Here is a 113,011-nt window from a genome sequence, read left to right as displayed (position 1 = left end):
AATCTTGTTGTCATACTTGGATGAGGTCCATTAAAGATTCACATTATGTGAGTTGGTTGTCTTCAACAATTGTATGGTGTAGTATGATGCATGTATGTATATATTGTATGTTTGAAGGTTTTCACATGCCAAACACGTATTGAGGTATATGTAAATTGAAAATTGAGAGATTTGAGCACTCAATACATCTTATCAATATTTTATTTTTCTAATTCTGATCAATGTGTCCAAAATCAAATTGATCCACTAGAAAACTACAAAATTGAACAAATCAAATTGACATCGTAAAAAATTGTATTTGGTTCAAATGTGTTTGTGTCACTTTTTAACAGAATCGCGCGGTTTGGTTTGGTTTGCGGTTTATATTTTACTAACCGAACCAAATCAAACCACATTATGTTACAAAATCTTACTCACTAATATATATTTCTTTAATTTTTTAAGAAATCAATAGTATTACGTGTATATTTTATTATATTTTTTGTATGATTTATTTTAAGGTTAATAGTAATTCACCCTTGTAATGTTAGCGAATATTGTTTTTCCATCTCCCTATCTTTTGGCAACGGTTTTTTCAAAAAAACTGTTGCCAAAACCTGCCTTTGACAACCGTGGAGGATAAACCGAAACACGCTCATATTATAGGGGATAAATTACTATTAACCCTTTATTTTAATTAATATATCATCAAAAAATAAAATATTATTCATTTATAAATATTATTTTGACAAAATATATTTTATCGTATTCTATGTATAATATTTATTTACGAATATAATTTCAAGTATATTATTCTTTAAACCTAAGATAAAATTTAAGACACATTTTTATGTATCAAATTATAAACTTATTTTGACAATTATAAACTTTTTGTTAGTAATGTATAAACGATTAAACACATAATTATATTTTCCTCTATAAGTGTATGTATTGCTCAATATTTTTTTTTTTGTTGTAAAAAATTGAATTAATCGAACCAATCCAAACCGCATTAGTTTAGTTTGGTTTGATTTGGTTTTATTTTTGAACGCCAACTGAACCAAACCAAACCCCATATTTTTTCACATGCGGTACGGATGATTATTAACATAAAAACTGCCCAAACTGCAGCGCGAACACTCATAATTCCTGATATTTGAAAAATAATTTTCTCTTTTCTCTCTTCAATATTAGAATAGTCTCGACAAATATAGATCACTCAAAATATATATATCATTTTCTAGATACTAACCTATATATTATATGAAGTTCTATTAAATTTATATTTTATTGTGGTTGCTTGTTCTTCCAAAACTTTGTTAAATATGTTGGATTAGTTTATCATAAAGTTAATGTTATTCTAAAAGATGGGCCTTCTCATATACTCATATCATAAGCAAATATTTATCTATAATGTAAACACGTGACTTTTGTAACGATAAAAAACCCCATTGTACTTGATGCATCCATTGTTATTTTGAAAATACTCATTGTGATTTTTAAGGACGGTTTCAATCAAAGAAACCTATGTCTCTCCATTTGTAACCTTTGTCAAAATGTACCATGTGTGTATTGAACTTTAAAAAATAGTGTCTATCAATGTTCTTTAACTAGGCATATTAAAACTTTCAAAGTGTCTTTCCTGCTCAGAACATTGATGCGTCTGTCTCAAAACAACAAGTTTATTCTACCAGAAAGCAGTAGTACTCTTCATCCTGATCGCCACCATCATAACTTGTTTGTTCTCATGGATGCCATAATGTCGAAGAACCCATCGATATCGATTTGCCAATCCAAAACTCCTCCACTCCCATCGTTTCATAGAATAATGGAATATCAGTTTTTACTCGATAATCATGGTTATGTCGATTCTCATGATCAACTACCTCTTTTTTGTAGGGTTTTTCTTATTCATAACTCAAATTTTCAGCAATGCCAGCACGATGGTTGTTTCCACCCTGCAGAACCCTAACCTGTTCTCTTCATGTGTCTCTTTACTAATTCTCATTGTTGTTTGTGTTGTTCATCTGATTTGCAAATTTCGCCATCTATTCAGTCAAAGCAGTTATAGTCGCGGTAATTCCTTCAAGATATGCTCTGGTCACCGGTTGATCTCTCATGGCTGATCAAGTTACAAAAAGAAAAAGGAGAAAATCTGCTCTAATTCCACCTGACGCAGTCGTAAACACTAAGAATTAGTAAGCGCTAAACCTAAAATGAGAACATAAGATTGCAAGTGCAAAACCTATCAGGTAAACTCTGGAATCCACTCGATAAAGAAAATACTGAACTTTATTATATCAAAAGATGATATTTGACTCATGCCAAAAGCGTTTAAATGTAGAAGCAAAGAAATATAATTAGACTTTTAATCCAAAACGTAAATAAAATTGAAAGAAAAAAAAAACTCTAAGAAACTTTTAATCCAAAACAAAAATAAAATAAAAAGTTATAAAAAATATTAAAATTCTATTTTTGGAATAAAACAAATTCAGATGGCTTAAAGCCTTCCTACATCAAATTATTTTCAACTACTAATATATTTCCACATATTTTTTTCATATAAGAAACCATTGCCAAACAAAATGGTGTTTTAACATGATTGGCACATATCTATATGTTTCGTATATGCAAACGACTTCTAATGTGATTGGCATCTTCTACAATCTTTTGAATAAATTCATATTCGTACCCAGTTGTATAAGCTTTTCCAGACAAATTGCACACTTCACTTAAAGCTGACTTCCATTTTTGCACTCTCTCAGAATCAATTCCAAATATATTTTCATGTCGAGCCATGTCTTTTCCAAAACATTTTCTCATATGTCTGATATCAGATGGATCCACTTTGTAAAATATTGGCCAAACCAATTGATTCTTCAATTTCTTGCACTCGAGAATCTTGACAAGTTCATCAAGACACCATGTGGAATTTGCATAGTTTTCAGATAAGACAATAATCGAAAGTCTGGATGCTTCAATGGCATTTAGAAGAGATGGTGAAATTTGGTCTCCAGTTTGCAATCCTCCATCATCCATAAAGGTCTTGAATCCCCCTTGACATAAAGCTTGAGAAAGAGAACCTGTAAAAGAGTAGCGCGTATCTTCTCCTCTAAAACTAAGAAAAATTTGCCATTTGGCCATTGAATGTTTAAGACTCTCTAGCGATGCTTTCCATTCATCAATTGATTTACTTCTTAAAGAAGATGCCACATCTTTAATCAATTTAGGCATCCCTTCACACTCAAAAGCAACTTCATGTGCGACATTCAATAAGTCGAACGAGGAGGAGCACTCCTCGTCATGAATGCCCGAATGTTTTTCAAACAAAGTCCAAGCTTCTTCTTTAGATAAGGAATCAAGTTGAATATTTCTTTGAGAGTACATCTTATCACAATCTTCCCGATCACGTGTAGTCAAAAGGATCTTGCATAGATTACTATTACAAGGAATACCTACATCCTCTGGATCAAATTTCACTTGAACATCATCAAAAATAACTAGAATTGGACGATTCATACTTTCTATTGTGGAGAATATTCTTCTTGCTCTTCCGGCTTCACTGTTTTTATCAAAGCTTATATCCAACGAATCAGCAATTTCCTCTTGCATCGTTTTGATATTTGCATTTTGGGACACTGTGGCAAATAAAACTTCATCAAAAATCTTTAAAAACTTACCTTTCTCGCCCACTGCTTTCACCAATGTTGTTTTACCGGATCCCTGCCTTCCGTATAATCCAATCATCGAACAATTATCGTCTTGCAAGGCCGCTAAAAGTTGATCTGAAGCCTTTTCTCTAGACTTAAAACAAACAATATTTCCTGAAGAGAAGTGCTCTAAACTTGGAATCGGAATTGAAAACGGTTCAAACTCGCTTTTCATATTGAGTGTTGTTATTTTTTTCAGCAATTTTATAAGCGGATTCCATTGCTGTGTTCTTCTTGCTTGTAATGTGACATTCTCCACCTCTTGTATGACTATGTCTGTTTCTTTTAGCCACACAAAAACATCATCACTGACCTTATCAGTTTTACGATCAGTTGCTTCAACTTTTAGTCGCACAAGATGTCGATTTGAAACCAACCTATACATTTCTTTTCCAACATCCTTAAAGACTTCGCGAATCTTATTCAATACATATTGTTTTTCATTAACTTCCTCGGACACCATCTGTTCCGCCTTAGTACGAACAAGAACGCTACATCGAAGAAGTGCACACCTAATATTTGCTGCTGCAAAATGTTACCAACATGAAACATCTAAGTCAGCAAATAGTTGTCAACATTGTATATTAAGTTAAACAAAATTAAATGAAAGGAAGAAAGTGGAACTCACCCATGTTGCAGTAGATCAGAAAGGATGTCTCTTAGCTTCAAACCAGAAAGAAAACAGCAAAGGGTTTCAGAGGTTATTGTGAAGTGAGATATATGAGAACAAGTTCTTGTTTTGAAATTAAAACAAGTTACTATTAGAATAATAATGAGATTATTTCTAAGAAGCTTCGTGTTTTGTTCACAATAAGCTTAGTCAAATAAAATTCATTGACTATAATTAAGAACCTTTCAAATAAGGCCAAAATCTATAGTTGCAACTAACGATTGGTTACAAATTGAGATATTTGTTCTAGGCAACCCTATCTTTTAAAGTTAAAGAGTGGAGATTATATAATATCAAATATGAAATCATTTATCTCCTTTTTCCTTTATAAATAAATATTGAAATAAAAAACGCCATGTATGAAGAAAAAAAACGAATGGAACTAAAAAATTATCACAAGAATGGGGAAATAAAGATACCAAAAAAACTGAAATTTACAATGACTTGTTTTCATACATCTCACTTCACAATAACTTGTTTGCAGCAGCCTCTACATCCTTTTGTTTTTGTCTACTGCAACATGTGTGAATTCCAATTTTTATCACTCTTTTAACTTTAGAATAAATTATCAATTTAGTCTCTAAACTATCATATTCTCTTCAATATCTATCCTTTTTTTTAATTTCATAATAATATTTGTCATTTATGAATAGGTTCGCAATAATTTTTACAAAGCATTCTAACAAAGCCCAAAAATTTGTTTGTAATAAATTATAAGCAAATTTTACTTTTTAAATTCATTACACAATTAATATATTTAATTTTTATATATTGATTTATATTTGATTTATATATATTGATTTATATATATTGATCAGATACATTAATTATTTAATTAATTTTAAAAGTAAAATTTGCAGGATTGTAACACGTATACCTCTTTTTGTAACGGACCGTTTAGAAATGCAGATTTCACATCTAAATGCATCAGAGACCAATTTCTATTTGCATAAGTAGCAATCACCAATCTGATTGTTTCATGTCTTGCTACAGGATCAAACACTTCAAAGTAGTCAAAATTATATTTATGTAGAAATTCTCTAGCAACTAACCTTACTTTGTGTTTGCCTATTCATCCATCTGACTTCAATTTCACCTTGAAAATCCATCTACGTTGATGACTTTCTTCTCCTTTGGAAGCTCAGTCAACTCTCAATTTCTGTTTCTTTCTATAGCCTCAAGTTCTTCTTTCATGGTCTTCAGCCAGACTTTCTTCTTGAGTGCTTCTTCTGTATTCACAGGTCGAAATCTGAAGTAAACGTAGTGGTCGAACTGACTTCTAATGAAACTTGTGCGTGCCATGAACTTGTCGAATCTCCTATTCCACTGTCGAGGAGATTGTTTCAGCCCATACAAAGATCTCTTTAACTTGCACACATAATCTTCCTTCCCCTTTTCGACATACCCTTCAGGTTGCCTCATCAGGATCGTTTCATCTAGATCACCATACAAGAACGCAGTCTTCACATCCATCTGTTCCAGTTCAAGATCGAACTGTGCCACCATGGCAAGCAACATTCGAATGGACCTATGCTTCACAACAGGAGAAAACACATCATTGAAGTCGACACCTTCTTTATGAGTGAAACCCCTTGCAACTAACCTTGCCTTGTATCTTTTCGACGTCACTCCTTCAATTCCTTCCTTAACTTTGAAAATCCATTTACAGCTGACTAACCTTGCCCCAGCAGGTTTCTTGATCAGTTCCCAAGTATGATTATAATGAAGAGATTTCATCTCATCATCCATGGCTTTCAGCCATTCAGTCTTATTTTGACTCCTCATAACTTCCTTGTAGTCTCTAGTTCTTCGTCTAAAACCTCACTTGCAGAGATTAAGGCATAAGCTATAAGATCTGCATACCCAAGTCTCTGAGGTGCCTTGATGACTCTTCTCGACCTATCTCTCGACAATAGGTAGTCATCGTCAGTTTCCTCAACTTCCTCAGCATCTTCTGCTTCTTCTTTGACTTCACTAGGGATATGCAATTCAACATCAACATGCTCTACCTCAACAGGAATCTCTACCTGTTCCAACTCTTCGTCAGATGTTTCTGTACTTCGATCAACATCATTAGTTTTCTTAAAAGCCATTTCAGCTTCATTGAAAACTACATCTCGACTGGTGATACACCTCCTGTGACCTGGCTTTAGGCACCATAGCCTATAAGTTTTGACTCCTTCTGGGTATCCCATGAACATGCATTTCAGAGCTCTAGGTTCGACCTTGTCTTGCCTAATGCGAGCATAGGCTACGCAGCCAAATACTCTCAGTTTGTCGAGATCTGGTGGATGTCCCGACCAAACTTCTTCAGGTGTTTTCATATCTAACGCTGTCGAAGGACATCTGTTTATCAGATATGTTACTGTCGAAACAGCCTCAGCCCAGAACACCTTCGTTAACCCCGCACTAGTCAACATGCATCTGAATCTCTCCAAAATAGTTCGATTAAACCTTTCAGCCAAACCATTTTGCTGTGGAGTACCTGCAGTAGTTCTATGCCTTGCAATACCAGAGGCAGCACAAAAACTGTCGAATGCCTCATTGCAAAATTCAAGGCCATTGTCGGTTCTCAACCTCTTGACCTTTCTGCCAGTTTGATTTTCAACCAGAGTCTTCCAACTTTTGAAATTCTCAAAAGTTTCATCCTTAGTCTTCTGGATGAATACCCATAATTTTCTGGAATAATCATCTACTATGGATAGAAAATACCTTGCTCCTGAATGTGATGGACACCTTGCAGGCCCCCAAAGATCAGCATGGATGTAATCAAGGGATCCATGTGTTCTTTGTTTGCCTTTGTTGAACTTCACTCTGCAAGATTTTCCAAGTACACAGGGTTCACAAAACTTCAGCTTTTCGACTTTGTCTCCACCAAGCAGATTTTGTTTCCCTAATTCGACCAGACCCCTTTCACTGACATGGCCCAATCTCATGTGCCAGATTTCTGTTTTCGACAAAGGTTACGTGGATGCATGATCGGTAAAATAGCAAGTGTACTATTTTGCCTCTGTAGTAATAATAGGGAAATTCCCCGAATGTCGATCTCAAGGACTGCGTAGTAATATCAATTTCAAATTATAGATCAATTAAACAAAAACTAATATTGGGGTTTTGTTTGCAAATTGTCACTAAACAATAATTAAAATAAGCAGAAAAGTAAATTGGCTTTTTGACAAATATGAGTATTATGCTAGGGGTATAGTGTGTGATTGTTCCTGTAATAACCTTGGATTTAGATCTCTTCAACAAGTTCATAACCTTTAATTACCGCCCTTTAGATTATTTTCCCCTAAGTCCTTAGTGGGAAAACCTTTGAACATTCATCCTAACTCCTAAGTCCTTAGAGATTATGATGAAATCAAGCCTTTATGTTATCAAGAGTTAACCGGTAACTATAGGGTATCCCTAGTCCTAGGTGATATCTACTATAGTCTAATCGTACAAAAACCTTAACAACCGTTGTCTAGCTGGTTGTTAACCGTAAAACAATCTTGTTGGTCCGACAAAGAAAGCATAAAAACCTTGTACAATTAAATTAAATAAGAAAACAAATCTATTGATGAACTCAGGAATTCAAAATCATTACAGAATCAAATCAGGGACACCCCCTAGCATTAGGATTTAGTTACTCATATTGTTCAAAGAAAACAAAATATAAAATAGAGACATTACAAGAATTGAGATGAAAGTTGATCTTCAATCGCTTCCGTTCATGAAAACCTTCTTCTCTCCCAAACCCTTGTTTTCTCCAATCTTCAATCGTGTCTTCTCCTTGCCAAAAAGTCCTATAATTCATCTTCACAACTCTCCTAAATAGTGCAGACTCACTTAGGTTGGTTGGAAGTACCCAAAATGCCCCCATAGCTTAACCCATGGAAAAAATATGGAAAAATCATAAAATCAGCGTCACATGCTGACACGGGCCGTGTCAGACAACACGGGCACTCGTGTCAGACAACACGGGCACTCGTGTCAGACTTCTGTCATCTTAAAACTTGATTTTTTTCTCCCAGGCCTCGTGACACGGGTGCCCGTGTTATGTAACACGGCCCGTGTCAGACCATAACTTCAGAATTTGGCTTTGAGTTCTTCATCAAAGTTGTAGCCCTTTTCGTTAGCGAAATTTTGCCACCGGAACCGCGTCAATCGGAGTTACGAAGCTCTAGTTATGATCAAAATACTACACGCCTGTCACAATGAGAAACATGCTGAAAATTTCTAGATCTCACACTTGCTAACACGGGCCGTATCAACCCCCTGACTTTCATCTCTGTTGCATTTTCTTGGCCACGCTTCATCCTAACACGGTCAGTTTCAGGTGACACAGGTGGTTGTGTCAGGCCTCATGTAGCATGATTTTTCACTTCCTTCGAAACTCCCATTTTTGTACTTTTTCGTATTGATTTGTCTCGATTCATTCCTTTGAGCCTGCAAACAGTAAAATACACAACCAAATCATAAAATGTAGACGAATGAAGTAAAACACTTGACAATATAAAGCAAAGACGATTAAAATCAACGGTAAATAAACGTGTAAAAACCACTGATCAATGCAACATTTGTCGAACCACTTACAACTTCAGCCTCAAGGGTATACAAGCCTTGTTTCTTCACGCCTCTCAAGACTTCCTTCGAACCCTTCATGACTCTTAGGATACTTTTCTCTCCTTGGAAAACATATCCTTTCTTGTCGAATTCACCAAGAGAAAGCAGATTTCTCTTCAAATCAGGAACATACCTGACTTCAGTCAACAACCTTATTGACTCATCATGGAGCTTGAATCTCACAGATCCAACACCTGCAATCTTGCAAGCCTTGTTGTTTCCCAGCAATACTGATCCACCATCTTGATCACATAATTCCTCGAACAAGTCTTTGTTTGGAGTCATGTGCCAAGTGCAACCTGAATCCATAATCCACTCCTTCTTAGAGTCACTGCTTGAAACCACAAGAACATCAGATGATTCGAAATCATCTTGAACAATGGCAGCGTTGCCATTATCCTTACCTCCATGATATTTCAGGCGTTCAGGGCACACCTTTCTTGTGTGACCCTCCTTCTTACAATGGTAGCATCGAATGCCAGATGCTTCGCCACTGTAAGACTTCGACTGGCTTTTTCCTTTCTTCTTGTCAAACTTACCATCCTTTCGTAAGAGTTTTCCTTTAACGGCCAAACCTTCGCCAACAGTCGAAGGTTTATGCTCCTTTCGTTCATTCAAGTCCTTAGAGTACAAGGTTGATTGAACTTCTTCAAACGTCAGGGACTCCCTTCCATACAAGAGAGTTTCTTTGAAGTGAGCATGTGATCGAGGCAAAGAACACAATAGTAACAACGCTTGATCTTCATCATCGATCTTCACATCAATATTTTCAAGATCAAGAATCAGCTTGTTGAACATATCCAACTGCTCAGCCAATACTTTGTCTTCAATCATCTTGAATGAATACAAAGCTTGCTTCAGGTAGAGTCGATTTACCAGCGATTTGGTCATATACAAACTTTCAAGTTTCACCCATAACCCTGATGTCGTCGTCTCCTTTGATACCTGCCGGAGAACCTTATCACCAAGGCTCAACAAAATTGTGATGTGTGCTTTCTAGATCATATTCGTCTTCTCCGCTGCCGTCAATTCTGCATTCATGGCTGCCTCTCCCTTCAATGCTTCCAAACAACCCTGTTGAACCAGTAGGGGTTTCATCTTCAAGCGCCACAGACCGAAATCATTCACTCCGGTGAACTTTTCAATCTCATACTCTGTTGAAGGCATCTTCTCCATGCTCACCGCACCAATTTGTTGTGAATTCAATGCCACGAACAAAGTATAAAATAAGGGAAGAGAAGAAGAACACAAGAATTGGTTATAACTGCTATTCTTTTACTTTCTCTTAAAACAAGATTACAAGTTTACAAGAATAACAAATAACCTCTCTCACCCTAAATTAGGATTTGCAGCTTAGCAATGATGAGAGACTAGTATGCTATTTATAATAAAACCTAACATACTAACTAATGGGCTTTTTCCACAAGGCCCATTACACAAGCCAACTTAATAAACAAGCTAACTTAATAAATTAGGGTTTAAACACTAAAACCTAATTTAACATGCTAACAACCCTAGCATCTTCGACACAAGCATGTGAACAACCTTCGACTTCATGCTTAATCCTGTCGAACCAAGAAGCTACCCTTCGGCCATACTAGAGTTCGATCCAATATCTCACAATATACAATGTTGACAACTATTTGCTGATTTAGATGTTTCTTTTAATAACATTTTGCAGCAGGAACTATTACCTATAGTCTTCTACAATGTGGCACTTTGGTTTGTGTTAAGGTGGCACAGATTGCGTACGAGGAAGTTAATGGAAAGAAATATGTATCGACTAGGATTCGTGAAATCTTTAAGGATGTTGAAAATGAAAAGAATAGGTTGGTTTCAAATCGAGATCTTGTGCGAGTAAAAGTTGAAGCTACTGATCATAAAACTGATATGGTCAGTGATGATGTTTTTCAGTGGCTAAAGGAAACAGACATACTCATACAAGAGGTGGAGAATCTCACATTACAAGAAAGAAGACGAAAATGGAATGAGTTTAGAAAATTGCTGAAAAAACTAACAACACTCAATATGAAATGTGATTTTCAACCGTTTTCGATTCCAATTCCAAGTTTAGAGCACTTCTCTTCAGGAAATATTGTTTGTTTTAAGTCTAGAGAAAAGGCTTCTGATCAATTTTTAATGGCGTTGCAAGACGATGGTTGTTCGATGATTGGAATATACGGTAGGCAGGGATCCGGTAAAACAACATTGGTGAAAGCAATGGGCGAGAAAGTTAAGTTTTTAAAGATTTTTGATGAAGTTTTATTTGCTACTGTGTCCCAAAATGCAAATATCAGAACGATGCAAGAGGAAATTGCTGATTCGTTGGATATAAGTTTTGATAAAAACAGTGAAGCCGGAAGAGCAAGAAGAATATTCTCCATAATAGAAAGAATGAATCGTCCAATTTTAGTTATTTTTGATGATGTTCAAGTGAAATTTGATCCAGAGGATGTAGGTATTCCTTGTAAGAGTAATCGATGCAAGATCCTTTTTACTACACGGGGCCGGGAAGATTGTGATTTGATGTACTCTCAAAGGAATATTCAACCTGATTCCTTATCTAAAGAGGAAGCTTGGACTTTGTTTGAAAAACACTCGGGCATTCGTGACGAGGAGTGCTCCTCCTCATTCGACTTATTGAATGACGTCGCACGTGAAGTTGCTTTTAAATGTGAAGGGGTGCCTAAATTGATTAAAGATGTGGCATCTTCCTTGAGAAGTAAACCAATTGATGAATGGAAAGCATCGCTAGATAGTCTCAAACATTCAATGGCCAAATGGCAAATTTTTCTTAGTTTTAGAGGAGAAGATACGCGCTATGCTTTTACAGGTTCTCTTTATCAAGCTTTACGTCAAGGGGGATTCAAGACCTTTATGGATGATGGAGGATTGCAAACTGGAGACCAAATTTCACCATCTCTTCTAAATGCCATTGAAGCATCCAGACTTTCGATTATTGTCTTATCTGAAAACTATGCAAATTCCACATGGTGTCTAGATGAACTTGTTAAGATTCTCGAGTGTAAGAAATTGAAGAATCAATTGGTTTGGCCAATATTTTACAAAGTGGAGCCATCTGATATCAGACATATGAGAAAATGTTTTGGAAAAGACATGGCTCGACATGAAAAGATATTTGGAATTAATTCCGAGAGAGTCCAAAAATGGAAGTCAACTTTGATTGAAGTGTGTAATATATCTGGAAAAGCTTATACAACCGGATACGAATATGAATTTATTCAAAAGATCGTAGAAGATGCCAATCACATTAGAAGTAGTTTGCAAATACGAAACATATAAATATATAAATATGGTTTCTTATACTAAAAAAGATGTGGAAATATAGTAGCTGAAAAAAAGCTATTTTTCTAGTAGTGTTAGTTTAGGTAGGAACTAAGATAAAGGTAACAAATTCATGGTAACTACTCTTAATGTAGAGTAGATGAATACATGTTAACATAGTTGATGTTGAAGAATTGATCCAAGTTCATATGATATGCATTTAACTTTTTTTGTTAATATATTGTCTTCTAATTTTGCTTAAATGTCAAGATTAGAAGAACAAAGGCAGTTCTAAGGTTATTTTGTAAGAACATTAGTTATTTTCTCTATGAACAATGTTTGTCATTCTTTGTTAAAAACATTTGCTTTATTGTTATTTTATTTTTGGATAGTACTATGCATCAATGATACATTGTTCTATAAATAGTAATGTTGATGAAGATGAAGTGATTTTTGGTACGAATATTCGTTTTGTAATCAAGGGGCGGACTCAAAAATTCATTGACTCTAACAACCTTTCACCTTAAGGCCAAAATTGACCTGATAATTTATGGTCAATCATTTTGCAAGTGTGTCCTTCCGCACAATACGTTTTTATTATCCTATACTATTTTGGTTATCTTAATAATATTTTATAGGAAGCTTCCTGTTCCTTCCTTTTTTCCAATTATTGATGTAATGCAGCCTTTCTAAACCAAAACAAAATTTAAGTCTATTCAAGTCTTTTTATACGAAGTACAAACTTAGCTTGAAATTCAAAATGAAGAAATTCAAGGGAAATACTCATCTCCTAAGATTTATTTATTTTTAATAGCGAAGCAGATTAATATATTAATTTGCAAGAAAAAAAGGGAAAGGGTATATGACAACAGAAAAAAATTAAATGAATATCATATGAACTTGGATCAATTCTTCAACACCAACTATGTTAACATGAATTCATATACCGTACATTAAGAGTAGTTAACATGAATTTGTTACCTTTATTTTAATTCCTACCTAAACTAACACTATTACAAAAACAGTTTTTTTTTCCACATCTTTTTGAGTATAAGAAACCATTGCCATGTAAAACTGCTTTTAACATGATTATCATATTCTTCATGTCCATATTTATATGTTTCGTATTTGCAAACGACTTCTAATGTCATTGGCCTTTTCTACAATCGTTTGAATAAATTCATATTCGTACCCGGTTGTATAAGCTATTCCAGACAAATTGCTCACTTCAAATAAAGCTGACTTCCATTTTTGCACTCTCTCAGAATCAATTCCAAATATATTTTCATGTCGAGCCATGTCTTTTCCAAAACATTTTCTTATATGTCTGATATCAGATGGATCCACTTTGTAAAATATTGGCCAAACCAATTGATTCTTCAATTTCTTGCACTCGAGAATCTTGACAAGTTCATCAAGACACCATGTGGAATTTGCATAGTTTTCAGATAAGACAATAATCGAAAGCCTCGATGCTTCAATGGCATTTAGAAGAGATGGTGAAGTTTGGTCTCCAGTTTGCAATCCTCCATCATCCATAAAGGTCTTGAATCCCCCTTGACGTAAAGCTTGATAAAGAGAACCTGTAAAAGCATAGCGCGTATCTTCTCCTCTAAAACTAAGAAAAATTTGTCATTTGGCCATTGAATGTTTGAGACTATCTAGCGATGCTTTCCATTCATCAATTGGTTTACTTCTCAAGGAAGATGCCACATCTTTAATCAATTTAGGCACCCCTTCACATTCAAAAGCAACTTCACGTGCGACGTCATTCAATAAGTCGAATGAGGTGGAGCACTCCTCGTCAAGAATGCCCGAATGTTTTTCAAACAAAGTCCAAGCTTCCTCTTTAGATAAGGAATCAAGTTGAATATTCCTTTGAGAGTACATCAAATCACAATCTTCCCGACCCCGTGTAGTAAAAAGGATCTTGCATCGATTACTCTTACAAGGAATACCTACATCCTCTGGATCAAATTTCACTTGAACATCATCAAAAATAACTAAAATTGGACGATTCATTCTTTCTATTATGGAGAATATTCTTCTTGCTCTTCCGGCTTCACTGTTTTTATCAAAACTTATATCCAACGAATCAGCAATTTCCTCTTGCATCGTTCTGATATTTGCATTTTGGGACACAGTAGCAAATAAAACTTCATCAAAAATCTTTAAAAACTTAACTTTCTCGCCCATTGCTTTCACCAATGTTGTTTTACCGGATCCCTGCCTACCGTATATTCCAATCATCGAACAACCATCGTCTTGCAACGCCATTAAAAGTTGATCAGAAGCCTTTTCTCTAGACTTAAAACAAACAATATTTCCTGAAGAGAAGTGCTCTAAACTTGGAATTGGAATCGAAAACGGTTGAAAATCACATTTCATATTGAGTGTTGTTAGTTTTTTCAGCAATTTTCTAAACTCATTCCATTTTCGTCTTCTTTCTTGTAATGTGAGATTCTCCACCTCTTGTATGAGTATGTCTGTTTCCTTTAGCCACTGAAAAACATCATCACTGACCATATCAGTTTTATGATCAGTAGCTTCAACTTTTACTCGCACAAGATCTCGATTTGAAACCAACCTATTCTTTTCTGTTTCTACATCCTTAAAGACTTCACCAATCCAATTCGATACATATTTGTTTTCATTAACTTCCCGGTACACCATCTGTACTGCCTTAGAACCAAAAAAAACGCAACATCGAAGAAGTGCACCGTTAACATTTCCTGCTGAGAAATGTTAACAACAGAAACATCTAAATCAGCAAATAGTTTTCAACATGGTATATTAAGTTAAACAAAATTTAAAATACAATTATCATCATGAATTTAAATGAAAGGAAGAAAGTGGAACTCACCCATTTTGCAGTAGCTTCAAACCAGAAAGGCAACAGCAAAGGGTTTCAGAGGTTATTGTGAAGTGAGATATATGAGAGCAAGTATTATATGAAGTTTATGGTCAACATTTTTCCAACACGTTTTGGGTTACCCCATGGGAATTGTATTTTCTAGGAAATATCAAGTTAGTTGATTTATTAACAGACTGGCAAATATTCAAATAAAACCAAAATATTCATTATTGAAAAAGGAGTCATAAATGTGATTTTACTCTATATTACTCCCTATTATCTTATTATATCACTAGCTCTTATAAGAAAATTTTTACTGTCCAGTCCTTTTTATAGACTTATTAACTAATTAATATATTTTGTCTATAACATAATAATAATGACTAATATATTAATTATTTAATAAATTTAGAAATGTGAAATGTCTCTTATAAAAAGAAGGACCGAAGAACCTAGGAGCACTTGGGTGAGATGGCAAGGATCTCTTCCCTCTTAACCAGAGGGTCTGGGTTCGATACCCGCCCTGGGTACGCAGCAGTGTTAAATTTCTTAAGGGTGACGAGTATTAGGAATGAACTTTTTTTGACCGATCGGATCGTGGAAAAAAAATCTGAGCTAAAAAATATAGGTTTCGCACTACCGGCTTTGCACTTCGCAGAGGTTGTAGTTTGTTTTATATTTTTCTTTGTAGTTAGGTTGTTGTTAACACTAGTTTGAGTAACATATTGAGACAATCTTGTATCTCTTGAGTCACAATCATTTCGAGCATCCAGTTTCTAAGGATCATCTTTGATTAATGTGTAACTATTTATTCTTCTCTCCTCTTCACTCCATTTTAACCATAGGTTTCTTGCGTCGAAGGCTTGATAGTAGATGCTTATAGATAGAACCCAAATTTTGATTTTTGATGCAATTACTATAGAGAAATCCCTCCAAAAGTCAACGTTATTTTCACTCCCTAATTTGCACCTAATGCAGCTTCCAAACCAGTTGGCATCGGCACCTGAATTTCCCAAAATAATCCCTAAATCATTCCAAATAACACTTTTGATATCTTGAAAAAGAAAAGGGAAGCTCAGACCGTTTTTATCATTCCATGAGAGCTCTTTGAAAGGAACACCATCAGTAATTGGTACCGGTTCGATCCCGATCCAACCTTGATCAAAACTTCCAAAAAATAATAATTTTAAAAAAATTTAATCAAGTGAGCATCTGTATGATCTTGTGCTAAAACACAAGTTGCACAACTTGTTCCTTTTAAAACTTTTTTTTAATAAATAAACCGGATTAAAAATGGATTAACTAGATATACACTTTTTTAATTCTCAAGTGTTCGGACACAACTCATATGACTTTCTCGTTATAATGTTTGTCTTCCTTTCTAAAAAAACTACAACTTGATCTTTTTGAGTTCATTCTTATATTGGATTGAAAAGGGATGAATTAATTGTACATCTGTTTTATTCTCAAGTGTTCAGACAGGGGCGGAGCTATAGCTCAGCGAGCCCGGGCATGCGCCCGGGCTCAACCCCTCCTTTCGTTGTATACTCTCCACCTAATAGTTGATTTTTGAGACAAAACTAAGGGCAAAATTAGTAATTTTCAGATAAAATTAAGGGCAAATTAGTAAAAACATGGTGTAAAATTTTTGGACAAAATTAAGGCAAAATTTTAAGACAAAATTAAGGGTAAAATTAGTAGAAATAGAGTGTAAAATTAGTAAAAATAAGGTATAAATTTTTTGCCTGGGCTTCCTAAAATTTCTGGCTCCGCCACTGTGTTCAGACACAAGTCATATAACTTGTTCTTATGCTTGTCTTCATTTACAAGATTTCAACTTGATTTGTTTTAAATATTTTTCTTTTATAAGCAAAATTGGATTGAAAAAGGATTAATTTGATGTACGTCACTTTTATACTCAAATATTTGGACACTAGTCATATTGCTTACTTGTTCTAACCCTTGTCTTTCTTTGTAAAAATCAACAACTTGATCGTTTTGAGTTCTTTCTTTTATTGGATTGAAAAAGAATTAATTAAATGTATAATTCTTTTATCTTCAAGTGTCCGGGTACAAATGGTACAACTTTCTTGTTCTTATGATTGTCTTCCTTCAAAAAAATCATAATTCTATTCATTTTAAATCTTTTCTTTTATAAACAAAGTTGGATTAAAAAATGATTAATTGGATATGCATCTTTTTTATCGTCAAGTGTTCGGACACAAGTTGTCCCACTTGTTCTTTATAACATTTGTCTTCCTCTCTAAAAAACAACATTTTTTCGCTTTTACGCGATCAAATTATTTTTCTTTAAAATCAACTAACACACAAACATTTTCTACATAGCTTTGAATTCTTCATCGCACCGGGAGATATGTAGGAGTAAGAATCAAATCTTGTCAAGCATAATAATAACAATCTTTTTCCGTTTTCTCTCTTGTAAATATGTCACACTTTGTGTTTAATGGCTTGGAGAAAATGGATACAATAAGATTAACAATATTCTTTAACAAAACTAATTAGAGGTAACCATTTTCTTAAACGAATATTGTATGACATTAATATTTTCTCTACGCATAATCAATATTAACAAAGTTAACATGAATTTATCAACTCTATCTTACTTTCTATCCAAACTAATACAACAAATTATATATGGGTAGTTATTGTTGCTATCTTATACATACAAAGAATTTTATCACTACTGCTGTTATATTTCTACAACTTTTCGTATATAAAAAAATATGGAAATTCAATATGACACACTCTCCACTCATAAGAGAGAAATATTGACAATTAAGATCTTCCAAATACTCTAGCCATGCAAATCGAAGTTTAACATATTCACATCTTCTTTCTTGTCCGTATCTATATTGTTTGTATTTGTAAAAGACTTTTAATTTCATTGGCATCTTCAACAATCTTTTGAATAAATGCATATTCGTACCTGCAAAAGTATGTACAAGATCTTCCATATTAGCAAGCATAAAGTTCAATTTGACTATAAAATTTTTAGAAGAACAAGTTATCACATAATACACAAATTGTAATGAAATTAAACTGATATTCTATAGAAAAGTGCATATTTCTTTTTTTAACAAATCATATACCTTAAAGCTTAGAACTAGTAGAGCAAATATTGGTTATTATGGAATAATGAATATAGAAGTATTTATAAGTATATTACATACCCGGTTGTATAAGTCTTTCCAGACAAATTACTCACATCAAACAAAGCTGACTTCCATTTTTGTACTCTTTCAGAATTAACTCCAAATATATTTTCATGTTGAGCCATGTCTTTGCCATAACATTTTCTCATGTATCTGATATCGGATGGTTCTACTTTGTAAAAGATAGGCCAAACCAACTGATTCTTCAATTTCCTGCATTCTAGAATCTTGACAAGTTCATCAAGACACCATGTGGAACTTGCATAACTTTCAGATAAAACAATAATCGAAAGCCTAGATGATTCAATGGCATTTAGAAGAGAGGGTGAAATTTGATCTCCCGTGTTAAGCCCTCCATCGTCCATGAAGGTCTTGAATCCTCCTTGACATAAAGTATGATAAAGAGAACCTGTAAAAGAATAACGTGTATCTTCACCTCTAAAGCTGAGGAAAATCTGCCATTTGGCCATTGAATGTTTGAGACTATCTAAAGAAACTTCCCATTCTTCAATTGGTTTATTACGTAAAGATGACCCCGCGTCTTTAATTAATTTAGGTACCCCTTCACATTCAAAAGCAACTTCACGTGCAATATTCAATAAGTCGAATGAGGATGAGCACTCCTCATCGTGAATGCTTGAATGTTTTCCGAACAAAGTCCAAGCTTCCTCTTTAGATAAGGGACCAAGCTGAATATTCTTTTGGCACTGCATCAAGTCACAATCTTGTTGGCAACGTGCGGTAAGAAGGACCTTGCATCGATTACTCTTACAAGGAATGCCTACATCCTCTGGATCAAATTTCACCTGAACATCATCGAAAATCACTAGAACAGGACGATACATGCTTTCTATTGTGGATAATATTCTTCTTGCTCTTCCGGCTTCACTATTTTTATCAAACTTCATATCCAACGAATCAGCGATTTCTTTTTGCATTGTTCCGATATTTGGATTTTGGGATACAGTGGCAAATAAAACCTTATGAAAAATCTTCAAATACTTAACTTTCTCACCCATTGCTTTCACCATTGTTGTTTTACCATAACCTTCCCTACCATATAATCCAATGATAGAACATTTATCATCTTGTAGTGCCTCTAAAAGTTGATCCGATGTTTTCTCTCTAGACTCAAAACACATAATATTTCCAGAAGAAAAGTGCTCTAAACTTGGAATTGGAGTTGAAAATGAATCAAACTCGCATTTTGCATTGAATATCGTTAGTTTTTTCAACAATTTCCTAAATTCCTTCCATTGTTGCATTCTATCTTGTAAAGTGAGATTGTCCACTTCTTGTATGAGTATCTCAGCTTCTTCTAGCCACTCAAACACAACATCATTGATCTTTTCAAGTTTTCGATCAATTGCTTCAACTTTTACACGTACACAATCTCGATTTGAAATCAATGTATTCTTTTCTATTTCGACATCCTTAAAAACTTTGCCAATTCTTCCTTCAACATCATCAAAAACCATCCTTGCTGTCTCTCGAATGCCAAGAGTAGGAATGCTATATAGAATAATAGTATAATGCATATTTACCGCTGCAAAATTTATTAATTAAAACATCTAAATCAGTATTGTTTTCAACTTTGTATATTTATATATTAAATAAAATTTAAATCAATATAATGTTAAAAAATTAAAAAAATAAATAATCGACTTTATTTAACTATAAACTAAAGTGGTCATATCAAACCATCGTTCTGATATCAAATTTAATAATATCAATTTTTTTCAGTTGCGTTAAAATTTACAGAAAAAAAATAATAATCAATTAAATTCATAAACTATCATTTTCTCGCTAACTTAGTTTGCAGAATAGAAATATAATAATAAGTACATACTAATCCGTCAGTTTAAAGACAACAACTATCGATTAAAAATAGTTTAAGGACTAATTTAAAGAGAATATGATAGTTTAGAGAACAAATCAGGCTTACTCTAAAATTAAATGAATGATAGAAATTGAAACTCACACATGTTTATAATAGGCAGAACAATGTACGAATGAGCTTTGAATGAATGAATGATTGTCTCTTAACTTTTAATCTTCTAACGAGAAAGTAAACAAAAGTAACGAGAATATGATTGTCTCTTAACTCTAGAGGCTGCTGCAAACAAGTTATTATGAATTGAGATGTATGAGAATGAATAAGTCAGTGTTTTGGAATTGGAATTAAAACAAGGTATTATATACAAAGTAACAATATTAAAATAATAGTAATAATAATAGTAGTAATGTTGAGGAAAACTATACGAAGATTCGTTTTTGTAAACAAGGTGCGGATTCAAATAAGTTCATTGACTATAAGAACGTTCCACCTTAAGACCAAAATCTTTACTTGTTGTTCACTGAAGAAAATTGACCTGATAATTTATTATAATTAATGGTCAATCATTTTGCAAGTGTGTCCTTTCCAATTATTGAAGTGAAGCAGTCATTCTAAACCAAAAGAAAATTCAATTTTTTTATACAAACTTTGCTCGAAACTCAAACGAGAAAATCTAAGATAATTCTAAATTTTTTTACTTCAATATATTTTTAATCATTTAACATTTTTGTCTTTCAATGTAAAACTTTTTTTTATTTGGTAACTTTATTTCACAATGCTAGATACTTTTTAGTTTCTTTCGTTTTTGGAGATATGATATTTTCATTTAAGAAGTGACACCTCATGTAAACATAATTGCCATATCACAAAATTACAATGAATAACTTATTTTATATTATTAATTAATATAATTTTAAATGGAATAATATCTTATTTAGTTGTTTTCAACTTTGTGTTCTTTATTCTCCATCGTCTTTGTCATATGGTTGCTTCATGAATTCTAGGTATGCAATTTTATCAACTCAATCGTTTTCATTGTTTTCATTTCTTACATTTCATCATTATCTAAGTTCAGAATATTTCAGAACTCGATTTCTAGCATGGGAAACATATCTCATTCTCTTAAGCGTGTGAATGGAAATGTGGTCTTTGGGCTTCATAAATGAGGATATGGAATGATTGGAACTCAAGTCGTCGTATTTTATGGGTGTCGGGTGCATAAAGTAGGTTTGTTGTGTTTTATATTTTTGCAACACTTTGATTTAATGATAGCCCAAATTCTTCAATAGTGGTTCCTCTAGTAATTGAACACTAGTAAGGTGTTGGCAGTAATGCTCTCAATCAACTTGTATCACTCCATTATAAAATGTCTCTAACTAAATACATATTAGAACCATATGGTGTGGACATTGCCTTAACAATTGCTCGAATCTTTCCCAAGCATAAAACAAAGACTCATCATGTCCTTGTTTAAATGAAGTGGTTTCATTTCTCATTTTGGCATTCTTGACCGGAGGGAAATACTTAGCTAACTTTTTTCCAACAAATGCATTCCATGTGGCAATGGAATTTGGTTATAAGGAATTGAGCCAACTTTTTGCTCTATCTCTTAGAGAATGTGAAAATAGCATAAATCTAAAAGTATAATCAGTAATCCCATGTATTTTAAAATTACTAGAAACCTCCAAAAATTGCCTCAAATGTAGATGTCGATCTTCAATAGCAGCTCCTGAGTATTGTTCAATAACTTGCTACATTTGGAACATCATAGGCATGAACTCAAACTTTGCTATTATGATCTCTGGTCATATGATTCCCATGTTCATAGCATTAGGATCAAACACGGTATAATCCCTAATGTTTCTTGCTCTATCATTGGCAATACCAATAATGTCGTTTTCTGCCATGACACCTTCTTGTTCTAGTTGTGGTTCTTCAAAAGTGATCTTCAAAGACTTCTTCAAACAAATGAGCAAGAATAGGGCTTCATGGTAAGTGGCGGGTAGCTTGAAATCTCCTTAGCAATCTTAGTGTTTTCTTAGGTTCAGGGTCTCCTCTGTATATTGAAGTCAGCAACCTGCCCATCTAATAATCACACACTTGTCGTGTCACTAAAAGAAAAAAAAAAGTTAAAAGCTCAAATGTACTTTTACACAAAATTTAGAGAATCAAATTTTTATTGACACGTCCCTTGCAAAAACGCTAAAAACTTGTTATGCTATTTATATGTGCAAGTATACACATTCAAATAGTAGCAAGTGATGTAAAAGTAAGAGTATCTGTAAGACCCGTACTTTTAAAATAAATAACAATTTTAAGATTATAGTATATTCACACATCTATAGAAGATTATGATTGAAAATAAAATTAAATAATACACATATCAATGAGTTCGAGTTATGCTTAAAATATTTTAGAATTTTTATTTCATTAGTGGTTCACGATAAAAAATTTCAAAAAAAATCTTGATTTCAGCATCTTTAGAGATCGGCGAATTAGCTGCCTTAGTTTTTGAAACAACCCTTTTTTGTTACGAAATTTTAATTGTAGAATAATAAAATTATTTTTTATATACAAAAAGTTTTAGAAATATAACAGTAGTAGTGATAAAATTCTTTGTATGTATAAGATAACAACAATAACTACCCATATATAATTTGTTGTATTAGAGTTGATAAATTCATGTTAACTTTGTTAATGTTGATCATGTGTAGAGAATATATTAATATCATACGTTATTCGTTTAAGAAAATGGTTACCTCTAATTAGTTTCGCTAAAGAATATTGTTAATCTTATTGTATCGATTTTCTCCGAGCCATTAAACACAAAGTATGTCCTATTTACAAGAGAGAAAATGGGAAAAGATTGTTATTATTATGCTTGACAATATTTGATTCTTGATCTACATATCTCCCAGTGCGATTAAAAGCTACGTAGAAAATGTTTTGTATGTTGGTTGATTTTAAAGAAAAATAATTTGATCACGTAAAAGCAAAAAAATGTTGTTTGTTGGTTTGTTGTGATTATTTTTAGGAGGAAGACAAGCGTTGGAACAAAAAAAGGATATGATGTGTGTCCGAACACTTTAAGAAAAAACAATCATAAGGACAAACAAGTTGTGAGGAAAATTACTTTAAACATATTAAGTTGTAATCTTCTAAAGGAAGACAATCATAAGGACAAACAAGTTGTAAGGCTTGTGTCCAAATACTTGAGAAAAAAATGGATGTACATTAATTAATTCTTCTCCAATCTAATAAAAGGATGAACTAAAAACAATCGAGTTGTGTTTTTTAGAAAGGAAGAGAAGCGTTAGAAAGAACAAGTGGGGTAACTTGTGTCCGAACACTTGACGATAAAAAGGATGCATATCCAATTAATAATTTTTAATCCAACTTTGTTTATAAAAGAAAAGATTTAAAATGAATGGAATTATGACTTTTTGAAGGAAGACAATCATAAGAACAAGAAAGTGATACGACTTGAACCCAAACACTTGAAGATAAAAGGATTATACATTCAATTAATTCTTTTTCAATCCAATAAAAGGAAGAACTCAAAACGATCAAGTTGTTGATTTTTACAAAGAAACACAACGGTTATAACAAGTAATCAATATGACTTGTGTCCAAATATTTGAGTATAAAAGGGATGTACATCAAATTAATCCTTTTTCAATCCAATTTTGCTTATAAAATAAAATATTTAAAACAAATCGAGTTGAAATCTTGTAAATGAAGACAAGCATAAGAACAAGCAAGTTGTACGACTTGTGTCTGAACACTTGAGAATAAAACAGATGTACAATTGATTAATTCCTTTTCAATCCAATATAAGAGTGAACTCAAAAAGATCAAGTTGTAACTTTTTTATAAAGGAAGACAAACGTTATAACGAGCAAGTCATATGAGTTGTGTCCGAACACTTGAGAATTTAAAAGTCATATTTTGCCCGACTGATGAGACTTCAAGTCCCTCAAGCGAGGAATTGACCCTACTCTGGCAGGACTTCCATCAAACCCTCAAACAAGACTTAAAACCAATTCTTTTAGGCAAGACTTCGGTCGCGCCTCTTAGGTCAGATTTGCATGTCTTGGTCTCATTTGGGAAACTTTAAGTCCTTCAGGCGGAGGGTTTAAATAGGTTATACATATATCCCCAGAGGATGGCAAGGATATTTATTATTAAATATTTCCTTAATATAAGGCAAGGACCTCCTTGTGGAACTCCAACGTATTCATGTATCGCCTCGAGAGATGGCAAGGACCTTCCTATGAAAATTCACAATATTCATATTGCCATGAGAGGCAGAAAGGATCTTCCTATGAAAGTTCATCATAAGATATTGCCTCGAGGGGCCGCAAGGACCTTCGTGGAGAAGTCCAACATAAGATATTGCCTCGAGGGACAGTAAGGACCTTCTTGGGGAAGTATAGCATAAGATATTTCCTTGAGGGGCGGCAAAGATCTTCATGGGGAAGTCCAACACAAGATATTTACTCGAGGGGGGGGGGGGGGGAAGGACCTTTGTGGAAAAGTCCAGCATAAGACATTTCCTCGAGGGGTGGCAAGGACATTTGTAGGAAAGCATAACATAAGATATTGCCTCAAGGGAAGGAAAGGATTTTCCGATGGAAGTCTAGTATTTCTCCAAGGTTTTACCAATTCCCTTTAGCATATGTTCCTACACAAACCAAAACAATAAAACGAGAGGAGCGCCTTGCTCTCAACCCTATCCACGTAGGGAAGAGTGCCACCCTATTATTTATAGCAGACTAAAATAACTCTTAAATATATTACAAGCGGCAGAGACAATAACTCGCCTTATCCAACAGTAAAGATAATTATTCTAAGCATAAAGTTTAATATGTTCATCCTTTTGTTTTGCCATCGTATCTCGCTTGATAGATCTATGTCTTCAAGATTATTTTCTTATATTTTAATACACATTATGTAGTTTTACACATCTCGTCTCTTTGTGGTTGAGTAGCTGTTCTTGTGTGTGGCAGTTCGGTTGTTCACGACCAATATGCATCACCGAATCTGTTTAATACATGTGCCACTTGATCAATCTTGTGTGTATAAATTACATGTCGATTCCATTTACGGATCATCCATAATTGGATGATATAGCAACGCTGATGGTAGTGGTAGGTGACATCTTTGGCGTCACTACTTATGTTGTAATGACCAGTTTTGTCGGCCATCCTCAAGGAGAATATGCAAAGATTTAGGCATGGCAACAAAACCCATACCTGTGGGTACCCACCCGAACCAACCTAGAAGTTGACGGGAAAAATCTGCTTTGACTGAATTTAGTTTCGGGTTTGGATTTTCCTCGATTACAAAATATGGGGTTGGGTCGGTAATATGGACACTAGTATCCACCCAAACACGTCCCGTATATTTTATTATGTACATTATTATTTATTTTTGATAATTTAGAATATTTAATATGTTGTCAATGTTTTGATATTTTGATTTGAATTTATTATTTAAAATATTTGAAATGTATGTATAAAACTTTTTGAAATTGTTTTTATTTTTTATTCATAGTGTAATTTGATTTTGAAAAAAAAAGTATTTATATTAAAAAATTTGATTTCACTAAATGGATGGTGGCGGGACGGGATACTCGAACCCGACCCGAACCCGTTTGAGTTTTAATTTTTCATCTCTGTTTGAGTTTGGGACGGGGGACATGGATTGTTTGAGGATTTGAGTTTGGGTTTGGGGGAGGTAATAACAGTCCCCTCCCCGCCCCGTTGTCATGCCTAGTGCCATTACACTGTCCAAAAAGTACGTGTGTGTGCATGTTTCCTCTACAAAGACAAGGAAACTTAGAGGCCCTAGTAGGTATATTGATTTTGGAAAAAAAGTATTTCTATTAAAAAAATTGATTTCACTAAATGGATGGTGAAGGATACTCAAACCTAATCCGAACCTGTTTGGGTTTTAGTTTTTCATCCCTGTTTGGGTTTGGGACGGGGAACATGGATTGTTTGAGGATTTGAGTTTGGGTTTGGGGGAGGTAATAACATTCTCCGACCCGCCCCGTTTCCATGCCTAGTGCCACTACACTGTCCAAAAAGTACATGTGTGTGCATGTTTCCCCTACAAAGACAGAGAAACTTAGAGGCCCTAGTAGGTATATTGATTTTGGGAAAAAAATAATTATGTATATTAAAAAAATTAATTTCACTAAATGGATGGTGGCGGTACGGGATACTCGAATCCAACCCGAACCCGTTTGGGTTGGATTTGGGTTTTAATTCTTCATCCTTGTTAGTTTGGGACGGGGAACGTGAATTTTTTGGGGATATGGGTTTGGATTTGGGTTTTGGGGAGATAATAACAGTCCCGCCCCTTATCATGCCTAGCGCCACTACACTGTCCAAAAAGTAAATGTGCGTGCATGTTTCCCCTACAAAACAGGAAAACTTAGAGGCCCTAGTAGGTATATTATACGTCTGGGGGTGAGGGCTAGCTCACGGCGGCAAGTAGCCTTGTACGGTGATTTTTGAGGCTATTTAAGGGACCAACTCATGTGAGGTGTGAGGCCCTGTTGGCGGCCAGTGCTTCTAGGTTGTAGGCGGAGAGTTAGGTTGACGGTGTTGAGGCTACTATGAGCAAAGTGCTCTCTGAGTAGAGAGTGGGTAGTAGTGAATATGTATCACTTTGGGATCTGTCCTATTTACCTTATTGGCTTAATTGTAACTTTAGTCCCCCTATTTTATTTTTTTCTTGATTTTGATCCGTCTATTTTAAAAATTACTATTTTAGTCCCATTTTTAGGTTTTCTGTGTAATTTTCGTCTCCCTATTTTGTTTTTTTTCTAGTCCCTATTTTTGTCTCTTTTTCAATAGAAAAATCAATAGGGGGATCAAAATCTTGGTTTTATAAATGGGGGGACTAAAGTTGAAAAAAAAAACAAAATAGGGGGATCAAAGTTGCAATTAAGCCTATCTTATTTATGAGAGAGGTATTTATAGAGGGCCTATTGGGCTTAAGCTAGAGATCCAATTAGTGGTTTATCCTAGATTCATGATCAAGGAATGTAGTCATGGGAGGACTTGGTCTCTATGGATTGTAGAAATAGTGCTTATTTCGCTTTGGCGGACCCTTTATCAGTTAGTTATTGTGGATCCACCTCATCACCCACATTTACTTAGCAACTGGACAATAGGAACCTGCTTCAGGCGACCTCACGACCCCTTATTAGCGGCTTCTTAGCCCCCTTATAGACCTTTGTTTTTACCTAAGTTACCCCCTTACTGGGACCCAATAAAAATATAACATTACAAGAATTTCAAAATAAAACATTAAAAATTTAAAAACATTAGGACTAAAATCATTCTTTTTTTAGATTAATAATTTATTGAATCATATTGTTATAATAATATCCTTACATTCATCTTAGTAGAGGTGTATTAGATTTTATCATCTTGAGTTTCGTGTCAAGTTAGTATCTATAAAAAAACTTTAATATTTTATTTTAATTTTAAATATTAACTCAAAATTTGTTTTAGTCTCTTAATTTAAAATGTATTTATATTAGTTTTTTAACTCTTTAAAATATATAATATTAACTATTTTTCGTTTAATTAACGAATTAATTTAGAGATTAAAGATAGTGTACTGTTAAGATGAATTAGTTTTACACCATCATCTAATAAAATTATAACAATCTGCTATATCATATTAAGTTTTTAAAATTAAAAATATTACTTGATTGAATACATGCCCCTGATTGATTGACAATGTAAAAATATTTTACATTGTCAAGCAATACATACTCTTTTTTCTCATTAATTTATGAGTTTTTTATTCTTAATTAAAAAACTAATATAATATAATTTAAAGAATTAAAAAATAATGAATCCCGAACACCCATAATAAAAAGAATGAAAAAAAAGATATTGCACATATAAAAAAGAAAAAAAAAAAAGACTGGCAATTTCTTTTGGTTTAGAAAGACTGCTTCATAACAATAATTGGATAAAAGAACAAGAAGCTTCCTATAGAATAAGAGCATCTCCATTAGTACCACTGGTACCTTAAGATAATCAAAATATTATTAAGATAACAAGAATAACACAAGATAACAAAAATCTATTGTAAAGAAGAACACACTTGCAAAATTATTGACCATAATTCGTGGTAGTAAATTAAATTATAAGGTCAATATTTTTCATTGAACAACAGTATAGATTTTGGACTTATGGTGGAAGGGTTGTTAGAGTCAATGAATTTATTTGAATCCGCCCCCTTGATTACAAAAATCTTCCTAAGAAAAACCACTTCCTCTTCATCAACATTACTATTATTATTTTATTATTATTGTTACACATATATAATACGGAGTAATATCATGTTTTATTAGTATGATAAGAAAATAAAAAATAAGAAAATAATTTTTTAATTTATTTCTAAAAAATATAATTTAAAATTAAAAAGTAAATATAAAACATAAATAAAGATTAATTTGATATAAAATTAAAAAATATTAATAAATAATCTTTAAAAGATACTTCCTCTATCTTAGTAGATATTCTTTTTTAGATTTTTATATCTTTTAAGATAATGATTAATCATGTTGATTTCAATAGTAAAATAAGTCACATTTACCAAAATAACTTTATTAATAATAGATAGTGGAATAGTTACATGAATTAAAATACAATAAATAAGGGTAAGTTAGTAGAAAGAAATAATAAATATCATATTGGTACTCTAAAGAGATAAATAATTTGAGACAAATAAAGATAGTAAAGAAGACACCTATTGTGAGACGGATCGAGTATGTATTATTTTGTCACAAGGATATGTTTGTAACTTTATATAATATAAAAAAATTAAAACATACTACGGTCCTATTTATAAGAGAAAATTTATTTTTTAAATTCATTGAATAGTAAATGTATTTAGACTGTATCATAAATCAGATACATTGATCATTCAATGAATCTAAAAAATCAACTTTCTCTTATAAATAGGACCAAAAGGAGTAATAAGTTAGAATATTTAAAAATAAAATAATTATTAGAATTTTAAAAATATGAATATCAATTTTTTTTTAAGCTGAAAATATCAATAGAATAAAAAGGAAAAACAAGATACACAAGGGGGACCAAGCCAAGACCCCTTAGGAGAACATTCTTAGCGTAGGGGTACTAACCTTGTCTAACAGGTATTCCTTAACTAAAGAGGAATGCACAAAATTGAACCAAAAAAAACTACCAAACGAAAGACCTAAGTTCGCAAGGAGATCAGCACAAAAATTGGCTTCACGGTACACATGAGAGATCATAAACTCGATTTTGCGAGTATATTCAATACAACAGAGCCAACGAGATCTAATCTTCCAAGGAACGATAAACGGATCCGAAAAAGCTTTAACAACCATAATACAGTCTGTCTCAATCCAAACTTTTCTGTACTCTAGTAATTTGGCGTTTTCAATAGCTAAAATAACCGCCCAAATCCCGGCCAGTGCAGCATCACCTTCACCCAAGAACTTACAAAAACTTCCCAAATGATTAGCTTGATTGTTTCTGAAAATGCCCCCGCACGCCATTAGCAAAGGCGAACCCCGAGCAAGACCGTCAACGTTAACCTTAACCCAATCATGAGAAGGAGGAAACCAAATAACTTCAAGAAACTTGATAGGCTTACTAGGCCTAATATTCACATCAAAACTTTTAAGGATAGTGAAGCTATCCATATTGTTATTGGAGCAGCTAGCAGTCTCATTTCCAACCAACATAGCTCTAGAAATAATGTTACTAACACAAACCTTCCAGTGCATCAACTTGTCTTCAAAAATTATCAAGTTTCTCGCTCGCCAAACAGTGTAGAACACGCTGCAAATACAAGACATAGCCACCTCCTTTGCTTGCAGGGACCAAGAAGACACAACCAGCTTCGCGCAATCTTGCAAACAATTGAAGCTGCCAGTATATTGCAGCCTTGGAAGCAGCCAATTCCAAATATTCAAGACAAAGGGGCAGTGAAAAAAGACATGCTCAGTATTATCTGTGTTTTTTCGGCACAAAACACAAATAGAAGGAAGTTGAAAACTTCTAATCATTATTTGATCATCCGTGGGCATTTTGTTGTGCGAGATTCTCCAAATAAGCATGGAATGAGAGGGAGGCACAGCTTTACACCAAGGATCAAAAGGCAAAGGTCTTACATTTCTCTGATCTTGAAACGAATCGAAAGCCAACTTTAAACTAAGCTCTCCATTGGCAGAATTTTTCCAAATGAATTGATCTTCCATGGCATAGTCAGGAAGAACCACAGAATCCACTAATGACAACAAACTTGGATAAGCAGCCAAGACATTATCTGGGATGTTCCATTTTCTGTCAACAATCCAGTCATTCACCATCACAGCCAAATTCTTGTGGAAGATTTCGGGAATTTTAAACTTTGTCACCAAAAGTTCGTCTATAAAATATTTTTTCTTGTTATCAAATTAAATATTTTTTCTTGCAAAAATAATTTTATCATTTACATATTATATATACATATTTTTATTTTGCTAATTAATCCCTGTACTAGTTAATTAATCCTTTTTGTTTATAATTTTTTTTTATTATTATTTTCGGATATCTAAACGACATCGTAGCTCCACATCCCTTTTCATTACCTAAGGCTATGTTTGGGAGTTTGGAGGGGAAGGGAGGGGAGGGCTTTGAAAAATAGGAAGAATTAGGAGAAAAGGATAAAAGGATTTTGGGTAGGAGGGTTTTGGAGGGTTTGAGTTTATTCATAACACCAAAAACCCCATAAAATGGGGGAACTCAAAAATTGTATTGAAGGAGGGTTTTGGAGGGTTTTGAAGGGCTTACATAAATTTTCCAAATATCTTTTAAGTTGTTATAGTATTTTGAAAATTAAAAATTTAGTAATGATAATGACTCTTTTATCATTCTAAACAAAATCATTTTTTCAAAATTATCAAATATTTTCGTATATTTTTTTTAAAATTTTGTTTTTGGAAGCCTTCCCCTCCCCTCCCCTCCAAACTCCCAAACATAGTCTTAGGGTTTTGAGTTCCCTCCCAAACTAATGATGGCTTTTTCTGTCACTCACACCCAAATCAACTTCAACATTTTTCACACACACAACCTCTTTCTACGTAAATCCCTCAAAACGTTTGCATCAATGTCGCAGGGTAAATCCAAAAGACCCATTTGCCCTTCATGTTCCAAACCCTCCCGAACCTGTCTCTGCTCTCGAATCCTCACTCATCCTATCCCTAATTCCGTCCATGTAACCATTCTCCAGCACTCTCTAGAATGCAACCACCCACTCAATTCTACCAGAATCGCCAAATTGGGATTCAGCAATCTCACTGTTGCAACTGTTTCTGATGTTAACTTTCAATCTCACTTCCTTATTCAACTTTTAGATTCAAATTCAAATTCTGTTGGAAATGTGTCTAAGGGTTTGTTTTCTCATGAAATTGAAGAGGCCCATGATTTGTTTGGTGATAAAAATTCCAACTTGATCGATGGTGTAGTGGTGAATGATGAAGTTAAGAAAATCCCAATTCATCCAAATTGTGATGATAAAGAGCCTGCTATTACTGTTACCATTGGCAAATATGGTAAAATTACATCTCTGTCTCATATTTGGATGCAGCAATGTAAATCTAATGAGTTAAGCTTTGATAAGATTTTGTCTTGTCGTGAAGCATGTGAAGAACTCTCAAAAGGGTTTGTGGTGAAGAAGTTGCAAAAGAAGCAGTTGAATAGGGAAGAAAGTGTGGAAGAATATGAGGAATTTGAGCTTGAGGTTTGTTCTGGATCAGTGCTACTTTTTCCTTCTGATAATGCTGTTAGTGTTGGTGACTTGGATGCTGTTGGTTTTGAGGTGAAGAACTTGATTGTTCTAGATGGAACATGGGCTAAGGCTAAGAGGATTTATAGTGAAAACCCTTGGCTGAATGTTTTGCCGCACTTGAAGTTGGAAGTGAATGAGATGAGTTTATACGGTGATGTGAGGAATCAGCCTAAAGCTGGCTATTTGTCTACAATTGAGAGCATTGTGTTTGCTTTGAAGGCAATTGGGGAGGATTACAAGGGTTTGGATAATCTCTTGGATACCTTTGAGTCTATGGTTGGAGATCAAAGGCGGTGTAAAGATGAGAGATTGAGCAAACTTTCCCCTAGTTGAGGAGGCCCTTGATTTCTTGTCTTGATTGAAGTTGAACATTTTTTAAGAAGTTGCTTAAATCCAAATAGAAACAATTTGCAATACATTTGATTATTAACAGCAACCAACCAAGAGACATTGGAAGCATCAAGCTGGAACGATGAAGATTACAGAAACATCGGTTGAGAGAAACATAATGGGAACAATCCAACCACATGATGATGTAAAAAGAGTGGACTGTTAACATGTAGAAACAAAATCTTTTAAAGAAGAGGAAGGGAAGAGATTTTAAAAAAAGGAATTCGCAAGACTCATTTCTGTATTAGAACTCGGTTTTCTTCGCATATCTATAAAATTGTTATGATACCATAAATGTAATTGAATTCTCAAATCATGATTTCATTTGTTGACTGCAGTCAAGACAGAAGCCTTCTTTTTACATCCTTTTCTCTTAGTGCTTAATAATCAACTTTTGGTTTTACAGTTCTATCCAAAGAGTGCTGGTTTATTAAATTCTATTGTTATGTTGCCCTCTTCAACAATTAGACTTCCATTCATCTTAATAGAATTATTATGGATTTCTCATTTTAATTTTTGAGGCAAGATTGCTTTTAAACACTTACACATGATATGGTTCAACTCTTTCTTTATACAAGACCAAAGTACGGGAAAGACGATTGGAACATGATATGGATCACAAAGTTTTTTTAAATTACGTGTTTGGTTCACACAATGATTACAAGAATAGTGGAAATGAGGCTAAGGCCAACTTCAACCTCCTTGCTTTAAGAAGAATCTCACTTGTAAAACTGTCAAGTTTGATTGACATTTTTCCCACATATTGTCATCCAAGGTTGCCAAATTTGAAAGAGATAGAATACAGAGAATCTCCTCACTTGTCAACCAACCTTAGTGATCCTCAAGTACTAGAGAGGATGAGCAAGTTGGAAACAAATTTAGAATCGGAGAAACATAAAAGAAGGTTATTAGAGGTAGATCTACAGGTTAAGATGGAAAGGCGAAGACCAATAGAACGAAATTGGAAGTTGAGCAAGGAAGACGGCGAATCATGGAAGAAACACTGGTTTCTTTCTTTCATAAAATGCTTGGAAAGTTCCCTCAACAATTTGCTTACCAACTTTAAAAGAACTTGAAATACATAAGAGCAACTTAATATCTATCTTACATGCTTTTTTTTAAAGAAGCAAAACATTTATATTAAGAAGAGATTACATGAGTGTTATGATACTAATTGAAGAAAAACTAAGTCATCACAAAGGACAAATCAGGTTGAAGAATTAGAAGACCATTCCTCCTCTCTAATTGGCCTTGCCCATATTTATACACCTCGTATTTGCAAACGACTTTTAATATGATTTGCATCTTCCACAATCTTTTGGATAAATTCATACTCGTACCTGCAAAAGTATGTACAGGACTCTTCAATTCATGTAGGCATATTATTTGTTAAAATTTATTTAGTCAAGATAAAAGTTTAATCTCATTATCAAATTTTCATGAGAACAAATTGTCAAGTCGATTATAAAAATTACATACCCGGTTTTATAAGTCTTTCCAGACAAGTTAGAGACTTCAAACAAAGCTGACTTCCATTTCTGTACTCTCTCGGAGTCTGTTCCAAATACACTTTCATGTTGAGCCATGTCTTTGCCGTAACATTTTCTCAAATACCTTATGTCTGATGGCTCGACGTTGTAAAAGATTGGCCAGACTAGTTGATTTTTCTTTTTCATACATTCAAGAATCTTGACAAGTTCATCAAGACACCATGAGGAACTTGCATAGTTCTCAGATAAAACAACAATTGAAAGCCTTGATGCTTCGATTGCATTTAGAAGACAGGGTGAAATTAGATCACCAGTGTATAATCCTCCGTCATCCATGAAGGTCTTGAATCCCGCTTGGCATAAAGCTTGATAAAGAAAACCTGTAAAAGAAAAGCGAGTATCTCCCCCTCTAAAACTGAGGAACATCTGCCATCGAGCCATTGAATGTCTCATAATTTCTAGAGATGCTTTCCATTCCTCAATTAGTTTACTTTTTAAGGAAGATCCCACATCTTTTATTATACCAGGTAACCCTTCACATTCAAAAGCAACTTCTCGCGCCACATTCAATAAGTCGATTGAGGAGGAATAATTATCTTCACAAACACCTGAATGTTTTTGAAACAAAGTCCAAGCTTCCTCGGTAGATAAAGGACCTAGATGAATCTTCCTTTGACACTCCATCATGTCACAATCTTGTTGGCGACGTGTGGTCAAAAGGACCTTACATCGTTTACTATTACAAGGAATGCCTACATCCTCCGGATCAAATTTTTCCCGAACATCATCAAAAATCACAAGAATTGGGTGCTCCATAATTTCTATAAAGGAGAATATTTGTCTCGCTCTTCCAGTTTCACTATTCCTATCAAACTTCATATTCAATGAATCAGCAATTTCGTCTTGCATTGTTCTGATATTCGGGTTTTGGGTCGCAGTAGCAAATAAAACCTTTGAGAAAATGTTTAAAAATTTAGCTTTCTCACTCACTGCTTTCACCAATGCAGTTTTACCAGAACCGCGCCTACCGTAAAATCCAACTATAGAACAATTATCATCTTGCAGTGCTCGGAAAAGTTCATCTGAAGCCTCATCTGTAGAGTTAAAACACATAATATTTCCCTTAGAAAAGTGCTCTAAAGTTGGAATTCGAGTTGAAACTTGGTCAAACTCACATTCCATATTCAGTGCAGTTATTTTTCTCAGCAACTCATTGAAATATATAATTGCCTGTTCATTCTTCATTTCCCTATATTGACGCCATGATCTTGGTCTTGATTTTATTTTGGGATTCTCCACCTCTTGTATCAGTATGTTACTTTGTTTTAGCCATTCAATCACAACATCATTCACCTTATCAGTTTTAAGATCAGTAGTTTCAACTTTTTGCTGCACAAGATCTCGATTTCCAATCAGCTTATTCTTATCTCTTACTACTTTGTCAAAGACACTTCCAACCCGAAATACATCTATTGTTCCATTAACCTCGTCGAACACCCAATCCGGTATCATCGCAATAAAAATTTCAGCCATGCCTTAATAAACTCAGAATAGTTTCAACTTTGTATACTTTAATAAAATGAAACATATAAAGTTATACACACTCGTCGCTGTAAAGTCATGAAATTATGGAAGATAGTTAAGTTACGCAGATGAATTATGAAAAAAAAGAGATGAAATTAAAGAAGATAATTAAGTTAAGTGGGTGAAAGAAATTTGAACTCACTTGTGTTGCAGGAGCCAGAAATGTATAAGTCAACTTTGAAAGACTGTTTTTGGGAAATAGATCACCTCCTGCAGATATGTGCAGCGGTTCCTCATGCTGCTAATTCAACGGCTGAAAGTTTACAAAATATTTTTTAGAAAATAAATAATGTTATGAGAGAGAAAAACTACAGGTGAATTTGCAAACCAAAAAGTCAACTTGGATTTGGATTTGTATAATGGCTGAGGTAGTATAGCATGCTGTCTAACTTGCCATATTTCTCCATCAGCTTGGATAAGCCCTTTCTCCATTACAAAATCAAGAATCTCGGCCAAGATACCCTGCACGTGAAGAAGTAACAAACAATGTAAGGAAGAAGCGGCATAATTATTATTATACATTGAAATATTGAAATATTGTTATTATAAATCGAAATAATAATACCAAATCATATGAAAGATCAAAGCATTGAACTACAGAATGTGAATGAACCTAATGACAATGGACTTTCACAAATCAAGGACACATAATCATTAAATTTTTCAACAATATTCATCCTCCATATATTGAGAATCTATTGCATAATTTTTTCAAACAATTGGCGGGCATACTTGATGGAATTTGAGCTTGAGGTTTGTTCTGGATCAGTGCTACTTTTTCCTTCTGATAATGCTGTTAGTGTTAGTGACTTGGATGATGTTGGTCTTGAGGTGAAGAACTTGATTGTTCTTGATGGAACTTGGGCTAAGGCTAAAAGGATTTATAGTGAAAATCCTTGGCTGAATGTTTTGCCGCATTTGAAGTTGGAAGTGAATGAGATGAGTTTATATGGTGATGTGAGGAATCAGCCTAAAGCTGGTTAGTTGTCGACCATTGAGAGCATTGTGTTTGCTTTGAAGGCAATTGGGGAGGATTACAAGGGTTTGGATAATCTTTTGGATATGTTTGAGTCTATGGTTGGAGATCAAAGGCGGTGTAAAGATGAGAGACTCAGCAAACTCCTCCCTAGTTGAGGAGGCCCCTGATTTCTTCTTTTGATTGAAGTTGGACATTTTGAAGAAGTTGCTGAAATCCAAATAGAACAATTTGCTATACATTTGATTATTAACAGCAACCAACCAAGAGACATTGCAAGCATCAAGCTTGAACTTTGAAGATTTCAGTAACCTCGGCCGAGAGGGGACAATCCAGCTGCGTGATGATTTAAAAAGAGTTGATTGTTAACATGTAGAAACCAAAACTTGAAAAGAACAGGAAAGAAAGAGATTTTACATGATGGAATTTGCAAGACACATATTTCTGTATTAGAACTCGGTTTTCTTCACATATCTATAAATTGGTATGATACTTCAAGACAAGTTTTTTTTTACAAGACAAGTTTCATTATAAAAACATGATTTCATTTGTTGACTGTACTTCAAGACAAGTTTTTTTTTACAGCCCTTTTCACGTGATGCTTAATAATCAACTTTTGGTTTTGCTGTCCTATCCAAAGAATGCTGGTTTATTAAATTCTATTGTCATGTTATCCCTTTTAACCATTACACCTTCATTCATCCAAGGTTACCAAATTTGAAAGAGATAGAATACAGAGAATCTCCTCACTTGTCAACCAACCTTATATACAGGACTCTGATCAGTTCAGATAAACAGAAAGGTCCCATTTCCAGATTGCATAAAAAAACTTTGATGTCATCATTAATAATATAAATATATTATTGAGTCCTGAGAAAACTTTTGAGGTTCATAGGAAAATATTTTACTTGCCTTAAGGGCTGTATATTAACTAATAAATCCGATGATCTAAAACTTAGTGATTGTAAATTTTAAGGCAGGAGAGAGTAGTACTCCCTGATAAGCGAAGAACCAGTCCTAATTTTGTATTGTCTTGCCATTTAAAATTTTATGGTAGAAGGTATTTTCAAACTGCAAGCTGCAAAACAATGGTACTAGTGTTTTGTGTAATATTATGAAAACATCACCAACATGACAATAACACTGTTGGCTAAAAAGGATTAGTATCCATCTTCCTTCATACATTCACAACAATTGGGGTGTTTGGGAAACCGGATTAGGATCGGGATCAACTAGTACTTTTGCAGCTGCTATTGGCAGTGGTGTTAGTGACCCTTAGATACGGGAAAGGGTGAGCAAGTTGGAAACAAACTTAGAATCTGAGAGAAGAAGGTTGATGGAGTTAGATTTACGGGTTGAGAGGGAAAGAGAAAGACTAATAGAGCTGAAACTGGAAGCTGAACAAGAAAGGCGACGGTTACGAATCATGGAAGAAACAATGCTTTCTTTCATAAAATGCTTGAAAGGGTCCCTCAACAGTTTGCTTACCAACTTTAAAAGAACTTGAAATACATCACAGCAACTTTAATATCTATCTTGTTGAAGTTGGTATTTGAGAGTTTGTTTGAAGTCCCACATTGCTTAGGTTCCCGGACTGTTGGGTGTATAAATATGTGAGGACAACTTCACCTCTTGAGCTAGCTTTTGGGGTTGAGATCCAAGCATATTTAACATGGTATCAGAGCCGGGTTAAGGACTGCAATGTGGGCGTTTGGCCCATACCCATGCTAGGCGTTGAGGGTGGGTGTTGAAGTTGGTATTTGTGAGTTTGTTTGAAGTTTTTTTTATAGAAGCAAAACATTTATATTTAGTCATCACAGTGGACATGTGTTACTTGATCAAACAGTTCTTTGAACCTTACATAGATGGAAGAAATGAATGACAAAGACAGCGGGAAGAATTGGAAGACCATTCCTCCTCTCTACTGGCAACTGCTTTACTTATTTCTCCGAAGTAATTCTTTTTGTACTTGTTTTTACTATTTCCTAATTGGCCTTACTCATATTTATACGCCTCGTATTTGCAGACGACTTTTAATATGATTCGCATCTTCCAGAATCTTTTGGATAAATTCATACTCGTACCTGCAAAAGTATGTACAAGACTCTTCCATTCAGGTATGCATATTATTTGTTAGAATTTATTTACACAATGATAAAAGTTAAATTTAACTATCAATTTTTCATGAGAACAAATTGTCACATAGAATATAAAAACTACATACCCGGTTTTATAAGTCTTTCCAGACAAGTTAGACACTTCAAACAAAGCCGACTTCCATTTCTGTACTCTCTCGGAGTCTGTTCCAAATACACTTTCATGTTGAGCCATGTCTTTGCCGTAACATTTTCTCAAATACCTTATGTCTGATGGCTCGACGTTGTAAAAGATTGGCCAGACTAGTTGATTTTTCATTTTCATACATTCAAGAATCTTGACAAGTTCATCAAGACACCATGAGGAACTTGCATAGTTCTCAGATAAAACAACAATTGAAAGCCTTGATGCTTCGATTGCATTTAGAAGACAGGGTGAAATTTTATCACCAGTGTGCAGTCCTCCGTCATCCATGAAGGTCTTTAATCCCGCTTGGCATAAAGCCTGATAAAGAAAACCTGTAAAAGAAAAGCGAATATCTCCCCCTCTAAAACTGAGGAACATCTGCCATTGAGCCATTGAATGTCTCATAATTTCTAGAGATGCTTTCCATTCCTCAATTGGTTTACTTTTTAAAGAAGATCCCACATCTTTTATTATACCAGGTAACCCTTCACATTCAAAAGCAACTTCTCGTGCCACATTCAATAAGTCAATTGAGGAGGAAGAATTATCTTCACAAACACCTGAATGTTTTTGAAACAAAGTCCAAGCTTCCTCGGTAGATAAAGGACCTAGATGAATCTTCCTTTGACACTCCATCATGTCACAATCTTGTTGGCGACGTGTGGTCAAAAGGACCTTACATCGTTTACTATTACAAGGAATGCCTACATCCTCCGGATCAAATTTTTCCCGAACATCATCAAAAATCACAAGAATTGGATGCTCCATACTTTCTATTGTGGAGAATATTTTTCTCGCCCTTCCAGTTTCACTGTTCCTATCAAACTTCATATTCAACCAATCCGCAATTTCATCTTGCATTGTTCTGATATTCGTGTTTTGGGTTGCAGTAGCGAATAAAACCTCTGAGAAAATGTTTAAATATTTAACTTTCTCACTCATTGCTTTCACCAATGCAGTTTTACCAGAACCGCGCCTACCGTACAATCCAACTATAAAGCAACTATCATCTTGCAGTGCTCGGAAAAGTTCATCTGAAGCCTCATCTGTAGAGTTAAAACACATAATATTTCCCTTAGAAAAGTTCTCTAAAGTTGGAATTCGAGTTGAAACTTGGTCAAACTCACATTCCATATTCAGTGCAGTTATTTTTGTCAGCAACTCATTGAAATATATAATCGCCTGTTCATTCCTCATTTCCCTATATTCGCGCCATGATGTTGGTCTTGGTTTTATTTTGGGATTCTCCACCTCTTGTATCAGTATGTTACTTTGTTTTAGCCATTCAATCACAACATCATTCACCTTATCAGTTTTAAGATCAGTAGTTTCAACTTTTTGCTGCACAAGATCTCGATTTCCAACCAGCTTATTCTTATCTCTTACGACATTGTCAAAGACACTTCCAGCCCGAAATACATCTATTATTCCATTAACCTCGTCTAACATCAACGTAGCCAAATATTCAGCCATGCCTTAATAAACTCAGAATAGTTTCAACTTCGTATACTTTAATAAAATGAAACATATAAAGTTATACACAATCGTCGCTGTAAAGTCATAAAATTATGGAAGATAGTTATGTTAAGCAGATGAACTATGAAAAAGATCAGATGAAATTAAATTTGAACTCACTTGTGTTGCAGCAGCCAGAAATGTATGAGTGAACTTTGAAAGACTGTTTTTGGGAAATAGATCACCTCCTGCATATGTGTGCAGCGGTCCCTCATGCTGCTAATCCAACGGCTGAAAGTTTACTAAAAGTTTTTTTGAAAAGAAATAATTTTATGAAAGAAAAACTACAAGTGAATGGTTGTGATTTGAGCAGAAGTCAGTGCAGTAGAAATCCAGGTCTTCGCAAACCAAAAAGTCAACAAAGGCTTGGTGGCTGAGGTTGTAGCAGAAAACCTTATCATGAAATGTGAACAAACTCGCATGGGTGGATTTGGATCCTCTCCATCAATTTTCTCTCCTTTCCCCTCCTTCTTTATCTTTTTCATAATTTCACTCTCATTCATCATTAAAAAACAAAATATAATCAAGAAAGAGAATGAAATTAAGATATAGATAGAGAGGAAGGAGAGAAAATTGATGGAGAGGATTCAAAGTGCACATGGGCACATCTATATACACACAAACATATCTTAAACTAGTGGGATGCTCGTGTGTTCGCGCATTTGTTTCCAAAATATAATTAAAGAAAAAGACAAGATTGCTTAGCCAAAAGTTTATTATTTTTAAAAGATATGTGTAGAAATTAAAATGTTAGCGGAACAACAAAACCCGTACAGGATACGTTTTTTATGGGTCTTTTATTGTTTGAGATGGCAAACACATCAAATCCTAATAAATATCAACTCTTGCAAGTGTCCACCGCATCTAACTTCAATTTCAAATATTTAAGACATAAAATTTTGAAGAATTGTACATAATTTGTGATGATTTCTCTCTAGTTGTATAAATAAACAGGTGAGACATCAGAGCCCTGAAGCTTAGGCAAAAACATAAAATATTAATGAAAATGAAATAAATATTAACATTTAATATTTTTTTGAGTAATGAGTATTCCACTCCACCAAGAATTGGCATAGCATATGCATATTGACAAAGTATCAAAACCATATGACAAAAATAAAATAGCAGCCAAGAAATATGTATATTGGATATGATTCAACTATGACTATAAGTAAAACTATCCAAGAACATTAGAAAACCTTTAGATGCAATGCTGGAACTATAGCACGCTGGCTAACTCGCCATATTTCTCCATCAACTTGGATAAGCCCTTTCCCCATTACAAAATCAAGAATCTCGTCCAAGATACCCTGCACATGGAGAAGTAACAAACAATGTAAGGAAGAAGTGACATAATTGTTATTATACATCGAAATATTGTTATTATACATCGAAATATTAATACCAAATCATATGAAAGATCAAAGCATTGAACCACATAATGTGAATGGACCAAATGACATTGGATTTTCACAAAGCAAGGACACATAATCATTAAATTTTTCAACAATATTCATCCTCCATATATTGAAAATCTATTGCATAATTTTTTCAAACACTTGGCGGGCATACTTGATGGGAATCATAGATAATTTTTATTTCCCAACAAATCAGTTTTACATAAATGAGACAACAAAAGTTTGGATGACTCAATTTTCTATGCTAATCCTCATAAGAATTCAAAACGTTATGACACGCAAGAGATAAATGATTAGAAATAAATTGTATTGGAAACAATATATCCCACTTTGGAAGCAAGCTTTGTCTAAACTCACCTCAATTGCTGGATGGACTTATGGAATTGATCGGTAATCGTATACTTTTCTATACTTTGTCTTTTGTTTAACAATATACTCGAATACTATAATAGACTTTATTTATTCATAGGTTTGAATATGTACTCATCAATAAGATTGTGGAGTCAACATTACGATCGCTGCCCCGCTTCAATGTTTTTATAAGTTTTTACGGAGAAGATACTCCCTACTCTTTTACCGGATTTCTTTATCAAGCTTTGCGTCGTGAAGGATTCAAGATCTTCATGGATGATGAGGGATTGGAGGGCGGGAACCAAATTTCACAAACTCTTGTCATAGAAATTGAAATATCAAAGCTTTCAATTGTTGTTTTGTCTGAAAACTATGGATATTCGACATGGTGTCTTGATGAACTTGTCAAGATTATGGAGTGCAAGAAGGCCAAAAATCAATTGGTTTGGCCAATATTTTATAAAATAGAACAATCTGATGTAAGCAATCAAACAAAAAGTTATGGTGAGGCCATGAGAGCACATGAAGATAGATTTGGAAAGGATTGTGAGAATGTCCAAAAATGGAGATCATATCAAAGAAAATGAGTATGTACTAATACTTAATTAATTTATTGTATTGTTAAAGTTCTGATATTAGTTTTAGTCCAATTTTCTATCTTGTATGAGCATCTGATTGTGCTGTTTTTGTAGGTATGAATATGAATTCATAAAAAAGATAGTGGAAAGAGCCATTGAAGCTGAAAATCGTGTGTATAAGGAAGCGTTAAGTTCTTCTTACATTGAGGCATCATCAAACTAGGAACTGATTTGTGGGTTCTCTGCAGGAACACTTGTGCAGAAGAAGTGTTCTGAATGTGGTAGAAAAGGGTTGCATAATTTGGCTTCCATTTTCAATCATCATTTCCCTCATATGAAACTAGTTGACCTCTTCTTGAATTGTTTTTTAAGTTACTTTGTTACAAATCTATTTCTATGTTGATCTGTACCTGTAACAACATGTGTCTGCTAGAGTGAAAAACCCCCAAATGCTACTCCTTATACACACAAACATCAACTTACATGCTCTTAAATATGAGTTACTAGTCCTTTAATACAAAGCCAACACTAGGAAAACATCACTACTGTAATAATCTAATGATAGAAACTATCTCTTTGACATATATTCACTCTCCAATTTGTCACTAACCTCCTTCAGAGTTATCAGGTCCAGGATATGATACATCACCTTGTCTAAAACACGTGGAAGATTCAATTCTGCAGTCTTCTCCTTCATTTTTGTCCGATCGCTATCTATTACAGGCAAATATTTGGATGGAGAAGATGAAGTTGCATCTTGGCGGCAAAACTTCTCTTCTTTGAATTCAATGCATTGTGTAAAATAGAAAAAGTGTGTATTACAATATTTGTCAGTGGGCTTATATATATAAGTAAGTAGCCCCAGACATAGTGTAGTTGGGCCTGATTATATAGCAGTATAGCAAGGCCCAATAAGACTAATGATACAATCTCTAACACCCCCCCTTAAGCTTGGGGTATATGGAGTGTAGTCCTAGCTTAGAAAGGTTTATGTTGAATGGTTTGTAGTCTAATGGTTTTGTAAAAATGTCTGCGAGTTGCTGCGATGAAGAGACAGGTAATAAGCGAAATAGTTGATTCTTGAGCTTTTCACGAACGAAGTGACAATCCAAGTCGATATGCTTTGTGCGTTCGTGGAAGGAAGAGTTGTTTGCGATGTGTATAGCTGAAGCATTATCACAGTACAGCAGTGCAGGAGCGATTGAGGGTACCCGAAGCTCTTTTAGGATGTTGGTTAGCCATTGTAATTCGCAAACGGTGGATGCCATGGATCTATATTCTGCCTCAGTTGAACTGCGTGAAATGGTTGCTTGCTTCTTTGATTTCCATGAGATGAGGGAGTCTCCTAAGTAAATGCAAAAACCGGTTACGGACCTTCTTGTTTCTGGGCAAGTGGCCCAATCAGAATCTGAGAAGGCTTTAAGCTGCAGAGTGGATGTAGCAGGGAACATGATGCCTTGAGCTGGGGAATTCTTGAGGTATCGGAGAACGCGCATAGCTGCAGCAAAATGCACTTCGGTTGGTTGTTGCATATGTTGGCTGAGTTGTTGTACAACATAGGATATGTCAGGCCGCGTATTGAGGAGATAGATTAGCTGTCCAATTAGACGTCTGTATTGGCTGGGATCGTCCATAGGCTTGCCATCAGTAGATAGTAGCCGTGTGTCACGAGCCATTGGAGTAGAAGCTGGTTTACATCCCATCATACCAGTTGTGTCAAGTAGATCCAAGGTGTATTTTCGTTGGCTGATATTAATTCCAGTATTGTTGCGAGCCAATTCTAATCCCAAGAAATACTTCATGTGTCCTAGATCTTTAATGTGAAAGTGTTGTTGTAGTGTGTGTTTCACACTGTTAATAATCTCCATGTTATTGCCTGCAAGGAGTATGTCATCCACATAAATTAGTATAAAGGTATGATAATTTTTAGAGTTATGAATGAATAAAGAATGGTCAGATGTGCATTGACTGAAATTGTTGGCTAATAAAACAGTGGATAGCTTCTCAAACCATTGTCTGCTGGATTGTTTCAATCCATAGATAGATTTGAGAAGTTTGCACACTTGGTTAGGATGAGCAGGTTGCAGTCCCTTAGGAAGAGACATGTAAACCTCTTCATCCAAAGAGCCATGTAAGAATGCATTGTGGACATCTAGCTGAAACAGATGCAGATTTAAGGATGCAGCAAGGGATAGAATGAGTCTTACAGTGGTTAGTTTTGCAACAGGTGAGAAAGTTTCGAAATAATCAATACCTTGGATTTGATTGAAGCCCTGTGCTACTAACCTCGCCTTGTGTCGCTCTATAGTCCCATCCGAGTGAAATTTGGTTTTGTATACCCATTTACACCCGATGGCTTTCTTACCTTTGGGAAGAGATGTTAATTGCCATGTTGCATTAGTAGTGAGAGCTTTAAGTTCATCATTCATAGCCTTAATCCATTCAGGATGTAAGGATGCTTGTTTATAGTTTTTAGGTGTGACATTAACAGTTATAGCAGATATGTAAGAAAAAAAATTAGGAGATAAATTGGTATATGAAATGTAGTTAGATATATCATACAAAGTAGAAGAATATATAACATTGCAGTCAAAGTCCTTGAGGTGTGCAGGGGCATATCGTATTCTAGTGGATGTTCTAATAGGTGCTGTGGTAAGATTGTTATTTTCCTGAAACTCGGGAGCAGAGTGAGAGTTAGTTTCTGGACTGGTTGCAGTAGGTTCTGGGCTGGTGGCAGTAGGTTCAGGGTGTGTGGTGTGGCTAGGAGTTTGTTCTTGAGGAGTGTTATTATTGGTTTGTTGTTCTAAGGTGTGTATAGGTGGTTCAGGTTTGTGTTCAAACAGAAATGGGGTGTTTGAATTTTGTGTTTCCAAAGAGGAATAAGAATCCATGGGAGGGGAAACATTATGATTGTAAGGGAAGGTATTCTCATGGAAAATGCAGTTCCTAGAGATGAAGGTGGATCTAGTATGCAAGTTAAATAAGAGGAAACCTTTAGTTCCTGTAGGTATGCCAAGGAAGATGCTTCTAATAGCCCTAGGGTCAAGTTTGTCTCTGTTTCTAGACAGAGTAGAGGCAAATGTAAGGCATCCAAATGTCCTAAGTTCTGTGTAAGAAGGGGCAGTTTTGAAAAGCATTTGGTAGGGAGTTAGGTGCTGCAATACAGGGGTGGTAATTCTATTAATGAGGTAGGTTGCATGACACAAAGCATAAGACCAGAAACATTTTGAAAGGTTGGCATGGAATAATAAAGATCTTGTGACATTTAGGAGGTGCCTATGTTTTCTCTCTACTATGGAGTTTTGTTGTGGTGTTTCCACACAACTCCTTTGATGGATGATACCTAATGAAGCATAATATGAAGCCATTAAGAATTCAGTTCCATTATCAGTTCTTAAAGTTTTAATGGTGCAATTAAATTGATTTTGACAATAGGCAATAAAGTTTTTGATATGTGTTCTAGTGTCAGATTTGTGATGCATGAGAACAGTCCAAGTATAACGTGAAAAATCATCTACAATGGTCAAAAAATATTGGTGTCCATCCATAGAAGGAGTGGATATAGGCCCCCAAATATCCATGTGTACAAGCTGAAAGCATAAAGTAGAAACAGAATTGCTTGTAGGGAAAGGTAATCTAGTTTGTTTTGCTAAATGACATGTATTACAAGTAGAGTTTTTGGCATGTGTAATAGTAGGAAACAGTTTAGACATAGTATTTAAAACATCTATGGAGGGATGCCCCAATCTATTGTGCCATAAAGATGAGATGTGCTCTGTGGAAACAGTGTTGTTAATGGAATTGCAAAAAACAGAATGTAAAGGCAGTCTGTCCAAGATGTAAAGGTTATGCTGCTGGATCACCTCCCCAATCATTGCCTTGGTAGACACATCCTGAATGAAGCATGATTTGTGTGAGAAGGTGATCGTGTAAGGAGAGGAACTACATAACTTTGCTATAGAGATTAGGCTAAAGTGAAAGGAAGGCATGTAGAAAACATCATGCAATATGAATTGATCATTAAACACGATAGAGCCAGAATATTTAGCACAAAGAGTAATACCATTAGGCAGATGTATGTTCACAGGGGTTATATGAGACAGAGTTGAAAAATTTTGGATAAAAGGACACACATGATGTGAGGCACCCGAATCCAAAATCCATGAAGATAGGTTATGAAAAGGATTACCTGGAGTTACTATACCTGAAATAATGGCTGGTTCTGAACTGCTTGGCTTTGCTTGGGGAATGTCTTTCCGTGTTTGTTGTAGGAGATTTATGAGGTGTTGGTATTCCTCCTTTGTGATGGAAAGATCTTTCTCTGAAGTAATAGCCGGAGCAGTCTTGGAATCATTGTTGTTCTTGGTATTCTTTGAACGATATCCAGGAGGAAACCCGTGTTTGAAGTAGCAGTTCTCGATGGTGTGGTTTGTCTTGCTACAGTTGGTGCAAAGCATAGATGATTTAGAAGCCGGTTTTCCCTTTGGTTTGCTAGCAGAGTTTGCATACAGGATAGCCGGTGTTGCAGAAGAACTTGTGGATGTGATTTGTTGTTGCGCAATTAAAGAATATACTCTACTGATGGTTGGCAGAGGATCGAGAAGTAGGATTTGTGTGCGTATATTGTGATAGTTATCATTCAATCCTTTGAGGAAGCAAGATACGTATTCCATGTGCTTGTAGTGTCGCACAGCTTTCGCTAGGTCGCAAGTGCAAGGAATGGTGCAAGAGCATGAAGGTGTAGGTCGAAGATCTTCAAGCTCGTCCCATAGAATTTTCAGATCCGTAAAGTATGTAGATAAGGTGCGGTCACCTTGTTGGATTGAGTGCAAGTCTCGTAGCAGATCAGAGAAACGAAAATGGTTCCCTTTCGTAAATCTTTCGCGCAAGTCTTCCCAGAGATCGAAGGCGGAATCAAAGCAAATTGTGCTTTGAGCGATGTGAGGAGATAAAGTTCGGTTGATCCAAGAAATAACCATGCTGTTGGCACGTTCCCAGAGCTCGATATTGGGGTCATCGTGAGATGGTTTAGGAAGGCAGCCATTGATGAATGCGAGCTTGTTCTTGGAGGTTAATGCGCGACGGATTGACTTGCTCCAATTGTGGTAATTGTTATCGTCAAGAATCAAAGCGATGATAGTTGCGCCGGGATTTTCGCCGGGATGAAGATAATACGGGTTTCGTGGATTGAGGCTTGGATCTTGGGTTTTGGTTTTAGGGTTTGGTGCAGATTTGGGGCTTTCTTCATCATCAGAAGATGAAGCCATGAATGTTTTAAGAGAAGAAAGAAAGAATCTGCAAAGAGAAGAAAGAAAGAATCTGCGGAGAGATTATGATATGCGGAAGCAGAAAAGTAATAGTATTCACTGATACCATATTACAGGCAAATATTTGGATGGAGAAGATGAAGTTGCATCTTGGCGGCAAAACTTCTCTTCTTTGAATTCAATGCATTGTGTAAAATAGAAAAAGTGTGTATTACAATATTTGTCAGTGGGCTTATATATATAAGTAAGTAGCCCCAGACATAGTGTAGTTGGGCCTGATTATATAGCAGTATAGCAAGGCCCAATAAGACTAATGATACAATCTCTAACACTATCCTCCAAGTCGTTTGGTTTTGTCTCACACAGCGCCTTTTGTAAATATGCTAAGCCAACAGATCTTTAACCCTCCTTTGCCACAATCTGAAATTACCCATCCCGTCGAACCTTGTTACTTCGAATTTTACACCAGGGCTAATCGTCATTTGATACCAATTGTTAGAACAACAACTAGTATGAAGACTCATTCTATGGAACTCCCCATTGATGATAGAAGACTCATCTCTATGGAACTCCATTATGAGAAATTGAACATTGATAAACTTAATGAGGCTCGATTATAAAACTCAACTTTGAATAATCCTTAATAGATTGATTTATTTGCTTAAACAACTTAAACATTCAATCAAATCTAGAACCAATTACAAGAAATTTAAACAAGATCACCAATTGAACTCAATTTGCATAAATACAAAGAGATTGAGATAAAGTTGACACTGAGATTCTCGTGTGATTTATATTGTTTTTTTTTTTGATGTGTCGTGTGATTTATATTGTTACTGGTTACTACATGCAAGTCAAATTTTCATGGCCGTCTCCACAATTTTTTCAACAAGCTCATATTCGTACCTACAAAAATTCAAAGTCATTTTCTTTCGAATAATACTCTAAATTAATCCAAATAATAGTAAAACTAACTCGACTAGGATTTATGGATCATATCATATTGTTAACAACTATATAAATTAGTCAACAAATAATTTAAATTATTATGTACCCGTATTTCAAGTGCCATCCTCTTAAGTTAGCAACTTCAAACAAAGTTGATCTCCATTTTTTCACCTTCTCAAAATCCTTTCCATATTTATTTTCATGTTCATTCATAGCTTTTTCGTAACTATTTTTTTGATGTCTTATGTCCGTTGGTTCGACTTTGTAAAAAATAGGCCATACAAGTAATTGGTTGTTCTTCATAAAGTCGAGGATGGTGACAAGTTCATCAAGACACGAAGAAGAATATGCATAGTTTTTTGAGAGAACGGTGATTGAAAGTCTTGATTTTTCAATTGTTGTAACAAGAGAATGTGAGTTTTGGTCCTTATTTTTCTCTTGACATGAGGTATCCTTCATGAAAACTATGCATATTCATAATATTTATGAATATGGGGAAGATGCATAATCTTTTGACAGAACAACATATAACATATGATACTGATATGAGACAAGTAGAAGGTTGATTCAATGTAAACTATTATACATTGTTATATTATGATGATGATGATGATGATGATTCCAATGATCCATTCATGGAACTGTGAGTGGGACATACGCGTTTTTGCTTAATTTCCTTGCGGATTCACTCTCTGCATGATTTATTTTAGCATTAAAAAAAAGTCTAACTTCAATTAACTAGTAATTTCATAGGTTTTGTCAACTCATATTGCATGTTCACAAACTAAATTAATGTGATTATAATACTTTTAGAATTTAAGTTTAGTACACCTCTCAATGTCAACTCATTAGTTATTTAGTAATTATCAATGGAATTGATTAGTGATTAAATTGATAGATTTTGTATATGGTTTTATGATATTTTGTAAACCTACTACGAAAAATTCAGATCTATATATTTAGTTTAGATGATGTATAACTAGGAGCACAAGATATTTTGTCATCCAAAATGAAGATTTTTAGTTGTGGCATCTGTTCTTATAAATATATTCCTTGAGCTTCTTCATCTAAACCTATTTGTCTCGTCAAGGACTAAAAGTCTAGGAGAAAATTATTATGGCTTTGTCATTGTTGACGACTTTATTCGATTCACTTGACATTATTCTTAGCTCATAAGGAATGTACTTTTTCAGCTTTGATTTGGTTTGCTAAGTTTGTTCCGAACTAATTTTCTTTAAAAATTATTTCTCTAAAAAGTGATCTTAGTGGTTAATTTGTTAACCATCATTTTGAAAACTTTTGCAATGAAAACGAGATATCCCACAACTTTTCATGTCTGCACACTCCACAAGAGAATGGTGTTGTAGAGTGTAAAAATTGTGTTTTAGAAGAATTATCACGGACCATGATAAGTGAGAAGCCTACCATAGTACTTTTCTGCGGATGTGATTAACACCACATGCCACGTCTTAAACAGGTGGTCACGCGACTTATCCTAGAGAAGACCCCTTATGAGCTACTTAAAGGTAGAAAACCTAATATCTCCTATTTTCGCGTTTTCGACTGCAAACGCTTTATTTTATATAACGAAAAAAATAGTAAGGCAGGTTTGATAATAAGGCTAACGAGGAAATATTTCTAGGATATTTCTAATCAAGTAAGGCATATAGGTTGTTCAACCTTAGAAGTTCTGTGGTAGAAGAGTTTGTTCATGTTGCATTTGATGAAACCAGACCCCTAAGGAAGGGGGAAAGGTATATCTAGTTTTGATATTTCATGAGTGTTACAAGAGTTCAGCCAAGCTATCTCAAGAGTGGATTATTGCAAGAGTTCATTTGATATACAACATTTTGCAAGAGTACAAGGTAGCTTTTAATGGGGAAAGTAAATTTTAATAGAGGCGGTAAAGAGCTTCACATCAGACAATTTATATCCAAAGTTTTTTCTTCCACTTTTTATCTTATAATAAGCCAGCTTGAAAATGTAAAGACATACTAGAATACAATGCATGCAGTATATTATTTCTACCATAAGATTATATCAATAATATTCTTCTAGTGTTACACAAAGCATCCTTGTAGTTTACACAGGAACTCATCATATCTTCCTTGTAGTTGTTACTTGTGCAAGGACTAATTGCTATTACATATTATTTTCAGGTTCAATGGCTCTTTCCACAATCTTTTTTATGAATTCATATTCGTACCTACAAAAGCACAACACCTTTTACTAAACACAACACTTTAAGAATAGCATCTCATTAAAAGGATTAACACAATACTTACTGATTTTCTTTGATATGATCTCCTTTCAATAAGGCAACTTCTGATAAAGCTGATCTCCATTTTTGCACATTCTCACAATCCTTTCCAAATCTATCTTCATGTGCTCTCATGGCCTCACCATAACTTTTGGTTTGATTGCTTACATCTGATTGTTCTATTTTGAAAAATATTGGCCATACCAGTTGATTCTTTATCTTCTTGCACTCCATAATCTTGACAAGTTCATCCAGACACCATGTCGAATATCCATAGTTTTCAGACAAAACAACAATCGAAAGCCTTGACTTCTCAATTGCTTTCAGAAGAGTTTGTGAGATTTGGTTTCCACCCTCCAATCCCTCATCATCCATGAAGATCTTGAACCCCTCACGACGCAAAGCTTGATACAGAAAGCCTGTGAAAGAGTAACGAGTATCTTCCCCACAAAAACTTAGGAAAACATCGTAACAGGACAGAGATTGTACTGTTGACTCGACAATCTTTTCGATGAGTTCATAATCAAACCTATGAATGCAAAAATCATTTTAATTCACAAAAATCTTTTATTGTATTTGAGCATATATATATACAAACAAGTAGTAGTATATGGAAGAGTATAGTACATACTGATCAGTTCCATAGTTCCATCCAGAAATGAATGCGACTTTAGACAAAGCTACCCTCCATTGATGTATCCTGTCAGGGTATATTTTTTCTAACACCAACAAGCCTTCCCCAAACCAACCTTTCTGATGCCTTACCTCTATAAGCCCCACTTCATAAAAGATTGGCCAAACAAGTTGACTTTTCATTTCCATACACTCAAGGATGTTGACAAGTTCATCGAGACAACGGGTGGAGGATGCATAGTTTTTAGAGAGAACAACAATTGAAATCCTTGATTCTTGAATTGTCTTTGGAACAGAAAGTGAGAGTTGAAGTTGGTAATCATCATGATTTTGAATTTCCTTTGGGAAGAAAAAGGTCTTAATTCTCTTGTTGCGAAGAGCATAATACAGATTACCAGTAAAGGTGTAAGTGTCATGCTCCATAAAATTTAGAAAAACATCGTACTTATAGCTGGTATCTGCATCTTTGATCTCCATGGCCATGACCAAAAGGATAGGATTATTATGGATTCTCTTTAGTCTTTCAACTACTTGAGAAAGCCTTATTGACAAAGACTATGATATTAAATAGTCTAAATTGAATCGGAAATTTCTCTTTATTCATAGGTAAGATGTAGTATGAGTCTAAACACTATATAGAGTTTTATATTTTGAAAATAAAATTGTGAATTTATAAATATTATAAGAAATACAAATAAATGTTGTGTTAAGATTGTGAGTCATTAACATCAGCTTGCATTCATTTATTTCAACTAGTATATATAAGTTGAACTAACTCACTCACTCAAATAAAAGTTTTATGTTATTTATGCATTGCACTTTTTCCTTTTAATCAAATTTTATTTAATTTAGTTTTCTAAAATAAAATTTTAAATGAATAAGTTTTTTGTGATATCAATTACTTTAGATTTTGGTCCTGTTTTCAAATGAATTTTTAATTTTTTTAAAAATTTAGATGCGGTTTTGAAATTTTGATTTTTATAAGCAAATCGGGATACTATATAGAGAATTGAATTGGAGTAAGAGATCTACTTAAAATAAAATTCTGGACTTAAATGAAGATATGAAGGTAGGGGATGAAGATTATAAACATAAATCCAGAATTCAATCAATAATTTTTAGGAATCGAATTAGTGAATGAATTATGAGTTTATGTTAATATCTTCATCTCCAACCTCCATACAAGCTCAGAAAAAGTTGCAATATCTTTTTTAGTATTTTACAAATCAAACATATCCTAGGAAATAGTAGGTAGATGTGAGAATTGGATCGAACTCTAATGGGTTGAAAAATAACTTTTTGTTTCTACAGAGAATGTGTCGAAGACCTACGTACTTTTGTCAAAGTTGTTCTAGTATGTGGGTGTCAAAATGTTAGGGTTGTTAGAATTTTGGATTGGGTCTGTTTGTTATGTCCAATTATTTAAGTTAACTAATATCCTAAATTGGCTTGTAATGGGTATTTGTGAAAAAACACATTAGTTTAGTATGTTAGATTTATTATAAATAGCTTGCATACTGTAAATCCTAATTTAAACTAAGAGAGTTATTTGTTATTCTTTTAATCTTGATTAAAGAGAAAGTAAAGAATAGCATCATTTTCACAACAAGATGAATTGCAGAAACGTCAGTGAAGGAGTTCAGGACAGAATTTAGCATGAAGATTCTCTCACTAAGGCTAGGAAATCTATTTCTCCAAGACCTGAGTCTTTTTCGGTGAGAATTAAGTAAAGGCTTATATATACTAATCCTACGAGGTTTCACTGTATAATCCAAATATAAGTACTTAAAAGGCACATATTCAAGTTTGTATAATATATTAAAAGTTGTTATTATGCATTAAGCATGAAAGTAAGTTAAACTAACAAATACTTCCTCCGTTTTTTTTAGTTTCATTAAATAGTAGACCAGATACATTTATTATTCAATAAACTTAACAAAAGAATTTTTGCTTATAAATAAGGACGGAGTAATACTAAATATTCAAATGGGTACAGATTCTACTTGAGGTTCCATACCCAAGTGTCATGTAATCAGTGTTCTGCATTGACCGCCACCAAGTTCTGATTCTCTGTAATCAAATAAAACTTTGAAAATCGATGGCATAGCAACCCTTCCTCAATCCACTCATCATGCTATAAGGATGTCAACCACCCATTCCCAAGTTCCTTAACTAACAATCTGAGAATCAGTTAACCTCTGACTCAGGATGGTGTGCCAACAGAGAGATATTCTGCCACCTGACAGATGAATTCCGAGAATTGCATGGAGAGGTCGTGAGTTGCATGTTACACTTACACCTAGTAATAAGACCTGTCAGCAAACCGTTGGCTCTCCCATTAGCACCCTGGACCTCCATTTTCCCAAAAGACACATAAAATAGTACTAGTCCTATATACATGTTTGTAAAATAAGTCAGGCTGAAAGTATTAAACACTAAAGTCTTATAATCATATGCGCATGATACGCGTCCAACACAACACTTAAGTCTTATAACCATGTACATGATACGCGTCCAACACAACACTGTCTTCAGTTATTATTATTACAAAAACTAGTACTAGTATCAAATTCTCAAGTAGTGTTTTGCTTACAGACCATTTTGCTTACAAATCGTCACACTTGTTGAATTGATTAGTGGAACTATATACCAGAGCAAATACTTGGCAATGGTTACTACAAGCAAGTCAAATTTTAATGGCCATTTCCACAATTTTTTCAATAAGCTCATATTCGTACCTGCTAAAGCTCATATTAGTATATTGTTAACAACTAAGTACTAGCAAATAGTTAAAAGTATACTATGTACCCGTATTTGAGGTGCCATCCTTTTAAGTTTGCGACTTCAAATAAAGCTAATCGCCACATTTTCACCTTCTTTGAGTCCTTTCCATATTTATTTTCATGTTCACTCATAGCTTTTTCATAACTATTTTTCTGATGTCTTATGTCCGTTGGTTCAACTTTGTAAAAAATAGGCCAAACTAGTAGTTGGTTGTTCTTCATGAAGTCGAGGATGGTGACAAGTTCATCAAGACACAAGGAAGAATATGCAAAGTTTTTAGAGAGAACGATGATTGAAAGTCTTGATTTTTTAAGTGTTGTAACAAGAGAATGTGAACTTTGGGTCCCCTCCTCCTTACATCCATTATCATTCATGAAGATTTTGAATCCCTCTTGATTCAAAGCATTGTAGAGATAACCACAAAAAGAGTAGCGGGTATCTTCTTCCTTAGAACTAAGAAAAACACCGTAGCGGGTCATAGTGTTGGAAACCCATTCCACGGCCTCTTGAATTATTTCATATTCGCATTTTTCTAGAACCCTGTAAAAATAGCCCATGCGGTGTTTTTATAAGGCAATGAAACTTTTTACTAGCTATCACACCTACTACAAGGAGTGCAAGATAAAAACATATAAAAGATAGTCCGAACGAATGAGAATGATATAAGACCAACACAGCAAAAATACACCAGAACAAGATATTAACTCCACACTAATGACTCCAATCAATGAACCTATTATATGACATATCTTACAAAAATGGATGCAAATCTGGTCTAAATACCTCTAAACTGATTCCGTACTCCGTAACAGCCTAATTATCCAACTAGGAGAATCCATTACCACATTCACTAACATACTCCAAAACACCAAATTGTCCATAAATCTCAACATACAGACCCTACCATAATCTGATACTATAGAAATCAAATTATAAAGAGACCTCCTTAACACTAAAATAAGCTGTTATAATAACAGTACCGATCCCTCAAAACAAAGGACAAGCCAATTCAATAGCAGTAAATAACCATGGTCCTGTTTAAATTAAATACAATTGAAAACAACCACTAAAATGAAATGATTCTACTCAAAAACACGTAAGAGTACCGCCTGCTCTGCTGCAAAAAAAGTCCATATATACTATGCAGGTGTACCGCCTGATCTATGAAATGACACCCTGGGCAACGCAGCGAACACAAGAACTCCAGAGTTTATCCTATAAATACTCATATGTGACTCAAGTTATAATTGTGATACACACTCTAAATGCTAAAAGTATCTACAGTCAGAGTCACAGAGTGTTACTTACAATGGCTTCCATCAAGAATTGGCATTTACATCAGCTTGATGTGAATAATGCATTCTTTCATGGTGATTAAGAGAAGGATATTTACATGAGTGTTCCTCAAGGCATTACATGTAGCAAGCCAAATCAAGTTTGCAAGCTAGTCAAAAGCCTTTATGGTTTAAAGCAGGCTAGCAGGAAATGGTATGAAAAACTCACGTCTCTGTTGCTCAAGCTTGGAGACACTCAGTGAAGTTCATATTACTCAATGATCACCCTATTGAGAAATGATCACATAACCATTGTTGTCAGAATCGCGATCAGAATCGCAAAATCCATGGATTTTGCGATTTTGCTCACCCTAAACGATCTGAATCGTGAGTAGAATCCTAATTCAGAGCAAAATCCCAATAAAATCGCACAAAATCGCTAAATCGCAGCAAAATCCGCGATTTCATATGGATTCCAACGATTTTGTTTTTTGTTTTTGTGGGTAATTTTAGAATGGGTTAAGACGACCCGTTTCAGTTTTGCGACACGGCTTTAACCCTTTTTTATTTAAAATGGGAGAAACCCTAATTTATTGATATTTATTTGACGTTAGCACTTCTACATAAACCGTGGATGGCGCATTAGTGATCTAATTTAGCATATAGGCTTTAAGTATTTTTTTATATTTAAGATTTGAGACTTGGTTGTTTTATGTTTAAACTTTGAGTGTGTGTATATATATATATATATATATATATATATATATATATATATATCGATTTTGGTTGCGATTTTCGATTATGCGATCTTGATTTCTCTTTTCGATTCAACAAAACGATTTGAGTAGAATCCACCGATTTTGGTTGCGATTTACGATTTTTCGATCTTACTATCCTCTTTCGATTCAAAGTAAACTCTCGATTCTGACAACCTTGCACATAACTGTCCTCTTGGAATATGTTGATGATGTCATTTTGGCAGGTACGTCCTTATCTGAATTTGATCATATAAAATAGGTCCTCCACAATGCTTTCAAAACCAAGGACCTAGGAACTTTGAAATATTTCCTTGGCCTTGAGGTGGCTCATTCAAAGGAAGGAATTGTCATCTCACAAAGAAAGTATTGTTTAGATTTGCTAAAGGACACAGGTCTGTTTGCATCAAAACCTGTTGACACACCTCTCAATCCCTCAATCAAATTGTACCAAGACAATAGAAAGCCATTTGAGGGTGTTATTGCATACAGAAGACTTATTGGCAGACTATTATATGAACAATACCAGACCTGACATAACTTAAGACGGTATCATCAACTAACCTACATAGAGCCTCCACAAACTTAAGACGGTTTGTCGATTACATATTGAGTTAGTTGGAGTGTCTGCTGCTTCAATACAATATAATAATATTGTCAAGTCAAGGTTACCTTTTGATAAGATGAGATTTTCGATCTTACTATCCTAACCACTTCAATGGCTTTTATATAACTTAAAGCTAGTAAAAGTCAAGTATAAGAATATTAAATAGAAGTGTGAAGAGAATGATAGGAAATAGAGGTGCAAAATTGAATTAGAGAAATAGTGTACCGATTTTTGAAATGCAATCCGCGTATGCAGGAGACTCCATACAAAGCTGACCTCCATATTTCCAACTTCTCCAATTTATGCCTATTTTCATGATCAGCAAAGATATCGCCATAACTACCTTTTTGGTATCTTACCTCAGAAGGATCAACTTCATAAAAGATTGGGAAAACCAATAGCTTTAACTTGAGTATCATGACAAGTTCCTGAAGACAAAATACGGATTTCGGATAATCTTTTGACAAAACAACGATTGCAATCCTTGACCTTTTCAATGCTCTGACAACAGTGAAAGAAATTTGTTTACCAGTCCTGAAGCTGTCGTTATACATGAAGGTTTTGAATCTCTTGCTGCGCAAAGCATTAAACAGATTACCCGAGAAACTCATTTGAGTATCAGATCGAATAAAATTGAGGAAAACATCGTAAACTTGTTCATGTTCATCAATTCTGGAACTGGTATTACTTTCTTCATTCGCCATCATATACCATATGATATTGATATGACATGAGACAAGTAGAAATAGAAGTATTATGATGATGATTCCTATGAACTGTGGGAGGGACCTACACGGTTTTGCTTAATTTCCTTGCGGATTCATTCTCTGCATCATTTATTTAAGCATTGAAAAAAGTCTAACTTCAATTAAAGACTAATAACCCGGGTGAAATTTTAAAAGTTATAGTTTACAATATGATAATGGTGGTGTTATCCATGATAAAAATAAAATTATTTGATTAATGAGTAGATCATTTTAATATATTTAAAGAAAGTAAAAAATATTTGTATATAAACAAATTATATTTCAACATAAAATATCATTAAGAACATGATAAGGTTCACAAGCCAATCCAAGAATCCACAAGAGTTTCCCACAGTCCTACAAAGATACTATTTTCAAGCCAAAAAAATCTCATATCTTCTACGTCTTTTAATGTCACCGAAGATGCAGAACAAATTATATGATTCATATCTTTCCAAATCGACCAAACTACAGCATGCCAAACCATCCTCAACTCCCCTCTAGTCCTAGAAACACCTGAATGAGATGGAAACATTTAAAAGAGGATCAAAGTATCAATAGGCAAAACAGTATACCACCCCAACAACCTAAAAAGCCTATACCAAATTGTTGTGAAAAACGATACCAATAACAAAGTATAATAGGGAATTAGGGAAGAGAATAAGAACACAAGAATTGGTTATAACTGTTATTCTTTTACTTTCTCTTAAAACAAGATTACAAGTTTACAAAAATAACAAATAACCTCTCTCACCCTAAATTAAGATTTGCAGCTTAGCAATGATGAGAGACTAGTATGTTATTTATAATAAAACCTAACATACTAACTAATGGGCTTTTTCAGCAAGGCCCATTACACAAGCCAACTTAATAAACAAGCTAACTTAACAAATTAGGGTTTAAGCACTAAAACCTAATTTAACATGCTAACAACCCTAGCATCTTCGACATCTGCATGCTAGACCCATCTTCGACTACAGCATGCACACTTCGACACCAGCATGTGAACAATCCTTCGACTTCATACTTAACTCTGTCGAACTGTCGAACCAAGAAGCTACCCTTCGACAATACTAGAGTTCGATCCAATATCTCACAAATCTCCACCTTGGACCTAACTCTACAACGTCAAGGAACAGACTAGCTTTCTTCATGCAGCTTTATCAACTGCATACAGTGGAAAAACTTGCAACTCGGCAATGTCTTGGTGATCATATCAGCAGCATTGTCTTCAGTCGAAACCTTCAGCACTTGGACTTCTCCACGCTCGATTACTCCTCTGACGAAATGCAGCCTCACATCAATGTGCTTAGTTCGCTCATGATAGGCTGAATTCTTCGACAGGTGTATTGCACTTTGACTATCACATTTAACAGTGATACCTCGACCTTGAAGTTTCAACTCCTTCGCAAAACCTTCAAGCCACAATGCTTCTTTCACAGCTTCAGTTAGGGCAATATACTCCGCTTCAGTGGTTGATAGAGCAACAACCTTCTGAAGTGTTGCTTTCCAACTAATTGCAGTGCCAAACATAGTGAAAACATATCCAGAAATAGATTTTCTGGAATCCATACAACCTGCATAATCAGAGTCGACATATCCTTCTATTACTGCTTTACTATCTTCACCCAAGGCTCCACCATAAATTAGGACTCTATTCAGAGACCCATTTATGTACCTTAAAATCCACTTCAATGCTTGCCAGTGAGCCTTTCCAGGATTCGCCATGTACCTGCTTACAAGACTGACTGCGTAAGCTATGTCGGGTCTAGTACAGACCATAGCATACATCAAAGAGCCGACTATATTAGCATATGGGATGCTATTCATATAGACTCTTTCGACATCAGTACTGGGACACTGATCAATACTCAGCTTGAATTGAGGGTTTGTTGGAGTCACAACTGGCTTCGAATTCGACATACCAAACTTTTCAAGAATCTTCCGTAGATATGCCTCTTGAGATAAGCATATCTTCGACTTCTTTCTATTTCTCCGAATGTCAATTCCAAGAATCCTGGAAGCAGCTCCCAGATCCTTCATATCGAACTCCTTATTGAGTTCAGCCTTCACCCTCATCACATCTTCAACACTGTTGCTTGCTATGAGAATATCATCCACATAAAGCAACAAAATAACAAATGAATTACCAGGTCGAAATCTGAAGTAAACGCAGTGGTCGAACTGACTTCTAATGAAACTTATGCGTGCCATGAACTTGTCGAATCTCTTATTCCACTGTCGAGGAGATTGTTTCAGCCCATACAAAGATCTCTTTAACTTGCACACATAATTTTCCTTCCCTTTTTCGACATACCCTTCAGGTTGCCTCATCAGGATCGTTTCATCTAGATCACCATACAAGAACGCAGTCTTCACATCCATCTGTTCCAGTTCAAGATCGAACTGTGCCACCATGGCAAGCAACATTCGAATGGACCTATGCTTCACAACAGGAGAAAACACATCATTGAAGTCGACACCTTCTTTCTGAGTGAAACCCCTTGCAACTAACCTTGCCTTGTATCTTTTCGACGTCACTCCTTCAATTCCTTCCTTAACTTTGAAAATCCATTTACAGCTGACTAACCTTGCCCCATCAGGTTTCTTGATCAGTTCCCAAGTATGATTATCATGAAGAGATTTCATCTCATCATCCATGGCCTTCAGCCATTCAGTCTTATTTTGACTCCTCATAACTTCCTTATAGTCTCTAGGTTCTTCGTCTAGAACCTCACTTGCAGAGATTAAGGCATAAGCTATAAGATCTGCATATCCAAGTCTTTGAGGTGGCTTGATGACTCTTCTCGACCTATCTCTCGACAATAGGTAGTCATCGTCAGTTTCCTCAACTTCAGCATCTTCTGCTTCTTCTTCGACTTCATCTGGGATATGCAATTCAGCATCAACATGCTCCACCTCAACAGGAATCTCTACCTGTTCCAGCTCTTCGTCAGATGTTTCTGTACTTCGACCAACATCATTAGTTTTCTTAAAAGCCATTTCAGCTTCATTGAAAACTACATCTCGACTGGTGATACACCTCCTGTGACCTGGCTCTAGGCACCATAGCCTATAAGCTTTGACTCCTTCAGGGTATCCCATGAACATGCATTTCAGAGCTCTAGGTTCGACCTTGTCTTGCCTAATGTGAGCATAGGCTACGCAGCCAAATACTCTCAGTTTGTCGAGATCTGGTGGATGTCCCGACCAAACTTCTTCAGGTGTCTTCATATCTAACGCTGTCGAAGGACATCTGTTTATCAGATATGTTGCTGTCGAAACAGCCTCAGCCCAGAACACCTTTGTTAACCCTGCACTAGTCAACATGCATCTGACTCTCTCCAAAATAGTTCGATTAAACCTTTCAGCCAAACCATTTTGCTGTGGAGTACCTGCAGTAGTTCTATGCCTTGCAATACCAGAGGCAGCACAAAAACTGTCGAATGCCTCATTGCAAAATTCAAGGCCATTGTCGGTTCTCAACCTCTTGACCTTTCTGCCAGTCTGATTTTCAACCAGAGTCTTCCAACTTTTGAAATTCTCAAAAGTTTCATCCTTAGTCTTCTGGATGAATACCCATAATTTTCTGGAATAATCATCTACTATGGATAGAAAATACCTTGCTCCTGAATGTGATGGACACCTTGCAGGCCCCCAAAGATCAGCATGGATGTAATCAAGGGATCCATGTGTTCTTTGTTTGCCTTTGTTGAACTTCACTCTGCAAGATTTTCCAAGTACACAGGGTTCACAAAACTTCAGCTTTTCGATTTTGTCTCCACCAAGCAGATTTTGTTTCCCTAATTCGACCAGACCCCTTTCACTGACATGGCCCAATCTCATGTGCCAGATTTCTGTTTTCGACAAAGGTTTCGTGGATGCAACATTTGTCGAACCACTTACAACTTCAGCCTCAAGGGTATACAAGCCTTGTTTCTTCACGCCTCTCAAGACTTCCTTCGAACCCTTCATGACTCTTAGGATACTTTTCTCTCCTTGGAAAACATATCCTTTCTTGTCGAATTCACCAAGAGAAAGCAAATTTCTCTTCAAATCAGGAACATACCTGACTTCAGTCAACAACTTTATTGACTCATCATGGAGCTTGAATCTCACAGATCCAACACCTGCAATCTTGCAAGCCTTGTTGTTTCCCAGTAATACTGATCCACCATCTTGATCACATAATTCCTCGAACAAGTCTTTGTTTGGAGTCATGTGCCAAGTGCAACCTGAATCCATAATCCACTCCTTCTTAGAGTCACTGCTTGAAACCACAAGAACATCAGATGATTCGAAATCATCTTGAACAATGGCAGCGTTGCCATTATCCTTACCTCCATGATATTTCAAGCGTTCAGGGCACACCTTTCTTGTGTGACCCTCCTTCTTACAATGGTAGCATCGAATGCCAGATGCTTCGCCACTGTAAGTCTTCGACTGGCTTTTGCCTTTCTTCTTGTCGAACTTACCATCCTTTCGTAAGAGTTTTCCTTTAACGGCCAAACCTTCGCCAACAGTCGAAGGTTTATGCTCCTTTCGTTCATTCAAGTCCTTAGAGTACAAGGCTGATTGAACTTCTTCAAACGTCAGGGACTCCCTTCCATACAAGAGAGTTTCTTTGAAGTGAGCATGTGATCGAGGCAAAGCGCACAATAGTAACAGCGCTTGATCTTCATCATCGATCTTCACATCAATATTTTCAAGATCAAGAATCAGCTTGTTGAACATATCCAACTGCTCAGCCAATACTTTGTCTTCAATCATCTTGAATGAATACAAAGCTTGCTTCAGGTAGAGTCGATTTACCAGCGATTTGGTCATATACAAACTTTCAAGTTTCACCCATAACCCTGATGCCGTCGTCTCCTTTGATACCTGCCGGAGAACCTTATCACCAAGGCTCAACAAAATTGCGCTGTGTGCTTTCTCGATCATATTCTTCTTCTCCGCTGCCGTCAATTCTGCATTCATGGCTGCCTCTCCCTTCAACGCTTCCAAACAACCCTGCTGAACCAGTAGGGCTTTCATCTTCAAGCGCCACAGACCGAAATCATTCACTCCGGTGAACTTTTCAATCTCATACTTTGTTGAAGGCATCTTCTCCACGCTCACCGCACCAATTTGTTGTGAAAAACGATACCAATAACAAAGTATAATAGGGAATTAGGGAAGAGAATAAGAACACAAGAATTGGTTATAACTGTTATTCTTTTACTTTCTCTTAAAACAAGATTACAAGTTTACAAAAATAACAAATAACCTCTCTCACCCTAAATTAAGATTTGCAGCTTAGCAATGATGAGAGACTAGTATGTTATTTATAATAAAACCTAACATACTAACTAATGGGCTTTTTCAGCAAGGCCCATTACACAAGCCAACTTAATAAACAAGCTAACTTAACAAATTAGGGTTTAAGCACTAAAACCTAATTTAACATGCTAACAACCCTAGCATCTTCGACATCTGCATGCTAGACCCATCTTCGACTACAGCATGCACACTTCGACACCAGCATGTGAACAATCCTTCGACTTCATGCTTAACTCTGTCGAACTGTCGAACCAAGAAGCTACCCTTCGACAATACTAGAGTTCGATCCAATATCTCACACAAATAGAGGAAGCAACTTCACAAGTCACAAAAAGATTGGAGGATGACTCAATATGCAACCAACAAAAGGGACAGAAGATAGTCCCAGAGGTCAGAAGGACACCCCTCTTCAGGAGGAGCGCAGCTACCCCAAATAGCTGGAAGAACTAACTCTACAGTGGAAACCAGACGACTAGGGGGAACACCCAGGCTAAAAGACAAGAGTAGGCTGAAGACACGGAGTAGAACCCATCACCCGACTCGCGCCACCTCCAAACATCACTCACAGCAGAAGGGGAGAAGACTCTAATGAGAGATTGGAGATCAGAGAATAGGTCCAACTTATACTCTAAGAGAAAAGGTCTCCTCCAATTGAGGTCCTAAATCCACCTCTCCGCTCCAATCTATCAACCTCCCCCACAAATTTAAAAGTCTGGTCAAAAATCTAAAAAAGTCTAAGGAACCTAAGACGAAGAGGGGAGTCCCCAACCCAAGTATTCTCCTAGAATGAGGTAAGAAGGCCAGAACCAACTTTCAAGGAGAGTCCATCCCTGAATTAGTCAGAAGTATCAACCACTCTAGAACCCAGAAGAGAACCCCTCTCCACCAAGGCGAGGCCGATCTAAGGCGGTCGGCTCTCCCACCCTTAATAGAAGAGATAGGGGCTACACCATATCTAGCCATGAGGATATCACGCCAAATACTAGAAACCCCTGAAATCAGATGCCACTTCCACTTATTCATAAGGGCCAGGTTAACTAACTGAAGATCGCGAACGCCAAGACCCCTAACTTCTTAGGCTTACAAACATCCTCCCACTTGACCCAGACTATTTTTTACTCCCCTTTTACTCCACCCCAGAGAAACCTCCTTTGGATCTTCACTATCTTTTTCCAAACCTTGACAGACATCTTTAAAAAAGATAAGAAAAAGATAGGAATGGAATTTAGAAACGAATTAAGGAGGATCACTCTCCCTCTCAAGGAGACATAACTATGCTTCCACGAGAGGAGCCTTCTAGATAAGAGATGAACTAGAGGTTCCCACATGGACGATATGCGGGGGTTAGCTCCAACCGGGAGCCCAGGTACTTGAAAGGAAGTGACTCTTTTCTGCAATGGAGAAACTCACAAGAAAGATTTAAAAAGACTGATCAGAGTTCACCCCAATAAGAGAGCTCTTGGAAAAATTCACACGAAGGCTTGATGCAAGTTCAAAACCACAAAGAATCACCTTGATGGTCCAGAGATTATCAATAGTAGCATCAGCCAGGATAATAGTGTCATCTACATACTAAAGATGAGATATCGACAATCCCGAGGGTCCTATACTAGTACAAGATAAAATATTAAGCTCAACCGCTCTGGAAATTACACCACTCAGACTCAGGCCTTCAGCTACCAGGAGAAAAAGGAAGGGAGCTAGGGGGTTACCTTGCTTCAGCCCCCTTTGGATACAAATCTCTTGGATCGGATCGGATAACCATTAACTAAGACCGCAAGATTATTAGAAAACACATTGGCTCTAATCCAACTCCTCCACTTATCACTGAACCCAAATCTAGCGAGCATATAGTCAGGAAAAGACCGGCTAACAGAATCATATGCTCTCTCAAAATCAAATTTAAATAGGATGCAGGATTTCTTACTACGCTTAGCAAGATCCACAAGCTCATTCTCAACAACCACCCTATCAACTAAGAGTCTTCCTTTGAGAAAGGCAGGCTGGTTAGATGAGATGAGCTTATCCATGACACTGGAAAGCCTATTAACCAAGACCTTGGAAAGAATCTTATAAAGAAATCCAACCAAAGAAATGGGCCTGAAGTCCCCTAACTGAGGAGGGGAATCATTCTTTTGAATCAAGGTAACAAAGGAGGAGAAGCTACGATGGAGAGTGGCAAATTGGTGAAATTGAGCAAACATCACACCTAGGTCATCTCTAAGAAGGAGCCAAAACCTCTTAAAAAAAGGATAAATCAAAATCATCTGGGCTAGGACTCTTGTTGTCATCACAAAAAGCAATCGCTCGGTCAATCTCAAATAAGAGGAACAGTGCAGTTAGGTTAGCATTATCCTCTTCAAAGATAAAGCGAAAGGGAATCCCATCTAGCCGAGGATGGTTGTCATAGGATTTTCTAAAATGATTAGAAAAATGATCTATGACAACCTGACGGATCTCAGAGACCCCTTCAACCCAATCATTCCCAACCTTGAGAGCTAGGGTAGCATTCCATCTATTCCTATTCTTAATACATAAATAGAAAAAGCCTCTGTTAGCATCTCCCTCCTCGAGCCACTTTCACATAGTATTATTCTATAATTGTCAATCGACAGTGACTGTGGTTTTTTTCTTTCAATTTTAGAGTTTTCACATTATATTTATATGTTCATTATTTTCTCTATGTCGGTTTTTTCCCTCAACAAGCTGGAATACTGAGCCTTAGAATTGTTACATGTAGAGAAACAACCCCCTTCTTAGGTGAACTGATGCTTCTGGTTATGGACCTTTCAGTTAAATCTTTTTGTTGGGACTTTCTCCACTTACTCCTCCTCTATCAAAATAACAAGAAACAACATATTTGTCTTTAAAAAAAAAAGTTGTATTTCTTTTCTCACAAGTCATACTCATTAAAAGCGTGAATGGTTTTGTACAAATTAGTAGTGTTTGCAAAAGTAAATAGGGAGATTGAATTTTGTTGATAAAAATGATATGAGGGAATAAATGTAAATGATATGAATGTATATTTTTGAAGTAAACATGATGATGCAAGAAGTTTTAGTACTTGGAAATAGAAACCATTAACTCCCTCACCCTATCACTAAAGCAACATGGGAAGATGGTCTCACAATGATAATCAATTATCCTTTTCTCAATCTTGAGTTCAAGGTTGCTTTCAAGTGGCATCAAGGTTTGCAGTATTTACTTCAAATAACTACTTTCTTCATGCAAATAGTTTAGTGACAACTTAACTACTAAATTGATGTGTTCTTTAAGGTGATTCTGCATCAGTTTACCCTACTATGAATTTGCACAGACACAAAAGGTTTTTTTGTCACTTTTTCTTATAATGAACCAACTATCAAGTGCTAGTTTCATCAAACATAGCTAAGAGAAAAACACAATCATATAGAAGAGACATTATCAATTGAAAGTACTTGAAAATGTGACGATGAATTTGCTCACACAGGTAATACAAACTCCTGAGCAACAACTCTACTTGTCTAAATTGTTGGGATATCATTATGATATCCTTTACTGCTATTGAATTGGTTTATCCTTTATTTTGAGGGATCAATATTGTTACTATAACAGGTTATTTTAGTTTTTAGGAGGTCTCTTTTTATTTTGATTTTGATTTATTACATCACTTCAAATGGAGCAAAACAAGTTGGAATTGTAGGTAAAGATCAGTCATTTCATCCCTCATTCCTTGCATTAATCTTAGTTTTTAGCGGAAAAATGAACGTTGATTCAGGAGATGCATCTCCAAACAAAGCTATTGGTGGTTCGGATGTGCATCTCTGGAATGTCATGATCGTTTAAGTTTTCACACTATTTATATCTATTTGGCGTTGTAATCAGAAGGTCCGATAATGGTTCAAATAGAAGAAAAACATCTGTAATAATGATATGCAAAAGAAGTGAAATGTATCAACCAAAGATTAGAAAGTTGAAACGAGATGACACAGAATCGAAGAAATGTGAGTGTCCGTTTAAATTGCACAGATATCGTATGGCCGATGAGACATAAAAATTTAATGTCATTTATGGTATACATAATCATGCCTTGACTAACAAGCTAGTCGGTAATCCCCTTGTATGTTTCCTTGTTCTTGAGGAGATGGAACTTTTTTCGAACATGACATTAAACATGGTGGCACCATAAAACATACTCGGGTCTTTGAAATTGAAAAAAAAATCTAAATGTCTAAATATCAAGAAAATATACAATATGCGTGCTCAAGACAACAAGGCAGTAAGAGGACCAAGATTTGAGATGCAACAGTTGTTGAAGCTTTTGGAAGATGACGATTATATTTTGAGGTACAGAGTTTGTGATGATAACGTCATCGTTTGAGATATATTTTGGAGTCATATTGATAATGTGAAGTTGTTCAACATTTTTCCCTTTGTGCTCATAATTGAATCAACATGCAAAAAAACAAGTATAAACTACCACTCTTGAAAATTGTTGGTGTCACTTATACAGAGATGACTTATTCAGTCGGTTTTACACTTTTGAAATCCGAAAAAGAGGAAAACATTACATGGACTTTGGAAATGTGCAAGAATATGATGGAGGACTAAGAAAACATGGCACGAGTCATTATCATTGATCGCGACAACGCATTGATGAATTCGATAGCAAAGGTGTTTCCTACTTCTTCCGCATTAATTTGTAACTATCACATAATAAAAAATGTGAGAAGTCGAGTAAAACCTGCGGTTGGCACAAAATAAGCTAAAGGTGAATATGGCCAAGTTGTCAAACCTAGTGTGGGCTTGGAAAATATAATGGATGCATGGAATGGTATAATAATTTATTCCACGAAAGAATTATATATCAAATTTGTTCTACATTTCAGGAGTGTGTGTGTGTGTGCGCGCGCGCGCGCACGATATATCCAAATTTGCTTAAATATGTTGTTGGCATGATTCTAGATCAGGTTAAAGAGAATATTATTTGTGCATAGATCGATCAGATTCGACAATTTGACAATACAACATCTAATTGAGTTGAATCTACACATACTAGACTGGAGAATTGGTTGGGAAACAGTAAAGGTGATTCTAGTCTAGATTGGGATGTTGTGAATCAAATGCTTTAAAATCAATATAATAAGACACGGACATCTTTTGATCTGAGAATTATTGTGTTAGAATACTAATTCAAAGACAAACATCTTTTATTCACAATTAATTGACGACGGATCTCGGGCTGCATTGAATTTTATTTTTCACGAAGCCAAACGAGCAGATGAAATAGGATCAGATAGCTCAAAGTATGGATGTACACTTAGGAAGACTTTTGGTCTTCCATGTACTAGTTTAATTTCATATAAGATGAAGCTTGAAAAACCAATACGTGTGGATGAAGTTTGCACTCAATGGAAAAGACATCATTTTTGTGATGATTGTGCGATGAAAAATGATGAATCAACCATATCTATCATGACCGAGTGGGAAGTCGTCCAATAGAGATTCGTGAAAGTTGATGACATAATGAAATTGCACATCAAATAGCAACTGAAGAAGATTGCCTATCCAGAAATAATGGATTTGAAACCACCGTCGGAACCGGTTATCACAAAGGATGCCCCTAAAAAGTTCAAACTAACACAAAGTAAGTTCAAACTAACACAAAGTAACAACTCCGCGAGAAGCTCACCTTCATATTTTGAACACGTTGACTCATACTTTCTAGATTCTCGGACTCCAAAATCTCAAAAGAGTCATTTCAAGGGTGCTCGCAATAGCAAACCATCTCCTTCACCATCATTACCAATAATCAAACTCATTGAATAGATGTCGTATTTTATGCACAAATACATTAAGCGGAGTATAAACGTTGAAGGTGACAGCAACTGTGATTTTTGAGTTGTTTTGAGTTTGCTCAGTAAGGAGAGGACGACTACCAATTTGTCGTCATCATCTTATACAAGAGATGAAGACGCATAAAGAATCAGACACAAAGTTATACGGGACAAAGCAAAATACGATGAAATTCTTAATGCTCTAGTTCCTTGTCTTAATGGTTTGACTCTGGTTGACAAATAAATGCGCTTCCCATAAATGTGACACCTTATAGAAAGTGGTTATGAAAGGGTGTACTTTGCTTTAACATAATACAGTTTCTGTAAAACATTATTTCCACTCAGAAGTAAGGAACTTTTTGTTCATGTTTATTTGAAACTGGAATGTCCTATACCAAATACATCATAAGAGTGGACGGTACATTTCAAACAAGATGCTGAAACTTGGTCGAATTACTTTTTAGAAAGGATGGAAGAGTTCGCCAAATTGAATGGCATTGAAAGAGAAGCAAATAAGGAAAGATCGAAGAATGAACCACCAACACATTTAGGCTGGGACACATGTTTTAATTCATTTTAGTTGTAATCTAACAATATAACACATTTTTTTTTGTATGTAACGCATTGTATAAGTTATAAAATTAGACGATATTTTTTAGACATTTTTTGTGTTTTGATAATTGGCTCTACATAATACCATGATTCTGCTCTACATGATTTTTTGATGGTTACATAGATGCATCTCCGGACAGACCTTGTTATTTTAAAAAAAATATATACAAAATAGGGGACTATACAGAAGTGCATCTCCGGATAAATGGTTTTTTTTTTGAAAAAAAAAAGGTAGATTTAGAGATGTATCTCAGAAGTCTTTCCTGATGATAGAATAAGGTATGCAAGGTCCTTATTGCTCTACATATTCTATAAATCAGGTATATAATCATATTTTCTTTACAAAAATCAGACTGAATTTATATTCTCATCTTGCATTTGTGTATTTCAAATGTGCAAATCTCCCACTTCAGTTTAGGATTTTCGGGGACATACTTCTCGTTGATCTAAAATTCAAATTGAATACTCTCCTATGATATACAGAAAATCAGAGAGTTGTCAAGTTCGAGTATCATTCACCATCCATTTACAACGAAGGGAATATATGATACACTATTTTTGAATTGAAGACGAATGATAGTTTGAAGGTAATGTGAAGTACCTTTTATCGTTACTCAACAAAGTGTCAGATTAAGTAGATGCGATGATTCAAAGATAAGTCAAAAATATTATTAAGATGTTGAATCATCCTGAACCATTTGTTTGTAATAACATATGTTAAATTTATGTAAAACCATTTGTTTGTAATAATATGTTATGTCAAATTTATGTAATGTTTACTCGTAGTATTTATTTTAATGTTAATTTATATTAGTTTTCCTCTATATCATTGTTCTATCCTGTAACTCTTATTACTCTTCTGAACTAAGCATATATCAAATTAGTACCTCTTAAAAAGCTCACTAATGAACTAAGGAGAGTTATGGAGATGCATCTATTAATCAACCCTTTGTATATACATCTCCAAACACTAGGAGTATTAAAGACATTTTACCCTGGTGTGGTTGAATATACGGAGGTGAAAATAGCAACTCCGAAGAAATATATGATTTTTTTTTTAATTTAACACATTAATCATTTTAATTTGTTTTTAATACTACTTTTTAAAAGCATTCATAATTTTAAGGATTAAAATTGCAAAAGAAAATAATTGAACTTAACTTTTATAAGTAAAAAAATGGCACATTTCGATTTCCTTATATTCGATTACACATCTCTAGCTCACACTCATCAGATCACGATACCATGAACACTACCTTCCTAATCTATAAGATCATAGGTATTGTCGAAGGCTCTCCCCACTCATAGACTCCATTTCCTGTAGAATTTCTTGAGCAAGAGATTTAACTGAAAGCTCCACATCCTCAAGAAGTTCACCAAGGAACGGGATTGTTTCCGCTAATAATACTAAATATTCTTCTTTCAAGTTATCTACGAAATGTTTAATAATTCTCAGGCCCAGTATTCTAGTTCGCGTCTTCTCACTACGTGTCTGCATCAAAACCTGCAAAATAACCAAAAAACAAAAGACAAATATTCAGCTGCCAGAGAATGTGGATAACTTGAAATGATTACTTTAATTTTACTCAAAGTACCAGAAAAAGTAGTATTTTCAACTTAGATGAAGTACAAGATACTTTATTTTCATTTTACTATCTTAGATGAAATAAAAGATACTTTATCCTGGTATATTGTTAATAGTATTATATACACAACACCGCATCAATTGAGATTACACCAAAAATAGAAATAACTAAGGATACCTCGTGGTTCAGAGGTTTCCACAAAAGGTCGGAACCAGCTGTGACAGCCATTTGGCCGATGCACAAGACAAGTAGGTCATCAAATTCCTTCACGCTAGGTATACTCGGGCTGTTGTCATCTAGTGATGCTGGTGGATCTAGGACAAGTTGAGAGACGATAGGTTTTAACAACCTCTGCAAGAAGCATCATAGGAAAGTCAGATTATGACAAACAAAATCACTGCAAAAGGAGGCTTAATGTCTAAAATAAATATTTTACTTAATTATAATGTAGATAAGATAGTGAAGATAACATGCAAATTAATGTCAGATGCAATGGAAAATTTCACAAACAAAGATGCTGAAAAATCTTAAAATGGAAGGTTAGGTTCAAGCTAACAAAAAAAACATCTGCATAAAATTTTTCATGACAACTCCATACTGAATAAATAGTGTAAAAAATATACTAACCTGGAAACTTAAGGACTCAAGAAACTTCGAGCTCCCAGTGTCATAGAGGAAACACTTGTGTAAGGATGACAGGACTAGTGTCCTGAGATGCCATCCCTTGATAGATAAGCTACTTGTTTCTTTTACATCACCATCATCCATAATCTTAGCCTTCTTTTTCTTCCGACTCAGACTAGGCACATTAGAGTCTCCGCCGTCGCCGAGATGATGAACACAGCTACCAAGTAGGAATTTGAAGTAAGGAACAAACAATGACCTAGAAATAAGAAAAGGATGTCATTTGATAATTACTTCAAATAAAAACAAATCATAACTTATTATATACTCATGTCAAAACTTTCAATATAATACTGTAAACATATTGTAAAGAGTATACCTGCCTGGACAAACTTATTGTAAACTTTCAATATTGTAAACTTTTTATGTAGTTCACTTGAATACACTAGTTTATAAATCTTCTGCCAATAATGAAAAACTTACCAAAGAAAATCTAGAGATACATGGACAAAGTGTCCTTTAACTTTCATAACCACGTAAAGCACTTATTACAAATAACATCTAAGGAATATAGAGAAATTAGGCAGTGACTTACCGATGGTTCTCAGCAAGCTTATTTACCATGCCATAAAAAGATATGGCCCTATCCATGCTTCCTGCCGATGCAGTTTCATCCACTACAGATTCTGCCCATTCAATACTCTTTACAAAAAGAGGCTTGAACATGCTCTCAGTAAGTTTTAGGGTCAGCGCAAGCATAGCATTCATCACAACTTTTTCCACTATATCGATGTTTTGAACTGAATGGGGACTTTGACGGCGAAGATCAAGAGCAACCAAGCAAAAGTCAAAAATCTTTCCATGGAATGCCACGATAGATGATCTGTCCATTGTACCAATAAATGTTGCCAACATATCAAACACAACTGTTAAGCTTTTATCCCCAGCTTCAACAGCAGCAGGATATAGTTTTAACAATGGCGGCAAGGCAAGGCGTACCTGTAATAAAGTGATGTTCAGTCAGAAAAACAGACAATCATTTCATACTAGCACAGCCAAACAATACTTATGTTATAGCAAGCCTTACTGGAATTTTTCCAGCAAGAAGCTTCCGTAATCCATGAGCTCGGGATTCCACTTTGGGATACATTCCTGAGACATATTCGGGATGAAGCACCAGAAGCTCCATGATATTTGTGAGATATGGATTTAGGAATCCACCAAGCTTGTCCACAACTGCCTCCAAAGTAACAAGAACAGAAATAAAATGGGGTTCATTTGAGACTGATAAAACATCATTAGTTTTTGGTTTCAAATCCTGACTAGACGGCACAATACGAAAGGACTTCATCACATTGTCCATAATTTGAGGAAGTTCAGTCAATGCTTTAGGACCAAGAACATTGATCAACGCAGCAGATGTTCTAAGGCAGCTAGAAGTCACGGCCAAGTTATGAGATGTAATACATTTTGTAATAGATCCAAGGCATACACCAAAGATGGAACTATTCGAAGGAAACCTTTCTGTAAGAACTTCCAACGCTGAAACTGCTGCTACTTTCAAAGATGTATTTGATGAATCATCAAGTACTTGAAGAATTTCTAAACACATTTTATCGAGTGACTCTTGAGAACTTTCATCCATATGAAGCCAAGGAAAACTTGACCTTGACCTTGAACCTTTGTTGTCTTTAAGAGCTACGCTGAGTTTTTCGTGATTTCTTGCAGCATCACATAACAGCCCAAGAGCCTGGAGCACAAGTCATGCAGTATCAGATAACATAATAGTTGTCAATGTATTCACACTCAATATGTTCACCTGATGACAAACTAACAAAAATATAACTTTTGCTAGATGTAGTAGAAACATGGCATATGTAAACCATGTGAATAATGAGTCTCTTATTACAAATCCTCAAATGAAAATACAATATACGTTTAAGGGAATATCCCAAATCCAATGTCCTGATCTCAAAAACTTGGAGAATAAAAACAAACAAATTATGATCCACATATTAGATCATAGTCATGAAATAATCTAATAAAAAAAAGCGTACCTTTTTTCCAACATTTTTATCTGAATGGTGGAGCAACTTCATTACGCTCTTAAAATATACCGAAGGTATCATGACCATTGTTATACTCCTCACAAGAGCACGCATAGTTTCCTTCAACTCTTTCCTCATAATGACTGGGAAATTCAGTTGCTTTTTTCTTGCATCTACAAGATGCAAGAGGAAAACAACATGTTCCATAAGCCCACCAAGTGCTGTCTGCAATATTGACAGCCCATCACATATCACATATAATTTGAATATGAATATGAATCTTTGGCTGGAATAAACAGAACTGTTTAAAGACTAATCAAGGGATAGAACATCAAATAAAAGCATGCAAGACCAGTGATATCACACACAGAAACCAAAAAGAGCATCTTCGAATGAAAAATAGTTAAAATACAAAGCAAAATCAATATATTTGTTGAAAAATAGTTAAAATAAAAAGCAAAATCAATATATTTGTTAGCCAGAGATTTGAACCTCAATATACTGAAGAAATTTCTGATTAACTGAAAGCTAACAATTTCACCATACAATACATCACATAAATTCCTCGACTAAGAGATATCAATTTCTAAACTATGTCTATGAGATATGATATTATGTCTGTTACTACCATTGCTATACAATTCAACATTCGACACTGGTGCTGTTCAAAAATCATTATATAAACTGTCATCAGGACGTTGCCCGATAGAATTGAACAAAGTGAGATATTAAAAGGCATAAACTTTGTCGCATCATTTGTGATATGGATTATACCTGAATGACAACTGTATCTTCCCCTGATTTTAGTTTGAATAGCAATTCAGGATCTTGCAATTTTTGCAAAGAAAATTGCATTGCCAAAAACAACTCCAGAAACATTGACCGGTCAACATTTATATTTCCTCTATGTTCAAGGATAATAACTAAAGATGGAAGCCAAGTCATAGTTGTAAACTGCTCACAAATCTGCACTGCTAATTTATATTCCCACTCTTTCGTACAAAATGTTAAAGCATTTGGCGTCTGAATATTGAGAAAATGGCTGGCTTTCCTTGAAACCAGTGAAGAGAACAGCAAGATAAGCAATGAGGCCAAGCTTTTACCCTCTCCCAAAGTTCTGCAAAACATTCACCCATATAAGATGCAGATCACAAACCAATGGATAATTACAATATTAGGATCATGATTTAGAAAGTACCGTAGGAGATGTAAAACAATGGATAGCCTTCTGTGCTCAACTATTTCAGGAAATATATCTATGAAAACCTGAAGGATGAAAAAAATATTACAAGATTGATCGACTCAGAGTTACTTCCAATCATGAGGGAGAGATATAAAGGCTCAAGAGTATTGTCATGAAATACCAACCTTCAGTAATTTCTCCACATCATCTGTCTTAGACAGCCAACAAGGAACAATTGCAGATATGAGATCCTCAAAAACATGCTTTGAATGACTGTCAATCTACATAGAAATGGTGAAGCGGGGTTATTTGGAATATTGGACCCATACCCTCAAAAATTTGCAAGCAAAAGATTACAATAGTCGGAAGATTTAATACGGTTTAATCATGGAAATCAAGGATTGAAGAAAAAAAGCAGGGACCCAAATGAAGGGGAAGCCAACATTTACAGACCTGTGTAACAGCTGATTCACCAATAACCGGAAGAATATCAAGTATATGCTCGAAGACTTTTTCTGGTAAGACTTTAATAACAGCAGAAAGCAGAGAAAATATATGGTTGCGCGTGACTAAAACATTGGTAGTCCGGGCACACTCTATCAGTAGAGTAATGCTAATCTCATTCGTCATTTTTTCCTGTCATGAGTAATGAAAAGTAATAAAAGGAAGCAGAAAAATTAGCGAAGAGGTAGTTTCAATTTTCTATTATCATATAAATATTCAAGTTTCACCATAAGAAAACATACATTTAGCGCAGCTATGCTTTTAAGAGACATGATTATATCCTCCAGGATAATCAATAGAGTCTGTTGAATATGATTTACGGATTCAGAAGGACTTGATGATGGTTGGCTTGATCCTTCCTCAAGGGAAAGAATACCATTTACCCATTTTTCTGAAAATACCTTGCTAAGAAGTTTAAATAAGGGGTCTAAAAGAATATGCCTGCAAGAATCAACTACAAATTTAGCACAACGAAATTATTTGTCCAATTTTCCAGTCACGGTACTAGGATAATAATAAAATCACCTGTTTGTTATGTCTTTCTTCAGTAACAAAACGTCAAGAAGGGAACTAAGAAGGTAGACCGGATCATCTATTTTGCATATGTCATTGGAGGGAGATTCTGCTTCTTGATCTGTTGTCAATTTCTGTCTCTTTTTTGCCTTTTCATCTGCTGACCTAACTATGCCACATTTTGGTGCAAGTATGAGATCAAGTATGTGGCCAACAGTTGAGAAATCTATCTGCAATTCCATAAAAACCACAAATTATTCTCAGTTTAATTTTCCCTTTTTTAAATGGAAGCTGGAGAAAAACACCTACTGCAATAAACAGAAACATAGTACCCAAAAAAAACATAATGCAACCAACTCATTGACCAAAAATATAATGGCCAAGTGAAATCAAACTCGGAATTTAAATTTAAAATTTACACAAGAAAACATCCATCTTAATATTTCATTAAAAAAAATAGTAGTCAGCATTTGACACAAGGTATGATATAACACTGTTTATCACATTTAAAATATAATATCATAAATTAATTAATTATATAAATTCAACTATTCATACTTCATACAAAGAAAAACAGGCATTGACCAAAATGAAAACTAATATAATCCCATGATAGCATGGCTATATATAAGATCTACCAATTTCACTGGATTTATAGTTCTCAACATAAACAGGTCATTGTCAACCAAAGAATAATGGTGTTTCACATTTCATGTAAATATTCAGTTCTTTATCTTACTCATTCTTCAAACAAATAGAGATTTCCTCTTCAAAAACATATTCAGAACTCAAAGTCACCATAGTAAATTGATTTGTCTATATAGCAGTACTCAGTACAATTGGTGATAATTATTTACTACTGGATAGTCTTGGATGTCTCTGTTTTAGGATGCAATGAACCAGAGAAATACAAAACAGAAACCAAAATGAAAAACAAGCAAAAGAGCCTTAATAAGACAAGACATGTTTGATGAAAAAATAACCAAAAGCAAGAAACTCACGTCTATGCGCATTAAAGCCTCTTTAGTTGCACTTTGTATATCACCGTTAGCACTACGGCACAAAAAAACAAGTGCACGAAATAAATCCTCCTGACATACAAGAAAAAGACAATAGTTTAGGTCATAGTAGGGACTAGATTGGTAATGATGTTTTTCATTTAATCAATAAGAAAACTATCAGTGCATCACACCAAGAAAATGTACATGTCTGTTTATCATGAATGACAACAGACTCGAGAAATAAATAATTGCATTGCTAACAAGACCTTCACTTTATTCTGCAACCCTGTGTAGAATTGACTATTAAGTTTGTTCAAGACAGAGATACAAGGCTCTATATAGGCAGGGTCATCTGAGGTCACGTCATCCAACTGAAAAGGCAATGACCAAGGTCAGTAAATTCACAATGACAAGCAAGGGCAGGACATACAAAAAACATGTATCTTGATTTCTTACCTGCAAAGTTTTCAGTAAAGGATCTTGAAGATCATCTCCACCTGAGGGAGATGACATAACACAGCTCTACACACACACACAAAAAAAGAGAATTAGCTCACCAATCCTCAGATTGAAGGTTTCAACAGCTAAAACTTAATATTAGAATACACACACCTCCAACAAAAGGCACATTATCTGAGTTCTGGTGTTTGAAATTTTCTGGCTTGATTTGCTGCGGTCATCATAGTATTGCTCCATAAAACGAGACAACACTGGCGCAATATTAGGATGCATAATAGCATACCCAACTCCCTTGAGCAAGGAGAGAATCATTAACTGCCAGAAAAATCAATATTCAAAAATAAGTTACTGTCTTACAATATTTGCTTTGCATAACAACCCACACACAACATTGTTAAATCTGGAAATAAAACAAGAAGCTTTAATCTATATCACTATTACCACAATTAAAATCATATGAAGAGAAACAAAGAAGAGAGCTAATGTGAAGACATCAAACCTTCCCGTAGTTGGAGAATTTCAGAGCAGAACCCAAAATGAACTCAAGTATTCTTTGTTTTGTGGGCTGGTCAAACCTGTCCAGAAATAAAGCAGGAAAAGAACTAGGAAGTAAATACAAATGAATACTCTTTCTGGATGAAGATAATGAACAACCCTGCTAGAAAGACAAAAAAGTACCAACAGGCAACATAGAGAAAGATAGCAAATGACACATCACATAAATCTGCATCAACTAATTTAGAGTCAACAGAATATCCCTAAAACCTAAGCTATCCCATTTTAGCAATGCGGAGCAACAGTTCAAACGCTTGTAAAAGGACGGGCCACACAATCAATCCCAACATTTTATACATTATATGGAAGTAAGATATACACAATATATCCAAATTCCCCTCTACACATTTGAAAGGTCTGGAAACTTTCAATAACAGAAGCAGGAAACATGGAAATGGATGTGATAAGCAGCTAAGTCAATTAATATATACCAAATAGTTGTGTGGTGATAAAAGAGTAGCCTTCAAAAGATAATAGTTGAAGTAACATTATATACCTGTTTTCCATATTTTGAGGTACTAAGATATTATGACAGGACGAACCCAGTGTGGATGCGAACAATGATGGAAGAAACTTCTTGTCTGATAATATAAGTGTTTTTTGCTGATCCAACAGCAATAGAAGTTCACCCAGAAAATGGAACCATGTAGCATTGTTCCCTGTTGTTACAAGTTTAGGTACTTCTATAGGTAAAAATAATTAGGCTTAAAGGGTTAAATACAAATAATCTGACAATGAAGTACCGTTTTTCTTGCCAGAACGTTCAATGCGACACCACAAGGCACGCAACTCATCAATACATTTCATAGAAGCAACCCTTACAGTCTGCAAAGAATTTCAAAAGATGCAAATATATCATTTGAGCCAACACATTTCCTCAAATCAAGATAACATCCAACATATGATTAAGCAGCATAAGCAATAAAAAACAAAAAACAAAAAAACAATCTGTCCACAAACATATATATGCAGTGCAGTGAACAGATAAGGAAAACATTATACACACAAAATCAGTAGGTAAAGCTGACAGAGTCATACCTGATCATCACCAGCCAATGGAACAAGAATAGAAGGAAATTCAGCCAAAAGTTCAGTATGCCATTTATCTTGTGACAGACTACATAGAAATGCATAGCACTGAAGATTTTCAACCTGAACTGCAGCAGGAACACCTGTACAACAAAAGATCGAACAAAGAATCAAGATAATATGCTCTGCTTCAGACCCATAAAATGTTAAATATAGACCACCGGCATAAAGATTATGTGACATGTTGACATTGAGAAAGGAACTGAATATTCTACCTTAAAAGAATGAATTTCTAAGTACAAGCAACACAGTGTTGTCCATTTAAGATAGAGTACATCAAGCAACAGGGAAACTGTGGAGTGTACCTTCATCTGTGAAAGACTTAGATAATAGGCGGGCAGGTGATACACTGCACTGTTCAGCTAAGAAATCGAGGTGTTTACGGAATGCATGTTTTAACTTTGAGGAAGCAAAAAATACAAACAGATCCTTTATCTTGCTATCATCCTGCATATTACAAAAGGTTCGTTCGTCAAACCAGGCAACCAACAGAGAGCAGTGGGAGGATAATAACAGTTGAATAATCAAAGAGGATGTATAAGAAAGAAATTTCTTAATGCTCGAGTTATTTACACTCACAGTTGATCCTCTTGTCTATTTAGACACTTTTAGTAATAAACATAAATTACATTTACAAGGAAGCTAATGATATTGCTACTTCCTATGTGCATTATGATATCACATGACTATGTACATAAATATATTTGCTACAACTCCAATACTAACATTAATTCCAAAAGAAGGAAACCTACTTAATAAGACAAAATTGAATATAGGCTTAAGAAAAATAGAAGGAACTACTAACCAGCTGATTGCCTGAAGATTCTGCTGACATTAGTGCTGAGATCAGCCTCCAAAATATGCAAACCATAATTTTTGCATTTAAAGGTCTGAGGTTGGCATACGAAAGATGTTCACAGAAATAACGACAGTCCCGGTCTAACTTTTCAGAATCGAACTGCAAACAATTCCGCAGCAAACAAAAAAAGTTAGTAATCACAAGAAAAAACAAGATAAATAAAAGCAAGTGTGAGAGTAAACCCCTCATACCTCCTCATCCAAAAGAACATCAGCATTCACTAAGTATTCCAACTCAGCCTTCAGAATAGGAAACACGCTTTTAAACAGTGCAGGAAAGCCATCACCTTCGATTGAAAAAGAAAGTAATATTCATCATTCTCTAAACCAATTTTTGAATATTTGGACAAATTTAATACACAAAAACGGGAACTGCAAGTCTGCAACTTGAGAGATAAGATATACTACTCTAAATAAGCACTTCTGAATTGCTTCTAAATATAGCACTCTAATATTTATTTGTGTTGTTAAGTAATATTTTCAGGAAGAAGAAAAAGGGGATTCAAAATATCAAAAGGAAAACTAACCTTCTGGGTTTCTCAGCAGAAGAGACTGCAATAGAACAGAAAAGAAGAGTGTCTTTGACAATTCTGAATCATTGCAGCTTTCAACAAACCAGGCAATATTATCTTCAGGGTGGACCATGAAATTGCTAGCCAAGTTATTGATAACCTTCAAGTTAATAGAAGGTAAACTTCCAGGTACCGGAGTCTGCAATTGAACTTTCTGAATTAGTAAAGTGGAAGGTGATTGACGACTGGTTGTAATTAACTATTTAGAAGTTTGATGAAGCCAAAATATGTCCATGAGAAAACCCCCAAGCGCTACACATATTATCAGTAAAACAACAAGATACTCATGTACTAGACAGGGTCCTATTTGGCCATCCTTACAGTCAAACTTAAAAGTGATGTCAAGATAAAAATTTGAACATTCAATTTTTGAAGTTGCTTTTCCAAGTCAATGGGACTTTGTGACCGATTCTATATCCTTAGTTCACCTTGGTCAATTCTATGTCTCATCTTGAGTTTGACAAACTTGCCTTTTTGAACAACACTTTGGTTTTAACAATATAAAAGTATACATTTAAATACAAAAATATTGGCAAATCAAATCCTATGTAGTTATGTACCGTTTCTTCAGAGCTAGACACAGCAACATTCTGATAAAGTGGCCAGTTAAATTTGTTGACTAGTACAAGAGCTTTTAAATTCAAGCCCTGTGTCTGCAACAAGAAAGATAAGTAATCGTCAGATGATAATCAGCAAGACAATGCAGACATCTGAATGCAACAATGAAGTAAGAATATGCAAAGTCGGGAATATTCTATTTAAAAAATAAATGTTAAATTTGAAGTCCAGTCCAACCTGTGGCATAGCAAGGAGTAATGGAAAAATCATGGCAGCAATGTTTTTCAAGTAATCAGAATGGTCAGGGAAATATGATATGGCTTTCTTTAAACAGGTGACAGCAACTTCTCCAGTTAGACTAACATTATCGGTTGAACCTGCGTAAGAGAATTTGAAAAACAAATCAACAATTGTATGCCAGGCAGACCCAATATTTATCCCTAAGCCAAATTCTAAAACGAGGCGCTTTTACACAAAGTAATTACAAAAATTGCAAATTATAAGAGTTGTAGCAAAAAAAATAAATGTTTTGCTCCTAATACATGTCAATTTATTAGTAACTTGTGCTTTTTTTGGCAAATATTAACAAATAAACTCAGGGGCAGAAAGCAAGAGCTTTACTAGTCTAGGCCTCCACGGGGCTAGATGAGTTGTCATTCAATAAACTACTACTACTAAAAGAAACAAAGGCGAAACTGCTAGTTTAAAGAATTTCAAAACAGACATCTTTTGGAACTAACTGTGAACTCATCCAAAGGTGTAATGTAACTGTAAATTTACTTCACAGTAAACAAACTATGTGCAGTATTTCAGTGAGGACAATTATAGACCAACGTCAGTCCCACTACTTTCTCCCCAGCACTGTTTTGACGAGTTAGAGCTCCTATCCCACTCACTCTTGCTCACCAAGTCTTTCTCTCTTCCATTCTAATGAAGGTACTACCTCTCTTATAATTATAATTAACTATAAAACCTACAACTATAAAATCTTAGATGGGTAAAAAGCTAGTTAAAAAACAGATTATCTCAGCAAAATACAAATGGAAATGTATGGGTTGAAGGCCATTTATTCATAGTAAAAATAAAATACAAGCATATCTGGATAGAAAATAAATAAAACTGGACGATCAGTCATCCATCAAAAATATCTAAGCTCAGATGAACTAATCAATCTCTCTGTATAATAGAAAGACAGATTAGCATATTCTGAACATTTAGATAAGCATGATGGACACTTTAACTCTTATTTAATGCTTTGGAAGGCCAAATCTATGTTCCCTGCACACGAGTTGCCCACACCAATTAACAGTTATCATCCAACAAGACTACATTCAGAGAAAACGATTCTTTTTCCCAGCAGTTGGTCCAAAGTCAATCAGTATGTTTACCATATCATCTCTAATACAAAATGCATGTCTTGACTTATATTATCATTAACCAGTCATCGTGTTTATTTTTGCAACACAGACAAACATGTTTATTAGTGTTTTAATGTAACATTTAAACAAAAGAGGGAGCTGAATTTCTAACAAATTATGTGTTTTTAATATGCCACACTTACCAGACAGCAGCTTGCCAACACATCTTTTTAGCACAGTTTGCAGTCTCTCAAAAAGCTTAGAAGCACCTAGTACATTTTGCAAGCCATCGACATTTAAAGCTGCTTGAACAACTGTTAGATCTTTATCATCAAGCTGTCTCAAAATGGCCTCTTGAATGTCAACAAGACCCTGATCAACAAAAAATTTAGTGTAGAACTCAAGAGTTAAAAGGTTGAGGACAAGGAATGTGGAATAGGAATCACTTATGCACTGTATAATTTGGCAAAAATTTATAACATGAGATTTCTCGGACTCATTTATTCTCATATCATGCACTGACGCACACAACTAGCAGCATCAACCCATCACAACTAACACTTTGACCAAATTATAAAGTTTGCCCCCATGTCAACTTCAAAGCAGCTCAGATTTTCATATCAAAAAAGACAAATTACAGTGTTATTTATCATAATTAAGTGAATGTTTTGAAAATAAAATGAAAATCTCAAAATTGTTGTTTCAATGTTTTTCTCAACAAAAATACTAAATTTAATTATATCAAGAATAATATTAGCTTTAATAAAGGTTCATCAGAAATTCAATTTTTTAAAATGGAACAAATGAGTCCATAATCCCCCTACCTGTAAATCATCTAATTAAGTCCTCTATTAAAATCAACTAACCCGCACCCACCAATTATGTGTAATATCTATCAATGGCCTTACAACTCCCTCTCTCAGCAACAACACATATATAAGATTACAAATATAATCATTTCAAATCATTTGAAATGGAACTCAACATATAGAAAGACATTTCCAAATAAAACCAGTTTGACAAATATACAACAGAACCTTTTCAGATAAAATATAATCAAAAATAGGCAATAACATTTAATCAACAGGCCACAATGATCAGAGGTTTTTCGTAAAATATTGGTAATTAACCATATTGAGCATAAAATTTGAATTTTTCAACTCCAAGGATAAATGTCAAGGATGTTCTTAAACAAATGTTACACATGAAAATATAAATGAATGATATAGTTTTAGGAGGAGAGGGTAAGAGTAACAGCAGGGCATAGATACCTCTGAAACAAATGCCTCGTTCTTCAAGATGCCAGAAGAATTTATATCACGCAGTGTAGTTCGTCTAACATCAGCCTATACCACATCAAATAAGAATGAAGCTCATAAATACTAACAGAAAATTGAGGACCACTCACACTTCAGGATTATAGACAGTGAAATACAATAGAAAGTTAATGGGTGGTACAGGTACTACCTTTGGATGATACAAGGCAAACCAAACTTTAGACTCTGAGATATCAGAAGATGAATCCAAATTACCATCCAACATCTTACATAAAATCTTATACAGTGAATCATCTTTCTTTGAATGTGATTTGTTATTCTGTTGAAATTGAACAAGCTGAGTTCAGACCATAAGACTTTTGTATAATTGCTAACAAAGAAAAGCATAAAAAATTTCAGCATACCTGAAGGAAATGATTAACTGCTCCACGGAGTTCAGACGGATACTTTGTATTAACAATTATCAGAATCTTTTTTGCCCATCCAGCTAATTGACATTTGAAAAACAACAAAGTTGTGAGGACAATAAGCTAGGCATCATATCATAATTGAATAATTGACTAGACTGCAACTATTGTATTAGCTAGTTTAGTCATTAAGCCAAGAGCTGAGCCGGGTACAAGCTACTCCCTCCGTCTCATAAAAAGTGTCTCATTTGCACCTTTTTTCTGTCTCAAAATAATTGTCCATTCCATTTACAATACCAATGCAATATTTATTACTATTTCTCCACTACCACATCCCTATTTATTAACTTTCACTTTATCCAACCACTCTATCAACTACAATTAATAAGGATATTGTAGTAAATGATATTAGTTTTATGATTAAAACCAACACATCTAATCATTTTCTTAAGAACCGTGCATTGCTCAAATAGGACACTATTTATGAGTCGGAGGGAGTAATTTAGTGGTTAGTTACAGCAGTTACAACTATTGGTGATAGAATACATAAATTAATTTCCATTCATATTAAACTTTCTCACATTCTAGAATTCTCTGAAATCTTAATTCAGAATCATAATGCATACCTGACATCAAAGATATTGAGTCGTCAACTTTTTGTGATAGCTTCACACAAACTGATAGGATTTTGGTGACCACGTGATGAACAGAATCATTTATGGGGACCTTTTCTATCAAGGACAGCAAAGCCTGCTGGCAGTATTTATCTTTAGAACTGCAAATGAATAATAATCAGCACAAAAAAGTTTTTTGATAGTATAGTATGCATAGACCGCCAGAAAGAAAATAATAGAATTTTCACCTGCAATCAATTAGGGAGTCCAATAAAACAACAAGAAACTTTTCAATGTTGAACTCCTTAGACAATTCTAATAAAACCCCTGGCAAATCCCTGGAAAAAAAAGGATTTTATAAATCATGTGTATAAATGATTGATATGCAAATGGAAACAGCCAAACCACAGGTATCATCAACAAGTTGAACAGTTTGAGGTAGACTACCTTAGTTCCTTTAAAACCTCCAAGGCCTTTATGGGAAGTATTTCAACATTTTGGGACTAGAAAAATTCAAACACAACAAAGTAAGAATAAAAGTATAACCAAGTTAAAAGTATAGACATAGCACAAGAAGAAAATAGGATGAAAAATTCTGTAACAACATGGTACCTGGACAAGATTGATTAAGGCAATAAGGGACAACCGAAACCAATGAAGATCTGTCAACTCTTTAGCCTCCTCCCGAGCAACCTCGGCAACTGAACGTATCAAACTATTCAAAAGTTTAGGAGCCAATGCAGCTTTATTGCCAAGCAAGCCAACTATCATCAATGAACTGGCCTGCAAAGTACTACAGTGCATCAGAAAGTGTCACAAAAACACAATAAAAAAGTAATATATGTGGCGTCAAGTACCAATATTTAGAATATAAAAGAAACCTTAAGATCTGAAACAGAAGATCCTGGTTGAATAATTAAGAATACAGAGAACACGCTCTTTTTAAACTAGAAATTAGAGGCCGGGTCCTACTGGTAATCAACTGGCTCAGAAAAGGTTGCTTGTTCTCTCCTCTCTTACCTCTTTTATTCCCCTTCTCACAATTCTCTCCTTATAACTTAACCTGTATTTAAATCAGTTAAACAGTTGTGCCTAACTATCCCTCCTAGCCTGCCTAAATTAGACCCTCCGAATAGTAGGTTTGCAAACATAAACTGAGTCCTAAAAGTAAAGTTTGATACATATACTATATATAATCATATTTTTTAAGTCGCACACAAAACGTATGATGCTCTTTGCGTGACGGAAGTGAAATCTTAAATAGAGATACATTTCCTTAGACGCATGTGTTTGAGAAATAGTTGGCCCGTGGTCTTTGTTTGCTGTTCGGTGCATACTCTTTTGAAGAGAGTTACCTTCTCAATTACAAACATGGGGAGCGAGTGGAGAGATCTTTAACATCAGTGAATAAGTTTTATTTCTTTTGTGATTTAAAAATAAAGAGCAACAAAGATAAATAATGTAAGAATGACCATGGATTAAATTGTACAGAAAAAATACTCAATAAACAACTATCACGCAGCCTTATCCAAATATGCAGAGGTTTGCAATTATATACTTTTGTTACATTGTTATTCCGGAGTTTGAGGACTTTAAAAATCATATAATCAACGGAAAAATCATGCAATAAATTGATCAAACAAATCACAGGTTATACATGAGCTAGTCCAAGCATATTCTAGATTAATAGAAAGTGATAACAGTGAATATATTTCTTAACATGAGAGGGAAAATGCAAGAGAATGTATTACTATTTATGATGCATAATAATATATTTAGGGGAAAATGCAAATTCATTTCACATGGTCTACACATTTCGGAGCTTGGGTACAGCCAACTAACCTTGTGATCTGAAAGCCCCTTAATGCCTGACTGAAGACCAGAGACCACAAAAGGAAGTATTCTCTTGACAATATCATCATCAACCGTCACAACAGTCCCCAAAAGTTCAATGAAAACAGCAGTACAAAAGCCAATTACATTCTTCGAAGGTTGAAACTTTTTAGATGGAGATGCCTGCAACCAAAAATGTAGTTATCTTATTATTTAACTCTCTTACACAGCTATCAAATTCACATCTAAACACTTCTATTCTACTCACGTAGTTGCATAGAACTTCTAACACGCCCTTATCACGAAGGCATTGCTGCACTATAACCATTCTAGGTGGTGGTGCACCCGAGACTTTCACACCCTCCAGAAATCCCCATGTACCATTCCTTTATAAAAATCAAAAAAAAACTTCAGAAACCATTCCAACTACAACTAGTAATCTACATCACAACCAACCAAACACAGTAACAAGCAATCATATATTTCTAACCTTATATCAAGTATCTGTACTACTCGAACAAATGCATGTGTGTCGTGGTACGGCAATGCGCACAATATCAAATCCTCATTGTTGTACACATGAATCCTGAAGCTCAAAATAAGTCACATCAAAATTTACAAAACATAACCACTTGAGAAAAAAAAAAACAAATTATCAAATAGAGTGCTCACTTGTGTCTGCGTATCAAATATTCGAGAGTTTGAAGTGCAGACGGAAGCATAAAAAATCCAGAAACAAGTTTTAAATACGAATTAATTAAGACATTAAGTTGATTATTCTGTTCTATCCCCATTAACTCTCTATCCAACTCTATACTTCTGTGACTGAACAAATCATTCTTATAATTCCTAAACCGTTCATCGTTGCTAATAAGAACCTCCAAACCTGTAACAGAAGCAAAAACTCAATTCAATACAACAATTGAAATTCATTCAACTAAGCTTATCAAAAAAGAGCAAAAGAACATTGAAAAGTGAGGTTACCTTGAAGAGCAATAGTGAAAACGGATTCAACACTAATATCAGCAGCTTCTTTAGGATCGAACAAGATAGAAGGACGAGTGAAAGGTCTTCTTAGAGGCGCGGAATCGACATGTGCAATGGATCTGATAGCTTCCAATTGAGAAGCTATGGAAGTTGCCATTACTAAGGTTTTGCAACGAACCAGTGATTGAGAGGTTAGGGTTTTGGTTTTGTTGCTTCGTCTTTTTCTTCTTCGTTTTGTTTTGCAGCAAAAATCACAAATAGAGGCAGAGGAAGAGAAGAGAACTATAATGTGCCGCAGCAGGGTTTATTTAGGGCTTTGTGTTTCTAACCGTAAACCTTAACGACGTCGTTTTATCTCACAAGTAATTTTGAACAGAAATTAAAAATAAAAAAATTAGTAATAGATCATGCCAATAATACAGACTATCTTATACAGGCTTAGACTCTTATTTAAATAAATATGAATAATTTTTTATCATCATTCATTATGTTATATTTGGTACTTTGAATTAAAATACAAATAAAATTTAATTATCTTGAAGAACTTGTGAAAATAAGACAAGATGAAAACATCTGATAAATATTATTTTCATAAGTTCTCTTAAACAAATAGTCTCCGAAATTTTTATAAGTAATTTTTATTAGCAGGATTTGAACATGAGGATACTCTTAAGATCCAAATCATCACCGGTAACTAAGCCACGTCAAATTATTAAAAGTGATTATTTTTATAAGAATTAAGTTGCTTTCTCAAAAAGAAAAATGATTAAAAAAAAAAAGGTCATCAATATTTCTTTTAATTATTTTATTTCGTTTCGGAATTAGAATTTGATGTGATGTATGTGTATGTTTTTCTCTAATATTTATAGTAAGCAACAAATTCTCAAAAACTCTCATTCAAAGATTAAGAGGGAGCATTGATCAAGGGGAGTTGACTTTGTTAGGGAGAGCAAAGATTATCAAAGTTTCAACGATTTATCATCAGAAAGTGAGAGAATGTGAAGTCAAACTTCTCCAATTATTTTGACAAAGACAACTTAATAAACAATGCTCATTAGCAAGAAATGAAAAAGAAAAAAAAAACCTCATGGTCAAAGTTTAAAGCATCAAGACTAGCTTTGGAACTTAATGATTGATCACATATTTTTGAGGTACTTGCAAATCCACTATGTTAATACTAAAGTGCTCAAAAAAGCATGTTGATCATTTTATTTAGCGCATGCATATATTTTAAAATCATTTAGGACTTGATTGAAACTTAATTTTTAGGTATGTTTCAAAATCAAGTTAGGTATTACCGGTTACACCATTTATGATAACCAGTTACATGAACGAAATTTTGGATAAATGGTTTTGCAGTGTCAGGTATAATCGGTTACACCATTTCTAATAACCGGTTACACAATACGAAATTTTTTTTGTTATACCACTTCAGGTGTAACCGATTACACGTATGTGTTAACTGGTTACCACTAAAGCTGTAATGCCCCAGACTGTTTTCGGGATGATCGACTAACCCCACAAACCAACACGGGTCAGATAGTCCTAAGGGTAAGGTTTGTAAGCTCCAATTAGTCCTAGCTAGGTTAATTAAATTTATCGATGAAGCACGATTATGATATCTTTAGATTTTAAGCATAGACAATACCAATCAATCACAGTCAGATGCTTAAATACTTATCATTTTTCTCAACATTTTGACATCAACAGAAAGATAAAAACAGAAGCAGGAAAAAATACTGAAGAAAAACATTCCATTAACCAAAAAGAATCCAAACTTCATAATAAAAGCATGTTCAAAATATATGAAAAGACAAAAAAAAAGTTTGCTTAAATCCTAAGTCCTAGGGGTTTGCTTCATAACATCTTGTTTTCTCACCAGAGACTTCAACTAAACATCCATCTCTTCTTCTTTCATAGTCGCGTCATCTTGAATTCTAGCAACAAACACCAATATAACTTATAATCTTTCTTTCATCTGACAAGACGAGGTTACAAAATTAAACGACAAATATTTCAGCTTCTGTAGAACTTAGACCACATAGGTTGTAAGAAAATCCCACTTAGTAGCATAAGCCATTTAGTCAGATGATGCGAGTCTCTTATCAACTAATTTCTACATTATATCAAATATAACATTTCTGTATTCTTCCAAATGTTTATGGATAAGGAAGGGAATGTTTGAAGGTATAGGTTTCAGGGGTGATGAAGGGTTAGGAAAGAATATTTCTTTAGAGAAAGGATCTTGAGTTGTTTTAATTCTAGGTCCAGTTTCTAATGAAGAAGGAATTTGATGAGGTTTGGGTTGTGGTTTAGGTATTGTCTGTTCATGAAAGGTCTGGGATGGTTCGGGTACAAGATAAGCTTGGTCTAGGTTAGTTTGTTAAGATTCAGATCCATAGTAGGGTTGAACAAACTGGTTTTGGATAATTTCTGAATGGATTTAGGTATGGGTGTCATGTTCAGCTCCAGTCTGAAGTTCAAATGAAAGTTGAGCTTCAGATTGAAATTGAACAAAATCAATTTGAGGTATAGGTTCGAAATTAATAACTTGGTGAGATCTAGAGTGAAAAGGTGAAAAATATGATTGTATAGAATTAGAGCCAGATGATGAGGTCGAGTTAAAGCTGGTAGAAGAAGTAGTATGTTGTTGAGGGTTGTCACAGTTTTCTGGGAAAGATTCCATAATCTGATTAGGATCAGTCATGATGTTCATGTGAGGGGGTAGCTTAGGTTATGAGATAAAATCACCATCTAAATATCTAGACAAATTATCTAGTATAGATGGTGCATTAAAGGTATTCGGAGCTTGAGCAATGGTTAAAGAGTCAGAGTCATACGAACTCATGATATTTTTTGACAAAGTATGTTCAGATGATTGTATAGGTGAGGAGTTAGTGAGATGTGGTTGAGGGGAGTGGAAAAATCTATATTATTTTCAATGACAAGATGCGGAGACGTACCAGTAGTATTAGTTACATCAGCAAGTTCTGAAGTAGTTTTAGCAGCATATTCAGAAGAAGGTTTTGCAATAGTTTCTCCCTTCTCTTCAGCATCTAATATAGTCGACTGACAACCAGAAGATTCCTCTTATTTCCTCGAAATAGCTCTAGTTGTAGCTTCAACTTCTCTTATTTGTTAATAGAAAATCCCAATATTTGATGGATAGGTAACAACCTTTTTCTTGAGAAAAGATGTAAGCATTTATGCTTCTTTTTTTTCACAAACTATATAAGCAGATCTTGAGCCATCTACTTTACCTCTCTGACCTTCTTTTCAAGAGGCCAATCCTTTTCCTCTTCTTCTTTTGGGACAACCATTTTCTTTAAGTTTTTCTTCTTCATAGGAGCAACTCTAACAGAAGGAATGACAACCTTAACTGCCACAACTTTCTTCCTAGTTGACTTTTGACTTTTCTTGAGATCTACAGGAGCAACAAGCTTTCTCTTTTTAGATGAATGATACATAACCTTAGCATCATCTGAGATATATTTTAGAGACATATCAATTTCCTTTATGTACTTCTTAATATGCTTCATAGTCACTTCTAGATTAACCTTCTGAATGAAGTATGAAAAGTTATCAAAAAGCGTAGAACAATCATAATTGACTTGGAGTGGGGTTGGAAACTTCTTAACATCCTTATCATTGTTGATGCTCATATTTCTATAATAGCCCCTGACAATATGTTTCCATGAGTTATGTCCAATGCACCAGAATCACTGTTTTCCCTCAAAAGCTGAACAAGTCGGCACTGATGAAATAGTTCAGATAGAAGCCTTACATAAGACACGTTTTTCTTGAGATTCTTGATTATTTATTTGATAGCTTCACATAGATGATTGTAGATATAAGCATCCAAATTTATCTTCTCTATATTAATCAAGAACCATAAGAAGTGCTTGTGATCCCAAGATATCTAATTTGTACAACCTTCTATAGGTATCAAGCCACAAATCAAAATCTTGAACATAAGTCTCTATAAGACATACATAATTTATACTTTACCATGGTCAATAGAGTTGTCATTGTTAAACAATTTCAGCTTCTTTGCTTCCATCTTCGGAAATTACTATGAACTTTCCTTCATTCTTCACACCAATGATATTAGCAACGAGATTATGGGTAGTGGTTACTTCAACACCCATTACAATAGACCTTGTCTCAACCTCATTGGGTTTAACATCAGATACCTTATTAACAACTTATGCACGAACCCATAAATCTCTTACCAAAAGAGGATAACACTGACCATTTAGCAAATCAAAGAAGTTTAACCATTCTTAATGAACGAAATACTCCTTCAGAGAAAACTCCTTCACCTTGAATGATTCAAAATCAACACTTTGCTCTATAACCAATTTTAGTTCCTCTCGACAAATATTTAAAACATTGGGTTTGACACTAAAGCGTGTTCTATCTTGATGAGAAGATAATGTTAACGCCATTTTAATGAAGTTAGGGTTTCTAAAAGGATATATTTGAAAAGGGAATTTTTGAATGAGGTTTAGAAAACAAAAGTGTGAGTTATGAAGTGTGAAAGTGTGTGAAATGTTGATCGCTGGGTGTTTTTAGTGAAAATTAATTTTGATTTAAGTGAAATTTAATGACCAATGAGGCGGGAAGCATAGGTTTCAAGACACATTCATCATTACCTGGTGGTTTTTACTCAACAGTTACAAACCACGTGTTAGGGGACATTTTAGATTTGAGACACATAAATGGACAAGTGTTATAAGAAAGCATTTGACCAAATTTTCCATTAATGTGCTATCAGAGGCACCTAGTCAAAGTCTAAGTATCAAATACTGAGATACTTATGAGTTTACTATTCACTATAAGACAATATGTTAAGTTTTTTCTCTTTAGCTCAAATTACTTGTTTTAACAATATTCATATGAAGAAGTTTTGATCACAGATTTCACACAAATTACAAGAAACGTTAAGAGCTCCTTTTTCTGGATGATCTTCAGAAGTTGGATAATTTATGAAGTATCAGTTTCTGAACTCTCAGATTCAGTAGTGCTAGTAACAGTCATCCGCCTTTTCTGGATTCTTCCAAATTCCACGTTTCCTTCCTCTCTTAAAGTTGGGATTTGGAACATATGCTTTTCTTTTGCCATATATTATGACCATCCACTATCCAGGTGTCATGACTCCTGCTTTTCTTTTTCATAGTTGTTGCAAAAACAATTTCGAATTTGGGTACCCATAATTTGATAGGTCCTCTAGGATAGTTCTGAAAGGTCTCTTTTTGACCTTGTACATTAGCCTTCATGTAGTAAGGCTTGGAATCATTCAAGACTTTTGATTTAAAATATTTATGTCTTGAATGACTTTTATCCTTTAACTATGAATCTCTCAGAACCTTAGACTTTAATATCTTAGGTTTATGTTTTCTAAGAGCTTTAGACTTTTGAACCATTGGATATGGTTTCTTTAGAACCTTGGACTTTGAGGTCTTTATTTATGATTTATTCAAAAAATCATATTCAACAATCTTTGATCCTGAATGATTCAAAACTTCTACTTTATCAGTAGCATGTACAAAAATTAGGACCAGAGATTTCAGAATCAGATTCATCCACAAAGTTTTTCTCTCAGGATCTTTTCTGTACTGTTGTTAAGTGTTGATGCACACACCGTGCTCTAATGCCAACCGAAAGTGAGAAAACACAAGAATAGAGGTTGAATTGTGTTGACTTTTAATTCCTTTTCTCTTTAAATCTTTTACCAGACTTTGATCACAAAGAGAAAATCTGAGTTATAGTTTGTAGTGTTAACAACGAATAGTATCGACCAGAAATAAGTAAAAGAGCAAATTATCGTAGTTCCTTCTACAAATTAGGAGTAACCCAATCTCCTCGCACTTCTAAGAGATGTTCACTATAACCAAATTACTCAAGCACATAAGCAAGAGACTTCCAATGTCCAAACACACAAGTAAGAGACTCTAATGCTCAAGCACACAAGCAAGAGACTCCTAATGCCCAAACACACAAGTAAGGGACTTCTGATTGCTCAAACACACATGCAAGAGACTTCAATGCTCAAACACATAAGCAAGAGACTTCTTACAATCTATCTAACAGATAAATGATATTGATATTTTTTCTCAATGCATATTCTTTTTCTCAATGCATATTTTATACTGTCAATACATATTTTTTTCTTAATTTTACTCATGTTTTGTTAATTGAAATAATTAAATATTAAATAAATATTTTTATATAAATTTACAAATATAAAAATTAGTGATATTTTTTAATTTAAAGTGCTTAATTAATTTACAATATGATAAAATAAAAGAAATATTATTTGAACACCCATATTTACAACCGTATTTAATATCAACTCTATATTAATTTCTCTACCTCTTTTCAATTTTTTCATTTCATTTCCATACACTTACACAAATTCCAATAATATCCTATTATACCTAAAAATTACATTTGACATTAAAATTTAGGTGTCAAAATTTAATTTCTCCAAAATAAAAGTCAAGAAGAAGAAGAAGTTAAAACGACATACAGGACAAAATTGGAAATATATTTGTTACAAGGATTACGATAAAACAGAAGATCCGGAGTGGGAAGTACATTGTTGTCGTGCTCTTCCTTCCTTCCTTCCACCTGTTACTGTTACACCAAACTTCAATATCATCATCAATCATGAAACTCAATTTCATTCTTACTATTATCATTCCAATTCTTCTTTCTGCAACCATAACTGCTGAATACGTCCGCCCTTTGCCTCGAAATACCTTAAACATCCCATGGCCATGGGATTCCAAATCCAACCCTTACTCTTACCCTCAACAGGTCAAACCCTCACTCTCTTGTTCATCAATTGTAATATTGTTGTTTGATTTAGATGAAATTAGTTACCCTATTGTTTTATTATCATATGGAATTGTTTAATTTAGATGAAATCATCTAGACATTTTTTTAAAGTATTAAACCTATTAGAAAGTTCAGTTTCTTAAAGATGCAAAAATTGATGTGATTTTTGTTTACAGGTACACATTTCTTTGGCAGGAGACAAGTACATGAGAATAACATGGATAACTGATGACAAACATTCACCTTCATTTGTAGAATATGGAACATTACCTGGTAGATATGATTCAATAGCTGAAGGAGAGTTCACTTCTTATAATTATCTGTTATATAGCTCAGGAAAGATACACCATACTGTAATTGGACCTTTGGAATACGGTACTATGTATTTCTACCGATGCGGTGGACAAGGTCCTGAGTTCGAACTCAAAACTCCTCCGGCGGTATTTCCGATTACTTTTGCTGTGGCCGGCGATTTGGGACAAACCGGTTGGACTAAATCAACATTAGATCATATTGATCGTTGTAAATATGATGTTTATCTTCTTCCGGGTGATCTTTCGTATGCTGATTGTATGCAACATCTTTGGGACTCGTTTGGTAGGCTAGTGGAGCCGCTTGCGAGTGCGAGGCCGTGGATGGTAACGCAAGGAAATCATGAACAGGAGAATATATTATTGTTAACAGATGAATTTGTATCGTATAATTCCAGATGGAAGATGCCATTTGAGGAAAGTGGATCAACTTCAAATCTTTATTATTCTTTTGAGGTTACAGGTGTTCATGTTATCATGCTAGGGTCATATGCAGATTATGATAAGTACTCAGAACAATACCGATGGCTAAAGGTTAGTGTTTAGATTTGGCCTGTGTTTGGATAAACAACTTAATTAAGCGCTGATAGCATAACAATTTGTTATATAAGTGTTTATATATAAGCTATTTCTACAACAAAAGATAAAATAAAATCAAACTCTTTTTATATAAGCTATAAGTTGTTTTCATAAGTTATCCTTCAGGTCTTATGGAAATAAGCTGAAACAACTTATGGACATTTCTTAGACTCTTTCCATAAACTCTCTCGAATAGGCTCGCTAGTGTGTAGTGTTTATGTCAGTAGATAAACTCAAATAAGTCAAACAAAAGAGGCTCTAGATAACAAACATGGAAGAGAAATCTTCTTTAGACACATTTTTCTCTCTCTAATTCATTTGTCATCTGTGGTCCACAGGAAGATCTGTCAAAGGTGGACCGGAAAAGGACACCTTGGCTGCTTGTGTCATTTCATGTGCCGTGGTATAATAGCAACAAGGCTCATCAAGGTGCTGGGGATGATATGATGGCATCCATAGAGCCATTACTTTATGCTGCTAGTGTTGATCTAGTTCTCGCTGGTCACGTTCATGCTTACGAACGTTCGGTATGCCTTTTATGGTTTCGCCTTTATTGTAAAATTTTAAGCACAACTTAATGGAAATTTGTTCTTAAAGTTGTGCTTTGTTTGATTGACAGAAACGTGTGTATAATGGAAGATTGGATCCTTGTGGTGCTGTTCATATAACTATCGGTGATGGCGGAAACAGAGAAGGATTAGCTCATAGGTGAGTAATATCTGCCAAACACAATATAAAAATCTGTTATCTGAGTTGTTTGTTATGTAGAAAAAGTAACTATTAAGGTTGTTTATCAATATGCATGCAGATACATAAATCCACAGCCAAACTGGTCGGAATTTCGCGAAGCCAGTTTCGGTCATGGTGAGCTGAAGATTGTAAACTCAACTCATGCATTCTGGAGTTGGCATAGGAACGATAATGATGAGTCAGTTAAGGCCGATGATATCTGGATAACCTCTTTGATAAGCTCAGGATGTGTTGATCAGAACAGAAACGAGCTCGAGCTCAGGAGCATGCTTGAAACACCCTAACTGTTTCATTTCTGTTATATCTGCTGGTTATGCTGTATATATTAATATGCTCCAAGGACACAGAGTTACCTGTAAATGGTTGTAAAGGTAGTGGTCTTTTTGCAGTAAATGATATTACATCTATTGTCTGAATTTGTAAGATTGGTTTGTGACATTTATACTGATGAAAATCTGCCATTGAGCCATTGAATGTCTCATATTGTATAATGATGCTTTCCACTCCTCAAAAACTGGTGTATTGAGACCACCAATCCTAGTTTGCGAAAGCTATGCCACAAAAATCTAGAAAATCAAAACTTTTAGAAAACAATACACACTATTTTTTTTTTCTCAAAATCAAATACAAAATCAAACAAATCATATATAATCAATAAATATAGTCTCGTTGATCTTGCAGAAATGCAAAATAAATTATGCCGATGACAATTGAGAGTTTAGGTTTTGTTTACTTTTTCCATGTTAATCTTTTAATTTTCTTTGGTTGGTTGAAGTTTTTGTGCAAAACCTTTGTTCTATTAAAAATCGCTAAACGGATAAACCTAGATGGGAAAGGTTAGTCTCAAGTAGGGGTGTGCATGGTTATTAGACCAACCTGAATTAGATCGTTTAGATCGTTTATATGGTTTGGTTTGAGTTTTAGAACTGTTTTTATAAAATTAGTTAATTTTTTTAAAACTGATTTATATTTGGACCAGTTTGATTTGAAACCGATTCTTACTAAAAACCTATTTTCTATCAAAACCATTTATATCAGTATTTTTTTTTTCTTTAATAAATTTTTTTCTTTAACTGATTTTAAAATTTTGGCAGGGTATATTATGATGGCAAAGTTGCATGGCTCCTTCAAACAATTTTATTTTGTTATCTTTTAGATTTATGAGTACTGTTTTAATTATATATATATATATATATATATATATATATATATATATATATATATATATATATATATATATATATATATATATATATATATATATATATATATATATATATATTCTTAAAGTAAAATACACTATACCATTTATATTTACAACTGAGAGAATAAATATTGTAGGATATTTAATGTTGGATTTAAATCACTATATTTTTCAATATTATTTTACTTAGTACTAGCTTTAATTATAATTTGACGACCATAGTCAGTTAGGTCACTAGAGTTATTCAATTTGTAATGGTTTTTTCTTTGTTGGAAGATAAGAGTGAAGTTCTTTTATGATTTCTAAGTGAATTGGATTATATCTGGATAACCAAATTTTATTAGTATTTTTAAAATGGATAGGGTCAGTTAATAACAAAAGTGGTTTGGTTTTTTTATTTGGTAAACCAAATTTATGTTTATGGACCGGATGAATCATTTTAAATGCACACTCCTAGTCGCAAGGCAATTGCATGAGAAAATTAGTAGAGACCAATTCTATAAAGAATTTGCGAGGCAGACGTGCACGCTCGCGAGGGGAATCTTTTAGATCTGTTGAATGAAGGACAATTTTTCAATTTTAAATTTTGGATTATGGACATTGCCAAACTAGGGGTATACATGTGTTGTATAAATTCACCAAATCCAGTCAAATCCACCCAAATCGATCCAAAAAAGTGAGTTTGAACTGTAGCTGCATATTTCTAAGGGAAGTTATTGTTGCACATTCTCATCTTATGTAGGGGAGAAATCCCAATAGAATTATGTTTTGATTGTTTGTTTTATCAACTTCGTATTTTATCGTTGTTGAGTCTCCCTCATAGATTGCTCACAAATGATTCATACTTTTTATCATGCATAAACCTTTTGATTATGTTCAAACTTGATCAAAATGTTATTAGTCAAGTCTATAAGTTTGTGGAATAAAAGCATTGCGCATTCTTTTTAAATCACGTGCAAAGAAAAGTGTTAAAATCATGAAAAATCAGTTTTTGAGGTATTTGATTCGAATCAATCATTTACACATGTAATTTGATTCAAATCAAATCAAACAGAAGTGACCAAAATCTTTCCAAAACTATTTGATTCAAATCAGTGTCTTCACATGATTCGAACCTAACCTTTTTCTATCACCTCTATCCAAATTAATTTGAATCACTCCTTACACATGATTCGAATCATGCAATTTTTCTGGTTTTTCATTTGATCCCTAGAGCAATTGATTCGAATCACATATTTCACATGATTCGAATCACACTGCACTTTATTAGAATCAACTGCAAATGGGTCAAAATTTCACATTTTCTTTTATACCTTGATTCAAATTTAACCAACTTTTTTCCAAGTCTTTTGTGGGCTTCATCTCAAGCACATATATAAGCATTTAATCAACCTTTTCATGTAAGATTTCATATTCATTTGAAAAAGTTTTCATAATTATTTTGTGAATTTTCCCTAAAAATCAACCACCTCTTAAAAACTCTTGCAATCAGAAATCTTTCATCTTCAACCTCATTTCTTTTTCACATCTTAATCATGGGCGGATGTTAATTGATCGGGGGAGATGTTTTCTTGAAACTAATCGTTGTTGGAAATTTGTTCAAAAAAATTCTGGTTCTTGCAAGATTGAGGTTGTTGTCACTGGTGCTGACAAATTCCAGTGAAAAGAAGAAGGTCTTCTCTCCAAAATTGCCTTAGTAGTGACTGTGTGGAAGGCTACAAATAAGGCGGAGTTATTTTTACATCTTCGAACAATTTCATCGCTCAAGGAATCTGTAGGATCAAGAAGTTGATTGCTACACACGAAGGCTTGGAGCAACATTGATGTTATTGGAAGATTGGAAGCGTTAATTGAGTGAAGATTGCGCAGAAGGGTTTGGCAGTTGGCCATCTATACAAGTCAAGATCCGGAGTCGAAGTTTTATTATCTTCAAAATTATTACAAATAAGTGATTGTATGAACTCTTTGTATATTTGTCAAAAATGGAATTATGCAGGTACTTTCAACAGTGCAAGTTGTAACACCCTTCTAAACCCCGCAGAATAATAAAATAAATTCAGAGTAAAACATGTGAAAAAGATGCTACAACTCGCCAAATAAAATTTTAAAACCTTATGTCATGCTTATCACGAGGAAACTCAATAAATAATATTCACCAACATGTTTAACACAGCGGAAATAGTTCATAAGTTGAATAATATCGAAACATCAATTATCAACTCCAAGAGGTCATCACCTCATAACTCAACAAAATTATTCAACAAATAAAATTAAGAGTTATCAAACAAATCTAAAACAAACGAGCGTTTCCCCAATGCTACAAGACCAGAGCATGACACCCGACACTAAATAGATTAACTTTACGAGCTATCCTCACCAAAGCACAAAAGTCGCTACTCCTCAATCTGAAAATGATCAACATTATGGGTGAGACATACTCACAATTAAAAAATGTTATGAGTTCATAAACAATAAAAAGTCATAAATACATTGTTCACCCTATCATACACATTCTAGATTTTAGAATTATTTTCACAACAATCCATATAATACAACCAAACATAATTCACCACACAACATTATAACATAGGACATCTTCCATTCATGTTATAATAAGCATACATAATAATACAATGAGACTCCATGCATGTGGTACCATTTCATGAGAATAATCCATCTCACCGATCCAAACACCATCGGGATACGGCCACCGCCAACTCACTAATTCCACACAATGAGAATTAGCTACCGCTGATCCAAACACCACCGGGATACAACCACAATATATGAATATGAATGCATGCATCACAACTAGCATACATTTCATCAACACCAACATAAGATGATCACTATCATCAGAAATCAACTAAATGGAAATAACTCCAAGTACAATATATCCATGCTTCAATATAGATCAACAATTACATTATACATATTCATACCGAAATACAACATCACCATATCGTCACATACCACAATTATGTGCACAACGTATAAAACACACCATAAGAAATTCAATCAAAAATTTTCAAATTAAAATCGAGCTATTGCTCATTGAACTAATTTATTAGATAGAAAATTGAATTATCTATCCAATGCACAAAACGGCGTTCAAAACGAACTTACAGTTTGAAAGTTACAAATTTTGAAATATTTAATTTTTCCAAAAAGCTACAGTGTAACCGGTTACCAAAATGGTGTAACCGATTACACACACGAAATGTTAATTTTTTTTCAAAAAGTCTTCAGTGTAACCGGTTACAAGAAATAGCGTGACCGGTTACGCTTGACGTAACTCTATTCACTATTTTTTAAAACAACTGGTAATCGGTTACCGTAACCGCTTACCAGTCCTAAAACTCAATTTCCAGAAAACAACATACAGTGTAATCGGTTACCGTAACCGATTACACACAGTCTACAGCCGAAAATCCTTATTTAACAGCAACTTAGCTCCTCTAATAATCTCCATTTCATACCAACACGAAAACAACACCAATACAGAGCCAAATTCAGTGATTTAACACAATTATATCATACAACAAGTCTATCTAACATCAAAGATCATTCAAAAATATTCAATTGCATCAAAGTCATGAAATTGAATATGGGAGTTTCAAAACCCCAAAATCTACAACACATACAATTGGGAAGAACTAACCCACCTAATCAATCCTATAATTCATAAACCCATAATATATGATAATCGAAATTAGTCCCCCCTTACCTTAGCCAAGAATTTGACTCTTCCTCTTCCTCCTTCTATGCTCTTTTACGTACTGAGTTCTCTTCCCCTTTCTCCCTTTTTGCTTCTAATTTCTTTTCTTTCCCAATTTCTTATATTTATGAAAATAGAATAATAATTAGTAAGACCTACACTAGTTAGCACTTCCCTTCTACTAACCATCACACCAAGCCCAATACCATTATTTCACATTTTCTCCACTTAATCCAATAAAATGCTGAATAATCCAAATAATTAATTTAAATTCTAATTAAATTAAATAAGAGAAAATATGGGGTGTTACACAAGTAGACTCACGCGAGGACAAAAAGTCGAAGCACTTTAAATCATTGTATCATCTCTCTCTCTCTCTCTCTCTCTCTCTCTCTCTCTCTCTCTCTCTCTCTCTCTCTCGCGCATACACACACACACACACACACACACACACACACACACACACACTTTAATTTGCATTTTGTAGAATACATTGCTTAGGTTTACATTTTGATAATAGCGTTTTAATTTAAAAATCTTAGGTTTTGTTGGAATTGGAAAATCATTAAGAGCTTTAGTGGTGATTAAAATTTGCGAAACATCGTGCTTTTAGAATTTGACTTATTGATAAATTGCGTAATCAGATATCGTGACTTATTCAATTGATTCAATTTCATACATTGTGTTTCCTTATCTAATTATTACGATATTTGTAAAGTAATTTGAGTTGCTACCTAATAATTGTCTATTGAGTATAATTTTACATTTTCGCTCTACAATCTTCTGCGCTCTACATTTTATGTCTCTTAATGAATTGATATATGAACTAATATTTATATTTTATTATTGGAATGTTGTTGAAAATATTAATGTTGAAGTCAAGACTTATTTTTAAATTGGGGAGGATATTTGAACAATGCTATTGATTCTTTTATGGAATTTTATCAATGATGACTTTGATGTATTCATACTTGGTTGTTTCATTTTTAGACTCTTATTTTGTGAGTCATGCTTTTGAACTATTTAGGACATTGCACTTTGATTATTTTGATACTAATACTAATAAATTTTTAGTAATTTATGTAATTCTAGTTCTAGGTACTACCGTAATATACATTTGATTTTTGCAAATATTTTTATCATAAATATTATTTAATATTTCATACATTTGATATTAAAGTCGTTTGTTGTTTTGAAATGATACAAACCTTACTATTTAAAAGAAAAACAAATTTATCACCTTTTTATCTTAGAAACATGAGAAAATTCGTTTGAATTAGTGCTTTAATTCATGTTGGGGAGATTTTGTAGTTTGAAAAAAGAAAGTAAATTGAAAATCAAATATGAATTGTTGACCAAATAACTTCAAACACGAGAGGGAGATGAATTGTTGACCAAATAACTTCAAATATAAGAGGGAGAGTGAGAGGGAGGAGGGGGTGTTGAATTATGTTATATGATTTTTTTAAAAACATTTAGAAAAAAATTTATTTTAATGTTGGTCAATATTAAGAAATAAGATAGAATGGATAATTAAACGTGAAAAATGAAATTCTAAAGAAATAAAAATATCTAATTTGTCCAATCCTAGGTGTTATATTCTAGTTTTTTTTTTAAAGTTATCCACATATTTATTGAGATTATCATGGTTACTTACTTAGATTTCACAAGTGAGATATTACATTATTTTAAAATATCTTTAAATATGTTTTTGTCCTTTAATCTCTCTTAGTTCATCAACTTCAATTGTTAATTATTTTAAAATATCTTCAAGTACCTTTTTATTCTTTAATCTCTCTTAATTAGTTCATCAACTTCAATAGTTAAGAATAAGGTTACTTTTATAGAGTTTAAGCAGTTTAGTCTTCGACTATTATTGAAGAGTCATTGTAGAGCTACTCAATGAGTCATTGTCTTTATGTAGTTGGCGTGGGAAGAATTCCTAAATTATGATTGTTTCTTTATAGTTGTCATGGGAGGAACTCCTAAGTCATGTTGTATAGTACAAATAGTATTTTACAATTTATCATGTATTGAATTGTGAGACTGAAAGAATAACATAAAGGAAAATTCTTTGCCCATCTCCCAACTTTCTAGGTTATTTTTGGTGAAAAATCATATATATCCCTGACTTCGGAAATGCATTTTCAAAATGCAAGAAAAAGGTGTTTTCGGAGATGCATCTCCGAAAGCGCCTTTTTTTTCTTCAAAATTTGACTTATTTCGGAAATGCATTTCCGAAAACACCATTTCGGAAGTTCATTTCCGAAATATTGCGCGTTTTGCAGATTAAGCAAAACAGCCCCCTCCCCCATTCATTTACCCTAATTCAACATCAAACACAACCCTAGAGAAATTTTGTGCAAACACATCAAAGGCTACATCAAAGGCTCCAATAACTTTGCTATACTACATTCAAAAGCCCTCAAATCTCTTCAATCGGTAAGCATTTTGAGTTTTAGATCTATGATTAAAATTCATAATAGGGTGTTTACAAATAGCAAAAAATGTATTAGGTTAGGTTGGTACTGATATTTAGGGTGTTTAGAATGATTAAACATAGTTTTGAAGTTTGTTTTTGGGGTCTGCCATGGAAGTTGCAGAAAACTTCCTCGCAGGGGTGTTTCGGAAGTTCATTTCCGAAAACACCTCCATTCCTAGTTTCGGAAATGAACTTCCGAATTGTATCAGAAGTGCAATGTTTTTAGTTCTTTATGTTGTCTCGCATATTAATCGATTTCAATTGTTTTCAGGAACATGTCAGACAACCAAGCACGCATCAGACAGGGTAGAGAGACCCAGACTGCGTCGGCTAGACGCGAGCGGGCGGCGGCGCAGCTGGCGTCGACACAGGGACGGGGGCAGGGCCGGGGACGACGTGTGCGAGTTCCCGTGGAGATGGACGAGGGTACCTCTACATCTGGATCGAGGAGTCGTCTGGCTCGGGTATCTTCTTCCCGCCAGCGAGAGGAGGAGGAGGAGGTGGCAGTGTCATACCACGAGGCGGAGGAGGTACCGGATGTTGACCCTCCACTCGGGGAGGAGGATGAGCAGGAGGAGGGCTACCCGGGAGGGCCCAGTGACACTTTCGTGCTGCTTACCTACCGTGAGCACGTCGCTCGGCGTATCTGGGAGGGAGAGGTATTTTTTATAATTTGTCCGACTACATTATTTAACCGTTTATAATTTAGACGTTTATTCAATATTTTCTTAACGGTCTATTTAACATACTTTTTTATTTGTTTTTTTGTAACAGGAGAGAGAGCCGTTGAAAATGGTGAACCACGCCTGGAAGGTTTTCAGTCTGTTTAAACCGACTGCCGAGTGGTTTAACGACGCGGTGAGAGCTTCAGGGCTTAGTGGGCTCTGCATGACGGGGTATTCCACCATCAGCTACGGCATGCAGGGGGCCTTTGTGGAGCGGTGGCACAAGGAGACGTCTTCTTTCCACTTACCGGTTGGGGAGATGACGATCACCTTGCATGATGTGCAGTGTCTTCTCCACCTGCCGAGCAGGGGGGCGCTGTTGCACCACTCCCGGATCCAGAGGATCGAAGCCAGTGAGTGGATGACGCTCTATTTGGGTATGGAGCCCGAAGTTGCTCACTTTGAGTGCATCACGACCTGTAGGCCTCATATCCGGCTCACCACACTGAGCACTTATTTCGAGTACCACCTGGTGGCGGTGGCCGAAGCCGAGGATGCGGGTGACGACCTATTTACACATTATCACCGTGGTTGCGCTCTCCGGTGCTGGTACATGCATGTGGTAGGCGCTGCGATCTTTGTGGACAAGAGTGCGAGGTACGTCGACGTGACCTACCCTCGCTACTTCATGGACTTGACCACCGTTCACCAATGGAACTGGGGGGCAGATACTCTGGCATACCTATACCAGAAGCTGAATGAGGCCTCTAACTGGAGGACGAGGCAGTTGAGCAGATCCTGCACACTACTTACGGTACGTTTCATTTTAATTGTTTCGTATTTATTTATGTTTCGTATTTATTTTTAATACATTATCGTGTTTGTGTTTCAGAGCTGGATCATCTCTTACTTCTCCCGCATCCACGACTTCCACATTGATCCTGATTACGATGATGCCATGCCCAGGGCCGCCAGATACGTTCTCCAGAGGGGGAACAATGCAATGGGACCATACCGTGGCTACCTGGACCGCACGATGCATGATGACGTCACTTGGAGGCCATTCAGCGACTACACTCATATTGTCCCCTTTGACGGCATATCTTTATATTCTGGCTGGTTGGCATGCGGGACCAGCACCATGGTTCGGTATTTCCCTGAGCGGTGCATGCGTCAGTTCGGATTTGTGCAGATAATACCCAGGTCACCTTTTGAGGCTGCTCCCGACACAGTGACTCGAGTGCAGCTCACTGCCATATTTGAGGATTGGGAGCATCATGTGGTACCGGAGGAGTATCGTTGCATTCGGGTCATCCAGGACTGGCACAGTGTGGAGGGATACGTCACATGGTTCTATCGGGTGTCACATCCTCTGCTGACACCCGACGCTCCCGACGCTCCTAGGCCAGCACACGAGGAGATCCTGGAGAACTAGCAGGCCGAGGACGACCACGCCATTGATCTCCTGCCGATCTGCCAGCGGATAGAGATGCTTGGGCGGGACGCGTTGGATCGGGGTGTCGTTCATCAGGGCGGTCCAGAGGCAGTCGCCGTGATGGAGATGATCGTCACTGATGCGGGCCGTGCGACGACATACAGGCGGCAGAGGAGGTCCCAGGGAGAGAGGGTTAGGCATACCCAGTAGTGGTCGGGTTTATTTTTTTTTTGTTTTCGGATTGTATCTTTCACACACTATTATTATTTGGATTTGGGTCGGCTTGTATATATTACTATTTTTATCATATTAGTATTTTCTGTTTATATGTCGCTTATTTTATTTGCCGTCTTCCTTTAATTAAAAATACGAGACTGTTTCCACAAACATAAAAAAAACACAGTTTCTGCATAATTCGGAAGTTCATTTTCGAAACCCCCCAAAATCTGAAAAAAGGTGCTTTCGGAAATGCATCTTCGAAAACACCCCCATTTGGTGTTTTCGGAGATGCACTTTCGAAGTCCGAATTTTTTTTTAAAAAAAAAATACTTTGGAAATGCATTTCCGAAGCAGGGGTAAAGTGGGGTTTTCGCTGGAGGTAACCCCATAGGGAGGTGGGTAAAGAAATTTTCTAACATAAAAGAAATATCAAAAAATTCGAGAAAATATAGAGGTTTGCACTGGGTGAATTCTCTAAAGTGAAATTTTCACCGTATTTTTTCAACACTAAATCTCAACCCTTCAAATCCAATATGCATTCTCTTTTGATATTTCTCGTACACATCTTAATGGCTTAGATTCTACTAAATTGTAGTGTCACCGGAGATGATCCAAAACCAAATTAATTTTTAAATCAATATGAATTATATAATTGATGTGAATGATAATATATAAGATATCATATAATTACAAACTTAAATTATTTTTCATCAACTTATTTTCTAACAATAACAGCAACTAAAAATTTACAATGTATTTTACTTGTGCATAAATATATTCACATTCTATAGATGCATTATTCAAATAAATTGTTTTATTATCATCCCACAAGAAAAATTACACTTTACTATCATGAAAATGTTTTTAAAAAAATAATGAAAACTTATGAGTAATGAAAGGTTAAAAAAATATTTTTTACCCTCATGAAAGGTTAAAAAAATTACTCTTTAATATTATGTAACCTCATAATTACTAAATGTTCTAAAGGACAAACGTAACACACTAGTTATACAACAAATATACTAAATAATAATTATATTTTATAAGTATTGACAAATACTTAATTGTTTGTAGGAGATCATGAACTTTATACATTATAAAGAGACTAAATCAGAGTCTAGAGTTTACTTACAAAGAGGAAATAATATGGCTGAAATTCTCAAGTTTGTTTATTTTCTAATGATATTTCTTTTCTTATTTATCATTGGAACGGGAGTTGGTGGTAAGTAGTTTTTTAACGTTCTCAAATTTATTTCTTTTCCTTATCATGTTTTTGTAACTTTGTTTTATTACCTTTTGTATTACAGAGGAGTTTGAATGTTTTATTGATGAAGATTGTCTACCAAGGTGGAATGAGTTTTATGTTAGTAAGTGCATTAGTCACAAATGTGATTGGGTGTGGAAGTGGGCCTAAAGGAGTAGCTTTTTAAGATGGTTGTACTAGAATCTAATAAAAATTTCCCTTCCAATTTCATGAACCTTACCATTATAATTTTGTATTATAATATGATGGTAAAGTTGTAAAAAATAGTATTTACTAAATAGATTGTTTTTTTTCCTCATAATTTTGAAGGTATCACCATGAGTGACGTCCAATTAAGAGATGTCAGAACTTATTTATAGTCTCGAACAAATTCAATAGTTAAGTTGATTTTTTTTATCCTACTTCAAACACCATAAATTCATTTGGTGCGCATGATAAGATAATAAGTTGAATAAGAATATTTAAAAAAAAAATAAAACTATATTATAATAGAAAAAAGTTACAAAATTAGGGTTAGTCCTGACAAAAAAATGAAAGAAAAGAGAAAAGATAAAAATAAAGAAAATAAAATAGAAGTAAATAAAGAGAATTAATTATATAAGTTTAACCATCATTTAATTGGGTGTTATGTAACTGAAACCCCTTTAACATGTTTTTTTCTCTCGTTGCCTTAGAGATCACTTCTATAAAAAATAGATTTTCTTTTGCATCGGTGTAAGTCGTACGTTTAGTGTCTGTAGCATATATACCTATCTAATTTCTTCAAATCTACATATCATGAATAAAATTAAGATGCATATTAATTGTATTTGCTTGTTGTTCATCTATTTGTTTTTATTTATTTATTTTTCATTGCTAAATTCATTACCGTTTGAGAATCATGAATCTCACTTTCTTGAGGTACTTACTTTTGATTGATTTTCTAGCCCGTGATAGTCATTTTTCTCCACATCTTGACATAAATTTAATAAATAAACCTGTATATGTCCAAACAGTCCCTTAATATCATATAGTTTTTTTATAACCTCGTCCACAGACAAGTATTTTTCCATAATAATTTTATCATTTCTTTGTAGCTCATATACTATTGTTGTAGTAACATTTTCCACACAATGATTATATTTTATTGGAACGTTAAGTCTCTTTCTTGTTATATTTTCCTTCCTCGACTTAGCAACTTTTTTGTACAACATTAATCTCATGAATGGACAATAATATGAAAAAAGAACATATTATTGTCCATTCATTATTGAAAAAAAGATAAGAATATCGTGTATTCTAATTTAACATTGTTAGTATTTTCAACCAGATCCAAATTGAAGTTCAGTGTTTAGGTGAATATGCGAAGGATACTCGGAGACAGAGTCCAAGACCTTACTTACAAAATCCTCCTAATTTACTCAATAGATGAAAATGAAAAAAAAACTTATCAATCGGTGTAACCGTGTAAGAGACCATTAGTCTATAATACTCTAAAGATCAAATAACTTTACATGCAATGCATCAGTTGTTGGAGAAGATTCTCCTTTTTCAACATTATCCTTCCATGAAGTAAATTCTTGCATCTATCAAGACCATCAATATATTTGTCATTTGTAATTTTTATGACTAATGTATTCCCTTTTAAACAAGGCTTTGAAAGTTGGCTTAGAGGTATGTCGCAAGTGTTCTTAAAACCTGTTTGAATGTCTTCGAAATCAGAATATAAGTTTTAACCGAAATTGAATTAGAAATATTTTGTTGAGTTTGTAAGAAATACCACGTAAGGTTGCAACTTGAATCTTCCATTAACGTGAGATCTCAAGTGGTACACTGATGCAAGTTGATTTGTAAATAATTTGAAAATGAGAAATCTCTAAAAATTGGTGTTGTGCAATCACGATATCTATCTACTCATACCGTGTTTCGACAATCCACACAGTAAAAGTGTAATTTTTTTATCCTACTTCAAACACCATATATTCATTTGGTGCGCATGATAAGATAATAAGTTGAATAAGAATATTTTTTTAAAAATAAAACTATATTATAAAAGAAAAAAGGTACAAAGTTAGGGTTAGTTCTGACAAAAAAAAGAAAGAAAAGAGAAAAGATAAAAATAAATAAAATAAAATAGAAGTAAATAAAGAGAATTAATTATATAAGTTTACCATCATTTAATTGGGTGTTATGTAGCTGAAACCCCTTTGACATGTTTTTTTTCTCGTTGCCTTAGAAATCACTTCTATAAAAAAGATTTTCTTTTGCATCGGTGTAAGTCGTATGCTTAGTGTCTGTAGCATATATACCTATCTAATTTTTTCAAATCTACATATCACGAATAAAATTAAGATGCATATTAATTGTATTAGCTTGTTGTTCCTCTATTTGTTTTATTTCTTCATTTTTTCATTGCTAAATTCATTACCGTTTGATAATCATGAATCTCACTTTCTTGAGGTACTTACTTTTGATTGATTTTCTAGCATGTGATAGTCATTTTTCTCCACATCTTGACATAAATCTAATAAATAAACCTGTATATGTCCAAACAGTCCCTTAATATCATATAGTTTTTTTTATAACCTCGTCCACAGACAAGTATTTTTCCATAATAATTTTATCATTTCTTTGTAGCTTATATACTATTGTTGTAGTAATATTTTCCACACGATGATTATATTTTATTGGAACTTTAAGTGTCTTTCTGGTTATATTTTCCTTCCTCGACTTAGCAACTTTTTTGTACCACATTAATCTAATGAATGCACAATAATATGAAAAAAGAACATATTATTGTCCATTCATTATTGAAAAAAATAAGAAGATCGTGTATTCTAATTTAACATTGTTAGTATTTTCTACCAGATCCAAATTGAAGTTCAGTGTTTAGGTGAATATGCGAAGGATACTCGAAGATAGAGTCCAAGACCCTACTTAGAAAATCCTCCTAATTTACTCAATAGATGAAAATGAAAAAAAACTTATCAATCGGTGTAACCGTGTAAGAGACGTATGTGGTGTGGTCTTGTATCTCTTCAAAGAATGAATAAATGAACGTGTGATTCAATTTCTTTCACAAGATAATTAACAAGGTTGTGCTAGTAGCTTAAGTGCAACCTTTGAAGTAATGGAGGTTGAGCACCAAAAACCAATCACCATGTTTTTGGATCCATTTTATCTCTATCAACAATAACATCAAGATTGTCAATTCCTTTTCTTCCATCTAAGAAGTTTGCAAACTTTATATTCACTATCCTCCTTTTATCTGTATGAGAAAACACCCTTCTGAACCATTTTTCTCTTTCATTAGTGTGCTAAATGTGTTGATATAGAAGGATCTACATTTTTCTCTTTCATTAGTGAGCTAAATGTGTTGATGTAGAGGGATCTATTAGGATCTTAACTTAGCCATTATGTAATATAATACCTACGATAAAAAACATAACTATAAATGTATGTAATCTTAAAGAAGATACAAGTTTAAAAGTACCAGTTTAAAACTTAATAACTTTGGATTTAGAGAATGAGCTAAGCAATGAAGAGGTGTGCTACTTTTAGTCCAACAGTCAAATTGACATTTCAATCTTTGATATTCCTTTATGGTATTCATGACATCTTCAATTATTGAATCCCATATTTCATAAATTAGATGAAGACATGAAGCTTCTGATGAACATCATAAATAGGATTAGTGAAATAAAATATATAATCAACCTTTTTTCCACCAATTATCATCCAACAAGGTATCCTTAACAAATTGTGCCTTTGAACATCATCATCCTTGTAAGAAGACCATGATCACTAATCACCATTTGTCAGAGTCCAGTCTTCTAAAGCTGAAAACTCTTGCACATTACTTACAATAGTGGGCACAAATTTAGTTAAAGAAATCGAAAACTACTTTAATGGACATAATGAAGTGAAAATTTACAATCTCATAGAGTGACCCATGACAAAGTTCTTGATAACATTACATCATTTGCAATTTTGGTGATCCACAAACACTCTTTATAAACAACACTATTTTTTCCAATATCCTTGGCTGCACATATGTTCTTCAAAGCAAGATATAATGTATGGACAACACATGGAGTCCAGTAAATAAAGAAAATTAAGCCTCAATAATTAAACCCACTGTCTTACAAACAGGTGCATTATCCGTCACTACCGACACAACATTTTAAGGGCCAACCTCCCTAGTTACTGTAGCGGTGAAATTGGTGAGACTAAAGCCATGGAAAAGACTTAGCTCATTTGTTTTAAACAGAGTCGTCACCGCGCTTTATTGTTTCCAAAAGGAATGGGAGAAAGAGCGAATAAAACCCACAAAAGTTTTTAAAATCAAAACTAAAAAAACTTAACAGAGATTTGGGTAAGGGGGTTTGTTATACAAGGGGAAGGTTTTAAGCACCCCTCATATCCATGGTACTCCATGGGAACCTCTTTGAAAATGTTATTGTTTTTGTGTACATCTTTTTGAAAGGCATATGTGAACTTGTTTTAAAAAGAGGGCGGGGATGGGAAAAGAAGTTTTTGAAAGTGAGCTCGATAAGACATCACATCTTAGGCTTACATACCCCTTTTAAAGAAAAGGGAAGTCAGAGCTTTGTAGTTCCTCTTAAAAGGAAAATAATCTTTTTGGGTGTTAAGCTTTAACAATACTCAACAAGTTTTTAAAAGGGTTAAGCATTAACAATACTTAACAAATTTTTAAGAAAAGGGACCAAGCTTTAACAGTACAGGGTCAATAAACTAAGAGTATTTTCACTGGGAATAATTCTTCTCTTAGTACCGAGGTTTTAAAACAAAGAGGGTGGTTGAGCTTTAACAATACAAAACCAGATAAAAGGGACCAAGCTTTAACAATACAAGGTCAATGGACTAAGAGTAGTTTCACCGGGAATAATTATTCTCTTAGTACCAAGGTTTTAAAACACAAGGATTTGGTTAAGCTTTAACAATACAAAACCATAAAACAAGTGAAAAGCTTTAACAATACTTTAACACTAAAATAAAAGAGATTTGGAAAAAAGTTTGAGTACCTTGACAATTTTAGTCAATACCATTCTCATTCCTTTGAAGGGATTCATATATGAATGAATGATGGATGGTGAATATGAAACTCATGCATGTGGTTAGTAAACAAAGTATATACAATGATAATACAATGGATAATAAGTACAAAACACAATGATAAAAATCAACAAGTGTGTACAAAGGATAATGGTTAAGATAAACAAGTAAGTACAAAACACAAGGATTGAAATCAACAAGTATATGTACATAGTAACAAGTTCATGGATAAGCAAAGATCAACATGTATCTTTTTGGATTAGGGTTTTAAACCTAGGGTTTTTGAAATTAGGGTTTGAAATTAACACCTAAACCTAATTAATTTTAATAATTAAATACCAAATGATAAAAGAGAATTGGTCTAAGGGTACATGGCATAGTCAAAGACATAATATCCTAACCCTAAACAAATATTCACAAAAATATACAAAGTTAATTTGAAGAAATATTCAAAATAAAAATGATTTTTGGTTGATTTTTAATATATAAAAGGCGTGTTTTTGATTTAATTTTTTAATGATAAAATATTAAATATTTTTGAGTTTTTTAAACATGATAACAAAATAGACTAGATAAATAAATCACACAAAAAAGAACAAGTTAAAAAGACTAGTTTTTTTTAATGGATTTTCAAAGTTGTGAAGAAAACAAAATAAAATAGTGATAAAAAGAATGGGATTGTGGAGACCAAGGCTTGAACCCACACCCTCACTATTGCAACACAAAACTCTAGACACTGGGCCACGTGCATGCATTTGTCATTGGGCCCATTCAGTTCAACATAACACTTAAACAAAGAGTGAAAATGTGGGAAAAAAGGTCTAGGGCGAGGGTATTCGAACCCCTGACCTTATGCACGCGCAACACACAAACAACTGAGCTAGA

The 113,011-nt window shown here is 34.6% G+C and overlaps 6 protein-coding genes, 1 non-coding gene and 5 pseudogenes across 9 annotated transcripts; 4 read left to right on the top strand and 8 right to left on the bottom strand.

Annotated features, from left to right (window-relative positions):
* Positions 1 to 2,441: 2,441 nt before the first annotated feature.
* On the bottom strand, positions 2,442 to 4,486 carry LOC131633611 (probable disease resistance protein At1g52660). The gene is made up of 2 exons (XM_058904313.1): positions 4,318 to 4,486; positions 2,442 to 4,214 (listed from the first exon to the last, which is right to left on the bottom strand). The coding sequence occupies exons 1-2, from the start codon at positions 4,319 to 4,321 to the stop codon at positions 2,593 to 2,595; spliced, it is 1,626 nt and encodes a 541-aa protein (XP_058760296.1). The 5' UTR covers positions 4,322 to 4,486; the 3' UTR covers positions 2,442 to 2,592.
* Positions 4,487 to 10,791: 6,305 nt separating this feature from the next.
* Positions 10,792 to 42,777, top strand: LOC131633605 (uncharacterized; annotated as a pseudogene).
* LOC131633613 (probable disease resistance protein At1g52660) lies at positions 12,199 to 15,221 on the bottom strand (annotated as a pseudogene).
* Positions 17,600 to 20,431, bottom strand: LOC131633615 (probable disease resistance protein At1g61310; annotated as a pseudogene).
* LOC131633620 (small nucleolar RNA R71) lies at positions 21,509 to 21,615 on the top strand. The gene has a single exon (XR_009293369.1). It is a non-coding gene; the product is annotated as a small nucleolar RNA R71 (small nucleolar RNA).
* Positions 31,176 to 32,757, top strand: LOC131633616 (uncharacterized). Its single transcript, XM_058904314.1, has one exon. The coding sequence runs from the start codon at positions 31,193 to 31,195 to the stop codon at positions 32,300 to 32,302; it is 1,110 nt and encodes a 369-aa protein (XP_058760297.1). The 5' UTR covers positions 31,176 to 31,192; the 3' UTR covers positions 32,303 to 32,757.
* Positions 33,370 to 35,705, bottom strand: LOC131633612 (probable disease resistance protein At1g61310; annotated as a pseudogene).
* On the bottom strand, positions 37,834 to 40,477 carry LOC131633614 (probable disease resistance protein At1g61310; annotated as a pseudogene).
* A 7,515-nt stretch (positions 42,778 to 50,292) lies between the features above and the next one.
* Positions 50,293 to 52,301, bottom strand: LOC131633592 (probable disease resistance protein RPP1). Its single transcript, XM_058904291.1, has 3 exons — positions 51,661 to 52,301; positions 51,055 to 51,558; positions 50,293 to 50,975 (listed from the first exon to the last, which is right to left on the bottom strand). Exons 1-3 carry the CDS (start codon positions 52,143 to 52,145, stop codon positions 50,912 to 50,914), a joined length of 1,053 nt encoding a protein of 350 aa, XP_058760274.1. The 5' UTR covers positions 52,146 to 52,301; the 3' UTR covers positions 50,293 to 50,911.
* A 597-nt stretch (positions 52,302 to 52,898) lies between these two features.
* On the bottom strand, positions 52,899 to 57,928 carry LOC131633593 (probable disease resistance protein At4g19530). Of its 3 annotated transcripts, none has more exons than XM_058904292.1 (3): positions 57,308 to 57,928; positions 54,471 to 54,986; positions 52,899 to 54,403 (listed from the first exon to the last, which is right to left on the bottom strand). In XM_058904292.1, exons 1-3 carry the CDS (start codon positions 57,787 to 57,789, stop codon positions 54,349 to 54,351), a joined length of 1,053 nt encoding a protein of 350 aa, XP_058760275.1. In that variant the 5' UTR covers positions 57,790 to 57,928; the 3' UTR covers positions 52,899 to 54,348. The 3 variants fall into 3 exon arrangements, with proteins under 3 accessions (XP_058760275.1, XP_058760277.1, XP_058760276.1); XM_058904294.1 differs by having other exon boundaries at positions 52,902 to 53,974; XM_058904293.1 differs by having other exon boundaries at positions 52,904 to 54,400; positions 57,308 to 57,927.
* Positions 57,929 to 70,717: 12,789 nt separating this feature from the next.
* Positions 70,718 to 87,916, bottom strand: LOC131633599 (uncharacterized protein At3g06530-like). Its single transcript, XM_058904301.1, has 39 exons — positions 87,599 to 87,916; positions 87,287 to 87,500; positions 87,105 to 87,200; positions 86,883 to 87,000; positions 86,624 to 86,797; positions 85,394 to 85,564; positions 85,229 to 85,284; positions 85,030 to 85,119; positions 84,794 to 84,942; positions 84,165 to 84,247; positions 83,951 to 84,079; positions 83,755 to 83,829; positions 82,687 to 82,855; positions 81,363 to 81,502; positions 81,128 to 81,220; positions 80,523 to 80,706; positions 80,188 to 80,282; positions 79,943 to 80,095; positions 79,443 to 79,584; positions 79,087 to 79,220; positions 78,792 to 78,873; positions 78,545 to 78,707; positions 77,993 to 78,068; positions 77,647 to 77,808; positions 77,491 to 77,556; positions 77,301 to 77,405; positions 77,035 to 77,124; positions 76,046 to 76,263; positions 75,763 to 75,961; positions 75,470 to 75,652; positions 75,202 to 75,297; positions 75,032 to 75,099; positions 74,608 to 74,950; positions 73,843 to 74,058; positions 72,873 to 73,535; positions 72,381 to 72,784; positions 71,789 to 72,044; positions 71,339 to 71,512; positions 70,718 to 71,079 (listed from the first exon to the last, which is right to left on the bottom strand). Exons 1-39 carry the CDS (start codon positions 87,756 to 87,758, stop codon positions 70,849 to 70,851), a joined length of 6,420 nt encoding a protein of 2,139 aa, XP_058760284.1. The 5' UTR covers positions 87,759 to 87,916; the 3' UTR covers positions 70,718 to 70,848.
* Positions 87,917 to 94,167: 6,251 nt separating this feature from the next.
* On the top strand, positions 94,168 to 96,575 carry LOC131633604 (purple acid phosphatase 18-like). The gene is made up of 5 exons (XM_058904307.1): positions 94,168 to 94,423; positions 94,621 to 95,289; positions 95,673 to 95,861; positions 95,954 to 96,042; positions 96,143 to 96,575. The coding sequence occupies exons 1-5, from the start codon at positions 94,274 to 94,276 to the stop codon at positions 96,366 to 96,368; spliced, it is 1,323 nt and encodes a 440-aa protein (XP_058760290.1). The 5' UTR covers positions 94,168 to 94,273; the 3' UTR covers positions 96,369 to 96,575.
* The last annotated feature ends 16,436 nt before the right edge of the window (positions 96,576 to 113,011 follow it).

The sequence above is a fragment of the Vicia villosa genome, unplaced genomic scaffold (genome assembly GCF_029867415.1).
Source record: "Vicia villosa cultivar HV-30 ecotype Madison, WI unplaced genomic scaffold, Vvil1.0 ctg.001147F_1_1_1, whole genome shotgun sequence".
Classification (NCBI taxonomy): Eukaryota; Viridiplantae; Streptophyta; class Magnoliopsida; order Fabales; family Fabaceae; genus Vicia; species Vicia villosa.
Note: the sequence above shows the minus strand (reverse complement) of the source record. Positions and strands in the feature narration are given on the sequence as shown.

Coding starts and splice junctions, on each gene's coding strand:
- LOC131633616 (XM_058904314.1), top strand. CDS start 31,193: ATGATGGCTTTTTCTGTCACTCACACCCAAATCAACTTCAACATTTTT.
- LOC131633592 (XM_058904291.1), bottom strand. CDS start 52,145: ATGGCCATGGAGATCAAAGATGCAGATACCAGCTATAAGTACGATGTT. Junction 51,559..51,660: donor TGGAACTATGGAACTGATCA/GTATGTACTATA, acceptor TTGCATTCATAG/GTTTGATTATGAACTCATCG. Junction 50,976..51,054: donor GATCATATCAAAGAAAATCA/GTAAGTATTGTG, acceptor GTGCTTTTGTAG/GTACGAATATGAATTCATAA.
- LOC131633593 (XM_058904292.1), bottom strand. CDS start 57,789: ATGATGGCGAATGAAGAAAGTAATACCAGTTCCAGAATTGATGAACAT. Junction 54,987..57,307: donor GGATTGCATTTCAAAAATCG/GTACACTATTTC, acceptor CTATTTTTACAG/GGTTCTAGAAAAATGCGAAT. Junction 54,404..54,470: donor GGATGGCACCTCAAATACGG/GTACATAGTATA, acceptor TATGAGCTTTAG/CAGGTACGAATATGAGCTTA.
- LOC131633599 (XM_058904301.1), bottom strand. CDS start 87,758: ATGGCAACTTCCATAGCTTCTCAATTGGAAGCTATCAGATCCATTGCA. Junction 82,856..83,754: donor ACGAGGCATTTGTTTCAGAG/GTATCTATGCCC, acceptor TTTGTTGATCAG/GGTCTTGTTGACATTCAAGA. Junction 78,069..78,544: donor CCTCAAAATATGGAAAACAG/GTATATAATGTT, acceptor ATTTCTGGACAG/GTTTGACCAGCCCACAAAAC.
- LOC131633604 (XM_058904307.1), top strand. CDS start 94,274: ATGAAACTCAATTTCATTCTTACTATTATCATTCCAATTCTTCTTTCT. Junction 95,862..95,953: donor TTCATGCTTACGAACGTTCG/GTATGCCTTTTA, acceptor TTTGATTGACAG/AAACGTGTGTATAATGGAAG. Junction 96,043..96,142: donor AGAGAAGGATTAGCTCATAG/GTGAGTAATATC, acceptor ATATGCATGCAG/ATACATAAATCCACAGCCAA.